Consider the following 125,297-nt stretch of genomic DNA (forward strand, 5'->3'; position numbering starts at 1 on the left):
AAAATTGGGGAACATTACTAAAGAGTTGACAGTGGATTGGGAATGGTTCCTATTTAAAAAACATGCACATGAATTACAACCATTTACATTCCTCTATGGTTCCAAAATAAGAGGAAAGATGGCTCAACAATGGCTTGCAAAAGAAATTAGGGATAATATTAAATCAAAAGAGGAGACATAAAATTGCCAGAAAAATTATCAAGCCTGAGGATTGGAAACATTTCAGAATTCAACAAAAGAGGACAACAAATTTGTTCAAGAGGGAGAAAATAGAGTAAAATTACCGGGAACATAAAAACTGACCTTAAAAGCTTCTATGAATATGTGAACAGAAAAAGATCAGTAAAAAACACATGTTTGTCCCTTACAGTCAGAAGCTGGGGAAATTATAACGGGGAACAAAGAAATGGTGGAAAAATTGAACACACACTTTGGTCTTAACTTCACTAAAGAGGGTAAATAACAAGGGACAGAACAGCATAGGAACAGGCCCTTTGGCCCACCAAGCTTCTCAAACTAAAGATCTTTTGCCTCTACGCACTCTTTATCCCTCTATTCAGATGGCTGGACTTGCGGATAGCGAAGAGCATTGTCGGGCAATACAGCAGGATATAAATAGGCTGGAAAATTGGGTGGAGAGTTGGCAGATGGAGTTTAATCCGGATAAATGCGAAGTGATGCATTTTGGAAGAAATAATGTAGGGAGGAGTTATGCAATAAATGGCAGAGTCATCAGAAGTATAGAAACACAGAGGGACCTAGGTGTGCAAGTCCACAAATCCTTGAAGGTGGCAACACAGGTGGAGAAGGTGGTGAAGAAGGCATATGGTATGCTTGCCTTTATAGGACGGGGTATAGAGTATAAAAGCTGGAGTCTGATGATGCAGCTGTATAGAACGCTGGTTAGGCCACATTTGGAGTACTGCGTCCAGTTCTGGTCGCCGCACTACCAGAAGGACGTGGAGGCGTTAGAGAGAGTGCAGAGAAGGTTTACCAGGATGTTGCCTGGTATGGAGGGTCTTAGCTATGAGGAGAGATTGGGTAGACTGGGGTTGTGCTCCTTGGAAAGACGGAGAATGAGGGGAGATCTAATAGAGGTGTATAAGATTATGAAGGGTATAGATAGGGTGAACAGTGGGAAGCTTTTTCCCAGGTCGGAGGTGACGATCACGAGGGGTCACGGGCTCAAGCTGAGAGGGGCGAAGTATAACTCAGATATTAGAGGGACGTTTTTTACACAGAGGGTGGTGGGGGCCTGGAATGCGCTGCCAAGTAGGGTGGTGGAGGCAGGCACGCTGACATCGTTTAAGACTTACCTGGATAGTCACATGAGCAGCCTGGGAATGGAGGGATACAAACGATTGGTCTAGTTGGACCAAGGAGCGGCACAGGCTTGGAGGGCCGAAGGGCCTGTTTCCTGTGCTGTACTGTTCTTTGTTCTTTGTTCTTTGTAAACGTGGAACTAGCTGGTGAATATCAAGATGGAAAAATCAGCCAATGACATCTCTGCAGCACAGACCAGTGCCGAGCAAATACTCCAAATCAACCGATGCAAATGTTGCCATTTATTAGAAAGTAAGAACTAGGAATAGGAGGAGGCCATTCAGCCCCTCGAACCTGCTCTGCCATTCAATACGATCATGGCTGATCTCATCTCACCTCAACTCCACTTTCCTGCCCATTCCCCATCACCCTTCAAACCCGTTACTCATTAAAAATCTGTCTATCTCCTCCTTAAATTTACTCAATGTCCCAGCACCCACTGCCCTCTAAGGTAGCGAATTTCACAGATTCATGACCCTCTGGGGGAAGTAATTTCTCCTCATCTGTTTTTAATCTGCTACCCATTATCCTAAAACTATGGCCAATTGTTCTAGATTGCCCCACAAGAGGAAACGTCCTCTCTACAGCTACCTTGTCAATACCCTTTAGCATCTTATAGAACTCTCCTCTCATTCTTCTAAACTCTAGAGAGTACAGGCCTAAATTACTCAACCTCCCTTTATAAGACAAACACCCTTATCTCTGGAATCAATCTGGTGAACTTTCTCCGAATGCCATTACATCATTCCTCAAGTAAGGGGACCAAAACTGCACAATTTTCAAGGTACAGTCTCACTAATGCCTTGTACAATTGCAGCAATACTTCCTTACTTTTATACTCTATTCCTTTAGGAATAAATACCAAAATTCCATTTACCTTCTGGAGAATAAATTGACGGTGACTTAATATGGCTTGAATGAACAAAGCCTTATTGCCAATAATAAGAATAATATACAGAACAAGGTCAGACTGAACTACAATGCGACTGTTCTACTCAACTCCCCGGCTCCAACTGCAAACCCCTCCTCTCCCTGTGGTACGCACCCTCCTACCGATTGGCTCAGCTTTCTGCCGGAACAATCCATATGGTTCTCGCTGATCACATGGCCCTCAGGAGATGCTCCTTCTTAAAGGGCCATGCTACTACACCTGCCTTATTACCTGCTGTACCTGCATACGAGTTTTCAGCAATTAATGCATGAGGACACCCAGATCCCTCTGCAGCAAAGCACTGAGAAATTTCTCTCCATTTAGAACCATAGAAAATTACAGCTCAGAAACAGGCCTTTTGGCCCTTCTTGTCTGTGCCGAACCATTTTTTGCCTAGTCCCACTGACCTGCACTTGGACCATATCCCTCCACACCCCTCTCATCCATGAACCTGTCCAAGTTTTTCTTAAATGTTAAAAGTGACCCCGCATTTACCACTTTATCCGGCAGCTCATTCCACACTCCCACCATTCTCTGCGTGAAGAAGCCCCCCCTAATATTCCCTTTAAACTTTTCTCCTTTCACCCTTAACCCATGCCCTCTGGTTTCTTTCTCCCCTAGCCTCAGTGGAAAAAGCCTGCTTGCATTCACTCTATCTATACCCATCAAAATCTTATACACCTCTATCAAATCTCCCCTCAATCTTCTACGCTCCAGGGAATAAAGTCCCAACCTATTCAATCTCTCTCTGTAACTCAGCTTCTCAAGTCCCGGCAACATCCTTGTGAACCTTCTCTGCACTCTTTCAATCTTATTTACATCCTTCCTGTAACTAGGTGACCAAAACTGTACACAATACTCCAAATTCGGCCTCACCAATGCCTTATATAACCTTACCATAACACTCCAACTTTTATACTCGATACTCCGATTTATAAAGGCCAATGTACCAAAGGCACTCTTTACGACCCTATCCACCTGTGACGTCACTTTCAGGGAATTCTGTACCTGTATTCCCAGATCCCTCTGTTCAACTGCACTCTTCAGAGTCCTCCCATTTACCCTGTACGTTCTACTTTGGTGTGTCCTTCCAATGTGCAATATCTCACACTTGTCTGCGTTAAATTCCAGTTGCCATTTTTCAGCCCATTTTTCTAGTTGGTCCAAATCCCTCTGCAAGCTTTGAAAACCTTCCTCACTGTCCACTACACCTCCAATCTTTGTATCATCAGCAAACTTGCTGATCCAATTTACCACATTATCATCCAGATCATTGATATAGATGACAAACAACAATGGACCCAACACCGATCCCTGCGGCACACCACTAGTCACAGGCCTCCACTCAGAGAAGCAATCCTCCACAACCACTCTCTGGCTTCTTCCATTGAGCCAGTGTCGAATCCAATTTACTACCTCCCTATGTATACCTAGCGACTGAACCTTCCTAACTAACCTCCCATGAGGGACCTTGTCAAAGGCCTTGCTGAAATCCAGGTAGACAACATCCACCACCTTCCCTTCATCCACTTTCCTGGTAACCTCCTCGAAAAACTCTGATAGATTGGTCAAACATGACCTACCATGCACAAAGCCATGTTGACTCTCCCTAATAAGTCCCTGTCTATCCAAATATTTGTAGATCCTATCCCTTATCACACCTTCCAATAACTTGCCCACTACCGACGTCAAACTTACTGGCCTATAATTTCCCGGATTTCTTTTGGAACCTTTTTTAAACAACGGAACAACATGAGCCACCCTCCAATCATCCGGCACCTCCCCTGTGAATACTGACATTTTAAATATGTCTGCCAGGGCCCCTGCAAGTTCAACACTAGCTTCCCTCAAGGTCCGTGGGAATACCCTGTCTGGTCCTGGGTATTTATCCACTCTGATTTGCCTCAAGACAGCGAGCACCTCCTCCCCTTTAATCTGTAAAGGTTCCATGACCTCCCTACCTGTTTGCCCAATTTCCGTAGACTCCATGCCCGTTTCCTCAGTAAATACGGATGCAAAAAAACCATTTAGTATCTCCCCCATCTCTTTTGGTTCCATACACAATATGATAATAAGTTGTTTTCCATTTTTCCAACCGAACTGGATAACCTCACACTTATCCATGTTAAACTCCATCTGCCAAATTTTGGTCCACCCATCTAATCTACATATGTCCATTTGAAAAGTGCTTATTTCTTTATCACAACTTACAATCCCATCTATTTTAGTGTCATCTGCAAATTTGGCTTCAGTACCTACTATTCCTGCATCCAAATAATTAATGCAGACTGTAAATAGTTGGGGCCTGAGGACTGAACCCTGTGGCACTCCACTAGTTACATCGTCCCAACCCAAAAAAGACCCATTTATCCTAGACTCTGCTTTCTGTTGGTCAGCCAGTCACCTATCTAAGCTCATAAATTACCCCTAATCTCATGTGATCTAACCTTGTGTATTAACCTTCTGTGCGGCACCTTATCAAATGCCTTCTGGAAGCCTAGATATACGACATCCACAGGATCTCCATTATCCACTTTGCTGGTTACATCTTTGAAGAACTCTAGCAAATTAGTCAAACGTGAAACCCTTCATAAAACCATGCTGACTCTGATGGTTTGCGTTTTGATTTTCCAAATTTCCTGTTTTTGCTTCTTTAATAATGGATTCTAAAAGTTTCCCAACAATCATAGAATCATAGAAACCCTACAGTGCAGAAGGAGGCCATTCGGCCCATCGAGTCTGCACCGACCACAATCCCACCCAGGCCCTACCCCCACATATTTTACCCGCTAATCCCTCTAACCTACGCATCCCAGGACTCTAAGGGGCAATTTTTTTTAACCTGGCCAATCAACCTAACCCGCACATCTTTGGACTGTGGGAGGAAACCGGAGCACCCGGAGGATGTTAAACTAACTGGTCTACAGTTTCCTACTTTATGCCTCTCCCTTTTTGAAAAACATATTAACATTTTTTCAATCCACTGGAATCTTTCCCACATCCAGAGACTTTTGGAATATTATAATGAATGGATCCAATATTTCTACTGCCACTTCCTTTAAGATCCTAGGATGTAGGCCATCAGGGACTTACCTGCCTTCAATCCCGATAGTTTGCTCAGCATGTCAAAACATACTTCAACCCTCACTGTTCGATTTTGATGATTGTTCTTAGTTCCTTTCTATTTCCTCTACATTTCTGTTACTATTGGGATAATACCCATGTTCTCCACCGTGAAAACTGAGGCAAAATATTGATTTAGTGTCTCAGCCATTTCTGCATTCCCCCCATTAAATCTTCCAAGGGACCAACATTCACTTTAGTTACTCTCTCCCCTTTCATATAATTATAGAAGCTGTTGCTATCCTTTTTATGTTTTGAGCTAGTTTTCTGTCATAATTTACCATTGCTCTTTTCATTACTTTTATAGTAACCCTTTGTTGATCTTTAAAAGTTTTCCAGTTTTCCAGCCTGCCACTGGTCTTTGCAATATAGTATGCTTTAGTTTTTGTCTTTATGTTTCTTTAACCTCCTTGCTTAGTCATGCATGTTTCTTCCCCCTCAATTTTATAAAGATTATAAAATCTTTCTTCCTCTGGATAGGGAGCAGCTGTTCTCCTTAGTTGAAGGGTCAGTTACGAGGGGACATAGGTTTAAGGTGAGGGGCAGGTAGTTTAGAGGGGTTGTGAGGAAAAATCTCTTTATGCAGAGGGTGGTGATGCCCTAGAATGCGATGCCTGGGAGGGTGGTAGAGGCGGTTAACCTCATTCTTGAAAAAGTACCTGAATGAGCACTTGGCACATCATAACTTTTAAGGCTATGGGCCAAGTGTTGGTAAATGGGATTAGATTGGATTTTGGGTGTTTCTCATGTGTCATTGCAGACTTGATGGGCTGAAAGGCCTCTTCTGCACTGCATGATTCTCTCTGGAATATATTTTAGGAATTGACTATCCCTTAAACATGTGCTATTGGTCGTCAACCTTTTAGTCATCTAGGGCCAATTCTGTCCTCATCCCCATGTGATTTCCTTTGTTTAACTCCAGAAAGCTAGTGTGGGACTCCAGTTTCTTGCCCTCAAAATTAATTTGAAATTCTAGCATGCTATGATCACTCTTCCCTTGAGGACACTTAACTATGAGATGATTAATTATTCCCTCCTCATTACATCATACCAAATCCAGAAGAGCCTGCTCCATGGTTGGTTCCACAACATTCTACAACAATCTCTAATACATTCATTGCACTCTCCCGCAAGGCTATCCTTGCCAATTTGATTATTCCAGTCTATATGCATATTAGTATCATCCATGATTATTGCCGTACCTTTTTTACAAAGCCCCAATATTTCCTCATTTATACTGTACTCCACTGCGGAAGTACTGTTTAGGGACCTATATTTACTCCAACCAGGAACTTCTTCCCCTTGCTGTTTCTTACTTCCACCTAGACTGATCCTATTATATCATTTCTCATTACAGCACTGATCTCTTCCTTCACTAACAAAGCTACACCACCTCCTTTTCCTTTCTGCCTATCCTTCCAAAATATACCTTTGGATATTCAATTCCCAAACCTGGTTTCCTGCAACCACATCTCAGTAATAGCCACCAAACCATATCCATTTGTCTCGATCTGTGTCCTTAATTCATTAATTTTATTCTGAATGCTTCATGCATTCAGATGCAAATCCTTTAAGTTTGTTCTATTAACAAATTTCCCTACTCTTGCATGGTTCCTTGGTGTAATATGAAGTTCACATGTTTTGCCTATTTCTTTAGTTTTCTGGTAACAATCAGCCTCATCACTATTCTGCACTCCTTCCTTCTCCTTTAACTTTAATTTTTTTAACTTTCCATGCAACTGAACCCCCACCTGCTGCCCTCCACCCCCCCCAAGCATTTAGTTTAAAGCCCTACTTATGCAATCCGCCAGGGCTCTTGTCCCAGCATGATACAGGTGGAAATTGTTCAATTGGAAGTGCTCCCTCCTTCCCCAGTACTGGTGCCAATGTTCCAAGATTTGAATCCATTTCTCGCACAACAATTTTTGAGCCACACATTTACCTCTTTAATCTTACTGACCTTGTGCCAATTAGCGCATGGCTTAGATAGAAATCCAGAGTTTATTAGCTTTTTTGTTCTGCTCTTTAATTTACATTCAGTATATTTCAGAGCCTCATTCAGTTTCAAAAGTTAACTTCCTTCCTCTCACAAAATCAAAGAAGTTATTGTCATAAATTGAGTGTCCAGTGAGTCCAAGTTCAATATCAGTGGCTCTCTGCAGGATTTTGCCCTTTGTCCTAGAAGGGACTTTCTGAAGGCTGATCTTGAGAACGATTGTGGAAAATCCATGTTGGGCTTATCAGGTGCCATAAGACCATAAGACATAGAAGCAGAATTAGGCCACTGGGCCCATCGAGTCTGCTCCGCCATTCAATCATGGTTGATTTTTTTCTTATCCCCATTCTCCTGCCTTTTCCCCATAACCCCTGACCCCCTTATTAATCAAGAACCTATCTACCTCTGTCTTAAAGACACTCAATGACCTGTCCTCCACAGCCTTCAGCGGCAAAGAATTTCACAGATTCATCACTCTCTGGCTGAAGAAATTCCCCCTCATCTCTGTTTTAAAGGGTCATCCCTTTAGCTTCAGGTTGTGCCCTCTAGTTCTGGTTTTTCCTACTAGTGGAAACATCTTCTCCACGTCCACTCTAGACAGGCCTCGCAGTATCCTGTAAGTTTCAATAAGATCCTTTTAAACTCCAACGAGTACAGACCCAGAGTCCTCAACCGTTCCTCATACGACAAGCTCTTCATTCCAGGGATCATTCTTGTGAACCTCCTCTGGACCCTTTCCAAGGCCAGCACATCCTTCCTTAGATATGGGGCCCAAAACTGCTCACAATACTCCAAATGGGGTCTGACCAGAGCCTTATACAGCCTCAGAAGTACATCCCTGCTCTTGTATTCTAGCCCTCTCGACATGAATGCTAACATTGCATTTGCCTTCCTAACTGCTGATCAAATCTGCATGTTAACGTTAAGAGAATCTTGAACAAGGACTCCCAAGTCCCTTTGTGTTTCTGATTTCCTAAGCATTTCACCATTTAGAAAATAGTCCATGCCTCCATTTCTCCTTCCAAAGTGCATAACCTCACACTTTTCCACATCGTATTCCATCTGCCACTTCTTTGTCCACTCTCCTAACCTGCCCAAGTCCTTCTGCAGCCCCCCTGCTTCCTCAATACTACCTGTCCCTCTATATATCTTTGTATCATTTGCAAACTTAGCAACTTTGCCTTCAGCTCCTTCCTCCAAATCGTTAACGTATATTGTGAAAAGTTGTGGTCCCAGCACTGACCCCTGAGGCACACCACTAATCACCGGCTGCCATCCTGAAAAAGACCCCTTTATCCCCACTCTCTGCCTTCTGCCAGTCACTAATCCTCTATCCATCCCAGGATCTTACCCTTAACACCATGGGCACTTAACCTATTTAACAGTCTCCTATGCGGCACCTTGTCAAAGGCCTTCTGGCAATCTAAATAAACCACATCCACTGGTTCTCCTTTATCTAACTTCCTTGTTAACTCCTCAAAGAACTCTAACAGATTTGTCAGACATGACCTCTCCTTGACAAAGCCGTGCTGACTCAGTCCTACTTTATCATGCACTTCCAAGTACTCCGCGATCTCATCTTTAACAATGGTCAACTGGACCATTCCTTCCGAGGGGAGGTTGACTGATTGTAGAATGTTCCATCTTTGCAGAGCGAAACTTCCATGACAGGAGAAAGCATTGAGAGTCAGTTAGTCTAGAGGTACGGGCTCCATGGTTCACAGATTTGATGAGGGTTACAGTTCTTCCTGCTGCAATCGGCTTGATGGAAAACAGCACAGGCGGTTGCCCGGAGTTCTGTTCACATTGGAGGTCAAACAGGAACTACTTGAATTCAGTTCCACCAGTGAAACTTGGGGAAGATCAGATGACATAACTCCTTGATAGAGTCAAACAGTGCAGAAAAGCCCTTTGGCCCATCGAGTCTGCACCCGACAATATCTACCACTAAAGGCGCACTAATCCCATTTTCCTGCACTTGTCCCATATCCTTGAATATTATGATACTTCAATGGCTCATCAAAATATTATTTGAAGTTTGTAAGGTTTCCTGCCTCAACTAGCTTCCTAGACAGTGCATTCCAGATTCCCACAATCCTCTGAAAAGATTTTTTCTAAAATCCCCTCTGAATCTCCTGCCGCTTACCCTAAAACTATGTCCCCTCGTGATTGACCCCTCAACCAAGGGATACTCACCCTATCCATACTCCTCATAACCTTATACACCTCAATTATGTCCCCCGTCAGCCTTCTTTGCTCTGGAGAAATCAATCCAAGTCTATCCAGTCTCTCCTTATAGCTCCAATGCTCCATCCCAGGCAGCATCCTGGTGAATCTCCTCTCTACCCCCTCTGGTGCAATCACATCCTTCCTACAGTGAGGTAACCAGAACTGCACACAGTACTCAAGCTGAGGCCTAACCAATATTCTGCACAACTCCAACATTACCTCCTTCCTCTTATACTCTACTGATGAAAGCAAATGTCCCATAAGACTTCTTGACTATTCTATTCACATGCTGTGCTGATTTCAGGGATCTGTGAATATGTAGCCCATGGTCCCTCTGAGCTTCCTAGTATCCTGCCATTCATTAAATACTCCCTTGTTTCATTTCTTCTTCCAAATCACCTCACACTTACCAGGGTTAAGTACCATCTGCCGCTGCTCTGCCCACCTGACCACCCATCTATATCTTCCTGTAATGTACAACAATCATCTTCACTATTAACCACCCTACCAATTTTGGTGCCCTCTGCAAACTTGCTCATCAATCCCCCCACATTTTAAGCTGTATCATTTCTGTATATGGGTCCCAGTACTGATCCTTGTGGTACACAGCTTGTTACCACTACCCATTGAATCCTTTAACTAAGCCAATTTCTGATCCATCTTGCCAAGTTTCCCTGAATCCCATGTGCTTTAACCTTCTCAATCAGTCTCCCATGTGGGACCTGGCCAAAGGCTTTGCTAAAGTCCATATAAACGACATGAGCTGAACTTCCCTCATCAACACACGAGCACATTTTCAAAAAATTCTAACAAATTTGTTAGGCATAACCTCCTCCTGACAAAGCCGTGTTGACTCTCTCTAATTAAACAATGCCTTTCCAGGTGGATATTAATTCTCTCCTTCTCTCCTGAATTTTCTCCAAAATTTTCCCTACCACTGATGTGAGACTCACCGATCTGTAATTTCCTGGTTCGTCTCTACCACCCTTCTTGAAAAGTGAAACCACATTAGACGTCCTCCAATCCCCAGGTGCTTACCTGTGGCCAGAGAGGAGTTAAAAATGTGTCTGAGCCCCTGTTATTTCCTGCCTCTTCTCCAACAGCAGCCTGGGATGCAACTCATCCAGGTCTGGGGATTTGTCCATTTTTAAGCATGTCAGAGCCTCCAATACATCCCCATTTCCTATGTCAAACTGTGCAAGTTTGTTACAGTCTGTCTTCCTGAATTCTGTACCTATGTTCTACTTTTCCTGAGTGAAGAAAAGAGAGAAGTATTCTTCGAATAATAGACTGTTATGGTTCAGGTTAGAAACTCCAAAGTGTTTTATGAAGCCCACCTGAATCATAAGTTTAGCATCTTGAATTTGAATCTCTTCAGGTATGATTCCAGGAAGGAGCTTTTATCAAGCAAAGTTTATTTAAGAATATAGTTAACATGCATAGTAAGAAAATTAGCAAGAACTTTTATTAATTACAAACAAGAAACAAAACAACCAGTATAATGAATATCTCTTAATGAATATGTCTAATATGTTCCAATTAAAACCAAAATCCAATAAACAAAACTCTTTAAACAGATTTATCACTGCACAGGCTAAAGATCACATGATATTGGAATCCAGTTCCCTGGGTTGAATGCTGATTTCAAATGATTGTGAACACTCAAGAGCAGCTCCCCAAAACACCAAAAACATCGATTCTTTATTGCAGCATAGCAAACAAGGTGTGCTTTCAGCTAACTGGTAAAACTTCCAAAATAAGAACAGAGAGAGATCTATTTCAGCAATGCTTCTAACGCTGCAGCCAAAATGAAACATGAGAAATGAAGGGACATTAATGTCACAAGAGTCATAGAATCCCTACAGTGCAGAAGGAGGCCTATCGAGTCTGCACTGACCACAATCCCACCCAGGCCCTATTCCTGTAACTCCACGTATTTACCTTGCTAATCCTCCTTACACTAAGAGGCAAATTAGCATGGCCAATCCACCTAACCCACACATCCTTGGAGTGTGGGAGGAAATCAGAGCACCCAGAGGAAACCCTTGCATGTAAGGGAAGAACTCCACACAGACAGTGACCCGAGGTTGGGTCCCTGGCACTGTGAGGCAACAGTGCTAACCACTGTGCCACCATGCTGCCCTTGAGGTACACCACTGACGTTCAATCACTTCAGGTTAAAGTCCAACAGGTTTATTTGGTGGCAAATACCATTAGCTTTCGGAGCGCTGCTCCTTCGTCAGATGGAGTGGAGAGCAGATTTCCACTCCATCTGACAAAGGAGTAGCGCTCCGAAAGCTAATGGTATTTGCTACCAAATAAACCTGTTGGACTTTAACCTGGTGTTGTTAAAACTCTTACTGTGTTCACCCCAGTCCAATGCCGGCATCTCCACATCGTTCAATCACTTGAACAGCCTCCTACCACTATTGTCTGAATCTTATTCATTAAACACCTTCCAATATCCTGCGGCTTCACACAGATTTGTCCCTAATGGACCCTATTCTTTCCCTGGTTATCCTCTTCCCTTAAGTGTATTTATAAAATATCTTAGGATTCTCTCTAATCCTGTTTGCAAGTCATTTTTCATGTCCCCTTTTTGCTCTTCTAATTGTTTTCTTAAGTTCTCTCTTGCACTTCTTATATTCCTCCAGGTCACAGCTGAAATGCTCCCATTGGACATGCTAAAAGCCTTTCTCTTGTTCCTTATCCAGTCCTGAATTGTCCTGGACACCCAGGATTCCCTGAACTTATTACTCCTACATTTCCTCCTCAAGGGTACATGTTGGACCTGTACTCTCCCCAGTTCCTTTGAATGCCCCAAACTGTTCTGCTGTAGAACTACCTGCAAAGAGCTATTCCCAGTCAACTTTGGCCAGATCCTGCTTTATTTTAATAAAATTTGCTTTGCCCCAATCAAAAGCCATTGTTTGCAAGTTATCTTTCTCCTTGTCCATAACAAATTTGTATCGTACCGCGTTGTGGTCGCTATTGCTAAACTGACAAGTACATGAATGAGATGGGAATAGAGGGATATGGTCCCCGGAAGGGTAGGGGGTTTTAATTAAGTCGGGCAGCATGGTCGGTGCAGGCTTGGAGGGCCGAAGGGCCTGTTCCTGTGCTGTAATTTTCTTTGTTCTTTGTTCTGCTCCCCCACTGCCACATTGAACACTTGTCCGTCTTCATTCCCTCCTCTGGATACATTTCAGGAAATCCACCCCCTCTAAATCCTTAACACTATGACTATTCCAATTTATGTTGGGAAAGTTGAAATCCTCAATTATTACTCTTACACACCTCTGAACTGTCTAGATATTTGCTCCTGTATTTCCTGCTGACTCTTTGGGGGCCTATAACACACTCCAAGTAGTGTGCCTGCCCCCTTAAGTACTTAAGTTCTACCCAAAGCCTTGTTTGAAGATCCTTCCAAGATATCATCTCTCCTTATTGCAGTAATTGACTTCTTAATTAATAGTGCTACACCGCCTCCCTTCTTACATCCTCCTCTAAAGATCCTATAGACCAGTGGTTCCCAAAGGGTGCGGTGCGCCACACTGGTGCGGCGAGAGAGGATGGCAAGTGTGGCGGGAAGATTCAAGGACAATCAAAGAAATATTTAATAATGGATCGATGTTTTTATGTAGCTGCATTATTTTATACTTTCTGGATGTCCCATGATCATATTATAAAGTAGTTGTGTTCTATGTTATGAATCAAGCACTGCTAGGAATTGTTTTTTTTGTTTTTGAATGTATTTCTTATGAATAAAAAATTCGGTGTGGCGCGAGCAAATTTTTATTCCAAAAGTGCGGCCCTGTGAAAAAAGTTTGGGAACCACTGCTGTAGAATGTTGAGTTACCAGTCCAGCCCTTCCCTCAACCATGTTTCTGTGATGGCAACAATATCACACTCATGTGTCAATCCACGCCTTTAACTCATCAGCCAAACCTATTACACTCCTAACACTAAAGTAAAGATCATCCATTCTTACCTTACTCTCTTGACACAACATAACTGAATTTACTCTGACTTGTTTCCTTTACTGCAGCATGATTTGTCTCTATTTCAACACTAATCTGTTCCCCACCCCCCCTCCTCCCTGCCAGACTAGTTTAAACTCCTCCCTACAGCACAGCCAACCTACTGGCAAGGATATTGGCCCTAATGGGGTTCAGGTGCAGACAGTCTCATTTATACAATCCCCAGAAAGGGTCCCAGTGATCCAGGAATCTAAAACCCTCCCTCCTGCACCAACTCTTGAGCCACGCATTCATCTGTCCTATTTTCCTATTTCTATACTCACTATCACGTGGCACCAAGAGTAATCCAACAATTATAACCATGTGCTGGGTCCTTTAATATTTGTAATTTATATAAATGACGTAGATGACTATGTGGGAGGAAGGATAAATAAGTTTACAGATGATACAAACATTGGCTGGGTGATGAACAGTGAGGTTGAGTGTCTTGGGCTACAGGAAAATATAGATGGGATGGTCAAATGGGCAGATAAGTGACAGATGGAATTTAGCCATGAAGAAAGGGAGCTGATACACTTTGGAAAGAATAATTTGACAAGGAAGTGTTCAATAAACAGCATGACACTTGGAAGTTCTGGGGAATAAATGGTCTTTGGCGTGTTTGTTCATAGTTCTCTGAAGGCAGAAGGGCATGTTAGTAGGGTGGTGAAAAAGGTATATGGGACACTAGCCTTTATCAGTTGAGGCATTAGAAAAGCACGGAGGTCATTTTGTAGTTGGATAGAATTTTGGTGAGGCCACACCTGGAGTACTGTGTACAGCTCTGGTTAACACATTATAGGAAGGATCTGATTGCACTGGAGTGGGTGCAGAGGAGATTCTCTAGGATGTTCCCTGGGATGGAACATTTAAGTGATGAAGAAAGGTTGGATAGGTTTGGGTTGATATTTATTATTCAGATATCTGATAGTAGACATTGGGGGAGATGATGACCTAGTGGTACAGTCATTGGACTCGTAATCCAGAGGCCTAAGCTAATGCTCTGGAAACAATGGTTCCAATTCCACCATGCAGCTGGTAACAGTTCAATTCAATTAATAGATCTGGAATATAAAGCCAGTCTCAGTGATGGTGACCATGACAACTGTTGTTGTTGTAAAAATACATTATCACATGTATTGTGAAAAGTATTGTTTCTTGTACACTACACAGACAAAAATATACCATTCATACAGTACATAGAGGAGAAGGAAAGGAGACAGTGCAGAATATAATGTTACAGTCACAGTTAGGGTGTAAAGAAAGATCAGCTTAATGTCTGATAAGTCCATTCAAAAGTTTGATGGCAGCAGGGAAGAAGCTGTTCTTGAGTCAGTTGATATGTGACCTCAGACTTTGTATCTTTTTCCCTGATGGAAAAGGTGGAAGAGAAAATGTCCAGGGTGGGTGGGGTCCTTGAGTATTTACTCATTAGTCAAAAGTAGGTTTACATTAACACTGCAATGAAGTTACTGTGAAAATCCCCTAGTCACCACTCTTTGGCATCTGTTCAGGAACACTGAGGGAGAATTTAGCATGGCTTATACACCCAACCAGCACATCATTTGGACCATAGGAGGAAATCAGAGTACCCGGAGGAAACCCAAACAGTTATGGGGAGAACTTGCAGACTCCACACAGCCAATGACCCAAGTCCCTCGTGCTGTGGGGCAGCAGTGCTAACTATTGTGATTATGCTCGGTGCTTTTTCGAGGCAGTGGAAGTGTGGATGGGAAGCTGGTTTGCATGATGGACTGGGCTACTAGATTGGGCAAATCAAATTAGCCACAATGGTGTAGAGGAGGAATTCCTGGAGAGTATATGGGATGGTTTTTTTGACCAATATGTGGTGGAGCCAACTAGAGAGCAGGCCATCCTAGACTGGGTTCTGTGCTGAGAAGGGAATCATTGCCAATCTAGCTGTGCGAGACCCCTTGGGGATGAGCGACCATAACATGATAGAATTTTTTATCAAGATGCAGAGTGAAGTGGTTGATTAAGAGACTAGGATGCTGAATCTTAATAACTATGAGGATATGAGGCGTGAACTGGCTTGATAGATTGGGGAGAGTTATTTAAAGGGATGACAGTGGATAGGCAATGGCAAACATTCAAGAAATGCATGGGGGAACTGCAGCAACTGTTTATTCCTGTCTGGCACAAAAACAAACTGGGTAAGAGGGCCAATCCATGGCTTACAAAGGAAATTAGAGAGAGGATCCAATCTGAGGAAGAAGCATACAGATTGACCAAGAAAAATAATAGGTCTGAGGATTGGGAACAGTTTAGAATTCAGCAAAGAAGGACTAAAGGATTGATTAAGAAGTGGAAAATGCAGGACAAAAATAAGCTTGCAGGGAACATAAAGACTGACACTAAGAATTTCTATTGATACGTAAAGACAAAGAGGTTGGTGAAGACAAATGTAGGTCCCCTACAGACAGAAACGGGGGAATGTATACTGTGGGACAAAGAAATGGCTGAGCAACTGAATATATACTTTGGTTCTGTCTTCACAAAAGAGGACACAAATCAGAAATGTTGGAGAATGCAAGATTTAGTGAGAGGGAAGAACTGAGGGAGATCAAAATTAGTAGAGAAATGATGCTGGGAAAGTTGATGGGATTGAAGGTGGATAAATCCCCAGGGCCTGATAATCTACATCCCAGGCTATTTAAGGAAGTGGCTCTAGAAATAGTGGATGCATTGGTGGTCACCTTCCAGGATTCTATAAACTCTGGAACAGTCCCTGCAGATTGGAGGGTAATGAATGTCACTCCAATATTCAAAAAGAGAGATAGGGAGAAAACGGGGAATTACAGACCAGTAAACTTAACATCGGTAGTGGGGAAAATTCTCGAATCCTCGAATTCTCAGGGTATGTTAGTGTTACACGAGAGGATTTAAACTAGTTTGTGGGAACCAAAGCAAAGGTGAATTAACTGAAGGGGAACCAGAGAGTAGGGCCAGTAAGACTCAGAGAAACAGCAGGCAGGGTGGGGTTGCTAATCAAAGAGGTCTGTTGGACTGAAGTGCATTTGTTTCATTGCGAGAAGGCAGATGAACTTGGAGCTTGGATTAGTGCTTGTTGTTGCCAATACAGAGACTTGGTTAAGGGAAGGACAGGATTGGCAGCTTAACATTCCAGGATACAGATGTTTCAGGCAGAATAGAGGGGGATGAAAAAGGGGTGGAGGAGTTGCACTACTGGTTAAGGGGAAATATGAAGACATAAGGCAGCAAATTAGAGGAGTAAATTGGAAGGAGGTATTCTCGGGGAAACCTACTGAAGAGAGGTGGCAGTTTTTCAAGGAATGTCTGTCTAGGGTTCTACAGGACACTGTTCCGAGCAGACAGGGAGGAGTTGGTAGGTTAAAGGAACCGTGGTGCATGAAAGCTGTGCGGGACCTAGTCAAGAAGAAAAGGAAAGCGTACAAAAGGTTCAGAGAGCTTGGCGAAGATAGGGATCTAGATGAGTATACGGCTTGTAGGAAGGGACTAAAGAAGGAAATTAGGAGAGCCAGAAGGGGTTACGAGAAGGCCTTGGCAAGATGAATTAAGGAAAACCCTAAGGTGTTCTATAAATATGTGAAGAGTAAAAGGATGAGACGTGAAGGAATAGGGCCTATAAAAGGTGAAGGCGGGAAAATCAGTATGGAACCAGTAGAAATGGCAGAGGTGCTGAGTGAGTATTTTGCATCGGTTTTCACAGAGGAGAAGGACATGGGTGGATGTACTGTGGGCTTGCGGTGGACTGAAAAGATTGAGTATGTGGACTTTAACAAAGAGGTTGTGCTGGAATCTTTGAATGGCATCAAGATAGATAAGTTGCCGGGTCTGGATGGGATGCACCCCAGGTTACTGTGGGAGGCGAGGGAAGAGATTGCAGAGCCTCTGGCGATGATCTTTGCGTCGTCGATGGAGACGGGAGAGGTGCCGGAGGATTGGAGGATTGCGGATGTGGTTCCTATTTTCAAGAAGGGGAATAGGGATAGCCCAGGAAATTACCGACCGGTGAGTCTAACCTCAGTGGTTGGTAAGCTGATGGAGAAGATCCTGAGGGACAAGATTTATGAGCATTTAGAGAGGTTTAGCATGCTCAAGAATACTCAGCATGGCTTTGTCAAGGGCAGATCGTGCCTTATGAGCCTGGTGGAGTTCTTCGAAAATGTGACTAAACACATTGACGAAGGGAAAGCGGTAGATGTGGCTTATATGGATTTTAGCAAGGTGTTCGATAAGGTCCCCCATGCAAGGCTTCTCGAAAAAGTGAGAGGCATGGGATCCAAGGGGCTGCTGCCCTGTGGATCCAGAACTGGCTTGCCCAAAGGAGGCAGAGAGTGTGTATAGATGGGTCTTTTTCTAATTGGAGGTCGGTCACCAGTGATGTGCCCCAGGGATCTGTTCTGGGACCCTTGCTGTTTGTCATTTTCATAAATGACCTGGATGAGGAAGTGGAGGGATGGGTTGGTAAGTTTGCCGACGACACGAAGGTTGGTGGGGTTGTGGATAGTCTGGAGGGATGTCAGAAGTTACAGAGGGACATAGATAGGATGCAAGACTGGGCGGAGAAGTGGCAGATGGACTTCAAACCAGATAAATGCGTCGTGATCCATTTTGGCAGGTCGAATGGGATGAAGGAGTACAATATTAAGTGAAAGACTCTTAGTACGGTAGAGGATCAGAAGGACCTTGGGGTCTGGGTCCATAGGACTCTAAAATCGGCCCCGCAGGTGGAGGAGGTGGTTAAGAAGGCGTATGGTGTGCTGGCCTTTATCAATCGAGGGATTGAGTTTAGGAGTCTGGGGATAATGATGGAGCTATATAAGACCCTCGTCAGACCCCACTTGGAGTACTGTGCTCAGTTCTGGTCACCTCATTACAGGAAGGATGTGGAAAAGATTGAAAGAGTGCAGAGGAGATTTACAAGGATGTTGCCAGGATTGAGTGGCATGCCTTATGAGGATAGGCTGAGGGAGCTCGGTCTTTTCTCCTTGGAGAGACGTAGGATGACAGGAGACCTAATAGAGGTATATAAGATGTTGAGAGGCATAGATCGGGTGGACTCTCAGAGGCTTTTTCCCAGGGTGGAAATGGCTGCTACGAGAGGACACAGGTTTAAGGTGCTGGGGGGTAGGTACAGGGGGATTGTTAGGGGGAAGATTTTCACACAGAGGGTGGTGGGCGAGTGGAATCGGCTGCCGTCAGTGGTGGGGGAGGCAAACTCAATAGGGTCTTTTAAGAGACTCCTGGATGAGTACATGGGACTTAATAGGATGGAGGGTTATAGGTAGGCCTAAAAGGTAGGGATATGTTCGGCACAACTTGTGAGGCCGAAGGGCCTGTTTTGTGCTGTAGTTTTCTATGTTTCTATTAAGATCACAACTGAACTGCGGGAGGACAACTCGGAGGGCTCATACAGTGAGGCAATATGGGTAGAGTTCAGGAATAGGAAAGGTGTAGTCACAATGTTGGGGGTTTACTATAGGCCACCCAATTGCCGGTGGGAGATGGAGGAACAGATGTGTAGGCAGATTTTGGCAAGGTGTAAAAGTAACAGGATTGTTGTGGTGGGAGATTTTAACTTCCCTTATATTGACTGGGACTCGCTTAGTGCTAGGGGCGTAGATGGGGCAGAGTTTGTAAGCATCATCCAGGAGGGCTTCTTGGAACAGAATGTAAATAGTCCAACTAGGGAAGGGACCATACTGGACCTGGTATTGGGCAATGAGTCCGGTCAGGTGGTCGACATTTCAGTAGGGGAGCAGTTGGGAACAGTGACCACAATTCAGTAAGCTTTAAGGTACTGATGGATAAAGATAAGTGTAGTCCTCAAGTTAAGGTGCTAAATTGGGGGAAGGCTAATTACAACAATATTAGGCAGGAACTGAAGAATGTAGATTGGGGGCAGATGTTTGAGGGCAAATCAACATCTGGCATGTGGGAGGCTTAAGTTGATAGGGATTCAGGGCTGGCACATTTCTATAAAAATGAAGGATAAGTATGGCAAGTTTTGGGATAACGAGAGATATTGTGAGCCTAGTCAAAGAGATAAAAGAAGCATTTGTTAAGGTTAGGAGGCTGAGAACACATGAAGCAAGTGTGGAATACAAGGAAAGTAGAAAGAAACTTAAGCAAGGAGTAAGGAGAGCTAAAAGGAGTCACGAGAAAGCATTGGCCAGCAGGATTAAGGAAAATCCCACATATATAAAGAGCAAGAGGGTAGCCAGGGAGAGGGTTGGCCCACTCAAGGACAGGGGAGGGAATCTATGCGTGGAGCCAGAGGAAATGGGTGAGGTATTATTTACTTTGTGCTTTGTACTTTGTACTTTGCATCAGTATTCACTAAAGAGAAAGACTTGGTGGATGATGAGTCTGGGGAAGGGTGTGTAGACAGTTTGAGTCATGTTGAGATCATAAAGGAGGAGGTTTTGGGGTTCTTGAGAAACATTAAGGTAGACAAGTCCCCAGGACCTGATGGGATATACCCCAGAATACTGAGAGAGGCAAGGGACGAAATTGCAGGGGCCTTGAGGGAAATCTTTGTATCCTCACTTGCTACATGGGAGGTCCCAGAGGATTGGAGAATAGCCAAAGTTGTTCCTTTGTTTAAGAAGGGTAGCAAGAATAATCCAGGTACTTACAGGCCGGTGAGCCTTACGTCAGTGGTATGGAAACTATTGGAGAGGATTCTTCGAGATAGGATTTACTCCCACTTGGAAATAAGTGGACATATTAGCGAGAGGCAACATAGTTTTGTGAAGGGGAGGTCATGTCTCACTAAATTGATCGAGATTTTTGAGGAAATGAAGAAGATGATTGATGAGGGTAGGGCAGTGGATGTTGTCTACATGGACTTCAGTAAGACCTTTGACAAGGTCCCTCATGGCAGACTGGTGCAGAAGGTGAAGTAGCAAGGGATCAGAGGTGAGCTGGCAAGGTGGGTACAGAACTGGCTCGGTCATAGAAGACAGGGTGCCTTTCTGAATGGAGGGCTGTGATAAGTGGCATTCCTCAGAGATCAGTGCTGGGACCTTTGCTGTTTGTAATACATATAAATGATTTGGAGGAAGATGTAACTGGTTTGATTAGTACGTTTGCGGACGACACAAAGGTTGGTGGATTTGCAGGTAGCAATGAGGACCATCAGAGGATACAGCAGGATATTGATCGGTTAGAGACTTGGGCGGAGAGATGGCAGATGGAGTTTAATCTGGACAAATGTGCGGTTGTGCGTTTTGGAAGGTCTAATACGGATGGAAAATATACAGTAAATGGCAGAACCCTTAAGAGTATTGATAGGCAAAGGGATCTGGGTGTACAGGTACAGGTCACTGAAAGTGGCAAGTCATGTTGCAGCTTTATAGAATCTTAGTTAGGCCGCACTTGGAATATAGTGTTCAATTCTGGTCGCCACACTACCAGAAGGATGTGGAGGCTTTGGAGAGGGTACAGAAAAGATTTACCAGGATGTTGCCTGGTATGGAGGGCATTAGCTATGAGGAGGGGTTGGAGAAACTTGGTTTGTTCTCACTGGAACGACGGAGGTTGAGGGGAGACCTGATAGAAGTCTACAAGATTATGAGAGGCATAGACAGAGTGGATAGTCAGAACCTATTTCCCAGGGTGGAAGAGTCAATTACCAGGGAGCATATGTTTAAGGTGCGAGGGGCAAGGTTTAAAGGAGTTGTGTGAGGCAAGTTTTTTACACAGAGGGTGGTGGGTGCCTGGAACTCGCTGCCGGGGGAGGTAGTGGAAGCAGGTATGATAGTGACTTTGAAGGGGCGTCTTGACAAATACATGAATAGGATGGGAATGGAGGGATATGGTCCCCGGAAGGGTAGGGTGTTTAGTTCAGTCGGGCAGCATGTTTGGCGCAGGCTTGGAGGGCCGAAGGGCCTGTTCCTGTGCTGTAATGTTCTTTATTCTTTGTTCATTATCAAAAACATTATAGCAGAGCATTTAGAAAGCAGGATCAGAGTCAGCATGGATTTTTGAAGGGGAAATCATGCTTGACAAACCTGTTCGAATTCTTTGAAGATGTAACTAATAGAGTTGACAAGGGGGGAACCAGTCAATGTGGTATATTTGGACTTTCAGAAAGCGTTTGACAAAGTCCCGCAGAAAGGATTATCGTGCAAGATTAAAGCTCATGGGATTGGAGGAAGTGTATTGAGATGGATAGAAAACTGGTTGGCAGCGAGGAAACAAAGAGTAGGAATTAAGGTGTGCTTCTTGCTGGGACCCCAGCTATTCACAATATATATTAATGATTTGGATGAGGGAAAAAACTGTGACATCTCAAAATTTGCAGATGATACCAAGTTGGGTGGGAGGGTGAATGGTGACGAGGATGCAGAGATCCTTCAGAAAGACCCGGACAGGTTGGGTGAGTGGGCTAATTAATGGCAGATGCAGTAGAATTTGGATAAATGTGAGGTTATTCACTTTGGAAGCAAAAACAAGAAGGCAGATTACTACCTGAATGGCTGTAAATTGGGAGAGGGGAGTGTTCAGTGGGACCTGGGTGTCCTTGTGCATCAGTCACTGAAGGTAAGCATGCAGGCGCAGCAGGTGGTAAAGAAGGCAAATGGCATGTTGGCCTTCGTTACGAGAGTTTTTGAGTACAGGAGCAGGGATGTGTTGTTGCAACTATACAGGGCCTTGGTGAGGCCACACCTAGAGTATTGTGTGCAGTTTTGGTCTCCTTTTCTGAGGAAGGATGTCCTTGCTCTCGAGGGAGTGCAGCGAAGGTTTACCAGGCTGATTCCAGGGATGGCGGGACTGATGAATGAGGAGAGATTGACTAGGTTAGGATTGTTTTCACTTGAGCTCTGATGAATGCGGGGGATCTCATGAAGACTTATAAAATTCTAACAGGTCGAGACAGGATAGACGCAGGGAGGATGTTCCTGATGGTGGGGGAGTCCAGATCCAGGGGTTACAGTCTGAGGATTCAGAGTAGACCATTTAGGACGGAGGTGAGGAGATGTTTCTTCACCCAAAGAGTGGTGAGCCTGTGGAATTCATTACCACAGGAAGTAGTTGATGCCAAAACATTGAATGTATTCAAGAGGTGGCTGGATATAGCACTTGGGGCACATGGGACCAAAGGTTATGAGGAAAAAGCAGGATTAGGCTATTGAGTTGGATGATCAGCCATGATCGTAATGAATGGCGGAGCAGGCTCAAAGGGCCAAATGGCCTCCTCCTGCACCTATCTTTTATGTTTCTATGTTTCACAACCCTTTGTAGTTTCTTGTGGTCTTAGTCAAAGCAGGAGCCATACCAAGCTGTGATACATTCGGAAAGGATGATTTCTATGGTGCATCTGTAAACGTTGGTGAGACATGCCAAATTTCCTAAGTTCCCTGAGAAAGTAGAGGCATTGGTGGGCTTTCTTAACTCGAGCATCAGTGTCGAGGGACCAGGACAAGCTGTTGGTGATCTGGATACCTAGAAACCTGACGCTATTGACCATTTCCACTTTATCCCCATTCAAGTAGACAGGGGGATGGCCTCCACTACGCTTCCTAAAGTCGACGACAATCTCCTTAGTTTTACTGACATTGAGGGAGAACTTATTATTGTCGCACCAATTCACCAGATGCTGTATCCCTTTCCTGTACTCCATCTCATCATTTGAAGCTCTCAACCATTTCCACTTCACCGTTGATGTGGATGGGTAGTTTTCATTGGAGCAGAGAAGGCTGAGGGGTGACCTGATAGAGGTGTACAAGATTGAGGAGCATGGACAGGCTGGAGAGGTGCAGAAGAGATTTACAAGGACTCAAGGGACTGAGTTATAGGGAAAGATTGGACAGGCTAGGACTTTTATCTTTGGAGCGTAGGAGACTGAGGTATGATCGTATAGAGGTGTATACGATCATGAGAGGCATGGATAGAGTGAATGCACTCAGTCTTTTCCCAGGGTTAAGGAATCGAGAACGAGAGGGCACAGGTTTAAGTTAATAGGGGAAAGAATGAATGGGAACCTGAGGAGCAACTTTTACACAGAGGGTGGTGCGTATGTAGAATGAGCTGCCGGAGGAAGTGGTTGAGGCAGGGACATTGATAACATTTAAAAGGCATTTGGACAGATACATGGATAGGAAAGGTTTAGAGGGATAAAGGGCCAACTGTAGGCAAATGAGGTTAGCTTAAATGGACTTTTTGATCGGCATCCACCAGTTTGGGCCAAAGGGCCTGTCTCTGGGCCATTCTTTGATGCTATGATTCTGTAAAGGTTAATTCATGGTTCATGGCTGAAGGGGTTATGTGGAAAATGTATTGAGATAAAGGATCAACCATGATCACATTAATGTCATAGAATCCCGACAGTGCAGAAGGAGGCTTTTCAGCCTATCAAGCTTGCACTGACAACAACTATTAAGAGACTCCTGGATGAGTACATGGGAAATAATAGGATGGAGGGTTATAGGTAGGCCTAAAAGGTAGGGATATGTTCGGCACAACTTGTGGGGCCGAAGGGCCTGTTTTGTGCTGTAGTTTTTCGATGTTTCTATGTTTCTAACAATCCAATAAGAGTTTTAACAACACCAGGTTCAAGTCCAACAGGTTTATTTGGTAGCAAATACCACTAGCTTTCGGAGAGCTGCTAATGGTATTTGCTACCAAATAAACCTGTTGGACTTTAACCTGGTGTTGTTAAAACTTTTACTGTGTTCACCCCAGTCCAACGCCGGCATCGCCACATCATGTCTAACAATCCAAGCCAGGCTATATCCCCATAACCCCATGTATTTACCCTAGTCCCCGTGAAACAAAGGGACAATTTAGCATGGCCAATCAACCTAACCTGCAAATTTTTGGACTGTGGGAGGAAACCAGAGGACGCAGAGGAAACCCACGCAAACACGGAAAACATACAAACTCCACACAGACAATGACCCAAGGCTGGAATCGAACCTTGTTCCCTGCCGTTATGAGACAGCAGTGCAGGCGCGAAGGGCCGAATGATCTACTCCTGCTGCTATTTTCTATTTACATGTTGTAGAAATGAAGATCAATTATTGATACATGAAGAATGGTTTGCGTTTGCAAAGCGTTTTTCAAGGGCACCTCAAGACGCTTGACAGCAAATAAAGGCACGCAGGCAAAAGAAGTAAAAGGAGTGACATACAAATTATTTCAACACTCATTTCAATTTATTTTCGTCAGGAACACCGAGAAAGCTGATGATGCAACGGTTGAATGCGACCAAAAGAAACTGTGGGCAGCAGAAATGCAGCAGCAATGAAAGGTCCGGTATCCCAGACCTCCGCGCGCAGAGGAAAGGCCTGCATCAATGAGAGATCAGCGCAGGCGCAGATACACACGCCAGAGAGGAACGTGCGCATGCGCGGATGGCTCAGCTGTGAGTGGCCGCCATTGTCAGGTAAGGAGGCGGCGAGAGAGAGAATTTCCCCAATACCCGGAGAGAGAGAGAATCTCCCCAATACCCGGAGAGAGAGAATCTCCCCAATACTCGGAGAGAGAGAGAGAGAGAACCTCCCCAATACCCAGAGAGAGAGAATCTCCCCAATACTCGGAGAGAGAGAGAATCTCCCCAATACCCGGAGAGAGAGAATCTCCCCAATACCCGGAGAGAGAGAATCTCCCCAATACTCGGAGAGAGAGAGAGAATCTCCCCAATACCCGGAGAGAGAGAGAGAATCTCCCCAATACCCGGAGAGAGAGAGAGAATCTCCCCAATACCCGGAGAGAGAGAATCTCCCCAATACCCGGAGAGAGAGAGAGAATCTCCCCAATACCCGGAGAGAGAGAATCTCCCCAATACTCGGAGAGAGAGAATCTCCCCAATACCCGGAGAGAGAGAGAATCTCCCCAATACCCGGAGAGAGAGAGAATCTCCCCAATACTCGGAGAGAGAGAATCTCCCCAATACCCGGAGAGAGAGAATCTCCCCAATACTCGGAGAGAGAGAATCTCCCCAATACCCGGAGAGAGAGAGAGAATCTCCCCAATACCCGGAGAGAGAGAGAGAATCTCCCCAATACCCGGAGAGAGAGAGAGAATCTCCCCAATACCCGGAGAGAGAGAATCTCCCCAATACCCGGAGAGAGAGAGAATCTCCCCAATACCCGGAGAGAGAGAGAATCTCCCCAATACCCGGAGAGAGAGAGAGAATCTCCCCAATACCCGGAGAGAGAGAATCTCCCCAATACCCGGAGAGAGAGAATCTCCCCAATACCCGGAGAGAGAGAATCTCCCCAATACCCGGAGAGAGAGAATCTCCCCAATACCCGGAGAGAGAGAATCTCCCCAATACCCGGAGAGAGAGAGAATCTCCCCAATACCCGGAGAGAGAGAGAGAATCTCCCCAATACCCGGAGAGAGAGAATCTCCCCAATACCCGGAGAGAGAGAGAGAATCTCCCCAATACCCGGAGAGAGAGAGAGAATCTCCCCAAGACCCGGAGAGAGTGAGAGAATCTCCCCAATACCCGGAGAGAGAGAGAGAGAATCTCCCCAATACCCGGAGAGAGAGAGAGAATCTCCCCAATACCCGGAGAGAGAGAGAATCTCCCCAATACCCGGAGAGAGAGAGAGAATCTCCCCAATACCCGGAGAGAGAGAGAGAATCTCCCCAATACCCGGAGAGAGAGAGAGAGAGAGAATCTCCCCAATACCCGGAGAGAGAGAGAGAATCTCCCCAATACCCGGAGAGAGAGAGAGAATCTCCCCAAGACCCGGAGAGAGTGAGAGAATCTCCCCATAACCCGGGGAGGGAGAGAGAGAATCGCCCCCAACACCCAGAGAGAGAGAGAATCTGCCCAATACCTGGAGAGAGAGAGAGAGAATCTCTTCAATACCAGGAGAGAGAGAGAGAGAATCTCCCCAATACCCGGGGAGAGAGAGAATCTCCCCAATACCTGGAGAGAGTGACAGAATCTCCCCAACACCCGGAGAGAGAGAGAGAATCTCCGCAATACCCGGAGAGAGAGAGAATCTCCCCAATACCCGGAGAGAGAGAGAATCTCCCCAATACCCGGAGAGAGAGAGAATCTCCCCAATACCCGGAGAGAGAGAGAATCTCCCCAATACCCGGAGAGAGAGAGAGAGAATCTCCGCAATACCCGGAGAGGGAGAGAATCTCCGCAATACCCGGAGAGAGAGAGAATCTCCGCAATACCCGGAGAGAGGGAGAATCTCCCCAATACCCGGAGAGAGAGAGAATCTCCGCAATACCCGGAGAGGGAGAGAATCTCCGCAATACCCGGAGAGAGAGAGAATCTCCGCAATACCTGGCTAGAGAGAGAGAGGGAATCACCCCGATACCGGGGGAGAGAGAGAAAATACTCCCAATACCCAGAGAGATGGAGAGAGACTCTGCCCAATACCCAGAGAGAGAGAGAGCATCTCCCCTATACCCGGAGAGAGCGAGAGAATCTCCCCAATACCCGGAGAGAGAGAGAATCTCCCCAATACCGAGTGAGAGAGGGGAGAGAATCTCCCCAATACCCGGAGAGAGAGACAATCTCTCCAATACCCTGAGAGAGAGAGAATCTCCCCAATACCCGGAGAGAGAGACAATCTCCCCAATACCCAGAGAGAGAGAGAATTTCCCCAATACCCAGAGAGAGAGAGAATCTCCCCAATACCCTGAGAGAGAGAGAATCTCCCCAATACCCGGAGAGAGAGACAATCTCTCCAATACCCTGAGAGAGAGAGAATCTCCCCAATACCCGGAGAGAGAGACAGTCTCCCCAATACCCTGAGAGAGAGAGAATTTCCCCCATACCTGGAGAGCGAGAGAGAAAATCCCCCCAATACCCTGAGAGAGAATATGCCCAATACCTGGAGAGAGAGAGAGAATCTCTTCAATACCAGGAGAGACAGAATCTCCCCAATACCCGGAGAGAGAGAGAATCTCCCCAGTACCCGGAGAGAGAGAGAGAGAGAATCTCCCCAATACCTGGAGAGAGAGAGAATCTCCCCAATACCCGGAGAGAGAGAGAATCTCCCCAATACCCGGAGAGAGAGAGAGAATCTCCCCAATACCCGGAGAGAGAGAGAGAATCTCCCCAATACCCAGAGAGAGAGAGAATGTCCCCAATACCCGGAGAGAGAGAATCTCCCCAATACCCGGAGAGAGAGAAAATCTCTTCAATACCTGGAGAGAGAGAGAGAATCTCCCCAATACCCGGAGAGAGAGAGAATCTCCCCAATACCCGGAGAGAGAGAGAATCTCCCCAATACCCGGAGAGAGAGAGAATCTCCCCAATACCCGGAGAGAGAGAGAATCTCCCCAATACCCGGAGAGAGAGAGAATCTCCCCAATACCCGGAGAGAGAGAATCTCCCCAATACCCGGAGAGAGAGAGAATCTCCCCAATACCCGGAGAGAGAGAGAGAATCTCCCCAATACCCGGAGAGAGAGAGAGAATCTCCCCAATACCCGGAGAGAGAGAGAGAGAATCTCCCCAATACCCGGAGAGAGAGAGAGAATCTCCCCAATACCCGGAGAGAGAGAATCTCCCCAATACCCGGAGAGAGAGAGAGAGAATCTCCCCAATACCCGGAGAGAGAGAGAGAGAGAATCTCCCCAATGCCCGGAGAGAGAGAGAGAATCTCCCCAATACCCGGAGAGAGAGAGAGAATCTCCCCAATACCCGGAGAGAGAGAGAGAATCTCCCCAATACCCGGAGAGAGAGAATCTCCTCAATACCCGGAGAGAGAGAATCTCCCCAATACCCGGAGAGAGAGAGAATCTCCCCAATACCCGGAGAGAGAGAGAGAATCTCCCCGAAACCCAGAGAGAGAGAGAGAATCTCCCCAGTACCCGGAGAGAGAGAGAGAATCTCCCCAATACCCAGAGAGAGAGAGAGAATCTCCCCAATACCCGGAGAGAGAGAGAATCTCCCCAATACCCGGAGAGAGAGAGAGAATCTCCCCACTACCCGGAGAGAGAGAGAGAATCTCCCCGATACCCAGAGAGAGAGAGAGAATCTCCCCAATACCCGGAGAGAGAGAGAGAATCTCCCCGATACCCAGAGAGAGAGAGAATCTCCCCAATACCGGGAGAGAGAGAAAATACCCCCAATACCCGGAGAGATGGAGAGAGACTCTGCCCAATACCCGGAGAGAGAGAGAGGGAGAGAGAATCTCCCCAATACCCGGAGAGAGAGACAATCTCCCCAATACCCCGAGAGAGAGAGAATTTCCACATACCCGGAGAGAGCGAGAATCTCCCCAATACCTGGAGAGCGAGAGAGAAAATCCCCCCAATACCCTGAGAGAGAATCTCTTCAATACCCGGAGAGAGAGAGAATGTCCCCAATACCCGGAGAGAGAGAGAGAATCTCCCCAATACCCGGAGAGAGAGAGAATCTCCCCAATACCCGGAGAGAGAGAGAGAATCTCCCCAATACCCGGAGAGAGAGAGAGAATCTCCCCAATACCCGGAGAGAGAGAGAGAGAATCTCCCCAATACCCGGAGAGGGAGAGAATCTCCCCAATACCCGGAGAGAGAGAGAATCTCCCCAATACCCGGAGAGAGAGAGAGAGAATATCCCCAATACCCGGAGAGAGAGAGAGAATCTCCCCAATACCCGGAGAGGGAGAGAGAATCTCCCCAATACCCGGAGAGAGAGAGAGAGAGAGAATCCAATACCCGGAGAGAGAGAGAATCTCCCCAATACCCGGAGAGAGAGAGAATCTCCCCAATACCCGTGGAGAGAGAGAGAATCTCCCCAACACTCGGAGAGAGAGAGAGAATATCCCCAATACCCGTGGAGAGAGAGAGAATCTCCCCAACACTCGGAGAGAGAGAGAGAATCTCCCCAATACCCGGAGAGAGAGAGAGAATCTCCCCAATACCTGGAGAGAGAGAGAATCTCCCCAATACCCGGAGAGAGAGAGAATCTCCCCAATACCCGGAGAGAGAGAGAGAATCTCCCCAATACCCGGAGAGAGAGAGAATCTCCCCAATACCCGGAGAGAGAGAGAATCTCCCCAATACCCGGAGAGAGAGAGAATCTCCCCAATACCCGGAGAGAGAGAGAATCTCCCCAATACCCGTGGAGAGAGAGAGAATCTCCCCAATACCTGGAGAGAGAGAGAATCTCCCCAATACCCGGAGAGAGAGAGAGAATCTCCCCAATACCCGGAGAGAGAGAGAGAATCTCCCCAATACCCGGAGAGAGAGAGAGAATCTCCCCAATACCCGGAGAGAGAGAGAGAATCTCCCCAATACCCGGAGAGAGAGAGAGAATCTCCCCAATACCCGGAGAGAGAGAGAGAATCTCCCCAATACCCGGAGAGAGAGAGAGAATCTCCCCAATACCCGGAGAGAGAGAGAGAATCTCCCCAATACCCGGAGAGAGAGAGAGAATCTCCCCAATACCCGGAGAGAGAGAGAATCTCTTCAATACCCGGAGAGAGAGAGAATCTCCCCAATACCCGGAGAGAGAGAGAATCTCCCCAATACCCGGAGAGAGAGAGAATCTCCCCAATACCCGGAGAGAGAGAGAGAATCTCCCCAATACCCGGAGAGAGAGAGAATCTCCCCAATACCCGGAGAGAGAGAGAATCTCCCCAATACCCGTGGAGAGAGAGAGAATCTCCCCAACACTCGGAGAGAGAGAGAGAATCTCCCCAATACCCGGAGAGAGAGAGAGAATCTCCGCAATACCTGGAGAGAGAGAGAATCTCCCCAATACCCGGAGAGAGAGAGAATCTCCCCAATACCCGGAGAGAGAGAGAGAATCTCCCCAATACCCGGAGAGAGAGAGAATCTCCCCAATACCCGGAGAGAGAGAGAATCTCCCCAATACCCGGAGAGAGAGAGAATCTCCCCAATACCTGGCTAGAGAGAGAGAGGGAATCACCCCGATACCGGGGGAGAGAGAGAAAATACTCCCAATACCCAGAGAGATGGAGAGAGACTCTGCCCAATACCCAGAGAGAGAGAGAGCATCTCCCCTATACCCGGAGAGAGCGAGAGAATCTCCCCAATACCCGGAGAGAGAGAGAATCTCCCCAATACCGAGTGAGAGAGGGGAGAGAATCTCCCCAATACCCGGAGAGAGAGACAATCTCTCCAATACCCTGAGAGAGAGAGAATCTCCCCAATACCCGGAGAGAGAGACAATCTCCCCAATACCCAGAGAGAGAGAGAATTTCCCCAATACCCAGAGAGAGAGAGAATCTCCCCAATACCCTGAGAGAGAGAGAATCTCCCCAATACCCGGAGAGAGAGACAATCTCTCCAATACCCTGAGAGAGAGAGAATCTCCCCAATACCCGGAGAGAGAGACAGTCTCCCCAATACCCTGAGAGAGAGAGAATTTCCCCCATACCTGGAGAGCGAGAGAGAAAATCCCCCCAATACCCTGAGAGAGAATATGCCCAATACCTGGAGAGAGAGAGAGAATCTCTTCAATACCAGGAGAGACAGAATCTCCCCAATACCCGGAGAGAGAGAGAATCTCCCCAGTACCCGGAGAGAGAGAGAGAGAGAATCTCCCCAATACCTGGAGAGAGAGAGAATCTCCCCAATACCCGGAGAGAGAGAGAATCTCCCCAATACCCGGAGAGAGAGAGAGAATCTCCCCAATACCCGGAGAGAGAGAGAGAATCTCCCCAATACCCAGAGAGAGAGAGAATGTCCCCAATACCCGGAGAGAGAGAATCTCCCCAATACCCGGAGAGAGAGAAAATCTCTTCAATACCTGGAGAGAGAGAGAGAATCTCCCCAATACCCGGAGAGAGAGAGAATCTCCCCAATACCCGGAGAGAGAGAGAATCTCCCCAATACCCGGAGAGAGAGAGAATCTCCCCAATACCCGGAGAGAGAGAGAATCTCCCCAATACCCGGAGAGAGAGAGAATCTCCCCAATACCCGGAGAGAGAGAATCTCCCCAATACCCGGAGAGAGAGAGAATCTCCCCAATACCCGGAGAGAGAGAGAGAATCTCCCCAATACCCGGAGAGAGAGAGAGAATCTCCCCAATACCCGGAGAGAGAGAGAGAGAATCTCCCCAATACCCGGAGAGAGAGAGAGAATCTCCCCAATACCCGGAGAGAGAGAATCTCCCCAATACCCGGAGAGAGAGAGAGAGAATCTCCCCAATACCCGGAGAGAGAGAGAGAGAGAATCTCCCCAATGCCCGGAGAGAGAGAGAGAATCTCCCCAATACCCGGAGAGAGAGAGAGAATCTCCCCAATACCCGGAGAGAGAGAGAGAATCTCCCCAATACCCGGAGAGAGAGAATCTCCTCAATACCCGGAGAGAGAGAATCTCCCCAATACCCGGAGAGAGAGAGAATCTCCCCAATACCCGGAGAGAGAGAGAGAATCTCCCCGAAACCCAGAGAGAGAGAGAGAATCTCCCCAGTACCCGGAGAGAGAGAGAGAATCTCCCCAATACCCAGAGAGAGAGAGAGAATCTCCCCAATACCCGGAGAGAGAGAGAATCTCCCCAATACCCGGAGAGAGAGAGAGAATCTCCCCACTACCCGGAGAGAGAGAGAGAATCTCCCCGATACCCAGAGAGAGAGAGAGAATCTCCCCAATACCCGGAGAGAGAGAGAGAATCTCCCCGATACCCAGAGAGAGAGAGAATCTCCCCAATACCGGGAGAGAGAGAAAATACCCCCAATACCCGGAGAGATGGAGAGAGACTCTGCCCAATACCCGGAGAGAGAGAGAGGGAGAGAGAATCTCCCCAATACCCGGAGAGAGAGACAATCTCCCCAATACCCCGAGAGAGAGAGAATTTCCACATACCCGGAGAGAGCGAGAATCTCCCCAATACCTGGAGAGCGAGAGAGAAAATCCCCCCAATACCCTGAGAGAGAATCTCTTCAATACCCGGAGAGAGAGAGAATGTCCCCAATACCCGGAGAGAGAGAGAGAATCTCCCCAATACCCGGAGAGAGAGAGAATCTCCCCAATACCCGGAGAGAGAGAGAGAATCTCCCCAATACCCGGAGAGAGAGAGAGAATCTCCCCAATACCCGGAGAGAGAGAGAGAGAATCTCCCCAATACCCGGAGAGGGAGAGAATCTCCCCAATACCCGGAGAGAGAGAGAATCTCCCCAATACCCGGAGAGAGAGAGAGAGAATATCCCCAATACCCGGAGAGAGAGAGAGAATCTCCCCAATACCCGGAGAGGGAGAGAGAATCTCCCCAATACCCGGAGAGAGAGAGAGAGAGAGAATCCAATACCCGGAGAGAGAGAGAATCTCCCCAATACCCGGAGAGAGAGAGAATCTCCCCAATACCCGTGGAGAGAGAGAGAATCTCCCCAACACTCGGAGAGAGAGAGAGAATATCCCCAATACCCGTGGAGAGAGAGAGAATCTCCCCAACACTCGGAGAGAGAGAGAGAATCTCCCCAATACCCGGAGAGAGAGAGAGAATCTCCCCAATACCTGGAGAGAGAGAGAATCTCCCCAATACCCGGAGAGAGAGAGAATCTCCCCAATACCCGGAGAGAGAGAGAGAATCTCCCCAATACCCGGAGAGAGAGAGAATCTCCCCAATACCCGGAGAGAGAGAGAATCTCCCCAATACCCGGAGAGAGAGAGAATCTCCCCAATACCCGGAGAGAGAGAGAATCTCCCCAATACCCGTGGAGAGAGAGAGAATCTCCCCAATACCTGGAGAGAGAGAGAATCTCCCCAATACCCGGAGAGAGAGAGAGAATCTCCCCAATACCCGGAGAGAGAGAGAGAATCTCCCCAATACCCGGAGAGAGAGAGAGAATCTCCCCAATACCCGGAGAGAGAGAGAGAATCTCCCCAATACCCGGAGAGAGAGAGAGAATCTCCCCAATACCCGGAGAGAGAGAGAGAATCTCCCCAATACCCGGAGAGAGAGAGAGAATCTCCCCAATACCCGGAGAGAGAGAGAGAATCTCCCCAATACCCGGAGAGAGAGAGAGAATCTCCCCAATACCCGGAGAGAGAGAGAATCTCTTCAATACCCGGAGAGAGAGAGAATCTCCCCAATACCCGGAGAGAGAGAGAATCTCCCCAATACCCGGAGAGAGAGAGAATCTCCCCAATACCCGGAGAGAGAGAGAGAATCTCCCCAATACCCGGAGAGAGAGAGAATCTCCCCAATACCCGGAGAGAGAGAGAATCTCCCCAATACCCGTGGAGAGAGAGAGAATCTCCCCAACACTCGGAGAGAGAGAGAGAATCTCCCCAATACCCGGAGAGAGAGAGAGAATCTCCGCAATACCTGGAGAGAGAGAGAATCTCCCCAATACCCGGAGAGAGAGAGAATCTCCCCAATACCCGGAGAGAGAGAGAGAATCTCCCCAATACCCGGAGAGAGAGAGAATCTCCCCAATACCCGGAGAGAGAGAGAATCTCCCCAATACCCGGAGAGAGAGAGAATCTCCCCAATACCCGGAGAGAGAGAGAATCTCCCCAATACCCGGAGAGAGAGAGAATCTCCCCAATACCTGGAGAGAGAGAGAATCTCCCCAATACCCGGAGAGAGAGAGAGAATCTCCCCAATACCCGGAGAGAGAGAGAGAATCTCCCCAATACCCGGAGAGAGAGAGAGAATCTCCCCAATACCCGGAGAGAGAGGAGAATCTCCCCAATACCCGGAGAGAGAGAGAGAATCTCCCCAATACCCGGAGAGAGAGAGAGAATCTCCCCAATACCCGGAGAGAGAGAGAGAATCTCCCCAATACCCGGAGAGAGAGAGAATCTCCCCAATACCCGGAGAGAGAGAGAATCTCCCCAATACCCGGAGAGAGAGAGAATCTCCCCAATACCCAGAGAGAGAGAGAGAATCTCCCCAATACCCGGAGAGAGAGAGAATCTCCCCAATACCCAGAGAGAGAGAGAGAATCTCCCCAATACCCGGAGAGAGAGAGAATCTCTTCAATACCCGGAGAGAGAGAGAGAGAGAGAATCTCCCCAATACCCGGAGAGAGAGAGAATCTCTTCAATACCCGGAGAGAGAGAGAGAATCTCCCCAATACCCGGAGAGAGAGAGAGAATCTCCCCAATACCCGGAGAGAGAGAGAGAATCTCCCCAATACCCAGAGAGAGAGAGAGAATCTCCCCAATACCCGGAGAGAGAGAGAATCTCCCCAATACCCAGAGAGAGAGAGAGAATCTCCCCAATACCCGGAGAGAGAGAGAATATCCCCAATACCCGGAGAGAGAGAGAATCTCCCCAATACCCGGAGAGAGAGAGAATCTCCCCAATACCTGGAGAGAGAGAGAATCTCCCCAATACCCGGAGAGAGAGAGAATCTCCCCAATACCCGGAGAGAGAGAGAGAACCTCCCCAATACCCGGAGAGAGAGAGAATCTCCCCAATACCCGGAGAGAGAGAGAATCTCCCCTATACCCGGAGAGAGAGAGAATCTCCCCAATACCCGGAGAGAGAGAGAATCTCCCCAATACCCGGAGAGAGAGAGAGAATCTCCCCAATACCCGGAGAGAGAGAGAGAATCTCCCCAATACCCGGAGAGAGAGAGAGAATCTCCCCAATACCCGGAGAGAGAGAAAGAGAATCTCCCCAATACCCGGAGAGAGAGAGAGAATCTCCCCAATACCCGGAGAGAGAGAGAGAATCTCCCCAATACCCGGAGAGAGAGAGAATCTCCCCAATACCCGGAGAGAGAGAGAATCTCCCCAATACCCGGAGAGAGAGAGAATCTCCCCAATACCCGGAGAGAGAGAGAATCTCCCCAATACCCAGAGAGAGAGAGAGAATCTCCCCAATGCCCGGAGAGAGAGAGAGAATCTCCCCAATGCCCGGAGAGAGAGAGAGAATCTCCCCAATACCCGGAGAGAGAGAGAATCTCCCCAATACCCGGAGAGAGAGAGAGAATCTCCCCAATACCCGGAGAGAGAGAGAGAATCTCCCCAATACCCGGAGAGAGAGAGAGAATCTCCCCAATGCCCGGAGAGAGAGAGAGAATCTCCCCAATACCCAGAGAAAGAGAGAATCTCTTCAATACCCGGAGAGAGAGAAAGAGAATCTCCCCAATACCCGGAGAGAGAGAGAATCTCCCCAATACCCGGAGAGAGAGAGAGAATCTCGCCATACCCGGAGAGAGAGAGAGAATCTCCCCAATACCCGGAGAGAGAGAGAATCTCCCCAATACCCGGAGAGAGAGAGAGAATCTCGCCATACCCGGAGAGAGAAAGAGAATCTCCCCAATACCTGGAGAGAGAGAGAGAATCTCCCCAACACCCGGAGAGAGAGAGAGAATCTCCCCAATACAAAGAACAATACAGCACAGGAACAGGCCCTTCGGCCCTCCAAGCCTGCGCCGCTCATGTGCCCAAGTAGACCATTCTTTTGTATCCCTCTATTCCCAGTCTGTTCATGTGGTTATCTCGATACATGTTAAATGATCCGAGCGTGTGTGCCTCAATCACCTTGCTTGGCAGTGCATTCCAGGCCCCCACCACCCTCTGTGTAAAATACGTCCCCCTGACATCTGTGTTGAACCTTGCCCCCCTCACCTTGAACCCGTGATCCCTTGTGTTCGTCACCTCTGACCTGGGAAAAAGCTTCCCACTGTTCACCCTATCTATGCCCTTCATGATTTTATACACCTCTATTAGGTCGCCCCTCATCCTCCGTCTTTCCAAGGAGAACAACCCCAGTTTACCTAATCTCTCCTCATAGCTGAGACCCTCCATACCAAGTAACATCCTGGTCAACCTTTTCTGTACTCTCTCCAAAGCCTCCACGTCCTTCTGGTAGTGTGGCGACCAGAACTGGACACAGTATTCCAAATGCGGCCTAACCAACGTTCTATACAGCTGCAACATCATATGCCAACTTTTATATTCTATGCCCCGTCCAATAAAGGCAAGCATACCATATGCCTTCTTCACCACCCTCTCCACCTGTGCTGCCACCTTTAAGGATCTGTGGACTTGTACACCCAGGTCCCTCTGTGTGTCTATACTCCTGATGGTTCTGCCATTTATTGTATAGCTCCCCCTTACATTAGATCTACCGAAATGCATCACTTCGCATTTATCTGCCATTTCTCCGCCCAATGTTCCAGCCTATCTATGTCCTGCTGCATTCTCTGACAATGTTCATCACTATCCGCAACTCCAGCAATCTTTATGTCGTCCGCAAACTTACTGATCACACCAGCTACATCTTCCTCCAAATCATTTATATATATCACAAACAGCAGAGGTCCCAGTACAGAGCCCTCGGAGCACCACTAGTCACAGACCTCCAACCGGAAAAAGACCCCTCCACTGCTACCCTCTGTCTTCTAGGGCTAATCATGATGTGAAGATGCCGGCGTTGGACTGGGGTAAACACAGTAAGTGTTTTAACACCAGGTTAAAGTCCAACATGTTTATTTGGTAGCAAATACCATTAGCTTTCGGAGCATTGCTCCTTCGTCAGATGGAGTGGAAATGTGCTCTCAAACAGGGCACAGAGACACAAAATCAAGTTACAGAATACTGATTAGAATGCGAATCTCTACAGCGAACCAGGTCTTAAAGATAGCCAGTCTGTCCTGTCTGGAGACAATACACATCTCTTTAACCTGTGCTTAATGCTCCCTCCATTCTCATTGTCTGTATCTTTCAGACCTGGTTGTCTGTAGAGATTCGCATTCTAATCAGTATTCTGTAACTTGATTTTGTGTCTCTGTGCCCTGTTTGAGAGCAGATTTCCACTTCATCTGACAAAGGAGCAGCGCTCCGAAAGCTAATGGTGTTTGCTACCAAATAGACCTGTTGGACTTTAACCTGGTGTTGTTAAAACTCATTCTATGGCTAAGCCAGTTCTCCACCCATCTCGCTAGCTCACCTTTTACCCCGTGAGATTTAATTTTTTGCACCAGCCTGCCATGAGGGACCTTGTCCAACACTTTACCAAAATCCATACAGACTACGTCCACGGCCCTTCCTTCGTTAATCGTTTTTGTCACCTCCTTAAAAATTTGTGAGGCATGACCTCCCTCGTACAAAACCATGCTGCCTATTGCTAACGAGATTATTCAGTTCTAAATGCGCATATATCCTATCTCTAAGAATCTTCTCCAAGTTCCCTACCACGGACGTCAAGCTCACCGGCCTATAATTACCCGGGTTATCCTTGCTACCCTTCTTAAATAACGGGACCACAATACCCGGAGAGAGTGAGAGAATTGCCCCAATACCCGGAGAGAGAGAGAGTCCCCCGTATACCCGGAGGAAGAGAGGGAATCGCCCCAGTATCCGGAGAGAGAGTGAGACAGAATCTCCCCAATACCTGGAGAGAGTGAGAGAGAATCTCCCCAATACCCGGAGAGAGTGAGAGAGAATCTACCCAATACCTGGAGAGAGTGAGAGAGAATCTCCCCAATACCCGGAGAGAGTGAGAGAGAATCTCCCCAATACCCGGAGAGAGTGAGAGAGAATCTCCCCAATACCCGGAGAGAGAGAGAGAATCTCCCCAATACCTGGAGAGAAAGAGAGAATCCCCCAATACCCAGAGAGAGAGAGAATCCCCCCAATACCTGGAGAGAAAGAGAGAATCCCCCAATACCAAGAGAGAGAGAGAAACTCCCCAATACCCGGAGAGAGAGAGAGAATCTCCCCAAAACCCGGGGAGAGACAGAATCCCCCCAATACCCAGAGAGAGAGAAAACCTCCCAATACCCGGGGAGAGAGACAGAATCTCCCCAATAGCCAGAGAGAAAGAATCTCCCTAATACCCGGAGAGAGAGAGAGAGACAGAATCTCCCCAATACCCAGAGAGAGAGAGAGTGAATCTCCCCAATACCCAGAGAGAGAGAATCTCCCCAATACCCAGAGAGAGAGAGACAGAATCTCCCCCATAGCCAGAGAGAGAATTTCCCCAATACCCAGAGAGAGAATCTCCCCAATACCCAGAGAGAGAGAGAGAATCTCCCCAGTACCCGCAGACAGAGAATCTCCCCAATAACCAGAGGGAGAGAGAGAATCTCCCCAATACCCAGAGAGAGAGAATTCCCTCAATACCCGGGGAGAGAGAGAGGAAGAGAATCTCTCCCATACCCGGAGAGAGAGAGAATCCCCCCAGTACCCAGAGAGAGAGAGAGAATCACCTCAATACCCAGAGAGAGAGAAAGAGAATCCCCCCAATACCCGGAGAGGGAGAGAATCACCTCAATACCCGGAGAGAGAGAGAGAATCTCCCCAATACCCGGAGAGAAAGAGAGCCTCCCCTATACCTGGAGTGAGAAATAGAAAATATTCCAAATACTGGAGAGAGGGAAAGGGAATCTCCTCAATTCCCGGAGAGAGAGAATATCCCCAATACCCAGCATGTTCGATAGTGGAGTTGTCTAAACCAGGGGTCACAGTCTGAGGATACAGAATAGTCTGTTTAGGACAGAGTTGGGGGCACATTTCTTCACCCAGAGTACTCGCTATCTACAGAAAGCAGTTGAAGCCTAAACATTGAATATTTTCAGTAAGCAATTAGATATAGCACTTGAAGCGAAGAGGAACAAAGGCTATGGGGTAGGTGGAATTAGGCTTTTGAGTTGGATGATCAGCCATGATTATACTTAATGGTAGAGCAGGGCTGAATGGCCTTCCATTTTCTATGTTTCTGTCATTTGCAAGTCCATATGCACATCAACCGCACTGCCCTCATCAACCCTCTGTTACCTGAACAATAAAAACTCAAATTATTTTAATTAAACATAATTTTCCTCCACAGATCTATGTTATGTTTCTGTTTATTAAAGTGGCTGTTCATTTTCTCGGATAATTCTTTCTAAAAGATCCCCCATTATTGAAGTTAAATTGGTCGATAATTGCCATGGTGGCGCAGTTTTTAGTACTGCTGCCTCAGTGCCAGGGACCTGGGTTCGATTCCCGTCTTGGGTCCCTGTCCATGTGGAGTTTGCAAGTTCTCCCCATGTCTGCATGGGTTTTCTCCGAGTGCTCGGATTTCCTCCTCCAATCTGAAAGACATGCTGGTTAGTTGTATTAGCCATGCTAAATTCTCCCTCAGTGAACCCGAACAGGCGCTGGAGTGTGGAGATTAGGGTATTTTCACAGTAACTTCATTGCAGTGTGAATGTAAGTCTACTTGTGACACTAATAAATAAACTTTAAAAAGAACTTAAACGTTTATCCCTCTCCCTGTTTTTGAACAACGGTATAATGCTTGTGGAGTTTTTTGGCGAATTGGAAGATTATGGTTAACTTTTCTGCAATTTCCACTCTAAGCTATGTTTTCCCAGCCGGACCAGGTGATTAACACTTTGTGCACCTTTTTATCTATATTTATCTCATCCAGTTTTCAGACCCATTTAATATGGCGGGACAGCTCTACTAACTGTGAAATGTTTCTGTTTCTTTAGGTTTGAGAGACAGCAGGGCACATAGCCACTGGTATGGAAATGCTGAAAGAATCTGAAATATTAATCGATGAACAACCTGCATTGTCTGGCATGCCTGGGCCCAGCCAACTTCCCTTGGGAATCCCTGGGGGTCATGCTTTTTGGTGCATGACTTGTGGGAAGGGGTTCAGGTGGCGTTGTCTTCTGGATGTCCACTTGCGTGTCCATACAGGGGAGAAACCTTTTGAGTGTCTCTTGTGCATGAAGCGCTTCAGCAAGTCCAATGAGCTGCGGGTTCACCAACGCATCCACACTGGTGAGAAGCCTTTTGAGTGCATTGTGTGCAAGAAGCGCTTTTACCGTTCCAGTCACCTGAACAGGCATCAGCAGTTCCACACAGGGGAGAAGAAGTTTGAGTGCCAAGTCTGTACAAAGCGTTTTTTCACCTCCAGCCACCTGACCCGGCACCAGCGCATCCACACTGGCGAAAAGCCCTTCGAGTGTCCTGAGTGCAGCAAGCGGTTCAACAGCCCCAGTGAACTAACGGTGCATCAGCGGGTTCACACTGGTGAGAAGCCGTATGAGTGTGTAGACTGCAAGAAACGTTTCAACCGACCTGGTGATCTGACAGTGCACCGAAGGATCCATACAGGCGAGAAGCGGGTGGAGTGCCCAGAGTGCAAGAAACAGTTTAGTCGGTCCAGTGAGTTGATTGTCCACCAGCGGGTTCACACTGGGGAGAAGCCCTTTGAATGTGCTGTGTGCAAGAAACGCTTTTACACATCTAGTCACTTGATTCAGCACCAGGGAATCCATACTGGTGAGAAACCCTTTGAATGTCCTCTGTGCAAAAAACGCTTCTACAGATCCAGTAACCTGACAAGGCACCAGCGGGGAGAAGGGCATGATGAGAAAGGTAAAGCGCTCTCAGATCATCCTGCCTGGTAATTAGAAACATTCACGGATGCAGATGTGTTTGCATCATTGTGTCACAGTTATTTTTACCCCATGTATTTTCCCTGCTAATCCCCCTGACACTAAGGGGCAATTTAGTTTGGCCAATCCACCTGACCTGCATAACTTTGGCTTGGAGGGGGAAACCGAGCACCTGGAGAAACAGCTGCTTGACTCCCTACTTTAAATTCTACCTTTAACTTATTAATTACCTTCTTTTCAAATTCTTCTGTGCCATCCCATAGGAAGTCATCGACATGTATCACACAAACTCCAGCCAATTTTCCTTCAGGCTCCCAACAGAACATTGCAGGATCTTCTTTTAACTGGACACAGCCAGCTTTCAGCAATACAGATCGTACAGAAAAATACCAAAAAAACCCTTGATGTATCACTCAATCCATATAAGCATTTGTTCAGTTTCCACAACTGTCCCTCTTTGGGTGGCTTCAAAAAATGTTTTGCCCTGCAGAAATGCAGCTTTGATATCTATCGACTTACATTCCCAATTATTTGAAGCTTGGATGGCAAAGAAAATTTTCAGTATCACTCTCTCTGTTGTGGGTGAATCAACCCTAATGTCTCTCCCCTCCAAGTGTTCCTCATATCCAGAGGCTACTAATCTGGCCTTTGCTTTACAAGTCCCATTTTGCAAAGCCTTCTCTGTTCAAACCCCTGATGGGCCAGAACAGACTGCCCCTTGTCTGGTACCTCAGTGTACACCCCAAATTCTTTCCAACTGTCCAATTCTCTTTGCTTGGCCTCTTATTTCAAGAATCTCCATTCTATAGGCAGCCACCAAAACTTTCCTATCTTAGGGGCTTCTACTCCTAATATCCCTACCATGGTTCGAGTCCGAGCTTTCCTTGTTAAACTCCGGTCTCTACTGCCATGTTTGTCCCTGTCAGGGCTACTGCACTCAGACCTCTGTTCTCTGTCAACGTGATGTGGAGATGCTGGTATTGGACTGGGGTAGACAAGATGAGTGGTCACACGACACCAGGTTATAATCCAACAGGTTTATTTGAAATCACAAGCTTTTGGAGTGCTGCTCTTTCCTGACGAAGGAGCAGTGCTCCGAAACCTTGTGATTTCAAGTAAACCTGTTGGACTATAACCTGGTGTCGTGTGACACCTCATATTTCAACGTAACTTCGGTCACAGATTCATGACCCTTTCCTGGGTTCACGAGTGGTCACTGACTCATCCTCAGAACTTAAATCTCGCTTTTTTGGTTTCTATCTTTCCACCCCATTTTCCCAATCTATACCCTTGCTTTTTGCCCTTGGATATTGAGCCAGTGTTTATATTTTCCCACTCTTCCGACTATCGTGGCATCCTTCCACTCACTCTACCCTTTGGGTACATATGATATCACTTGTGCCCACTTTGGATAACTGAACCTTTGAAGTAATGGCTTCAAATCCTGCCTCACTGTAACGTAGCAGATCATCAGATTCCCTCTTATCTACAGCTGTCTGATCATCATAGTTGCTCAAGGTGTGTGTATGTGAGGTACAAGGTGTCTCAAGGTGTATTATTACATTTGGTCAGATGCTCCAAATTCATAATCAATTCTCACTACTATTAAAGAGTGGGTTCATACTTTCTGGTTACTGTGTTGTAGTATAACTACCTTGCCATCTGCCCCTATCTCTTTACCTGGCCCTTTTATAGTAGACCATATCCCCTTTTTCAAAATGTATCCCCGACATTGTTATGTGATGCCTGAGGGCTCATTGCATTTGCTCTGAAACCTTGGCATTAATGAAGGCCGTTCTCCCTGCATGCATGCATTCAGATGCGTGGAAAAAAATGGAGCGAATGCTTGTCCCTTCTAATGCTGGAGGAGAATCCATCAATACTGATGGTAATGTGGGTTCCTCCCAAATATCAATTGGTACGGATTATAACACCCCACCATTTGTAATGAATTTTTCGCATGTACCGCCCAAGCTCATGCAATCTGCGATTTACATCGTGGTTGATTGGCCAAAACCTTATGCAGCATATCATTTATTACTGCATGATTCTGTTCACAGAGACGATGACTTTCTGCTGGAGTGTGCATCACCACAAAATTCAAATTTCCACACATATATTGGAACTCATCATCCCCAAGTTTACCCCTTTGTCCATCAGAAATCTAGACGGCCCCAACCCTGTTCCAATCCAGTAAGTCATAATTTTGCCCATAATAGTCTTTTTGTCTTTGTCATACATTGCTGCCTTTGTCCCAAATCTTCAAATCGACTGGACGAGGAGGCGTCCTTCTATATTTTGTACAAATCTCACATTGGGCTGATATTTGCTCTGAGATCATTATAGCCATTATCCAGCACACCTGCATCCTGAAGCAGTGCTTTTAGTCTCTGTGGTGCTGGATGAATAAACTGCTCATGAAATTTCAAAATAATCTTTGTTTTGTCCATCAAGCTGTTAGAACATAGAATATAGAACAGTACAGCACAGAACAGGCCCTTCGGCCCACGATGTTGTGCCGAGCTTTATCTGAAACCCAGATCAAGCTATCCCACTCCGTATCATCCTGGTGTGCTCCATGTGCCTATCCAATAACCGCTTAAATGTTCCTAAAGTGTCTGACTCCACTATCACTGCAGGCAGTCCATTCCACACCCCAACTACTCTCTGAGTAAAGAACCTACCTCAGACATCCTTCCTGTATCTCCCACCATGAACCCTATAGTTATGCCCCCTTGTAATAGCTCCATCCACCCGAGGAAATAGTCTTTGAACGTTCACTCTATCTATCCCCTTCATCATTTTATAAACCTCTATGATGTCTCCCCTCAACCTCCTCCTCTCCAGAGAGAACAGCCCTAGCTCCCGCAACCTTTCCTCATAAGACCTGCCCTCCAAACCAGGCAGCATCCTGGTAAATCTCCTTTGCACTCTTTCCAGCGCTTCCACATCCTTCTTATAGTGAGGTGACCAGAATTGCACACAATATTCCAAATGTGATCTCACCAAGGTCCTGTACAGTTGCAGCATAACCCCACGGCTCTTAAACTCCAACCCCCTGTTAATACAAGCTAACACACTATAGGTCTTCTTCACAGCTCTATCCACTTGAGTGGCAACCTTTAGAGATCTGTGGATATGGACCCCAAGATCTCTCTGTTCCTCCATAGTCTTCAGAACCCTACCTTTGACCCTGTAATCCACATTTAAATTTGTCCTACCAAAATGAATCACTTCACATTTATCAGGGTAAAACTCCATCTGCCATTTTTCATCACAGCTTTGCATCCTATCTATGTCTCTTTGCAGTCTACAACAGCCCTCCACCTCATCCGCTACTCCACCAATCTTGGTGTCATCAGCAAATTTACTGATCCACCCTTCAGCCCCCTCTTCTAAGCCATTAATAAAGATCACAAAGAGCAGAGGACCAAGCACTGATCCCTGCGGCACTCCGCTAGCAACCTGCCTCCAGTCCGAACATTTTCCATCCACCACCACCCTCTGTCTTCGATCAGATAGCCAGTTACCTGTCCAATCGGCCAACTTTCCCTCTATCCCACACCTCCTCACTTTCATCATAAGCCGACCATGGGGGATCTTATCAAACGCCTTACTAAAATCCATGTATATGACATCAACTGCCCTACCGTCATCAACACACTTAGTTACCTCCTCAAAAAATTCTATCAAATTTGTGAGGCACGTCTTGCCCTTCACAAATCCGTGCTGACTATCCCGGATTAATCCACATCTTTCTAAATGGTCGTAAATCCCATCCCTAAGGACCTTTTCCATCAACTTACCAACCACTGAAGTAAGACTAACCGGCCTGTAATTACCAGGGTCATTTCTATTCCCTTTCTTAAACAGAGGAACAACATTCGCCACTCTCCAGTCCTCTGGCACCATCCCCGTGGACAGTGAGGACCCAAAGATCAAAGCCAAAGGCTCTGCAATCTCATCCCTTGCCTCCCAAAGAATCCTAGGATATATTTCATCAGGCCCAGGGGACTTATCAACCCTCAGTTTATTCAAAACTGCTAGTACATCCTCCCTCCGAACATCTACTTCCTCCAGCCTATTAGCCTGTAACACCTTCTCTTCCTCAAAAACAGGCCCCTCTCCTTGGTGAACACTGAAGAAAAGTATTCATTCATCACCTCTCCTATCTCTACTGACTCCATACACAAGTTCCCACTACTGTCCTTGACCGGCCCTAACCTCACCCTGGTCATTCTTTTATTCCTCACATAAGAGTAAAAAGCCTTGGGGTTTTCCTTGATCCGACCCGCCAAGGACTTCTCATGGACTCTCCTAGCTCTCCTAAGCCCCTTTTTCAACTCATTCCTTGCTAACTTGTAACCCTCAATCGAGCCATCTGAACCTTGTTTCCTCATCCCTACATAAACTTCCCTCTTCCTTTTTACAAGACATTCCACCTCTTTTGTGAACCATGGTTCCCTCACTCGGCCATTTCCTCCCTGCCTGACAGGGACATACCTATCAAGGACACACAGTATTTGTTCCTTGAAAAAGTTCCACTTTTCATTAGTGTCTTTCCCTGACAGTTTCTGTTCCCATCTTATCCCCCCCTAATTCTTGTCTAATCGCATCATAATTACCTCTCCCCCAATTATAAACCTTGCCCTGCCGTAAGGCCCTATCCCTCTCCATTGCAATAACGAAAGACACTGAATTGTGGTCACTATCTCCAAAGTGCTCTCCCACAACCAAATCTAACACTTGGCCCGGTTCATTTCCCAGTACCAAATCCACTGTGGCCCCACCTCTTGTCGGCCTATCCACATATTGTGTCAGGAAACCCTCCTGCACACACTGCACAAAAACTACCCCATCCGAACTGTTCGACCTACAAAGGTTCCAATCAATATTTGGAAAGTTAAAGTCCCCCATGACAACTACCCTGTGACTCCCAACACCTATCCATAATCTGCTTAGCAGATTTCTTCCTCCACATCTCTATTACTGTTGTCTGTAATTAGAACATAGAGCATAGAAAAGCTACAGCACAAACAGGCCCTTCGGCCCACAAGTGGCGCCGAACATGTCTTCATAAGGCATGCCACCTAATCCAGGCTTACCTATAACCCTCTATCTTACTAACTTCCATGAACTTATCCAAAAGTCTCTTAACATACTTGAATCCCAGGGGGACCAATATCCTGGCAGGAAGGTTGGCTAAGGCTACTGGGGAGAGTTTAAACTAGATAGGTTGGGGGGAGGGGATCAAAGCGACGTGACTGAGAGTGAGGAAGGTAGCTCGCAAACAGAGAAGGGTTATAGGCAGTGCAAGAGGGCAGGTGGACTGGGAACAGAGAAGGGAGAGGTCAGACCATAGGATTGAGAGGTGTCTACTCTAATGCCAGGAGTATAGTGAATAAACTACTAGCTAAAGGAGGAGAGGGCTTGGGAGATGTTAGTAGCGCTTCAACAAACTGGGTCCAGAAAAAGGCTGGCATAAAGACACTTTGCCTGAATGCACGAAGCATTCGAAACAAAGTAAATGAATTGATGGCACAAATCCATACAAATGAATATGATCTAGTGTCCATCACAGAAACGTGGTTGCAGGGTGACCGGGACTGGGAACTGAATATACAGGGTTATCAGGCATTTAGGAAGGATAGACAGGTAGAAAAAGGAGGTGGGGTAGCTTTGTTAATAAAGGATAATATCAGGACGGTAGTGAGAGTCGACATAGGCTCTAAGGAGCAAAACGTGGAATCGTTGTGGGTGGAGATAAGGAATAGTAGGGGGAGAAAGACACTGGTAGGCGTGGTCTATAGGCCCCCAAATAATAACTTAGAGGTGGGGAGGGCTATAAACAAGCAAATAATGGATGCGTGCAAAAGTGGAACGGCAATAATCATAGAACATAGAACATAGAACATTACAGCGCAGAACAGGCCCTTCGGCCCACGATGTTGCACCGACCAGTTAAAAAAAAACTGTGACCCTCCAACCTAAACCAATTTCTTTTCGTCCATGAACCTATCTACGGATCTCTTAAACGCCCCCAAACTAGGCGCATTTACTACTGATGCTGGCAGGGCATTCCAATCCCTCACCACCCTCTGGGTAAAGAACCTACCCCTGACATCGGTTCTATAACTACCCCCCCTCAATTTAAAGCCATGCCCCCTCGTGCTGGATTTCTCCATCAGAGGAAAAAGGCTATCACTATCCACCCTATCTAAACCTCTAATCATCTTATATGTTTCAATAAGATCCCCTCTTAGCCGCCGCCTTTCCAGCGAAAACAATCCCAAATCCCTCAGCCTCTCCTCATAGGATCTCCCCTCCATACCAGGCAACATCCTGGTAAACCTCCTCTGCACCCTCTCCAAAGCCTCCACATCCTTCCTGTAATGTGGGGACCAGAACTGCACACAGTACTCCAAGTGCGGCCGCACCAGAGTTGTGTACAGTTGCAACATAACGCTACGACTCCTAAATTCAATCCCCCTACCAATAAACGCCAAGACACCATATGCCTTCTTAACAACCTTATCTACTTGATTCCCAACTTTCAGGGATCTATGCACACATACACCTAGATCCCTCTGCTCCTCCACACTATTCAAAGTCCTCCCGTTAGCCCTATACTCAACACATCTGTTATTCCTACCAAAGTGAATTACCTCACACTTCTCCGCATTAAACTCCATCCGCCACCTCTCGGCCCAACTTTGCAACCTGTCTAAGTCTTCCTGCAAACTACGACACCCTTCCTCACTGTCTACCACACCACCGACTTTGGTGTCATCAGCAAATTTGCTAATCCACCCAACTATACCCTCATCCAGATCATTAATAAATATTACAAACAGCAGTGGCCCCAAAACAGATCCCTGAGGTACACCACTTGTAACCGCACTCCATGATGAATATTTACTATCAACCACCACCCTCTGTTTCCTATCCGCTAGCCAATTCCTGATCCAATTTCCTAGATCACCCCCAATCCCATACATCTGCATTTTCTGCAGAAGCCTACCATGGTGAACCTTATCAAACGCCTTACTAAAATCCATATATACCACGTCCACTGCCTTGCCCCCATCCACCTCCTTGGTCACTTTCTCAAAAAACTCAATAAGGTTAGTAAGGCACGACCTACCTGCCACAAAACCATGCTGACTATCACCTATCAATTCATTACTCTCCAAATAACTATAAATCCTATCCCTTATAATTTTTTCCAACATCTTGCCGACAACAGAAGTGAGACTCACCGGTCTATAATTCCCGGGGAAGTCTCTGTTCCCCTTCTTAAACAATGGGACAACATTCGCTAACCTCCAATCTTCTGGTACTATACCAGAGGCCAACGACGACCTGAAGATCAGAGCCAGAGGCTCTGCAATCACTTCTCTTGCCTCCCAGAGAATCCTTGGATAAATCCCATCCGGACCAGGGGATTTATCTATTTTCAGACCCTCCAGAATATCCTGCACATCCTCCTTATCAACTGTAATACTGTCTATTCTACTCCCTTGCAACCCAGTGTCCTCCTCAGCTATATTCATGTCCCCTTGCGTGAACACCGAAGAGAAATATTGGTTCAATGCTTCACCAATCTCCTCCGGTTCCACACATAACTTCCCTCTGCCATCTATAACTGGCCCTAAACTTGCCCTAACCAACCTTCTGTTCTTGACATACCTATAGAACGCCTTAGGATTCTCTTTAACCCTATCCGCCAAAGTCTTCTCATGTCCCCTTTTAGCCCTTCTAAGCTCGCTCTTCAACTCCCTCTTAGCCAATCTAAAGCTTTCTAGTGCACTACCCGAGTGCTCACGTCTCATCCGAACATAAGCCTCCTTTTTCTTTTTAACCAACAAAGAAACTTTTTTGGTGCACCACGGTTCCCTAGCCCTACCAATTCCTCCTTGCCTGACAGGGACATACCTATCACAGACTCGCAGTAGCTGCTCCTTGAAAAAACTCCACATGTCGGACGTTCCCAGTCCCTGTAATCTCCTAGTCCAACCTATGTTTCCTAATTCTCTCCTAATAGCCTCATAATTACCCTTCCCCCAGCTAAAACCACTGGCCCGAGGTTCATGCCTATCCCTTTCCATCACTAAGGTGAACGTAACCGAATTGTGGTCACTATCACCAAAATGCACACCAACTTCCAAGTCTAGCACCTGGTCTGGCTCATTTCCCAGCACCAGATCCAATATAGCCTCACCTCTAGTTGGCCTGTCTACATACTGAGTCAAAAAACCTTCCTGCACGCTTTGAACAAAAACTGACCCCTCTAACGAGCTAGAGCTATAACAATTCCAGTCAATATTAGTCAAGTTAAAATCCCCCATAACAATTGCCCGATTACTTTCACTCCTAAGCAGGATTGACTCCGCAATCCTTTCCTCAACCTCTCTAGAACTTTAATCATGGGGGATTTTAACCTACATGTTGATTGGTCGACTCAAATTGGACGTGGAGGGCTTGAGGAAGAGTTCTTGGAATGCTGTCGGGATTGTTTCATTGAACAGTATGTTACAGAACCTACGAGAGAGCGAGCTATCTTGGATCTGGTTCTGTGCAATGAGACAGGTAGGATTAAGGATCTTCTTGTGAAGGATCCTCTTGGGATGAGTGATCATAATATGGTGGAATTTCTGATACAGATGGAGGGTGAGAAAGTGTCTACACAAAAACCAGTGTCCTCTGCTTGAACAGAGGGGAGTACGATAGGATGAGGGTGGAATTGGCTAATGTAGACTGGGCGAGCAGACTGGTAGGTAGGACAGCTGAGGAACAGTGGAGGATTTTTAAGGAGATTTTTTTAAGTACTCAGCAAAAATATATTCCGGTGATAAAGAAGGACTGTAAGAAAAAGGATAACCGGACGTGGATAACAAAGGAAATAAAGGAGAGTATTAAAATAAAATCAGATGCGTACAGAGTGGCCAAAAATAGTGGAGAATTAGTAGATTGGGAAAGCTTTAAAGAAAAACAAAGAACGACTAACAAAGCGACTAAGAAAGGAAAGATAGATTATGAAACTTAAATTAGCTCAAAATATAAAAAATGATAGTAAAAGTTTTTACAAGTATATAAAAAGGAATAGAGTGGCTAGAGTGAATGTTGGACCCTTGGAAGATGAGAGGGGGGATTTAATAGTGGAAAACGAGGAAATGGCTGAGACTTTAAATAAGTTCTTTGTGTCGGTCTTCACGGTGGAAGACACAAATAGTTTGCCGAGTATTAGAGATCGAGAGTTGGTGGGAGGGGAGGTCCTTAATACAATTACTGTTACTAAGGAGGTGGTGCTTGGTAGACTAATAAGACTGAAGGTAGACAAGTCCCCGGGCCCGGATGGAATGCATCCCAGGGTACTGAAAGAAATGGCTGAGGTAATAGCAGATGCGTTAGTAGTAATCTATCAAAATTCGCTGGACTCTGGGGTAGTGCCGGCTGACTGGAAAACAGCTACTGTTACGCCGCTGTTTAAAAAAGGAAGTAGACAAAAGGCAGGTAACTACAGGCCGGTTAGCTTAACGTCCGTAGTTGGGAAGATGCTAGAGTCCATTATTAAAGAGGAAATAACAGAGCACCTGAATAAGAATGGTTCGATCAAGCAGACGCAGCATGGATTCATGAAGGGAAAGTCGTGTTTGACGAATCTACTGGACTTTTATGAAGATGTCACTAGTGCGGTTGACAGAGGGGAACCGGTGGATGTGGTGTTTTTAGATTTCCAGAAGGCGTTCGATAAGGTGCCTCACAAAAGGTTGCTGCAGAAGATTGGGGTACACGGAGTTAGGGGTAAGGTGTTGGCGTGGATTGGGGATTGGCTATCTAACGGGAAGCAGAGAGTTGGGATAAATGGGTGCTTTTCTGGTTGGCAGTTGGTGACCAGTGGCGTGCTGCAGGGATCGGTGCTGGGGCCTCAATTGTTTACCATTTACACAGATGATCTGGAGGAGGGGACTGAATGTAGGGTATTCAAGTTTGCTGATGACACGAAGGTGAGTGGGAAAGCGAATTGCGTGGAGGACGCGGAAAGTCTGCAGAGAGATTTGGATAGGCTGAGCGAGTGGGCGAGGATCTGGCAGATGGAATATAACGTTAGCAAATGTGAGGTTATCCACTTTGGAAGAAATAATAGTAAATTGGAATATTATTTAAATGGAGAAAAATTACATCGTGTGACTGTGCAGAGGGACCTGGGGGTCCTTGTGCACGAATCGCAAAAACTCAGTCTGCAGGTGCAGCAGGTGATCAAGAAGGCGAATGGAATGTTGGCCTTTATCGCGAGGGGGATAGAATATAAAAGCAGGGAGGTCTTGCTGCAACTGTACAAGGCACTGGTGAGGCCGCAACTGGAGTACTGTGTGCAGTTTTGGTCCCCTTATTTGCGAAAGGATATATTGGCCTTGGAGGGAGTGCAGAGAAGGTTCACCAGGTTGATACCGGAGATGAGGGGTGTAGCTTATGAGGAGAGATTAAACAGATTGGGTCTGTACTCGTTGGAGTTTAGAAGGATGAGGGGTGATCTTATAGAGACATATAAGATAATGAAGGGGCTGGATAGTGTAGAGGTGGAGAGATTCTTTCCACTTAGAAGGGAAACCAGAACGAGAGGGCACAGCCTCAAGGGGGGGCCGGTTCAGAACAGAGTTGAGGGGGAACTTCTTCTCTCAGAGGGTAGTGAATCTCTGGAATTCTCTGCCCATTGAAGTGGTGGAGGCTTCCTCGTTGAATATGTTTAAATCACGGGTAGATAGTTTTCTGATCGATAAGGGAATTAGGGGATATGGGGAGCAGGCGGGTAAGTGGAACTGATTCGCTTCAGATCAGCCATGATCTTGTTGAATGGCAGGGCAGGCTCGAAGGGCCACATGGCCTACTCCTGCTCCTATTTCTTATGTTCTTAAAAGACCCTATCGAATCCGCCTCCACCACCACTACCGGCAGCCGATTCCACGCACCCACCACCCTCTGAATGAAAAGCGTACCCCTAACATCTCCGCTGTACCTACTCCCAGCACCCTAAACTGTGATCTCTTGTGGCAACCATTTCAGCCCTGGGTAAAAGCTTCTGAGAATCCACTCTATCAATACCTCTCAACATCTTATACACCTCTATCAGGTCACCTCTCATCCTTTACTTCTCCAAGGAGAAAAGACCTAGCTCTCTCAACCTATCCTCATAAGGCATGCCACCTAATCCAGGCAACATCCTTGTAAATCTCCTCTGCACCCTTTCTATGGCTTCCCCATCCTTTCTGGAATGAGGCGACCAGAACTGGGCACAGTACTCCAGGTGGGGTCTGACCAGGGTCCTATACAGCTGCAGCATTATCTCCCGATTTCAAAACTCAAATCCTCTATTGATGAAGGCCAGTATTCCATACGCCTTCTTAACCACAGCCTCTACCTGCGACGCCGCTTTGAGCGTCTTACGAACCCGGACCTCAAGATCCTTCTGATCTTCCACACTGCCAAGCGTCTTACCCTTAATATTAAATTGACACTAATCCGTCATGAATCCTCTGGTTAGACATTTTCGGTTTACTTCAGGGAATGCAATCATGGATTGACCTTGTAAAACGTAGATCTATGCATCTACCAAATACGATGTGGAGATGCCGGCGTTGGGCTGGGGTGAACACACTAAGAAGTCTCACAACACCAGGTTAAAGTCCAACAGGTTTATTTGGTAGCAAATACCATAAGCTTTTGGAGCGCTGCTCCTTCGTCAGATGGAGTGGAAATGTGCTCTCAAACGGAGCACAGAGACACAAAATCAAGTTACAGAATACTGATTAGAATGCGAATCCCTAGAGCCAGCCAGGTCTTAAAGGTACAGACAATGTGGGTGGAGGGAGCATTAAACATAGGTTAAAGAGATGTGTATTGTCTCCAGACAGAACAGCTAGTGAGATTCTGCAAGTCCAGGGGGCAAGCTGTGGGGGTCACTGATAATGTGACATAAATCCAACATCCCGGTTTAGGCCGTCCTCATAATTACTTGGGGCGTGGATTGGCACTTGGGACTACGATGTTGTGGCCATTACGGAGACATGGGTAGAACAAGGACAGGAATGGTTGTTGGAAGTTCCGGGGTATAGATGTTTCAGTAAGTGTAGGGTAGCTGGTAAAAGAGGTGGAGGAGTGGCACTGTTAATCAAGGAGAGTGAAACGGCTGCAGAAAGGCATTTCGAAGGGGATCTGCCTACAGAGGTAATATGGGCTGAGGTTAGGAATAGGAAAGGAGCGGTCACGTTGTTAGGAGTTTACTATAGGCCCCCAAATAGTAATAGAGATGTGGAGCAAGAAATTGCTAAGCAGATTATGGATAGGTGTGGGGGTCACAGGGTAGTTGTCATGGGGGACTTTAACTTTCCAAATATTGATTGGACCCTTTATAGGTCGGATGGGGCAGTTTTTGTGCAGTGTGTGCAGGAGGGGTTCCTGACACAATATGTGGATAAGCCGACAAGAGGTGGGGCCACATTGGATTTGGTACTGGGAAATGAGCCGGGCCAAGTGTTGGATTTGGTTGTGGGAGAGCACTTTGGAGATAGTGACCACAATTCGGTGTCTTTTGTTATTGCAATGGAGAGGGAGAGGGCCATGCGCCAGGGCATAGTTTACAATTGGGGGAGAGGTAATTATGATGCAATCAGGCGGGAATTAGGAAGCATGGGATGGGAACAAAAATTGTCAGGGAAAGGCACTAATGAAAAGTGGAACTTTTTCAAGGAACAAATACTGCGTGTCCTTGATAGGTATGTCCCTGTCAGGGAGAGAGGAAATGGCCGAGTGAGGGAACCATGGTTCACAAAAGAGGTGGAATGTCTTGTCAAGAGGAAGAAGGAAGCGTATGTTAGGTTGAGAAAACAAGGTTCAGTTGGTTCGATGGAGGGTTACAAGTTAGCAAGAAATGAGCTGAAAAAGGGGCTTAGGAGAGCGAGGAGGGGCCATGAGAAGTCCTTGGCGGGTCGGATCAAGGAAAACCCCAAGGCTTTTTACTCTGATGTGAGGAATAAAAGAATGACCAGGGTGAGGCTGGGGCTGGTCAAGGACGGCAGTGGGAATTTGTGCATGGAGTCAGAAGAGATAGGAGAGGTGATGAATGAATACTTTTCTTCGGTGTTCACCAAGGAGAGGGGCCATGTTTTTGAGGAAGAGAGGGTGTCACAGGCTGATAGGCTGGAGGAAGTAGATGTTCGGAGGGAAGATGTACTAGCAATTTTGAATAAACTGAAGGTTGATAAGTTCCCTGGGCCTGATGAAATATATCCTAGGATTCTTTGGGAGGCAAGGGATGAGATAGCAGAGCCTTTGGCTTTGATCTTTGCGTCCTCACTGTCCACGGGGGTGGTGCCAGAGGACTGGAGAGTGGCGAATGTTGTTCCTCTGTTTAAGAAAGGGAATAGAAATGACCCTGGTAATTATAGGCCGGTTAGTCTTACTTCGGTGGTCGGTAAATTGATGGAAAAGGTCCTTAGGGATAGGATTTACGACCATTTAGAAAGATGCAGCTTAATCCGGGATAGTCAGCACGGATTTGTGAAGGGCAAGTCTTGCCTCACAAATTTGATAGAATTTTTTGAGGAGGTAACTAAGTATGTAGATGAAGGTAGTGCAGTTGATGTCATATACATGGATTTTAGTAAGGCATTTGATAAAGTCCCCCATGGTCGGCTTATGAGGAAAGTAAGGATGTGTGGGATAGAGGTAAGTTTGGCCGATTGGATAGGTAACTGGCTATCTAACAGAATGTGGAGATGCCGGCGTTGGACTGGGGTAAGCACAGTAAGAAGTCTCACAACACCAGGTTAAAGTCCAACAGGTTTATTTGGTAGCAAATACTATTCTAACAGAAGACAGAGGGTGGTGGTGGATGGAAAATTTTCAGACTGGAAACCGGTTACCAGCGGAGTGCCACAGGGATCAGTGCTTGGTCCTCTGCTATTTGTCATTTTTATAAATGACTTGGAGGAGGGGGCTGAAGGGTGGATCAGTAAATTTACTGATGACACCAAGATTGGTGGAGTAGTGGATGAGGTGGAGGGCTGTTGTAGGCTGCAAAGAGATATAGATAGGATGCAGAGCTGGGCTGAAAAATGGCAAATGGAGTTTAACCCTGACAAATGCGAGGTGATTCATTCTGGGAGGACAAATTTAAATGTGGATTACAGGGTCACAGGTAGGGTTCTGAAGAATGTAGAGGAACAGAGAGATCTTGGGGTTCATATCCATAGATCTCTGAAGTTGCCACTCAAGTGGATAGAGCCGTGAAGAAGGCCTATAGTGTGTTGGCGTTCATTAACAGGGGGTTTGAGTTTAAGAGCCGTGGGGTTATGCTGCAACTGTACAGGACCTTGGTGAGACCACATTTGGAATATTGTGTGCAGTTCTGGTCACCTCACTACAAGAAGGATGTGGAGACACTGGAAAGAGTGCAAAGGAGATTTACCAGGATGCTGCCTGGTTTGGAGGGTAGGTCTTATGAGGAAAGGTTGAGGGAACTTGGGCTTTTCTCTTTGGAGCGGAGGAGGTTGATAAGGTTTGATAAGGACTTGATAGAGGTTTATAAGATGATGAGGGGGATAGATAGAGTGAACATTCAAAGACTATTTCCTCGGGTGAATGGAGTGGTAACTAGGGGGCATAACTATAGGGTTCATGGTGGGAGATATAGGAAGGATGTCCGAGGTAGGTTTTTTATTCAGAGAGTGGTTGGGGTGTGGAATGGACTGCCTGCAGTGATAGTGGAGTCAGAAACTTTAGGAACATTTAAGAAGCTATTGGATAGGCACATAGAGTACTTCAGGATGATAGGGAGGAAATAGCTTGATCTGGGTTTCAGACAAAGCTCGGCACAACATCGTGGGCCGAAGGGCCTGTTCTGTGCTGTACTGTTCTATGTATACACTAGATACGTCGATGACATTTTCGTCCTTTGGACTCATGGTGAGCAATCACTGAAACAACTATATGATGACATCAACAAGTTCCATCCCACCATCAGACTCACCATGGACTACTCTCCGGAATCGGTTGCATTCTTGGACACATGCATCTCCATTAAGGATGGTCACCTCAGCACCTCACTGTGTACCGCAAGCCCACAGATAACCTCACGATGCTCCACTTCTCCAGCTTCCACCCTAAACACGTTAAAGAAACCATCCCTATGGACAAGCCCTCCGTATATACAGGATCTGCTCAGATGAGGAGGATCGCAACAGACACCTCCAGACGCTGAAAGATGCCCCCATAAGAACAGGATATGGCGCTCGACTCATCGATCGACAGTTCCGACCGACATGCCACAGCAAAAAACTGCACCGACCTCCTCAGAAGACAAACACGGGACACGGTGGACAGAGTACCCTTCGTCGTCCAGTACTTCCCCGGAGTGGAGAAGCTACGGCATCTCCCCCGGAGCCTTCAACATGTCATTGATGAACATCTCGCCAAGGCCATCCCCACACCCCCACTTCTTGCCTTCAAACAACCGCACAACCTCAAACAGACCGTTGTCCGCAGCAAACTACCCAGCCTTCAGGAAAACAGTGACCATGACACCACACGACCCTACCACAGCAACCTCTGCAAGACGTGCCAGATCATCGACACGGATGCCATCATCTCACGTGAGAACACCATCTACCAGGTACACGGTACCTACTCTTGCAACTCGGCCAACATTGTCTACCTGATACGCTGCAGGAAAGGATGTCCCGAGGCATGGTACATTGGGGAAACCATGCAGACGCTACGATAACGGATGAATGAACACCGCTCGACAATCACCAGGCAAGATTGTTCTCTTCTTGTGGGGGAGCACTTCAGCGGTCACGGGCATTCAGCCTCTGATCTTCGGGTAAGCGTTCTCCAAGGCGGCCTTCATGACACACGACAGCGCAGAGTCGCTGAGCAGAAACTGATAGCCAAGTTCCGCACACATGAGGACAGCCTAAACCAGGATCTTGGTTCATGTCACACTATCGGTAACCCCCACAGCTGGCGTCCTGGACTTGCAGAATCTCACTAGCTGTCCTGTCTGGAGGCAATATACATTCCTTTAACCTGTGCCTAATGCTCCCTCCACTCACATTGTCTGTATCTTTAAGACCTGATTAGCTGTAAAGATTCACATTCTAATCAGTATTCTGTAACTTGATTTTTTGTCTCTGTGCCCTGTTTGAGAGCAGATATCCATGCCATCTGACGAAGGAGCAGCGCTCCGAAAGCTAATGGCATTTGCTACCAAATAAACCTGTTGGACTTTAACCTGGTGTTGTTAAAGCTCTTACTGTGTTTACCCCAGTCCAACGCCGGCATCTCCACATCATGGCTCTGCAGCAGCAGAGTGCCAATTGAATTAGGACATAAATTACAATGACTATCACTAGAATGATTAGGGCATACTTTAGGATGTATTTGAGGAAGCTCCCTAACAATTCTGCTACATCAGGCAGCCCCCCCGCCAGTCAAAAGGATTTTCCTCTGCTATTTGATGCAAGACCTGCAACTGATCATGTATGATTTTAACATCTGTGTCTATGCGTCTGGTTTGGCTATGATTGAAACAACAAGACTCATTAATGGCCGTGCATACGCCTCCCTGGGTTGCTAGGAGAAAGCCCAAAGCCATATGGTTCTGTATGACCACCTTAGACAGGGACTGAATCTCAGATTGCAGGGTTTGGATAGCGTCCACTGTGTTATTTTCTATCCTTTCCATAGTGGCTGAGATATTGATGATAACTCTCTCTAACGGGGCTACACCCAGACTAGGGAACAGGGCCCTCAAAAACTGGGTAACCCGGCACCCCTAATGACAAGAGGGTTTGGGACATCACATTTGTGGTGTCTCCCACCAAAAGGGACGTGATTATGAATTGAGTCGGCATAGATGCGGTCCATGGCATAAGTTTCAGGGGCTATATACCCTATGGTGCATGTGCCAGCCCAGTCTAAAGGTAACATCTTATAGGCATTGGGGCCGCTAAGTCAAAAGAATCCTGGAAGCGCAAGAATGGGGTACTAGCGAGTGTGGTTTTGACAAAAGGTCATCCATTCGGAGGCTAATGAGGAATTGAATTGATGCCACTTAACTCTACAGGTTCATCCGAGCCTCGGTGCCTGAAGGGCAGTTAGGTTCCAACACTTGCCCTGGGTCTCCCAACCACAAACAATGGAGTTAAGATCCAAAGATGTGCGGGTTAGGTTGATTGGCTATGCTAAAATTGCCCCTTTAGTGTCCTGAGATGTGTAGGTTAGAGGGATTAGTGGGTAAAATATGTAGGGATATGGGGGTACGGCCTGGGTGGGATTGTGGTCGGTGCAGACTCGATGGGCCGAATGGCCTCTTTCTGTACTGTAGGGCTTCTATGAGTTGGTCCTGCTAAACCTGGTGTTAGATGACCACAGCCACCAAGTACCACTATAGGTGAGATTGTAGACCCACTGGCAGCTGCAGGTACCATTTTTGTATGTGGGGACTGACTCGTCCCATGAGAGAGATGCTTGACAGGCGGATTCTGTTGCCCGGCATTCCCAAATGCTGGTGATGTTAGCAGCAGGGCTTGAGAACCAGAATCGCGCCTCACTGGCACTGTAGTCAGCAAGATACTGGCAATGACTAAGGTCTGTACTTCCTACTCTAAGATTCCCTTGGTGAAATTCCTGCAAACACACAGGTGTTCCTCCCTTTGGCACTATTGAGGTTGGCTGGTGCCTCCAAGTTGACATATTTCTAATTTGGACTCCTATTTGGTCCTTATTCCAGGAAGTATTCAAAGGGAACTCAAGCGAACTCAGTTCTGGGGAGGAGGCAGTAATGGGAAAGTGGGTACAGAAACAGCAATTAGTCTGATTCCCTTGTGAGGCTATGGCTTTGCAGCCCAGGCCTCTACGATACTATATGGAGTCACTGCACAAATCAGCACAATTAAACAGAGTTCAAACATTCTGGTGTGGGGGCTCACTTGCAGTGCGAAGAGTATATCCAAGTCAGCTCCCCTTCAAGCTTCAGTGCTGTGAATGGTCAGCAACACCTGGTGTGGTCCAGACAATTCCTCCCTTGGTAAACCTTCACAAATACGTAGTCCCCTGGCTGGTAAACGTGGCAGGTCTTGCTGTTAATGAAAGCCCTTCAAAGATTTAGTTAGTGCAGTGCAGTAATTTACTTGAGGGCTTGACCTCAGTATCGTAAGTGTAATGGGCAAGCCTCTGGCCACTTTAGACCAGTCTCGCTACACAATTTGACTATTTTGGTTTTCAGAATGTCATTCTGTCTTTTTACTGCTCCCGTAGATTATGGGTGATAGGGGCAGGACAGTTACTGTTTACATTGGAGTCCCTTCATGAGCTCCTTAACCACTCGACCCGAAAAATGTCACCCATTGTCACTTGACATGATGTAGGAATGTCCAATCTAGGCACGATTTCTCTTAGTAAAACCTTGGCTTCTCTTAAGGTTAACGTGCAGGTTCAGTCGGCAGTTAGGAAGGCAAATGCAATGTTAGCATTCATGTCTAGAGGGCTAAAATATAAGAGCAGGGATGTACTTCTGAGGCTGTATAAGGCTCTGGTCAGACCCCATTTGGAGTGTTGTGAGCAGTTTTGGGCCCCGTATCTCAGGAAGGATGTGCTGGCCTTGGAAAGGGTCCAGAGGAGGTTCACAAGAATGATCCCTGGAATGAAGAAGAGTTTGTCGTATGAGGAACGGTTGAGGACTCTGGGTCTGTACTCGTTGGAGTTTAGAAGGATGACTGGGGATCTTATTGAAACTTAACAGGATACTGCAAGGCCTGGATAGAGTGGACATGGAGAGGATGTTTCCACGAGTAGGAAAAGCTAGAACCAGAGGGCACAACCTCAGGCTAAAGGGACGATTCTTTAAAACAGACATGAGGAGGAATTTCTTCAGCCAGAGAGTGATGAATCTGTGGAACTCTTTGCCGCAGAAGGCTGTGGAGGCCAGGTCATTGAGTGTCTCCAGGATAGGTTCTTGATTAATAAAGGGGTCAGGGGTTATGGGGAAAATGGAGAATGGAGATGAGAAAAACACCAGCCATCATTGAATGATGGAGCAGACTCGATGGACCGAGTGGCCTAATTCTGCTCCTATGTCTTATGGCTACCGTTACTGTATCATTTCATCGGTTAGGAAATGCTTCTATCCATCTAGGAAATAGATCTACAATTACCAATACATAATTAAAACTCATACACTTGGGCATTTGAATGAAGTTCATCTGCATTTGTACAAAAGGGCCCCAAGGCTGGGGTTGTGAAGCAGATTGTACGGGTTTTTCCTGTATTAAATTTTTTAACGTATTATACATTTAGAGCTAATTTTAGCAGTGTAAGCGGCAAGACCTGGGACATACCACATTGTTGACGGGGGTTTTCCTCTTGAGGCTATGTATTGCTAAACTTAAGCTAATACAGAGACTCATGAAATGCAGTGTACCGATTTTAAGACATGACTTTATGTAACCAAACGATCAAATGGGAGAATGATATGAAGTAGCCCAGCACTCAAAGCATAGAATGCGGGCAGTCCAATATCACTCTGAAGAACAATGTCCCCATGAAGGCAGTTGTACATTCCCAAAATCACATTGCCCAACTTTCTGGTGGACATTATCCAGCGAACATTAGTACAATAATCATCCTGTCATTAACTCCAGCCAATAACAATACACATCTGGACCTCATGGGATTTCATTTGTCATTAATTACGGACGTTGCCTCCCTTCTTTTGCCCAGCAACCGAATGGTGGACAATGAGTAAGGAGAATGATACCCACCGACGTGAACCCACGTGACACTCGTCTGACCCTGAGAAATCCCTTGCGTCTGCCTTACAACTGTGCTATCAGCTTAGAGCTGCAGAGTTCTATTCATCTCGCTCTCGACAATCACGCTCTCCTCATGAAATCTCGCTCGATAAAACCATCCTGTTCTCACAGAAATTGCACTCTTTACAATCACTCTCCTCACTGAAATCACGCTCTTTACAATCACGCTGTCCTCACTGAAATCTTGCTCTTCACATTCACGCTCTCCTCACTGAAATCTCGCTCTTTACAATCACGCTGTCCTCACTAAAATATCGCTGTTTACAATCACACTTTCCTCACTGAAATCTCGCTCTTTACAATCATGCTGTCCTCACTGAAATCTCGCTCTTCACATTCACGCTCTCCTCACTGAAATCTCGCCCTTTACAATCACGCTCTCCTCACTGAAATCTCGCTGTTTACAATCACGCTGTCCTCACTAAAATATCGCTGTTTACAATCACACTTTCCTCACTGAAATCTCGCTCTTTACAATCATGCTGTCCTCACTGAAATCTCGCTCTTTACAATCACCCTCTCCTCAGGAAATCTCGCTCGATAAAACCATCCTGTTCTCACAGAAATTGCACTCTTTACAATCACGCTCTCCTCACTGAAATCTCGCTGTTTACAATCACGCTCTCCTCACTGAAATCTCGCTTTTTACAATCACACTCTCCTCACTGAAATCTCGCTCTTTACAATCACGCTCTCCTCTCCGAAATCTCGCTCTTTACAATCACGCTCTCCTCACTGAAATCTCGCTCTTCACATTCACGCTCTCCTCACTGAAATCTCGCTGTTTACAATCACGCTCTCCTCACTGAAATCTCGCTGTTTACAATCACGCTGTCCTCGCTGAAATCTCGCTCTCGACAATCACGCTCTCCTCATTGAAATCTCGCTCTTTTACAATCACGCTCTCCTCACTGAAATCTCGTTGTTTACAATCACGCTGTCCTCACTGAAATCTCGCCACCGACTATCATGCTGTCCTCGCTGAAATCTCGCTCTCGACAATCACGCTCTCCTCACTGAAATCTCACTCTTCACAATCACCCTCTCCTCATTGAAATCTCGCTCTTTACAATCATGTTCTCCTCACTGAAATCTCGCTCTTTACAATCATGCTCTCCTCATGAAATCTCGCTCGATAAAACCATCCTGTTCTCACAGAAATTGGACTCTTTACAATCACTCTCCTCACTGAAATCTCGCTCTTCACATTCACGCTCTGCTCACTGAAATCACGCTCTTTACAATCACGCTCTCCTCACTGAAATCACGCTCTTTACAATCACGCTCTCCTCACTGAAATCTCGCTCTTTACAATCACACGCTCCGCCCTGAAATCTCGCTCGATCAAACCACGCTCTCCTCACTGAAATCTCGCTCTCGACAATCACGCTCTCCTCACTGAAATCTCGCTCTTTACAATCACGCTTTCCTCACTGAAATCTCACTCTTTACAATCACGCTCTCCTCACTGAAATCTCACTCTTTACAATCACGCTCTCCTCACTGAAATCTCACTCGATAAAACTGCGCTCTCACTGAAATCTCGCTCTTTACAATCACGCTCTCCTCACTGAAATCACGCTCTTTACAATCACATTCCTCACTGCAATCTCGCACTTTACAATCACATTCTTCACTGCAATCTCGCACTTTACAATCACGCTGTCCTCATGAAATCTCGCTTGATAAAACCACCCTGCCATCACAGAAATCTCGCTCTTTACAATCTCACTCTCCTCACTTAAAACTCGCTCTTTAGATCACGCTCCCACTGAAACTACGCTCTTTACTATCACGCTCCTCACTGTAACCTTGTTCTTTACAAATGGCTCCCTCACTGAAATCTCGCTCGATAAAACCATGCTCCTCAACTGTAATGTCGCTTTTTACAATCACGCTGTCCTCACTGAAATCTCGCTCTTTACAATCACGCTCTCCTCACTGAAATCTCGCTCTTTACAATCACGCTCTCCTCACTGAAATCTCGCTCTTTACAATCACGCTGTCCTCACTGAAATCTCGCTCTTTACAATCACGCTGTCCTCACTGAAATCTCGCTCTTTACAATCACGCTCTCCTCACTGAAATCTCGCTCTTTACAATCACGCTCTCCTCACTGAAATCTCGCTCTTTACAATCACGCTCTCCTCACTGAAATCTCGCTCTTTACAATCACGCTCTCCTCACTGAAATCTCGCTCTTTACAATCACGCTGTCCTCACTGAAATCTCGCTCTTTACAATCACGCTCTCCTCACTGAAATCTCGCTCTTTACAATCACGCTGTCCTCACTGAAATCTCGCTCTTTACAATCACGCTCTCCTCACTGAAATCTCGCTCTTTACAATCACGCTCTCCTCACTGAAATCTCGCTCTTTACAATCACGCTGTCCTCACTGAAATCTCGCTCTTTACAATCACGCTCTCCTCACTGAAATCTCACTCTTTACAATCACGCTCTCCTCACTGAAATCTCGCTCTTTACAATCACGCTGTCCTCACTGAAATCTCGCTCTTTACAATCACGCTCTCCTCACTGAAATCTCGCTCTTTACAATCACGCTCTCCTCACTGAAATCTCGCTCTTTACAATCACGCTGTCCTCACTGAAATCTCGCTCTTTACAATCACGCTCTCCTCACTGAAATCTCGCTCTTTACAATCACGCTCTCCTCACTGAAATCTCGCTCTTTAGATCATGCTCCTCACTGAAACCACTCTCTTTACTATCACGCTCCTCACTGAAATCTTGCTCTTTGGATCACGCTCCTCACTGAAATCTCGCTCGATAAAACCACGCTCTCCTCACTGAAATTTCGCTCTTTACAATTACGCTCTCCTCACAGAAATCTCGCTCTTTACAATCACACTCACCTCACTGAAATCTCGCTCGATAAAACGATGCTGTCCTCACTGAAATCTCGTTCTTTACAATCACGCTTCTCACTGAAATCTTGTTCTTTAAAATCATGCTCTCCTCATGAAATCTCGCTCTTTACAATCACGCTTGCCTCATGAAATCTTGCTCGATTAAACCACCCTGTCCTCACAGAAATCTCGTTCTTTACAGTCTCACGCTCCTCACTGAAATTCTGCTCTTTACAAATGGCTCCCCTCACTGAAATCTCGCTCGATAAAACCACACTCCTCACTCAAATCCCGCTCGATAAAATCACGCTCCTCACTGAAATCTCGCTCTTTACAATCGCGCTCTCCTCACTGAAATCACGCTGTCTTCACTGAAATCTTGCTCTCAACAATCACGCTCTCCTCACTGAAATCTCACTCGATAAAACCACCCAGTCCTCACTGAAATCTCGCTCTTTACAATCACGCTTTCCTCATGAAATCTCGCTCTTTACAATCACGCTCTCCTCATGAAATCTCGCTTGATAAAACCACCCTGTCCCCTCAGAAATCTCATTCTTTACAATCACGCTCCTCACTGAAACCAGGCTCTTTACAATCACGCTCTCCTCACAGAAATCTCGTCCTTTACAATCATGCTCTCCTCACTGAAATCTTGCTCGATCAAACCACGCTCTCCTCACTGAAATCTCGCTCTTTACAATCACGCTCTCCTCATGAAATCTCGCTCTTTACAATCACGCTCTCCTCACTGAAATCTCGCTCTTTACAATCACGCTCTCCTCACTGAAATCTCGCTCTTTACAGTCACACTCTCCTCACAGAAATCTCGCCCTTTACAATCACGCTGTCCTCACTGAAATCTCGCTCTTTACAATCACTCTCCTCATGAAATCTCGCTTGATAAAACTACCCTCTCCTCACAGAAATCTCGTTCTTTACAATCACACTCTCCTCACTTAAATCTCGCTCTTTAGATCATGCTCCTCACTGAAACTACGCTCTTTACTATCACGCTCCTCACTGAAATCTCGCTCGATAAAATCACGCTCACACTGAAATCTCGCTTGATAAAATCACGCTCACACTGAAATCTCGCTTGATAAAATCACGCTCACACTGAAATCTCGCTCGATAAAATCACGCTCACACTGAAATCTCGCTCAATAAAATCACACTCACACTGAAATCGCGCTCGATAAAATCACGCTCACACTGAAATCGCGCTCGATAAAACCACGCTCCTCACTGAAATCTCGCTCGATAAAATCACGCTCACACTGAAATCGCGCTCGATAAAATCACGCTCACACTGAAATCGCGCTCGATAAGGAGGAGAGGTACTCAATACAATTATTGTTACTAGAGAGGCAGTGCTTGGTAGACTAACGGGACTGAAGGTGGACAAGTCCCCGGGCCCGGATGGAATGCATCCCAGGGTACTGAAAGAAATGTCAGAGGTAATAGCGGATGCGTTAGTGGTTTTTTATCAAAATTCACTGGACTCTGGGGTAGTACCAGCTGATTGGAAAACGGCTACTGTTACGCCGCTGTTTAGAAAAGGAAGTAGACAAAAGGTGGGTTAGCTTGACGTCTGTAGTTGGGAAAATGCTGGAATCCATCATTAAAGAAGAAATAGCGGGCCATCTGGATAAGAATGGTTCGATCAAGCAGACGCAGCATGGATTCATGAGAGGAAAGTCGTGTTTGACGAACTTACTGGATTTTTATGAGGATGTGACTAGTGCGGTTGACGGAGGAGAACCGGTAGATGCGGTGTTTTTGGATTTCCAAAAGGCATTCGATAAGGTGCCTCACAAAAGGTTGCTGCAGAAGATTGGGGCACACGGAGTTGGGGGTAGGGTGTTAGCGTGGATTGGGGATTGGCTATCCAACAGGAAGCAGAGAGTTGGAATAAATGGGTGCTTTTCTGGTCGGCAGATGGTGACTAGTGGCGTGCCGCAGGGATCAGTACTGGGGCCTCAACTGTTTACTATTTACATAGATGATCTGGAGGAGGGGACTGAGTGTAGGGTAACAAAGTTTGCTGACGACACGAAGATAAGTGGGAAAGTGAATTGCGTGGAGGAAGCGGAAGGTCTGCAGAGGGATTTGAATAGGCTGTGAGTGGGCGAGGATCTGGCAGATGGAGTATAACGTTGGCAAATGCAAGGTTATTCACTTTGGAAGAAATAATAGCAAATTGGGTTATTATTTAAATGGAAAAAAATTACAACATGCTACTGTGCAAAGGGACCTGGGGGTCCTTGTGCATGAGTCGCAAAAACTCAGTCTGCAGGTACAGCAGGTGATCAAGAAGGCAAATGGGATGTTGGCATTTATCGCGAGGGAGATAGAATATAAAAGCAGAGATGTCTTGCTGCATCTGTACAAGGCATTGGTGAGGCCGCAGCTGGAATACTGTGCAGTTTTGGTCCCCTTACTTGCGAAAGGCTATATTGGCCTTGGAGGGAGTGCAGAGAAGTTCACCAGGTTGTTACCAGAGATGAGGGGTGTAGATTATGAGGAGAGATTGAGCAGATTAGGTTTGTACTCGTTAGAGTTTAGAAGGCTGAGGGGTGATCTTATAGAGGCATATAAGATAATGAAGGGGCTGGATAGGGTAGAAGTGGAGAGATTCTTTCCACTTAGAAAGGAAACCAGAACTAGAGGGCACAGCCTCAAAATAAAGGGGGGTCAGTTTAGGACAGAGTTGAGGAGGAACTTCTTCTCTCAGAGGGTGGTGAAACTCTGGAATTCTCTGCCCACTGAAGTGGTGGAGGCTACCTCGCTGAATATGTTTAAGTCATGGATAGATGGATTTCTGATCGGTAAGGGAATTAAGGGTTATGGGGAGCAGGCGGGTAAGTGGAACTGATTCACTTCAGATCAGCCATGATCTTATTGAATGGCGGGGCAGGCTCGAGGGGCTAGATGGCCTACTCCTGCTCCTATTTCTTATGTTCTTATGTCCTCACTGAAATCTCGCTCGATAAAAGCATGCTCTCCTCACTGAAATCTCACTCTCTACAATCACGCTGTTCCAACTGAAATCTCGATCTTTACAATCAAGCTCCTCACTGAAATGTCACACTTTACAATCATACTCCTCACTGAAATCTCGCTCGGTAAAACCGCGCTCCCCTCACTGAAATCACGCTCTTTACAATCACGCTCTCCTTACTGAAATCTCACACTTTAGAATCACGCTGCTCACTGAAATCTCGCTCTTCACGATCACCCTGTCGTCATTGAAATCTTGCTCTTTACAATCACGCTCCTCACTGAAATCTCGCTCGTTAAATCCGCGCTCCCCTCACTGACATCTCGCTCTTTACAATCACACTCCTCACTGAAATCTTGCTTGATAAAAACCGCGCTCTCTTCACTGAAATCTCGCTCTTTACAATCACGCTCTTCTCACATGTATCCTTGCTGTAAACCTCTATGACTCTTCCCAGCTCCTCACTGAAATCTTGCTCTCTCTCTCATTCTTCCCTTGTGGCTTGCTCCTTTTCACTTTTGAACTTACTCTCCCTTTTCTCTTGTTTCCGCTCCCCTTTTCATATTCTTCTCTTTCCCTCTCTTTTTCCTGCCTCTCTAGCTTCCCAATTTCAATGTCTCTTTGTAATTGAAGTTTAGCTAATCCAATTACCTCATTTATTGAAATATTGGGTCTGGCTACTTCCTCTGATACATTTAAATGCATTGCTATGCTTTCCATTATCTTGGCCTTCTTAGCTCTTGTAGATCATGAAACATGATGAAACTACATGAGAGGGTGTCCCAACTTGAAACACCAGTTTGCGGTGCTATATAGATTTTTGGGAATATCGTGAGGAGTCCTGTGCAACCCCAGTGAGGAACCTGTCCAGTCATTATATCACAATTATTAAAGAATATTTATTAACTTTAAAAAAATTACACATGAAAAGGACTACATAGCTGTAAAACACTTAAGCATCAATAATTAAGCACACACAGTTTATGTAGAAATTACCCCTCGTTCCATAGAGTATACACAATGGCAAGTCATGTTTCAGCGCTATAGAACTTAACTATGCCACATTTGGAATGCTGCATACAGTTCTGGTCGCCACACTACCAGAAGAACGTGGAGGCTTTGGCGAGGGTACAGAAAAGGTTAACCAGGATGTTTCCTGGAGGGTGTTAGCTATGGGAAGAGATTGGACAAACTTGGTTTGTTTTCACTTGCAAGTCAAAAGCTGAGGGGTGACCGGATAAAGATTTATAAAATTATGAGAGGCATGGATAGTCGGAGTCTCTTTCCCAAGGTAGAAATGTCAATTACTAGGGGACCTAGATTTAAGGTAAAAGGGGGAATGTTTAAAGAAGATGTGATAGGTATGTTTTTTGTACAGAGGGTGGTAAGTGCCTGGAATGCGCTGCCAGAGGAGGTGGTAGAAGCAGATACAATAGCAACGTTTCAGAGGCATCTTGACAGATACATGAATAGGCAGCGAATAGAGGGATACAGACTTCAAAAATGCAAAAGGCCTTTAGTTTAGAAAGGTATCATGTGATGGCGCAGGTTTGGTGAGCCAAAGGGCTTTTCCTTGTGCTGTACTGTTCTATTTTCCAAACAACATCCAAATAAATAAATCTAAGTCAAATCCAGCTTATAGTTAGCACACAATACAGGGCTGTATTGTGTGCTAACTATAAGCTGGATTTGACTTATAGATTTATTTATTTGGATGTTGTTTGGAAAATAGAACAGTACAGCACAAGGAAAAGCATATTTTTCTGGTCCAGTGAATATATTTAAACTGCCATTACAAAGGTCTTCCTGCAATGCCTTGGCTCTAAGACTTAGATGCAACACTATAGCATCTCTGAGGAGTAAATGATGTTACAGGACCCATGGCTGTGAAATGGGTCCTTGCTGTGAGTGCCAGACTGACTCTGGCTGTGGGGTGTGAACAGGCCTGTCTGCTTCTGAGGAGGTTATACTGTTTCCCCATTTGTTATTTCAAACTTGAAAGTCAAATGCCTACATGTCTCAAATTTGTGGACCTTAGCATTTCTAAAGCCCTGGAATCATTTTATGTAAACTGTTCCTGCTTGGCGAACTTAACATTTTAATCACAGTCATCTAGGTAATCTGTTGTACTTGTAGAGCAATTCGCATCTTTAGATGCTCTCATGCCTTCGGAATGCCCTGATCACTTTTCGAGGCTTGCCTGGAAATGCTGCTGTTGCTGAGGAGACCTTACAGGTCTTTTTAAATTCTTGTTACCATTGCTAGGCCGATTTTCTACCCTTCAGGCCTTTTTAACTCCTTGTTACTGTTGCTGCCAGGAAAATCCTTGTGATTATTAGTTTTTTTAAAAAGGTGGAAATCAATGGGACTGAAAGCCGATAAATAACCCATATCCCAGGGGTACTAACGAAGGTGGTCATGGAAATTGTGGATCAATTAGCTGTCATCCTTCAATTGGAGTGTAGTAAATGTAACCCCACTATTTTAAAAAAGGAGGGAGCAAACAGGGACTTGCATAATGGTTAGCCTAATCATAGAATCATAGAATCCTACATCAGTAGTACGAAAAATGTTAGTGCATTATAAAGGATGTGTTAACAGGACAACTTAGGAAATATCAACAGGATTAGGCAAAGTCAACATGAGTTTATGAAAAGGAAATCATGTTTGACAAACCCACTGACGTTTTTTGAGGATGTAACTAGTGGATAAGGGTGAAACAGTGGATGTGATGTATTTGTATTTTCAGAAGTTAGTGTGCAAAATTAAAACACATGGGATTGGGAGTAATATATTGATATGATTGAGAATTGGTTAGCAGTCAGAAGTAGGAATAAATGGATATTTTTTGGAGTGGAAGGCAGTGACTAGTGGGGTACACAGGGATCACTGCTTTTGACACAGCTATTCATAATATATATCAATGATTTGGATGAGGGAATCAAATGTAATATTTCCAAGTTTGTTGATGACACAACTAGGTGGAATTGTGAGTGGTGAGGGGGAAGTAGAAGTCAAGGCAATTTAGATGAATTGAGTGAGTGGACAGAGGCATTATAACTTGGATAAATGTGAAGTTATCCACTTTGGATGGAGAAACAATGTAAGAAGTTTAACAACACCAGGTTAAAGTCCAACAGGTTTATTTGGTAGCAAAAGCCACACAAGCTTTCGGAGCTCTAAGCCCCTTCTTCAGGTGAGTGGGAATTCTGTTCACAAACAGAGCTTATAAAGACACAGACTCAATTTACATGAATAATGGTTGGAATGCGAATACTTACAACTAATCAAGTCTTTAAGAAACAAAACAATGTGAGTGGAGAGAGCATCAAGACAGGCTAAAAAGATGTGTATTGTCTCCAGACAAGACAGCCAGTGAAACTCTGCAGGTCCACGCAACTGTGGGAGTTACAAATAGTGTGACATGAACCCAATATCCCGGTTGAGGCCGTCCTCGTGTGTGCGGAACTTGGCTATCAGTTTCTGCTCAGCGACTCTGCGCTGTCGTGTGTCGCGAAGGCCGCCTTGGAGAACGCTTACCCGAATATCAGAGGCCGAATGCCCGTGACCGTTGAAGTGCTATGCAGACGCTGCGACAACGGATGAATGAACACCGCTCGACAATCACCAGGCAAGACTGTTCTCTTCCTGTTGGGGAGCACTTCAGCGGTCACGGGCATTCGGCCTCTGATATTCGGGTAAGCGTTCTCCAAGGCGGCCTTCGCGACACACGACAGCGCAGAGTCGCTGAGCAGAAACTGATAGCCAAGTTCCGCACACACGAGGACGGCCTCAACCAGGATATTGGGTTCATGTCACACTATTTGTAACTCCCACAGTTGCGTGGACCTGCAGAGTTTCACTGGCTGTCTTGTCTGGAGACAATACACATCTTTTTAGCCTGTCTTGATGCTCTCTCCACTCACATTGTTTTGTTTCTTAAAGACTTGATTAGTTGTAAGTATTCGCATTCCAACCATTATTCATGTAAATTGAGTCTGTGTCTTTATAAGCTCTGTTTGTGAACAGAATTCCCACTCACCTGAAGAAGGGGCTTAGAGCTCCGAAAGCTTGTGTGGCTTTTGCTACCAAATAAACCTGATGGACTTTAACCTGGTGTTGTTAAACTTCTTACTGTGTTTACCCCAGTCCAACGCCGGCATCTCCACATCAGGAGAAACAATGACAGAGTATTGTTTAAATTGTGATAGATTGGGAAATGTTGATGTACAAAGGGACCTGGGTGTTCGAGTACACCAGTCACTGAAAGCAAGTTTGCAGCTGCAGCAAGCAGTTAGGAAGGCAAATGGTAGTTTGGCCTTCATTGCGACGGGATTTGAGTACAGGAGCAAGGATGTCTTCCTGCAGCTGTACTGGGGCTTGGTGCGACCACACCTGGAATATTATGTGCTGTTTCAGTTGCTCCCTACCATAGGTGTCAAGGGGCATGGGGAGAGCATGGGAGTATGGCTTTGAGATAGAAGATCAGCCATGATCAAGTTGAATAGTAGACAGACTCAATGGGCTGAATGGCCTACTACTACTTTCAATGTTTCTCAAGAAGGACAGGACTGGATGTTAAATATTATAGATGCTACAGTACAGATGCTATAGGAATAGTACAGATAGTACATATAGGGATAGTACAAAAAGTACAGATGCTATAGGAAAGATAGAACAGGAGGAAGAGAGGAGGGAGAGTTGCACTTTTGATTAGAGAAAACATCACGGCAGTACTGAGAGGGGATATATCCAAGGGTTCGGCCACTGAGTCTATATGGGTGGAAATGAGAAGGGGGCTATCACTTTGATAAGGTTGTACGATAGGCACCCAAATAGTTAGCGGGAAATTGAGGAACAAATATGCAAGGAGATTGCGTCTTGGAAGTGCAGCAGAGAGGGAGAGATTCGCGAGAGGAGTGCTGCGGGTAAGCGCTGTTATTTTTTAACTTACTTTTTCGCGGGTTTTTTCTTTAAAAATATCTAAAGCCGGAAGTGGTCGCGCAGGGAGGTCTGGGAGAGAGAGATTTTTTTTTTTAAGAAGTTACTCACCTCAGTGAATCGGCCTCATTGCGTCTTGGAAGTGCAGCAGAGAGGGAGAGATTCGCGAGAGGAGTGCTGCGGGTAAGCGCTGTTATTTTTTAACTTACTTTTTCGCGGGTTTTTTCTTTAAAAATATCTAAACCCGGAAGTGGTCGCGCAGGGAGGTCTGGGAGAGAAAGATTTTTTTTTTTTCCCCAATAAATTGGAACAGAGAGGAATCCCGACACTCTACACTTGTAGAGTATCCCACCCTCCCTCCTCCTCTAACCTAAAAAAAAAGACCCAGTGAGAGCAGGGCTTTGGAGAAAACAGGAGGAGGAAAGGTAAGTTTAAAATTTTCATTCACTTTTTTTTTCCCTGTGTGTTTAAAGGGGCAATTATGAGTGTGAGGCCAGTATGTTGTTCCCAATGTAGGATGTGGGAGGTCCTGGAGGCTCCTAGCCTCCCGGACGACCATATCTGTGCTGGGTGTGTTGAGCTGCGGTTCCTAAGGGACCATGTTAGGGAACTGGAATTGCAGCTCGAGGACCTTCGCCGGGTTAGGGATAGTGAGGAGGTCATTGACAGGAGCTATCGGCAGGTGGTCACACCGGGACCACGGGAGGAGGGTAACTGGGTAACAGTGAGGAAGGAGAAAGCTCGGTTGATGGTGAGCACCCCGGTGGATGTGCCCCTTAATAATAAGTACTCCTGTCTGAGTACTACTGGGGTGGACAGCCCACCTGGGGGAAGCAGCGGTGGCAGTGTCTCTGGAGCTGAGCCTGGCCCAGTAGTGCAAAAGGGTAAGGAAAGGAGGGTAGTGCTAATTGGGGACTCTACGGTGAGGGGGTCAGATAGGCGTTTTTGCGGACACAGACAGGACTCTCGGATGGTGGTTTGCCTCCCTGGTGCAGGGGTCCGGGATGTCTCTGGTCGAGTCCCAGAAATCCTGAAGGGGGAGGGAGAGGAGCCGAAGGTCGTGATGCATATAGGTACTGCTGACATAGGTAGGAAGAGGGAAGGGGTCATGAAAAGAGAATATAGGGAGTTAGGTAGACAGCTGAGAAAGAGGAATGCAAAGGTAGTAATCTCGGGATTGCTGCCTGTGCCGTGGGAGAGTGAGAACAGGAATCGGTGGAGAATGAATGCGTGGCTGAGGGACTGGAGCAAGGGACAAGGATTTGGGTACTTGGATCATTGGGACCTCTTTAGGGGCAGGTGTGACCTGTTTAAAAAAGACGGGTGGCACTTGAATCCCAGGGGGACCAATATCCTGGCGGGAAGGTTGGCTAAGGCTACTGGAGAGACTTTAAACTAGAAAGGTTGGGGGGAGGGAATCGAAATGAGGGGACTGAGAGCGAGGAGGTTAGCTCGCAAATAGATAAGGAATGTAAACAGGGTAAGAGGGAGGTTAGACGAGTGATGGAGAAGGGAAGTGCTCAGGCTGAAGGTCTGAGATGTGTCTATTTTAATGCCAGGAGTGTAGTGAATAAAGTGGATGAGCTCAGAGCGTGGATTGCTGCTTCGAATTGTGATGTGGTGGCCATTACGGAGACTTGGATGTCTCAGGGACAGGACTGGGTGCTTCAGGTGCCGGGTTTTAGATGTTTCAGGAAAGACAGGGAGGGAGGCAAGAGAGGGGGGGGAGTGGCACTGTTGATCAGGGATAGTGTCACGGCTGTAGAGAAGGTGGACGCCGTGGAGGGATTGACTACGGAGTCTCTGTGGGTGGAGGTTAGGAACAGGAAGGGGTCGGTAACGTTGCTGGGTGTTTTCTATAGGCCGCCCAATAGTAACAGAGATGTTGAGGAGCAGATGGGGAAACAGATCCTGGAGAGATGTAGGAATAACAGAGTTGTCGTGATGGGAGATTTTAATTTCCCAAACATAGATTGGAATATCCCTAGGGCTAGGGGTTTGGATGGAGAGGAGTTTGTTAGGTGTGTCCAGGAGAGTTTCCTGACACAGTATGTGGATAAGCCTACTAGAGGAGAGGCTGTACTTGATCTGGTGCTGGCTAATGAACCTGGACAGGTGGAGGATCTCTCGGTGGGTGAGCATCTTGGGGATAGCGATCATAATTCTATCTCCTTCACGATAGCATTGGAAAGAGATAGGATCAGGCAGGCTAGGAAAGTGTTTCTCTGGAGTAAAGGGAAATACAGTGTCATCAGGGAGGAAATTAGACGGGTAAATTGGAAGGAGGCATTCTTGGGGAAAAGTACCGAAGGAAAGTGGAGGATTTTCAAGGAATGTTTGTCTGGAGCTCTGCATGACAACGTTCCGATGAGACAGGGGGGTGTTGGTAGGGTACGGGAACCGTGGTGCACGAAGGTTGTGATGAACCTGGTGAATAAGAAAAGAGAGGCGTACAGAAGGTTCAGAGAGCTAGGAGGTGTTAAGGATTTAGAGGAGTATACGGGATGTAGGAAGGAGCTTAAGAAGGAAATTAGGAGAGCGAGAGGGGTCATGAGAAGGCCTTGGCGGGTAAGATTAAGGAGAATCCCAAGGCTTTCTACAAATATGTCAAGAGTAAAAGGATGAGATGTGAAGGCATAGGACCCTTAAAAGGTGAAGGGGGAAAAGTTTGTGCAGAACCGTTAGAAATGGCGGAGCTGCTTAATGAATACTTTACCTCGGTATTCACGGTGGAAAGGGACCTGGGTGGTTGTACTGCTGGTTTGCGGTGGACAGAAAGGATCGAGCATGTGGACATAAAGAAAGAGGATGTGTTGGAACTATTGAATGGCATCAAGGTTGGTAAGTCGCCGGGACCGGATGGGATGTACCCCAGGTTACTGTGGGAGGCGAGGGAGGAGATTGCGGAGCCTTTGGCGATGATCTTTGCATCGTCGATGGAGACGGGAGAGGTTCCGGAGGATTGGAGGATTGCAGATGTGGTCCCTATATTCAAGAAAGGGAACAGGGACAGCCCGGGAAATTACCGACCGGTGAGTCTAACCTCAGTGGTTGGTAAGTTGATGGAGAGGATCCTGAGAGACAGGATTTATGATCATCTAGAGAAGTTTAGTATGATCAAAAGTAGTCAGCACGGCTTTGTCAAGGGCAGGTCGTGCCTTACGAGCCTGGTTGAGTTCTTTGAAAATGTGACCAAACACATTGACGAAGGAAGAGCGGTGGATGTGGTCTATATGGACTTCAGCAAGGCGTTCGATAAGGTCCCCCATGCAAGACTTCTTGAGAAAGTGAGAGGGCATGGGATCCAAGGGGCTGTTGCCTTGTGGATCCAGAACTGGCTTGCCTGCAGAAGGCAGAGAGTGGCTGTGGAGGGGTCTTTCTCTGCATGGAGGTCAGTGACCAGTGGAGTGCCCCAGGGATCTGTTCTGGGACCCTTGCTGTTTGTCATTTTCATAAATGACCTGGATGAGGAAGTGGAGGGATGGGTTGGTAAGTTTGCTGACGACACCAAGGTAGGTGGTGTTGTGGATAGTTTGGAGGGATGTCAGAAGTTGCAGCGAGACATAGATAGAATGCAAGACTGGGCGGAGAAGTGGCAGATGGACTTCAACCCGGATAAGTGTGTGGTGATCCATTTTGGCAGATCCAGTGGGATGAAGCAGCAGTATAATATGAAGGGTACCATTCTTAGCAGTGTAGAGGATCAGAAGGACCTTGGGGTCCGGGTCCATAGGACTCTTAAATCGGCCTCGCAGGTGGAGGATGCGGTCAAGAAGGCGTACGGCGTACTGGCCTTCATTAATCGAGGGATTGAGTTTCGGAGTCGGGAGATAATGCTGCAGCTTTATAGGACCCTGGTTAGACCCCACTTGGAGTACTGCGCGCAGTTCTGGTCACCTCATTACAGGAAAGATGTTGAAGCCATTGAAAGGGTGCAGAGGAGATTTACAAGGATGTTGCCTGGATTGGGGGGCATGCCTTATGAGGATAGGTTGAGGGAGCTTGGTCTCTTCTCCCTGGAGAGACGAAGGATGAGAGGTGACCTGATAGAGGTTTACAAGATGTTGAGAAGTCTGGATAGGGTAGACTCTCAGAGGCTATTTCCAAGGGCTGAAATGGTTGCTACGAGAGGACACAGGTTTAAGGTGCTGGGGCGTAGGTACAGAGGAGATGTCAGGGGTAAGTTTTTCACTCAGAGGGTGGTGGGTGAGTGGAATCGGCTGACGTCGGTGGTGGTGGAGGCAAACTCGTTGGGGTCTTTTAAGAGACTTCTGGATGAGTACATGGGATTTAATGGGATTGAGGGCTATAGATAGGCCTAGAGGTGGGGATGTGATCGGCGCAACTTGTGGGCCGAAGGGCCTGTTTGTGCTGTGGCTTTCTATGTTCTATGTTCTATGTTCTATTACAGATCCCTCCAAGAAAAATAGGGTGGTAATAGTAGTGGATTTTAACTTTCCCAACATTGACTGGGACAGCTGTAGTATTAGAGGCTTGGATGGAGAGAAATTTGTTGAGTGTATTCAGGAGGAATTTCTCATTCAGTATGAGGATGGCCCGACTAGAGAGGGGGCAAAACTTGACCTCCTCTTGGGAAATAAGGAAGGGCAGGTGACAGAAGAGTTAGTGAGGGATCACTTTGGGACCAGTGACCATAATTCTATTAGTTTTAAGATAGCTATGGAGAATGATCGGCCTGGCCCAAAAGTTAAAATTCTAAATTGGGGCAAGGCTAATTTTGATGGTATCAGGCAGGAACTTTCAAAAGTTTATTGGGAGAGGGCGCCATGGTAGCAAGTGGTTAGCACTGCTGCTTCACAGCTCCAGGGACCCAGGTTCGATTCCCGGCTGGGTTACTGTCTGTGTGGAGTTTGCACATTCTCCTCGTGTCTGCGTGGGTTTCCTCCGGATGCTCCGGTTTCCTCCCACAGTCCAAAGATGTGCGTGTTCGGTTGATTGGCCAAGCTAAAAATTGCCCCTTAGTGTCCTGGGATGCGTAGGTTAGAGGGATTAGTGGGTGCTTGATGAGATTGGGTGTGGAGGAAGGTGACGAGCAGTGCTGTATTTGTGATGAACTAGGAACGGTTCTGCAAAAGCGATTATGTAGGGATATGGGGGTAGGGCCTGGGTGGGATTGTGGTCGGTGCAGACTTGATGGGCCGAATGGCCTCTTTCTGCACTGTAGGGTTTCTAAGATTCTGAGTCTGTGGGAAGGCAAAGGGACGTCTGGTAAGTGGAAGGCTTTCAAAAGTGTGTTAACCAGGGTACAAGCTAAGCACATTCCTCTTAGAGTGAAGGGCAAGGCTGGTAGAAGTAGGGAATGATGTGGAATCCGGTTCATTGGCTGTCTCATTGTGTTCACTGTTGGCCTCTTGGGGTTTGTGGAAGAACTCCCGCAGCCTCATTCGCCTGATGAATTCCTCTGTGTCTGCTGCGAGGCTGATGGGGTCTATTTTGGTGGTGGGGCAAAAATTGAGCCCTCGGCTGAGAACCTCGATTTCATCTGGTTGAAGTGTGTAGTCCGACAAGTTGACAATGGACTTCCCTGCAGTGCTACTGTTTTCTGCTGTGGTACCGGGGGAGGCTTGGTTGCTGCTGGTGGTGATGCCGAGTTTCTCAAGTTTCCTGTTCTTGGTGTGCATGTAGATGGTGTAGTTCCTTTGTCTCATCTGCTTGGCAGAGTTTCGCAGCTGGTCTGATGAAACTGGTCGCACTCCATCTGACGAAGGAGCAGCGCTCCAAAAGCTAATGACATTTGCTACCAAATAAACCTGTTGGACTTCAACCTGGTGTTGTTAAAACTCTTACAGAAGTACGGAACCCTGAGTAAGTTGTCGGGTGAGTTGTTGTCGGTATATTGAGGCCCTGGTCAAGAAGAATCATAGAATCCCTACAGTACAGAAGGAGGCCATTTGGCCCATCGAGTCTGTACCGACCACAATCCCACCCAGACCCTATTCCCGCAACCCCGCACATTTACCTTGCTAATCCCCCTGACACTGGGGACAATTTAGCTTGGCCAATCTACCTAACCTGCACATCTTTGGACTGTGGGAGGAAACCCACGCAGACACGGGGAGAATGTGCAAACTCCACACAGACAGTGACCCAAGCCGGGAATCGAACCTGGGTCCTTGGCGCTGTGAGGCAGCAGTGCTAACTACTGAGCCATCATGCTGCCCAGAAGAAGGAGGCACATGACATGCATAGGCAGCTGGGATCAAGTAAATCCCTTGAAGAGTATAGGAGGTGTAAGAGTAGAGTTAAGAGAGAAATCAGAAGGGCAAAAAGGGAACACGAGATTGTTTTGGCAGATAAGGCAAAGGAGAATTCCAAAGAGCTTCTACAAATACATAAAGGGCAAAAGATTAATTAGGGAGAGAGTAGGACCTCTTAAGGATCAACAAGGTCATCTGTGTGCGGATCCACAAGAGATGGGTGAGATCCTAAATGAATATTTCTCATCAGTGTTTACTGTTGAGAAAAGTTAGGGAACTTGGGGAAATAAATAGTGATGTCTCGAGGAGTGTACATATTACAGAGAAGGAGGTGCTGGAAGTCTTAAAGCGCATCAAGGTAGATAAATCCCCGGGACCTGATGAAATGTATCCCAGGACATTGTGGGAGGCTAGGGACGAAATTGCGGGTCCCCTAGCAGAGATATTTGAATCATCGATAGTCATAGTTGAGGTGCCTGAAGATTGGAGGGTGGCAAATGTTGTGCCTTTATTTAAAAAGGACTGCAAGGAAAAGGCTGGGAACTACAGGCCAGTGAGCCTCACATCTGTGGTGGGTAAGTTGTTGGAAGGTATTTTGAGAGACGGGATCGACAGGCATTTAGAGGTGCAAGTTTAGGGCTAGATTAGGGACAGTCAGCACGGCTTTGTGAGTGGAAAATCATGTCTCTCAAATTTGAATTTTTTGAAGAGGTAACCAAGAAGGTAGATGAGGGCAGTGTTGTCTACACGGACTTTAGCAAGACCTTTGACAGGGTACCGCATGATAGGTTGTTGCATAAGGTTAAATCTCACGGGATCCAGGGTAAGGTGGCTGAATTAATACAAAGTTGGCTTGATGACAGAATGTGGAGATGCCGGTGTTGGACTGGGGTAAACACAGTAAGAAGTCTCACAACACCAGGTTAAAGTCCAACAGGTTTATTTGGTAGCAAAAGCCACTAGCTTTCGGAGCACTGCTGCTCACCTGACGAAGGAGCAGCGCTCTGAAAGCTAGTGGCTTTATATTAATGATTTGGATGGGAATATAGGAGGCATGGTTAGTAAGTTTGCAGATGACACCAAGATTGGTGGCATAGTGGACAGTGAAGAAGGTTATCTCGGATTGCAACGGGATCTTAATCAATTGGGCCAGTGGGCTGATGAATGGCGGATGGCGTTTAATTTAGACAAATGCGAGGTGATGCATTTTGGTAGATTGAACGAGGGCAGGACTTACTCAGTTAATGATAGGGCATTGGGGAGAGTTACAGAGCAAAGAGATCTAGGGGGTACAGGTTCATAGCTCCTTGAAAGTGGAGTCACAGGTGGACAGAGTGGTGAAGAAGGCATTCAGCATGCTTGGTTTCATTGGTCAGAACATTGAATACAGGAGTTGGGACATCTTGTTGAAGTTGTACAAGACATTGGTAAGGCCACACTAAGGCCAGAACTGTGTACAGTTCTGGTCACCCTATTATAGAAAGGATATTATTAAGCTAGAAAGAGCACAGAAAAGATTTACTAGGATGCTACCGGACTTGATGGTTTGAGTTGCAGAAAGTGGCTGGATCGACTGGGACTTTTTTCTCAGGAGAGTAGAAGGCTGAGGGGTGATCTTTTCGAGGTCTATAAAATAATGAGATCAACATATCTTTTCCCAAAGGCAGTGGAGTCTAAAACTAGAGGACATAGGTTTAAGGTGAGAGTGGAGAGGGGCAATTCTTTTCACACAGAGGGTGGTGAGTGTCTGGAACAAGCTGCCAGAGGTAGTAGTAGAGGTGGGTATAATTTTGTCTTTTAAAAAGTATTTAGACAGTTACATGGGTACGATGGGTAGAGAGGGATCTGGGCCAAATGCAGGCAATTGGGACGAGCTTAGAGATTTAAAAAAAAAAGGGCAGCATGGACAAGTTGGGCCAAAGGGCCGGTTTCCATGCTGTAAACCTCTATGACTCTATTCCTGGAGACAAGGTGTTCAGGAAAGGAAGAAAAGAGGGAGGGATTGTGGCATTGGTTAAAGAGAACATTCCAGTGCTGGAGAAAGAGGATGTCGAGGACAGAATCTATTTTAGTTAGAGCTAAGGAACCAAAAAGGACCAATACATTTCTCTGTGTAAGCTACAGGCTTTGAACTAGATGTAAAAGAGTAAATTCGCAAGGTAATTACAGAGAGGTGCAAACAATATATAGTTCTAATCAAAAATAGTATAGACTGGGATAGCAGTAAAGACCAGAGAGGTGCAAGAGTTCTCATCATGTGTTCGGAAAAGTTTTCTACAACAGCATGTTTTCAGTCCAATGAGAAAGGAAGTATTTCTAACCCTGGTTCTTAATAATGAGATGGGCCCAAGTGGATCAAATGTCTGTTGGAGAACATTTAGAGCACAGTGATTGTAAAATTTAGGATTGCATTGTAAGAATAATTAACTGGGGGAAAGTCAACTTCAATGTAAGAACGGATCTGGGATGAATAAACTGGAGTCAACGTTTGGGAGAAAAAATGGTAAGCAGAAATAGGCAACTTCCAAAGAAGGGAACTATGGACACAGTCAAGGTATTCCCTCAAAAAGAAATGATGGGCAACCCTTGGATGACGAAAGAGGTAGAAATTAAATAAAGAAGAAAAAGAGTGCTTATGACAGATGTCAGGTGGAAAATTCAGTTGAGAATCAGGCTGAACATAAGCGGTTCAGAGGGGAGTTGAAGAAACAAATAAGAGTAGCACAGAAGAATTATGAAGGACTGGAAGCTATAGAACAGCACAGCAACAGGCCCTTCGGCCCACGATTTTGGGCCAAACATGACGCTAAATCAAACTAATCCCTTCTGCCTGTCCTTGGTCCATTTCCCTCTATTCCTTGCGTATTCATATGCTTATCTAAAAGCCCTTAAATGTCCCTATCATATCTGCCTGCACCACCATCCCTGGCAGTGTGTGTTCCAGACACCTAACACTGTGTAAAAAAGAACTTGCCCCTCATGTCCCCTTTGAACTTTCCCCCCTCACCTTAAGTGCATGCCCCCAAGTATTAGACATTTAAACTCTGGGTAAAAGATACAGACTGTCAACCCTATCTATGCCTCTCATAATTTTATAGATTTCTATCAGGTCACCCTTCAGCCTCTGCCATTCCAGAGGAAACAACTCTAAATTGTCCAGCCATTCCTTATAGCTCATATCCTCTAATCCAGAAAGCATCCTGGTAAACCTCTCCTGCACCCTCTCCATAATAAAATGGTGGTAAAAGGTGGAGTATGACTGATTAGGGACCAAAATGGTGATTTATTCATGGAAGCAGAAGGCAAAGCATTTAAGTATTAAATTAATGTTTTACATTTGTCTTTACCCAGGCCAAGGTGAAAGAGAAGGTAATTCACAAACTAGAAGGGTTTAAAATTGACAAGGAGAGACATTAGATAGTCTGTACTTAAGGTGATAACGCAACAGGACTGGATGAGTTGCATTGAAGGATAGTGAGGGGAGTTATAGTAGAAAATACAGAGCCACTGGCCATAATCTTTCAGTCTTCCTTTAGCTCAGTGCTGCTGCCAGTGGAGAATGACAAATGTCATGCACTTGTATAAACGGTGTAAAGATGAGCCCTGTAATGACAGACCAGTCAATTTAATTTTGTTACAAATCATTGTTTCCAGAACAATGGGGAAATTTCTAGAAACAATGATTTGGAACAAAAATTAAGGAAAGCCAACACCGATTTCTTAAGGGAAATAGATGCTTAAGAGTGACAGAGTCCATTGATGAGGCTAATGCTGTCGATGTGATGTACTTGAACTTCCAAAGGCATTTGATACAGTGCCGCGCAACAATCTTGTGAGCAAAGTTGTAGATCATGGAGTTAAAGGGTCGTAGCAACACAGATGCAAAATCGGCTAAGCGACAGGAAACAGTAGAGGCTAAATGGATGTTTTTCAACAGGAGGAAGGTTTGTAGGAGTCAATGTTGGGACTGTTGCTTTTCCTGTGACCTAGACCTTGGTGTGCAGTGCACAGTTTCAAAACTTGTAAATGATATGAAACTTGGTAGAATGGCAATACCAAGATGTGAAGGGATCCATTTTGGTCGGAAGAATATGGAGGGACAAAACAAAATAAAGGGCATAACTAATTGGGTACAGGAGCAGAGTGACCTAGGTTTATAGAATAGAAAGCATAGAAACCATAGCATTCTTTCTGGATGTATCACAGCTTGGTGTGGCCCCTGCTCTGACCAAGACCACAAGAAACTGTAAAGGGTTGTGAACGTAGCCCAGTCCGTCACGCAAACCAGCTTCCCACTACCTGCTGCCTCGGAAAAGCAGCCAGCATAATCAAGGACCCCACGGACCCCAGACCTACTCTCTTCCACCTTCTTCCGTTGGGAAAGAGGTACAAAAGTCTGAGATCACGTACCAATAGACTCAACAACGGCTTCTTCACTGGGGCCATTAGACTTTTGAATGGACCTACCTTATATTAAGTTGATCTTTCTCTACACACTAGCTACTACTGGAAGACTACGTTCTGCACCCTCTCTCCGTTCCTTCTCTATGAACAATATGCTTTGTCTGTACAGTGCACAAGGAACAATACTTTACACTGTATACTAATAAAAGTGAGAATAATAAATAAAATAAAATAAAATCAAAGTATGTGCGTCAGTCATTTTAGATGACAGGAAAGGTTGAGAGAGCAGTTAGTAAAGCATCGACATGCAAAGAAAATGAGGGAGAATCCGAAGATAGTCGATAAGGGAAAGAGGTTAACCAGGGAAAGAGTAGGGCCCATCAGAAATCAAGGGGGCAATCTGTGTGTGAAGTCGCAGACATCGGAATGGTGTTAAATGAATACTTCTCATTGGTCTTCACTCAGGAAAAGGAGAACGGAGGTACAGAATTCAGGAAAAGGGACTGAGGAACTTTCACAGTTTGACATAGTGATATTGGAGTCTTTGGGCTTAAAAATGGGCAAATCCCCAGGCCCGGATGAATTGCATCCCAGGCTGCTGCAGGAGGCGAGGCAGGAAATTGCAAGGGCTCTGACACAAGTTTTTAATTCCTCTCTGGCCACGGGGGAAGTGCTGGAGGGCGGCTAATGTAGTTCCAATTTTCAAGAAGGGTGGTAGAGATGAATCAGGGAATTACAGACTGGTGAGTCTCACGTCAGTGGTTGGGAAATAGTTGAACAAAATACTGAAGGAGAGAATTAATCTCCATTGGAAAGGCATGGGTTGATTAGGGATAGTCAGCATGGCTTTATCAGAGGGCGTTCATGCCTAACAAATTTGATATAATTTTTTGAAAATGTGATAGTGTGTGTGGATGAGGGAAGTGCAATTGATGTTGTTTATATGGATTTTAGATTAACCTTGGACAAGGTTCCTCACGGGAGACTGACTGAGAAAGTTGAAACACATAGAAATCAGGGAAGCTTGGCGAGATGGATCCGAAACTGGCTTAGAATTAGGACACAAAGGGTGGTGGTAGAAAGCTGTTTGAATGACTAGAGGCCGGTGTCCAGCAGTGCACCACAAGGTTCAGTACTGGGGCCTTTATAGTTTGTTATGTACATAAATGATAATGATGAGAAATGTGGGAGAATGGTAAGTTTTTAGATGATACTAAGATTGGTAGGATAGTGAAGAAGAAGGTCATAGGTTACAGGAAGATGTAGATGTATGTAGAGTCATACAGTGCAGAAATGGCCCTTCGACCCATCAAGTCTGCACTGATAAGACCTACCACCAAAGGCACTTTAATCCTATTTTAATCCTATTTTCCTGCACTTGTCCCATATCCTTGAATACTATATTTCAGCTGCTCATCCAAATGTTTTTAAAGGTTGTAAGGTTTCTGGCCTCCACTACCTTCCCAGGCAGCGCATTCCAGATTCCCACCTCCCTCTGAGTGAATTTTTTTTCCTCAAATCTCCTCTGAATCTCCTGCCCCTCACTCGAAAATTATGCCCCCTCGTGATTGATTCCTCAACCAAGAGGAACGGCTGCTCCCTACTCCCCCTATCCATACCCTTTATAATCTTATACACCTCAATCATGTCCCCCCTGAGACTTCACTGAAAACAATCCAAGCCTATCTTGTCTCTCCTTATAGCTCAAATGCTCCATTCCAGGAAACATCCTGGTGAACCTTTTCTGTGTGCCCTCTGGTGCTATCACATCCTTCCTACAGTGAGGTGACCAGAACTGCACACAGTATTCCAGTTGTCACCTAACCAATGCTCTGTACAACTCCAACATTACCTCCTTGCTCTTATACTCTATACCATGACTGAGGAAAGCAAGAGTCCCATGTGCCTTCTTAACTGTTCTATTTGCTTACTCTGCCGACTTCAGAGATCTGTGAATAATTACCCCAAGATCCCTTTATTCCTCTGAACTTCCCAGTGCCCCACCATTCATTAAATACTCCCTTGTCTTGTTTCTTCTTCCAAAGTACATCATCTCGCACTTAACATGGTTAAATATCATCTGCCACTGCTCTGCCCATCTGACCAACCCATCTATAATCTTCCTGCTACCTACAGTCACCACCCTCATTATTAACCACCCTACCAATCTTGGTGTCCTCTGCAGACTTGCTTAACATTACCCCAACATTTTCATCTCTATCATTCATGTATGTAACAAACAATAAGGGTCCCAGCACTGATCCTTGTGGTACACCGCTGAACATTGGCAGTCAGTCACTTGAACAGCCTGCTACCATCTCCCTTTGTGTCCTATTACTACGCCAGTTTTGGGTCCATCTCACCAAATTTCCCTGAATTCCATGTGCTTCAACCTTCTCAGTCACTCTCCCATGTTGAACCTTGTCAAAAGTTTGCGAAAATCCACATAAACTACTTCAACTGAAATTCCCTCATCTGCACACTTGCTCACCTGTTTGAAAAGTTCTTACAAATTTGTTTGGCATGATCTCCCTCTGACAAAGCCATGCTGGTCAGATGGGCAGAGCAATGGCAGATGGTATTTAGAACATAGAACAGTACAGGACAGGAACAGGCCCTTTGGCTCACAATGTGCTGAAGATTACGCCAAATTAAATTAATCCCTTCTGCCTGCCCTTAGTCCATACCTCTCTATTCCTTGCATATTCGTGTGCTTATATAAAAGCCACTTAAATGCCCCTCTCATATCTGCCTGCATCACCACCCTGGCAGCACGTTCCAGACACCTCTCTGTCTTTCCCCCCTCACCTTAACCCGAGGTGAAGGTGCGAGGTGATGCACTTTGGAAAAAATAACAAGACAAGGGAGTATTTAATGAATGTCAGGACACTGAGAAGCTCAGAGGAAGAGATGGATCTTGAGATGTTTATTCACAGATCCCTGAAGGTGGCAAAGCACGTGAATAGGTTACTTAAGAAGGCATATGGGACACTTGCTTTTACTAGTCATGGCATAGAGTATAAAGAGGTAATGGAGTTGTACAGAATGTTGGTTAAGTCACAGCTGGAATATTGTGTGCAGTGCTGGTCACCTCACTATAGGAAGGATGTTATTGAGGTAGACAGGAGATTCACCAGGATGTTGCCTGAAATGGTGTATTTGAACTATAAGGAGAGACTACATTGGCTTGGATTGTTCTCTTTAGAGCAGAGAAGGCTGAGGGAGGAACATGACTGAAGTGTTTAAGATTATGAGCAGTATGGACAGGGTGAGAAGGAAACAGCTGTTCCCCTTGTTTGAGGGGTCAATCACGAGGGGCAAAAGTTTTAGGGCAGGTGCCAGGAGATTCACTGAGCGTGGTGGGATCTGGAATGCACTGCCTGGGAAGGGAGTGGAGGGCAGAAACCCTACAACCTTTGAAAAGTATTTGGATGAGCACTTAAAACATCATAAACATTCCAGCCTTGGATGACGGTCTATGTGGAGTTTGCGCATTCTCCCTGTGTCTGCGTTGCTTTCCTCCGGGTGCTCCGGCTTCCTTCCACAGTCCAAAGATGTGCAGGTTCGGTAGATTGATCATGCTAAATTTCCTTAGTGTCCCAAGATGAGTAGGTTAGATGGATTAGCCAAGGGAAATGTGCGGGGCTACGGGGAAAGGGCTGGGGAGAAGGCTTGGGTAAGATACTCTGTCAGAGAGTCAGTGCAAACTTGATGGACCAGGTGGCCTCTGCTGCACTCTAGGGATTCTATGATTGAATATCCTTGGCTTTATTAATAGAGCACAAGGGTAAGGAGGTAATGTTGAATTTCTATAAGTCATTATTTTAGCCTCAGCTGGAATATTGCATCCAGTTCTGGGCACCACACCTTTGGAAAGACATGAAGTCTTTGGACAGAGTACACAAAAGATTCACAAGAATAGTTCAAGAGTTTGGTTTGAGAAGGCTGAGGGGAGACTTGATTAATGGATTCAAAATCAAAAAGGATCTGGACAGGATTGATAGGAAGAAACTTCCCACTTATGAAAGGATCAAGAACGAGACAGTGCAGATTTAAATTAATTGGTAAAAGAAGCTAAAAGCATTTTCTCACAAAGTGGTTAAGGTCTGGAATGCACTGCCTGAAAATGTAGCGGAGGTAGGCTCAGTCAAAGCATTCTTTCTGGACACTAATATTATCAAAATGTATGAAGAAGTGTGGGAAAGTGGCATTGAGTTAGATGATCAGCCATGATCCATTTGAATGGTGGAGCAGGCTCAATGAACTGAATGGCCTACTCCTGTTCCTATGTAAAAGTGGAGTCAGGAGATTTTCTAATGGCAGAGAAACTAAATAAATACTTTGGCTGGAATTCTCCAACCATCTGCGGCCAGGATTCTCCAGTCCCACTGCTATGAATGGAGATTTGGCGGAGCGACAAATTCTCTGTTCTCGGTGGCAGTGGGGGCAGGGCGCCTGACATCAGAAAATTCTGGCCTTCATGTCTGTCTTCAAGGAGGCAAATACCAAAAGCCTCAGAAATAACGGAGAATCAAGGGGCTGTTGTAAACAAGGGACTGCAAAATGTTAATATTAGTTGCAAAAAAAGTACGAGAAATTAATGGAACTTAACATGGATAAGGATACAATCGGACGGAAAAGAAAGACTTTTAGCAAGTACGAGGGAAGCAAATCAGCGGAGGCCTTAGCGGAGTACAGAAAGTGCAGGGTGGAGCTTAAAGCAATTAGGAGAGCGAGGAGGAGATGTGAGAAAGCTCTGGCTGGTAAAAGTAAGGAAAGAAATGTTCAAAGATGTGCAGATTAGGTAGATTGGCCATGCTACATTGCCACTTAGTTTCCCAAGATGTGTGGGTTAGGAGGATTAGTGGGGTGAATACATGGATTTATGGGGTTAGAGCCTGGGTAGGATGGTCTGTCAGAGGGTTGGTTGGCCTCCTGCACTGTAGAGATTCTATGAAAATCTGAATATAGAACATAGAAAAGCTACAGCACAAACAGGCCCTTCGGCCCACAAGTTGCGCCGAACATGTTCCTACCTACTAGGCTTACCTATAACCCTCTATCTTACTGACTTCCATGAACTTATCCAAAAGTCTCTTAAAAGACCCTATCGAATCCACCTCCACCATCACTACCGGCAGCCGATTCCACACACCCACCACCCTCTGAGTGGAAAAACTTACTCCTAATATCTCCTCTGAACCTACTCCCCAGCACCCTAAACCTGTGACAACAAAGAACAATACAGCACAGGAACAGGCCCTTCGGCCCTCCAAGCCCGCGCCGCTCCCTGGTCCAAACTAGACCATTCTTTTGTATCCCTCCATTCTCACTCCGTTCATGTGGCTATCTAGATAAGTCTTAAACGTTCCCAGTGTGTCCGCCTCCACCACCTTGCCCGGCAGCGCATTCCAGGCCCCCACCACCCTCTGTGTAAAATACGTCCTTCTGATATCCGTGTTAAACCTCCCCCCCCTCACCTTGAACCTATGACCCCTCGTGAACGTCACCACCGACCTGGAAAAAAACTTCCCACCGTTCAACCTATCTATGCCTTTCATAATTTTATAAACCTCTATTAGGTCCCCCCTCATCCTCCGTCTTTCCAGTGAGAACAACCCCAGTTTACCCAATCTCTCCTCATAACTAAGCCCTTCCATACCAGTGACCTCTTGTAGCAACCATTCCAGCCCTGGGTAAAAGCCTCTGAGAATCCATATATATATATATTCTATGTCAATGGGAAGAGGATAACCAGGGAAAGAGTAGGGCCCATCAGGGACCAGGGGGGCAATCTGTGGGTGGAGCCAGAGGACATCGGTAGAGCGTTGAAGGCCTTCAACGTTGAAGGCCTTCAACTTCACACCTGTGCTCACCCAAGAGAATTAGGATGAAGGTAATGAACTCAGGAAGAGAGACTAATGTTCTTGAACAAATTGACATAGGGAATGACAAGGTATTGGAGGTGTTGGCAGCCTTAAAAGTGGACAAATCTCCAGGTCCAGATGAATTGTGTCCCAGGCTGCTATGGGAGGCAAGGGAGGAGATTGCTGGGGCTCTGACCCAAATTTTTAATTCCTCTCTGGCCATGGGGAGGTGCCAAAGGACTGCAGAACAGCTATTGTGGTTCTGCTATTTATGAAGGGTTGTAGAGACAAGCCAGGAAACTACAGACCATTGAGTCTCATGTCAGTGGTAGGGAAACTATTGGAGAAAATTCTGAAGGAGAGAATCTATCTCCACTTGGAGAGGCAAGATTTGATCAAGGATAGTCAGCATAGCTTTGTCAGAGGAAGGTCATGCTAACACATTTGATTTTTTTTGAGGAGTTGACCAGGTTTGTAGATGACGATGTAGTTTATATGGATTTCAGCAAAGCCTTTGATAGGGAGACTTATAAAGAAGACAAATGCACATGGGATACAGGGAAGTTTGATAAGATGGATTCAAAATTGGCATAGTTGTAGGAGATAGAGGGTGATGGCAGAAGGTTGCTTTAGTGACTGGAAACCACTGTCCAATGGCATACCACAGGGATCTGTGCTGGGTCCCCTATTATTCGTCATTTATATAAATGACACAGATGACTATGCGAGGATAGGATCGGTAAGTTTGCGGGTGACAAAAATTGGATGGGTGGTTAACAGTGAGGTTGAGTGTCTTGGGCTACAAAAAGATATAGACTGGATGATAAGTGGTAGATGGCAAAACTTGCTTAGCTTAAAACTTTTCTGGTTTGACTAATTTGAACTTTACCTTCTCCCAGCCTGGAGCTGTTACCCTCAGAAGGACTTCCTCACACAGCCAGCGTCTCAACATCACAGAATTGTTACGGTGCAGAAGGAGACCATTTGGCCCACCATGTGTGCACCAACTCTCCAAATGAGCATTATGACTTTGTGATGTTCCCCTGCCTTTTTCCTGTACCCCAACACATTGTTTCTATTCAAATAATCATCTAATGCCCTCTTGAATGCTTCAATTGAACCTGCCTCCATCACACTTCCAGGCAATGCATTCCAGATCCGAATCACTTTCTGTGTAAAACGTTTTTTCTCTCATCACATTGGCTTCTTTTTGAAGTCCTTATAAATCTGTGCCCCTTCATTGCTGATCATTTTACGAGCAGGAGCAGTTCCTACCTTTTTACTCTTTCCAGCCTCCTCATGATTTTGAACATTGTTATCAAATGTCCTCTTAGCCTTCTCCTGTCCAGGGGAGAACAGTCCCAACCTCTCCAATCCATCCTTATATCTGAAGTTTCTCATCCCTGGAACTGTTCTTGTAAACCTCTTCTGCATTCTCTCCAATGCATTCACATCCTTCCTATAGTGTGGTGCCAGATCTGTACAAAATATTCCAGCTGAGGTCTAACTAATGTCTTGTATAACTTTGGCATAACCTCCTTATTCTTGTACTCTAAAGCCCAGAATATAATATGCTGTATTAACTGTGCTCTCCACCTGTTCTGATATCTTAAATGATCTGTGCACATATACATCCAGGTCCCTCTACTCCTGCACCCCCTTAAGAATTGTACTCCTTATTTTATATTGTTCCTCCACCTCACACTTCTCTACGTTGAACTTCATCTGCCATCTATCTGTCCATTCACCAACTTGTCTATGCCCTTTTGAAATTCTAAACTGTCCACTTCACTTCACATAGAACATAGGAGCATAGAACGTGTGCAAGCACAGGAACAGGCCCTCTGGCCCATGACATTGTGCTGAACATGACATCAAATTAAACTAATCCCTTCTGCCTGCCCTTGGTCCATATCCCTCTATTCCTTGCATGTTCATGTTTTTATCTAAAAGCCCCTTTCAACATCCCTGCACCCCTGCCTGCACTGGACAGTGCGTTCCAGACACCTATCGCTCTCTGTAAAAAAAAACTTACCCCTCACATCTCCTTTGAAATTTATCCCCCTCACCTTAAGTACATATTCCCTAGTATTAGACATTTCAACTCTGGGAAAAAGATTCTGACTGTCAACCCTATCTATGCGCCTCATAATTTTATAGACTTCAATCATATCTCCCTTCAGCCTCCACCGTTCCAGAGAAAACAATCCTAGATTGTCCAGCCTCTCCTCATAGCTCATACCCTCTAATTCTGGTAAACATCTTCTGCACCCTCTTGAAAGTCTCCACATCCTTCCTGTAATGTGGCGACCAGGATTGAATGCTCTAAGTGCGGCCGAACGTAACTTTTATAGAACTGTAACATTAAGGGCGGCACCATGGCACAGTGGTTAGCACTGCTGTCTCACAGCACCAGGGACCCGGGTTTGATTCCTGGCTTGGGCACTGTCTGTGCGGATTCTGCACATTCTCCCCGTGTCTGCATGGGTTTTCTACAGGTACTCCGGTTTCCTCCCACAGCCCGAAAGACATGCTGATTAGGTGCATTGGGCATGCTAAATTCTTCCACTGGATGAAGATTTGAATCCTAACACCTCCATTAATTCCTCATTCTGGCAAGGGCAGCTGAGCGGCGATGCTGATTGGCTGTTGCGGGGACGATTTGCATAGGCGCAGTCACTGCTTCCAGAAAGTGGTTTGTGGAGGAGCTGTTGGAAAGGGACAATTAAACTCCAAACGCTACTTCTGTGTTTCCCTCCCTACCTCCTCTTCTGCCCAAAAACAAAGTCCACAAGCAAGGAAAAGTTGCCAGGGCGAGGGCGGAGCAGCAGCAGCAGCACTGAGAGTATTAATCTAACTTACCTCAGGGATCCGCGGCCTAGCCTCCAGGGAGTGGGCGGAGCAGCAGCAGCACTGTGTTTACACCGTGACTTTTTCACATCATTTACACCGTGGCACAGTGGTTAGCACCACTGCCTCACAGCGACAGGGACAACTCAACGACGATTCCGGCCTGAGTGACTGTGTGCAGTTTGCATGTTTTCCCCGTGTCTGAGTGGGTTTCCTCCAGGTGCTCCGGTTTCCTCCCACACTCCAAAGATGTGCGGGTTAGGTTTAATGTCCACGATAAATGCCCCTTAGTGTCAGAGGGATTATTGGGGTAAATATGTGGGGTTATATGGATTGGGTGGGATTGTTGTCGTGCAGGCTCAATGGGCCGAATGGCGTCCTCTTGTACTGTAGGGATTCTATGATTAAATGTCATATTTCTAAGTTTTCAGATGACATAAAACTAAATGGAAGTGTGAATTGTGAGGGGAATAAAAAAGGTGCCTCGAAGGGAATTGAAGAGGCTAAGTGAGTGGGCAGAAAATTGCCAGTTGGAATATATTGTGGAAAAATGTGAGGTTATCCACTTTGAAGTTCAACACTGCCTTGCCTCTCACCATTTAAGAAATAGCATTTGTTTTTCCTACTAAAGGGTTTTGGGCGTCCTTGCTCATGAGTCACTGAAAACTAACAGGCAAAAACAGCAAGCAATTAAGAAAAAAAATAGCATGTTGACTTTTATTACAAGAGAATTAAAGAAGTCTAACTGCAGTTATATAGAGCCCTGGTGAGATCACACCTGGAATATTATGTGTAGTTCAGGTTATCTCATCTAAGGAAAAATATTCTTGCCATAGAGTTAATGTGATGAAGCTTCACTAAATTCCTGGGATGGAGGATTGTTGTAGGAGGAAAGATCAGATACTTTATTCTCTGGGGTTTAGAAGAATAAGAGGTGATCTCATTCAAACACACACAATTCTCACAGGTCTCAACAGGGTAGATGCAGGAACGATGTTGCCCTTGGTTGAGGGTTCCCGAACCAGGGACAGTCTCCACATAAGGGGAAGGCCATTTAGGAGTGAGAGGAGGATCAGTTTCTTCAGTAGGAGGGAGAATAGAGAAGAAAAGGGCCTGGATAGGATACTCTCTCTGTCAGAGAGTCGGTGCAGATTCAAAGGGCCGAATGGCCTCTTCTGCACTGGGGATTCTATGAAATATCAAGAAGCAGAAGGTAATGAATCATTGGAATTCTCCCCGTGTCAGAGTGGGTTTCTTTCAGGTGCTCTGGTTTCCTCCAACAGTCCAAAGATATGCGGGTTAGGCGGATTGGCCATGCTAAATTGCCTCTTGGTGTCAGGGGGACTAGCTAGGGGAAAATGCATGAGGTTTTTGGGGTTAGGGCCCGAGTGAGATTGTGGTCGGTGCAGACTCAATGGGCCGAATGGCCTTCTGCACTGTAGGATTCTATGAATGCACGATCGTCGAGTATGTTCAAGACAGAAGTCGATAGAAATCTATGTTTTAAACCTTTAAAGGATATGGGGATAGTACAGGAAAATTATGTTCATTAGAAGTTCAGTCATGATCTCATTGAATGGCAGAGTGGGCTGGAGGGGCTGAATGGCCTACACTCTAGGGGACATGATGAACAGATGATACAAAGATTAGTCATGTGGTTACACAAGCACATAAGAAATTGGAGCAATAGTCCACTCACCCTGTAAGCAAGGGATCTAATGAGCAACAACAAACAAAGAACAATACAGCACAGGAACAGGCCCTTCGGCCCTCCAAGCCCGCGCCGCTCCCCGGTCCAGGGTTGAATCCTGAATCCAGGATCCCCGCCCAATTTTCCAGCCTATCTACATACCAATATCCTATCCACCGAGCTGTCCCTCACAGCTACGATGCTTTGTTCATCACAACCTACTAACTCACCCCCACCCCCCCATTCCAGACCATGTGATCTCCAGGGAGAGGCGAAAACCCAGAGTGAAAACCCCAGGGCCAATATGGGGAAAAAAAATCTGGGAAATTCCTCTCCGACCCCCTGAGGCGATCGAAACGAGTCCAGGAGATCACAAAATGGCCCTGATCGGAAAATGCTTCCCAACCCGAGTCATTTCCACTTCCACGAACACCATATGAATTCCCTGCCCCCGAGACAGGTTCCCAACTATCCGCAGTCTCGCTCTGTACTGGCACCAGCAAGATGATCATAGAATGAAGCCTTGAAACGAGAAACAAGGAACAATTAGCCCGCGCCGCTCCCTGGTCCAAACTAGACCACTCTTTTGTATCCCTCCATTCCCACTCCATTCATATAGCTGTCTAAATAAGTCTTAAACGTTCCCAGTGTGTCCGCCTCCACCACCTTGCCCGGCAACACATTCCAGGCCCCCACGACCCTCTGTGTGAAATATGTCCTTCTGATATCTGTGTTAAACCTCCCCCCCTTCACCTTGAACCTATGACCCCTCGTGAACGTCACCACCGACCCGGGGAAAAGCTTCCCACCGTTCACCCTATCTATGCCTTTCATAATTTTATACACCTCTATTAAGTCTCCCCTCATCCTCCATCTTTCCAAGGAGAACAACCCCAGTTTCCCCAATCTCTCCTCATAACCAAGCCCCTCCATACCAGGCAACATCCTGGTAAACCTCCTCTGTACTCTCTCCAAAGCCTCCACGTCCTTCTGGTAGTGTGGCGACCAGAACTGGACGCAGTATTCCAAATGCGGCCGAACCAACGTTCTATACATCTGCAACATCAGACCCCAACTCTTATACTCTATGCCCCGTCCTATAAAGCACTGTGTAACCCCCATGGAAACAGCCTTTTAGACACAAAAACCCCCAGTTGGCCATTACCTTTTGCTCCTTGCCACTGGGCTAATTTTGGATTCAAGAAGCTCTTCAATCTCATGGGCCAGTCTTCCATATGAAACCTTGACAATAGTCTGATTAATGCAATTGAAATCCCCCACTATTCCTACCCTCTTGTTTCTGCTTTTGTTCACAATTTGCCTAAATATTTACTCCCCTATCTCTCGCTTACTGTAGTTCTCTAATATGCCTTTATTTTTACTTCCTCAGGTAAATCCAAAAGACTTCATTGGCTGCCCTTGTAGCATCTCATCCCTCTACTCATAATTGTTTCTTAAGCAATGATTCACCCTCCCATGTCATTTGAAAATCCTGTAACGAGGTATGTAGAGTTTTTTTTATTCAATCATGGGACATAGGCATCGCTGGCTGGCCAGCATGTATTGCCCATCCCTATTTGCCCTTGAGAACAAAGACAAAGAACAACAAAGAACAATACAGCATAAGAGCAGGCCCTTTGGCCCTCCAAGCTTGCACAGATCATGTGTTCCTAACTAGACCATCCGTTTGTATCCCTCTATTCCCAGTCTGTTCAGTCTTAAATGATCCTTGCGTGTCTGCCTCAACCACCTTGCTTGGTAGTGCATTCCAGGCCCCCACCACCCTCTGTGTGAAATACGTCCCCCGCATATCTGTATTGAACCTTGCCCCCCTTACCTTGAACTAGTGACCCCTTGTGTTTGTCATTTCTGACCTGGGAAAAAGCTTCCAACTGTTCACCGTATCTATGCCCTTCATAATTTTATAAACTTCTATTAGGTCGCCCCTCAACCGCCGTCTTTCCAGGGAGAACAACCCTAGTTTACTCAATCTCTCCTCATAGCTAATACCCTCCATACCAGGCAACATCCTGGTAAACCGGGGCGGGGCGGGGGGGGGGGGAGTTGGAGGGGCAGCACTGCGGGGGTCCCGAGTGATTGTGCTGGCCAGCAAATGGGAGGCTGACAGTTTGGGCCCGTTGATTTCAGCCTCCTGGGCAGGAATAGACCCTGCCCCCTGAAATCTAATGACATTCACGCTGGTGATCTCTCCATTGCACACTCTCTGGGTGAAGAAATCCCTTGCACAGATTCTAGTGTGAACTCCCACTGAAAAAAACAGCGTGAATTACTCCAGTTTTCCCACAAATTCAACACTTAAGAATTTTTGGGGGAAAATTCCACTCAATGACTGTTCCACTGAGGATTGCCTGTCTATTATTTTGCACCTCTGAACAAATTGAGCCCAGAAACTTGCCAGTCTTTTCTTTCCATAGGTTCTGACTGACATAGAAACATAGAAATGAGAAGCAGGAGTAGGCCATTTGGCCCGTCAAGCCTGCTCTGCCATTCATTATGATCATCAGAATTAATATCCTGATCCCCCCTTTTCCCCATATCCCTTGATCCCTTTCGCCCCAAGAGCTATATCTAATTTCTTCTTGAAATCACACAACGTTTTGGCCTCAACTGTATAACTGAATACTACAGATTCACCACTCTCTGGGTGAAGAAATTTCTCCTCACCTCACTCCTAAAAGGTTTACCCCTTATCCTCAAACTATGATCCCTAGTTCTGGACTTCTCCACCATAGGGGAACATCCTTTCTGAATCTACCCTGTCTGACCCTATTAGAATTTTCTAAGTTTCAATGAGATCCCCTCTCATTTGTCTAAACTCCAATGAATATAATCCTAACCGATTTAGTCTCTCCTCATATGACAGACCTGCCATCCCAGGAATCAGCCTGGTAAACCTTTGCTGTACTCCCTCTATAGCAAGGACATCCTTCCTCAGATAAGGACACCAAAACTGCACACGATACTGCAGGTGTGGCCTCACCAACGCCCTACAGCTGCAGTAAAATGTCCCTATTCTTATACTCATATTCTCTTGCTATAAAGGTTTGATAATGGACTCTAGCAACTTCCCCAGTACCGATGTTAGGCTCACTGGTCTATAGTTCCCTATTTTCTCTCTACTTCCCTCTTTGAATAGCGTGCTTACATTAGTATGCTTTATTCTGTAGGACACAGTAAGGAGTCTCACAACACCAGGTTAAAGTCCAACAGGTTTATTTGCTACCAAATAAACCTGTTGGACTTTAACCTGGTGTTGTGAGACTTCTTACCGTGTTCACCCCAGTCCAACGCTGGCATCTCCACATCATTCTGTAGGAACCAGTCCAGAGTCCAAAGAATTTTGGAAAATGACCACCAGTGAATCTACAATTTCCAGTGTGTTTGCAGCTGAAGTTTATATGCTAATCAACTGATTTTCTTTGTTCAGGTCAGCTGGATGGGACATGTGCAAATAAGGTAAAGCGAAGAACCAGGAAGGAAAAAGTGAAAGAAAGCGAATCCTCTGAGGCACCAAAATCCCCCACCAGCCAGTGTGTATCCGGTATCAGTGAAGGGAAAGGGTTCCACTGTTCTGTGTGCGGCAAGATATTTCGCTGGCCCAGTCTCCTGGATACACATCTGCGTGTTCACACTGGAGAGAAACCATTTGAATGCACCTTTTGTACAAAGCGTTTCTGCACCTCCAATGGGCTGCGGATGCATCAGCGAACCCACAATGAGTAGGAGGTAGTTGATGAAACAACATTTAAAAGGAATTGATCCCATTGACTGCTGATACTTCTTGCATGCAGTTGTATCCTTATCTAAGCAAGGATGTCCTTGCTATAGAGGGAGTACAGTGAAGGTTTACAAGGCTGATTCCTGGGATGGCAGGTCTGTCATATGAGGAGAAACTAAGTCGGTTAGGATTATATTCACTGGAGTTTAGAAGAGTGAGAAGCGATCTCACAGAAACTGACAAAATTCTAACAGGGTTGGATAGGGTAGATTCAGAAAGAATGTTCCCAATGGTGGGGTATCCAGAACTAGGGGTCATAGTTTGAGGATAAGAGGTAAACCTTTTAAAACTGAACTGAGGAGAAATTTCTTCACCCAGAGGGTGGTGAATGTGTGGAATTCACTACCACAGAATGTAGTTCAAGCCAAAACGTTATCTGATTTCAAGAAGAAATTAGATATAGCTCTTGGGGCGAAAGGGATCAAGGGATATGGGGGGGAAGGGGGATCAGGATATTGAATTCAATGATCAGCCATGATCAAAATGAATGGCGGAGCAGGCTCAAAGGGCCGAATGGCCTCCTCCTGCTTCTAGTTTCTATGCATCATTGGTAGTACAGAACTTGAGTATTGCTGGAAACAGAGACATGCTATTGAAGCTTTTCATCTTGTACTCATCAGAACAGATGCAAGAATGCCAAATATCAAAACGGAACAGCAATCTATACTGCATATTAAAAGGAGTGCTGATTGGTTGGTAAGTTGGATCTGATTGGTCAAGACATTATGATGGTGAATGCACCTGCAAGTTCTTTTTCCCTATGATTTAGTTTATTCAAAAAGGATGCAATGTCTGGACATATTCCTTTTGCCTGCAGAGTACAGGTCCCTGCATATAAATATATATAGCTTCAGGCAAGCAAGCTACATTGCGAGCCCAACTGAATCTTAAATTTGTTGTTAGTGTCATTCAGTAGCAAATTCTGGATTGTTCAGCAAGTGATGCTGAACCGCAGAATCACATTTAATGTTAGACACTGTTAGTTTTGCGAGCACGGGCTGGTTGAGCATGGTCAGTGCTCTCCTATTGTGAACAGCTAAAGGGATGTGCTGCTGGCACTGAATAGCATATACCACATTACCCTTTGTGGTAGGAAGGATCCTGTTTTTGGTTTGATGGCAGCATCATCTTAGCGGAAAACGCCACTCATATAATAGCAGGATGAAATGGCAAGCTTTACTCATGCTCCAAATGTTCAGGTAACTTCTCCTTCCAGGGTAATTAAGATAGCCTAAGCACTTTTCAGGTTCAAAAATGATGTCCTTAGTCCCATTTGTGAGTATGCACAATACATAATGAGCAATAATCGATTGGGGTAGCTTTGATGTGCCCAATTTTGGCACTGAGCAAATAACTCTGACCATATTTACGAGATTGCCGATAAAGCCAATCTTTTGATCATGGAGCCCCAAAACACACATTGGTTGATGAATGTCGGCTTGTGGTAGACTGTAGTCCAGAACCCATTAGCGGATTTTTCAACTAGAATGTTGAGGAAAGGAGACTTGTTAGAATGTTTCATTTCAAAGGTGAATTTGAGTGTGATGGAGCTCATTAAGTTGTGTAAGGAAATTTTTACATGCAGCTGCAGATTCAAATATAACCCAACATATTTATGTATTGGAAATATGCACAGGGAAGTAGGTTAGGAGCCATTCCATCAAGGATGGATTTCTCGTGGAAACTGACAAAAACATTAATGTGAACTGGCCCTTGAGGGGAACCCAAAGCACCACGATCTATTTGGGCAGATGTGGGGTTATTAAAGCTGAATTCAATTGCATGAGTTGCTAAGTTCACTGAATACAGATTCAGACAATGGTGGCAGGTCTGAATTACCATGGCTCTCAAGACATTGTGCAAATGTTTATGGCCTGCTTGAGTGGTACTTTAATAAATCAGTTTACAATGTCAAACCAGCTCATAGATAGCATTGCTGTTGATGTGCAGGACATGTATAATCATCATGAAAGTGAGGGAATTCATCACAGTGTATGTGGAATACTCACTCAGAACTGGTTGTAACAACTCAACCATTTGGCCAATTCATATTGTGTCAAACCAGTCATAGATAAGATAGGGCGTGATCGGACATCACTTCTGTGCGTCTCGGGCATCACCTGCTGAACAATCTGGAATTTGTTATTGAATGACATCTGCAACCAATTTGAGATTGAGTTGGGCTCGCAATATAGCTTGTTTGCTTGAAGCTACATATATTTATATGCAGGGACTTGTACTCTGCAGGCAAAAGGAATGTGTCCAGACATTGCATCCTTTTTGAATAACTAAATCATAGGGGAAAATAACTTCCAGGTGCATTCACCATAACAATGTCTTGACCAATCAGAGCCAACTTACCAACCAATCAGCACTCCTTTTAATATGCAGTATAGATTGCTGTTCCCTTTGATATTTGGCATTCTTGAACCTGTCCTGATGAGTACAAAATGAAAAGCTTCAACAGCATATCTCTGTTTCCAGCAATACTCAAGTTCTACACTACCAATGATACAACTGCATGCAAGAAGTATTAGCAGTCAGTGGAATCAATTCATGGTTGATAGCATGTCTGCTTTTCAGCAATTGTTTCTTGTGCCTTGTTTTCAAAAGATCATGATAGGTGAAGAAAGCTATTCAGCCCATAATTTATCCATCTGGAATGATCCTACTGTCTTCTCTCACCCCCATCTTGTTAAATAACACTTAAGTGATCCCAAGCTATTTGGTACTTCGACTTTTAATTCAATGAATTTTGGTGAAGGGTTTATTACCAACATAGGGCGGCATGGTGGCACAGTGATTAACACTGCACCAGGGATCCAGGTTCAATTCCAGCCTTGGGTCACTGTCTATGTGGAGTTTGCACGTTCTCCCCATGTCTGCGTGGGTTTCCTCCAGGTGCTCCGGTTTCCTCCCACAGTCCAAAGATGTGCGGGTGAGGTGGATTGGCCATGCTAAATTACCCCTTAGTGTCAGGGGGATTAGGAGGGTAAATGAGGATTGTGGGAATAGGGCCTGGGTGGGATTGTGGTTGGTGCAGACTCGATGGGCCGAATGGCCTCTTGGACTGATCTATTCAAAAGTGGACATGGTCCCGAGTAACAAAATGTAATTTTATACTGCAATTTAAAAGTAATATTTCATATTTGTTTTTTAATTACCTTCAATTTCCATACGATCACCTTTCACGTGTTCAGTCCAGGCTATAAAGTTTGTCTCAAAGCTCTGGTGCTAATCTTAGTTATGAGTTTCTTTACACTGCTTCCAGCAGTTATAACTGCTCTGTATTTTTACTGTTTTAGTTGTATCGTTTAATATTTTCTTGGTTAGGTTTCCCCATAAATTTGAATGATGGAGAGTGGAATGGAATAGAAATTAATGATTTGATAAAAGTGATGGAATGTAATTGATATGGAATGCCTCTATGATGGATTAAAATAATTCATGTGACATAGGAACAAGTGTATGCTATTTAGTCCCTTCAGCCTGTTAGGTTAAATCATGTCTGTACTTCATGAAGTGGGATTGAATGTTGGAATGCTTTGAGTGAAATGAACAATATATTTAAATGTGTAATGAAATGTTTTTGTTCTTGGATTATGATACCCTGTTCCACGTTTTCACGCTACAACCTCCATCTTTGCTCCCTCAAGTCCAACCAGCGTATATAACCATGCAGCACGTTCAGACACTCATTGCCAGATCTAGCTGAACTACTTCAAGAACCATCAGATCCTGCTCACGACTAGAGGGTATCCTACAATGAAACAAACGCTCCAGTTTATTTTTCACAACTAACCATATCCTTAAACCTTTTGCTGTCCCCTCCAGCCTCACTTTCAGTAAGTCCAGGAGCCCATGGACTTGATTGTTACTAAGATTGAGATCATCCATTCAGCTGTTTCGTCACTAACCTTTAATCCCTGGTTTAGCAAGCCAAGCCCTTGCCCTTGCCCTGACCTCACATTTTTCTCAAGTTCTTCATCTACCTTTGTGTCCTCTCATCTCTGACATCTTCAACACTCATTTTCATTAACCTGCTAACCACCCAGTTCCTCCTCTTTGTCCCGATGCTGGCTTTTGCTATAATCTGTCCTCTCCCTTTGCAATCTGCTAATATTGCCAGGAAAACCTTTAACCTCAAAGATTGGTTTTGGAGAAATGGGTTTTGATTCATGGAGCACAGCACCAGTATGGGCAATGAGGAAGCTATAGCTTTGCGACAATTTTAACCTGAACTGTGTTTAAACCAGTGAATTAAGTAACTAGGACTGTAGAGAGACTGTCTATACTAAATAGTTGGGGAAGGTTCATGTGAAGGGAGATTTGGAAAGTTAAAAGAAAGGACAAGCACTTATGTAGGGCAGTGATATGGCTAATGAAAACCAGTGTGTGTGGCAGGAAGGGAAAGCGTTGTGCAAATGACGTCAGAGAAGGGCAACATTATTTAAAAAGACACAATTAAAGACTTTTTATCTGAATCAAGCAGCATTTCTAGCAAGTTGGAAGAATTGATAGCACAAATACAAGCATACGATAATTATATCAGTTGCAGAATGTTGTGGTACAAAGAGATGTGTGTGTCCTTGTACATAAATCACAAAAGGTTAACATGCAGGTTGGTGCAGCAAGTAATTAGGAAACCAAATAGAATGGTGATCTTTATTGCAAAGGGAAATGGAGTATAAAAGTGGGGAAATTTTGCTACAATTTTACAGGGCCTAGTTGTGGCCACTTTACAACCATGTTTCTGTAATGGCTATATCATAATCATTCATATCTACTTGTGCAATGAATAATCCATCTTGTTACGAAAACTGCATGCAGTAAGATAAAGAGCTTTGAATTCTGTCTTTTTACTGGTTTTCCCTGCTTTGAACTTATTTGTTGGTGCACTCATGATTGTACATTTTGTCCCTTCCTGTTAGGGCAATGGTATGCTCCTCCTGCCAGATGTGGAAAATTAGTGAGCAATCTAGTCTGACAACTTCGTCTGCAAGATATGTGTCCAGCTGCAACTCCTCATCGACCGCATTGTTTGGTTGGAGCGGCAGATGAACACACTGCGGAGCATACAGAGGCAGAGTGTGAGAGACACTAGTTACAGGGAGGTTGTCACACCACAGGTTTAGTCATGTAGATGGGTGACTACCAGGAGAGGTAGGCAGATAATGCAGGAGTCTCCTGTGGCTATTCCCCTTCCACAGTAAGAGTTTTAACAACACCAGGTAAAAGTCCAACAGGTTTATTTGGTAGCAAATGCCATTAGTTGTTAAAACTCTTACTGTGTTTACCCCAGTCCAACGCCGGCATCTCCACATCATATTCCCCTTCCAAACAGGCATACCGTTTTGGATACTGTTGAGGGGGATAGCCTCTCAGGGGAAAATACCAGCAGCAGCCAGGCTTGTGGCACCACGCCTGGTTCTGCTGTAGAGCAGGGTTGGGGCAAAGAGCAGTAGTAATAGGAGACTCGCTAGTTAGAGACAGAGACAGGCGTTTCTGTGGCCAGGATCGAGACTCCAGGATGGTGTGTTGCCTCCCTGGTGCCAAGGTCAAGGACGTCTCTGGTTTCAGGACATTCTTAAGGGGGAGGGTGAGCAGCCAGAGGTCATTGTACACATTGGCACCAACGACATAGGTAGGAAAAGGGATGAGGTCCTAAGTGTGATTATAGAGAGTTATGCAGAAGGCTAAATGCAGGACCTTGAGGGTAGTAATTTCTATATTACTGCCAGTGCCACGTGCTAGTGAGAGTAGGAATAGGAAGATTAGGCAGATGAATGCGTGGCCTGAGAGCCGGGGCATGGATTTAGATTTGTGGATCATTGGGTTCTCTTCTGGGGAAGGGTGACCTGTTCAAAAGGGATGGGTTACACCTGAACTAGGGGTGGGGGGGAAGGGAAGGGATTTGCTAGAGCCACTCGGGAGGGTTTTAACTAGTTTGGCGGGGGGGGGGGGGGGAAGGACCCAAAGAAGTAGGGAGACAGAAGAGAAGGTTGAGTACAGCATGGAAGTTAAGGAGAGCACATTAAGTAGTAAAGGCAGTATCAGTAATCCTAATACCAGACAGATGAGGCAAAAGCAAGGGAAGCCCAGATTAAACTGCATTTATTTCAATCAGGAGGCCTGTCGGGCAAGGCAGATGAACTCAGGGCATGGGACTGGGGTATTATAGCAATTTACTGGCAGCTCAATGTTCCAGGATACAGATGCTACAGGAAAGATAGAATGGGAGGTAAGAGAGGAGGGGGAGTTGCACTTTGGATTAAGGAAAACATCACGGCAGTACTGAGAGGGGATATATCCGAGGGTTCGGCCACTGAGTCTATATGGGTAGAACTGAGAAATAAGAAGGGGGAAATCACTTTGATAGGATTGTACTACAGGCCCCCAAATAGTTAACAGGAAATTGAGGAGCAAATATGTAAGGAGATTAAAGATAGCTTCAAGAAAAATAGGGTGGTAATAGTAGGGAACTTTAACTTTCCCAACATTGACTGGGACAGCCACAGTTTTGGGCTTGGATGGAGAGAAATTTGTTGAGTGTATTCAGGAGGAATTTCTCATTCAGTCTGTGGATGGCCTGACGAGAGAGGGGGCAAAACCTGGCCTCCTCTTGGGAAATAAGGAAGGGCAGGTGACAGAAGTGTTAGTGAGGGATCACTTTGGGACCAGTGACCATAATTCCATTAGATTTAAGATAGGTATGGAGAATGATAAGTCTGGCCCAAAAGTTAAAATTCTAAATTGGGGCAAGGCCAATTTTGATGGTATTAGAATTTTCAAAAGTTGATTGGGGGAATCTGTTGGCAGGCAAAGGGACGTCTGGTAAGTGGGAGGCTTTCAAAAGAGTGTTAACCAGGGTTCAGAGTAAGCACATTCCTTTTAGAGTGAAGGGCAAGGCTGGTAGAAGTAGGGAACCCTGGATGACTCGGGATATTGGCCCTGGTCAAAAAGGAGGCACATGACATGCATAGGCAGCTGGGATCAAGTGAATCCTTTGAAGAATATAGAGGGTTTAGGAGTACAGAGTGAAATCAGGAGGGCAAAAAGGGGACACGAGATTGCTTTGGCAGATAAGGCAAAGAGATTCTACAAATACAAAGAGGGCAAAAGAGTGAGAGAGTAGGGCCTCTTAAGGATCAACAAGGTCATCTATGTGCGGATCCACAAGAGATGGTGAGATCCTAAATGAATATTTCTCATCAGTATTTACTGTTGAGAAAAGCATGGATGTTAGGGAACTTGGGGAAATAAATAGTGATGTCTTGAGGAATATACATATTACAGAGAAGGAGGTGCTGGAAGTTTTAAAGTGCATCAAGGTAGATAAATCCCTGGGACCTGATGAAGTATCCCAGGACGTTGTGGGAGACTAGAGAGGAAATTGCGGGTCCCCGAGCAGAGATATTTGAATCATCAACAGCCACAGGTGAGGTGCCTGATTGGAGGGTGGCAAATGTTGTTGCTTTGTTTAAGAAGGGCTGCAGAGAAAAGACTGGGAACTACAGTCCAGTGAGCCTCACATCTGTGTGGGTAAGTTGCCATAAGGTATTTTGAGAGATAGTATGGACAAGCATTGAGAGAGGCAAGGACTGATTAGGGACAGTCAGCATGACTGAGTGGAAAATCATGTCTCTCAAATTTGATTGAGGTTTTTGAAGGGGTAACAAAGAAGGTAGATAAGGACAGTGTGGTTGATGTTGTCTACATGGACTTTAGCAAGGCCTTTGACAAGGTACCGCATGGTAGGTTGTTGCATAAGGTTAAATATCACGGAATCTAGGGTGAGGTACCTAAATGAATACAAAATTGGCTTGATGACAGAGACAGAAGGTGGTTGTAGAGGGTTGTTTTTCAAACTGGAGGCTTGTGACCAGCGGTGTGCCTCGGGTCAGTGCTGGGTCCACTTGTCATTTATATTAATGATTTGGATGAGAATTTAGGAGGCATGGTTAATAAGTTTGCAGGTGACTCTAAGATTGATGGCATAGTGGACAGTGAAGAAGGTTATCTAGGATTGCAACGGGATCTTGATCAATTGGGCCAGTGGGCTGATGAATGGCAGATGGAGTTTAATTTAGATAAATGCGAGGTGATGCATTTTGGTAGATTGAACCAGGGCAGGACTTACTCAGTTAATGGTAGGGCGTTGGGGAGAGTTACAGAACAAAGAGATCCAGGGGTACATGTTCATAGCTCCTTAAAAGTGGAGTCACAGGTGGACAGGGTGGTGAAGGCATTCAACATGCTTGGTTTCATTGGTCAGAATATTGAATACAGGAGTTGGGACGTCTTGTTGAAGTTGTACAAGACATTGATAAAGCCACACTTGGAATACTGTGTATAGTTCTGGTCACCCTATTATAGAAAGGATATTATTAAACTAGAAAGAGTGCAGAATAGATTTACTAGGATGCTACCAGGAGTTGATGGTTTGAGTTATAAGGAGGGGCTGGATAGACTGGGACTTTTTTCTTTGGAGCGTAGAAGGCTGAGGGGTGATCTTTATCGAGGTCTATAAAATAATGAGGGGCATAGATCAGTTAGATAGTCAACATCTTTTCCCAAAGGTAGGGAGTCTAAAATTAGAGGGCATAGGTTTAAGGTGAGAGGGGAGAGATACAAAAGTGTCCAGAGGGCCAATTTTTTCACACAGAGGGTGATGAGTGTCTGGAACAAGCTGCCAGAGGTAGTAATAGAGGCGGGTACAATTTTGTCTTTTAAAAAGCATTTAGACAAGGGTAGAATGGGTATAGAGGGATATGGGCCAAATGCAGGCAATTGGGACTGGTTTGTTCTCACTGGAAAGATGGAGGTTGAGAGGTCACCTGATAAAGTCTACAAGATTATGTTGGGCATAGACAGAATGGATAGTCGGAAGCTTTTTCCCAGGGTGGAAGAGTCAATTACTAGGGGGCACAGGTTTAAGGTACGAGGGGCAAGGTTTAAAGGAGATGTACGAGGTGAGTTTTTTTTATACAGAGGGTAGTTGGTGCCTGCAACTCGCTGCTGGGAGAGGTAGTGAAAGCAGATACGATAGTGACTGTTAAGGGGGGGTCTCGAACAATTCATGAACAGGATGGAAATAGAGGGATATGGCCCTGGAAGAGTAGGGGTTTTTAGTTCAGTTGGGCAGCATGCAGGGCAGCATGGTTGGTGCAGGTTTGGAGGCCGAAGGGCCTGTTTCTGTGCTGTAATTTTCTTTGTTCTAGCACAGAAAAGGCCCTTCAGCCAATCGAGTCTGCACTGACAATACCCACCACTAAAGTCGCGCAAATCCTATTTTCCAGCACTTGTCCCATATCCTTTGATGTTGATATTTCAAATGGTCATCCAAATACTTTTGAAAGGTTGTGAGGTTTCCAGCCTCGACTACCATTCAGGCAGTGCATTCCAGATTCTCACCCAGATCACAATTGCCAAGTCCTCCATCAATATTTTAAATCTGACATATTGCCATTTAATAATATTAACATATTACAATAAATACAGGCAAGATTCAACTAAATTAGCAATGGGTTAAAAATTTATCTCACCCCCAATTATGGAAAATGATGAAAACACATATGACTCTAAAGATCTAATATCTTCAGATCTCTTCACATGTTACAATGGATTAAAAATATAAGAAACTGAAAATTAAACTTTTTCAAAAACAGAATTAAAGTACATTTGCTCTCCTGATTAATCCACATCATCCATAATGGGATAATTTGTTCCTTCGCATGGTGCAAAGTGAATAAAAAATACTTTATAAACTCTAGGTAAACCAACACAGGAAAATGACTTAAGTACCTGGTGTGTTGGGTTAGATATAAACCTATCATTGAAACTGCTATCTGAAACTGACAAAATCTAGAAACAAATACAATTTGCAAATTTCCAGGCAGAGAAATAGAGTTCTTTGTTTCATTAAAAATTTCATCTCAAAACAGGACCCCTTTTCAACTTTCTGATGTGACTATCCATGCACTGAGAGCCTGGGAAAATCAGTTTTGATTAAAAGATGGTTCAAGACACAAGATTTTCCTAAATGCATTATCTGTTCTCTTCCATGTTATTAAAGAAATCTGCACCTCAACTGCCTGCCCAAATCTGGCAGAGATTTCACACATTGCTACATTCAACTTGGTTCTATTGCATTTGTAGTGCAGAGTTGTTTGATATGTTTGTGATGTAAACAAGTTTTTCCATGCTTATATTATTGGAACTATTTTAACTTTGGTATCAAATTCTTAAAAAGGTATGTGTGTGTGTGATGGGGAGCAGGTTTTGTGGGGGAGGGGATGGTGGTGATCATCTGGACATTAATAATGTGAACAGAGTATTTTGTTAAGAGAGTGCAGCAATTAGTTGCTTGAGATAAGCATAGTTAAAGGTCTTATCAATGAAACATTCCGTGGAATGTAAGCAACAAGAGCAGTAAGACCCAACTATTCAATTAAGTTATCAATTTATTTGACTCACCTAATTCAAAAGTTAAAATCCTTTTAAAGCCTTAGAAATAAAAAAGTGTTAAATGTGTTTCTTCCTACTTATGGGGAGGCAATGGCCTAATGGTATTATCGCTAGACTATTAATCCAGAAAACTGGTCTGGGGACCTGGGTTCAAATCACCATGGCAGATGATGAAATTTGAATTCAATAAAAAATATCTGGAATTAAGAATTTATAGATGACCATGAAACCATTGTTGATTGTCAGAAAAACCATCTGGTTCACTGTCATTTACATAGAAACATAGAAACCCTACAGTGCAGAAGGAGGCCATTCGGCCCATCGAGTCTGCACCGACCACAATCCCACCCAGGCCCTACCCCCACATATTTACCCGCTAATCCTTCTAACCTACGCATCCCAGGACTCTAAGGGGCAATTTTTAACCTGGCCAATCAACCTAACCCGCACATCTTTGGACTGTGGGAGGAAACCGGAGCACCCGGAGGAAACCCACGCAGACACGAGGAGAATGTGCAAACTCCACACAGACAGTGACCCGAGCCGGGAATCGAACCCAGGACCCTGGAGCTGTGAAGCAGCAGTGCTAACCACTGTGCTACCGTGCCGCCCGAAGGGAAGGAAATCTGCCGTCCTTACTCAGTCTGGCCTACATGTGACTAGCAGTGCTAACCACTGTGCTACCGTGCCGCCCGAAGGGAAGGAAATCTGCCGTCCTTACTCAGTCTGGCCTACATGTGACTAGAGCTGCAGCAATGTGGCAGACTCTCAACTGCCCTCCAAAAGGCAACTAGGGATGGGCAATAAATGCTGGCCCAGCCAGCGACGCCCACATCCCACGAATGAAAAAAAGTGTCTCGCTTTGTATAATTATAAAAAATATTAACATGCAGCATTCTATCTCTCAATCCATACTGGCTTTTATTCTTCTTTAATCTGACTGATATCAGTCTCACTCCTATCCCTAATTACTGCTTGTTTCCTTTCAGTGCTTCAGCCCCTGTTCACCTTTACATTCCTACACAAAAATTCCCAGAAATGAAGATCATGTAAATCAGTGAACCAAATGAATAAAAAGATTTTTTTCAAATCACTGGAATTACCAAAAGAGACACTGGAAAAATGCAGCAATTTGTACAGGAAGGTCCTGCAAACAGCTCTGAAATAAATAACCAGGTATTCTTAAAATGACCAAATAGTCTTTGACATTATATTTCAATCTCATAACTAACAATGGTCTGGGATCCATTAGATGCCTTCACTGTCAGTGCAGCTTGAAGACTTGACTTGGAAGTATCTATCTTATCTATTCCCTTCATAATCATATATGTTTCTATAAGATCTCCCCTCATTCTTCTGAATTCCAATGAGTATAGCCCCAGTCTACTCAGTCTCTCCTCATAAGCCAACCCTCTCAACTCTGGAATCAACCTAATGAATCTCCTCTGCACCCTCTCCAGTGCCAGTGTATCCTTTCTCAAGTAAGGAGACCAAAACTACACAGTACTCCAGGTGTGGCCTCACTAGCACCCTATGCAGCTGCAACATAACCTTGCTGTTTTTAAACTCCATCCCTCTAGCAATGAAGGACAAAATTCCATTTGTTTTCTTAATTACCTGCTGCACCTGCAAACTAACTCCTTGAGATTCCTGCACAAGGACACCCAGGTCCCTCTGCACAGCAGCATGCTGCAATTTTTTACCATTTAAATAATAGTCCATTTTGCTGTTATTCCTACCAAAATGGGTGACCTCATATTTACCAACATTGTACTCCATCTGCCAGACCCTCGCCCACTCACTTACTGATTAAAAATAAGTCTAACTCAGCCTTGAATATACTTAGCAATCCGGCCTAACCCTAACCCCCGAGAACCAATCTTCAAATGCTGTTAATATATTCTTAATCCCATTAACTCTAATCCTGCGTAACAAACTTGTGTGCATTTTTCAAATGTCTTTTGAAAATTCAAACATCCACTGGTCACCCCCTTACCAGCCTTAGTACACCCTCAAAATACTCTTAACAGATTTGTCAAACACTATTCCCCTTTCAAATACCAGGTTGGCTCTGCCTAATCATATTATGATTTGCTAAGTGCCCTGTTAGCACTTATCCAACAATAAATTTGAACATTTTCTTTACTATTGAAGCCAGGCTAACTGACGTATAGTTCTCTAAATCCTTCCCAATCCTCAGGCTTCCTACTTTAGCAAGAATTTTACAATCTAACACTACCCTTAACCTTTCTACAGTCATAATTGGATCACTTTTTCTGTGGAATATTTCTTCCTCAAAGGAATATATGTTCATTGACAATTATGATTTTCTCAATGTTTATCTCCTGTATCATGTCCTTTAATCTAATTTCACAATTTGTTTCAACCAATTTACCCCTTGTATCTTTGTTTAAATTTGAGAACCTCATCTTGGAATTAACTACATGACATTAACAACCTTCATCGGCCGGGGCATTGAGTTTAAAAATTGGCAAGTCATGTTGCAGCTTCATAGAACCTTAGTTAGGACACATTTGGAATATAGTGTTCAATTCTGGTCACCACACGACCAGAAGGATGTGGAGGTTTTGGAGAGGATACAGAAAATATTTACCAGGATGTTGCATGGTATGGAGGGCATTAGCTATGAGGAGAGGTTGGAGACTCACTAGAATGACGGAGGTTGAGGGGTGACCTGATAGATGTCTACAAGATTGAGTATGGACAGAGTGGATAGTAGAAACTTTTTCCCAGGGTGGAAAAGTCAATTACTCGGGGGCATAGGTTTAAGGTGTGAGGGGCAAGGTTTAAAAGAAATGTACAAGGCAAGTTTTTTTACACAGAGAGTGGTGGGTGCCTGGGACTTACTGCCGGGGAAGGGCGTGGAAGCAGATACGATAGTGAGTTTTCAAGACGTCTTGACAAATACATGAATGGGATGGGAACAGTGGGATATGGTCCCCGGAAGGGTAGGGGGTTTTAATTCAGACAGGCAGCATGGTTGCTGCAGGCTTGGAGGGTCGAAGGGCCTGTTCCTGTGCTGTAATTTTCTTTGTTCGTTATTCTATGTTCAAGGGAGGGAGAGGAATCTTAGATGCAGTTGTCTGCATCCCAGATTCCTCTCCCTCCCTTGCCCCTTAGAATCCTAAGATGCGTAGGTTAGAGGGATTAGCGGGTAAATATGTGGGGGTAGGGCCTGGGTGGGATTGTGGTCGGTGCAGACTCGATGGGCCGAATGGCCTCCTTCTGCACTGTAGGGTTTCTATGATTTCTATGATTTCTAATTAATTTTGTGTCTTGTGTTGCAGGAAGAGGTCTGAACGCCCTGGGCCCATCTGGCACTATGGCCCCCGGCGCTGCTCCCGCCCATCCTGCCCCGATACCTCTGACGACTCCTCGGAGGAAGCAGGTGAAGGGACCTCCAAGGGTGGCACCTTTTTGGCATCAGCTTCCACCTCACAACTCACCATCCCAGATACTCTCACACCGGTGGGTCCAGTTAGTGGTGAGGCTTCTGGGTCACTCTCTGGTGAGTACGACACATCTGATGATGTACATCGGGTGGAGAAGGGAACATCCAAGACCTCTGGCATGTGGGGGCCTGCCGGAGGCGAGGACTCAGTTGGCTCCAGGCTACATGCTGGGCCTCTGAGGTCACTTCTCCCTCAGCTGCTGGAGATGCAGCAACAGAGCCAGGGAATGCAGGAGGGGCTGACGGCCACACTGGACCAACTGCGAGGCTGCTGGGAAGAGTCCCAAAGCTTTCAGGTGGACCAGCTATTGCCTGTCTTGCGTGGTTCCCAGGCCAACACTGCAAGGGTGGCGTCCACGGTGGAAAGCCTGGGGCAGGGAATCCTCACCATGAGTGGCAGGCTCCAAGTGATGGCCGAGTCACAGCAGGCCAAAGTGGAGTCCCAGAGGGCCGCGGCTGAGGGACTCAACAGGCTTCTCCAGATTCTGTGGCCCATGGCTGAGAGGTTTGAGAGCTTGCAGGAGACCCAGTGGGAGAGTGCTAAGACACAGCAAGCTCCGGCAGCAGCTCTTGAGAATGTGGCCCAGTCACAGAGGACCATGGCTGAGGGGCTGCAGAGCATGGCCCAGTCTCAGATAGCACTTGCTGATGCCACTGACAGGTGGTGCCTGACTCACAGGGCCATCATAGAGGGCTCGACCACCATGGCTAGAATGCAGGTGGTCCTCCAAGACTGTCAGGGCCAGGTGATGCTGGAGCTTCTAGAGCTCACTGCAGAAGCACCACCATCCCATGGAGTGACCCAGAGGCCCACAGGAACCCCGAGAGAGGAGGAAGGGCTCAAGCCCATGCCGTGGCCTTCCAGACAGGAGACTGTGGCTGTGGCTACACCTTCCTGACACCGAGGCATCTCAGGGGCAGCGGGATGAAGAGGGTGTCATGGATACATCCCAGACACCTGGAAGGAAGCCAGCCAGCCAGGGCCCTCAAGGTCCAGGCCCTCCAGAGGACACTCGCCAAGGGGATCACAGACTACGGGGCGTGGTAGGCAGCTGGCCCCCACCACCTCTGATGTACACTGAAATGTAGTTGTAGGCCATGTAAAGTTAAGAAGTTGTAGTTGCACTAAGATGGCACGGGTAAAGGACAGCACTAGTTGGATGATATTTAAGCACTTTAACGTTCCCTGTTCACATGCTTTTATGTTAGCACTTATCATTAAGGCACTTTCATTGGCACCAATAAATGTTTTTTCACCACCATCTGTGATTAATTTGTCTCAGATTTGCCTCTAACAGGAATTCTCTTACCATGACGGTCGCCGGGGGATGCTTCATGTTTATGTCAGTGGAGGAGGCCCCTTAACACTGTGTCACTGAGAAAATGGAGGCATTGGTTCCCCAGAACCCAAGAGAGATTCCCTCCCCTCCCCCACCCACCCCGGGGCCCTCCCCCACCCACTACACAGACGTGGGCCCAGGTGCCAGCGTGCATGCGGAGCTCAGGTAGGAGACTAATTTGCACCTGGGCATCATCATAATGCTACTTAGCGAGTTGTCATCACCCTCCTGCCTGCCCAAAAACTCGCTAACACAGAGTACCCAGGCCCACCACTCTGGTGTTACAATGGTGCAGGAGATTGTAGGACTTTGGGGGGGGGGGGGGGGAATTAAACCCACATGCAGCAACACAGGCCCCTAGTGAGCAAAGTGCCTGGTAATCAGGGCCTCCCTCACTGCCCTCGCATGCCGGATCCTTGCTGCCAGCCCTCCAGCAGCTGGGTGATATTCCTCGGTGTTGTCCTCCTCCTTTTCCTCTTCCTCCTGCTGGTCGGCCTCCACATCCTCCTCCAAAAGGTCTCCTTGCTGCTGCGCCAGGTCGTGAAGAGCACAGCACAACGCGGGAAGAAATCAGAGGGCTATATTGGAGGGCCCAGCCAGAGCGGTCCAGGCACCTGAATCGCATTTTGAGGAGCCCTATCCATGTCTCCACTATTGAACGGTGGCAACATGGACCTCATTATACTGGTTCCGCAGCAGTCTCATGTCTCCACACAGGCATCATCAGCCATGTCCGAAGCGGGTACCCCATGTCCCCCATGAGCCATCCCTGGGCTCCTCTTCAAAGACCTCCAGGACATCTGAGCTCAATATGAAGCTGTCATGCACATTGCCAGGGTGTCTGGCGCAGATGTGCATGACATGCATCTTATGGTCACACACCAATTGCACATTTAGGGAATGGAAGCCCTTTCTGTTGATGAATTGTTGTGGATTCTGAAGCAGGGCCTTGAGGGTGATGTGGGTGCAATGTAGAGCCCCATGCACATTTGGCATCCCTGCGATGGCCACGAATCCTGCAGCCTGGGCTTCCTGCTGGGCCTGATTCAGGTCAAATTTAAGATACTGGCCTAGACCAGGCATACAGGGCATCTGTGACCTTCTTCACACAGTTGTGGATGGCTGATTGTGAAATACTACATACATCTCCACTGGGGGTCTGGAAGGACCCAGTAGCATAAAAATTTAAAGTGGCCGTCAATTTGACAGCCACCGAGAGTGAGTGCGCCTCCCCCCCCCCCCCCCCCCCGCCCGCCCTGAGGTGCTGGGTCCTGCAACAATTGCACAGGTGTGGCACTATCTCCTGTCAGAGCCGAGGCTGTTGGCGGCATACAGTATCCGACATTTGTTCAAAGGACATTCGTGTGCGGAACTGCTGGGGTCTCCGCTCCCTCCATCTCCTGCGCCACTCCTCTGGGCGAGTGGCAAGTCCTGGGCCTCCTCTGCCTGCAATTCATCCTCCTGCTCCTCCTCCTCAGCTCCAACAACAACCAAAAGAACAGCGAGATCAGTCAGTTGCATCGCAAAAGCCATCTTGTCAATCTGAAGCGTGGGGGGAGGCGGCGGGGGGGGGATTTGGAGACGGGGCTAGATAGATGGCGAAGGTAAGGAACTCTGCTTGTGCCTGGCACAGAAACACACTGCCCATACCCCCACAGCCCCCCAGGAACACCCCCCCCCCCATCCCCACACCCCCCCCAGCAACACAGCCACCCCATTCCCCCCTCACAGGCCTCCCAGCAACACAGGCCCCCATCCTCCCCCCCAGTGTCACACACCCAGAACCCATGCAGTAGTGAGCACAGACACTGCTGCTTGAAAAGTCCTGAGGCTGCAGCACTGCCACTTCAAAGGGTTTCCAGCACATCCCTCACCTGGAACAGTGCTGCGTGCACTAGGACCCAGCAGCATCCCCAACACCTGAGGTCAGTGCTGAGACCCAGGTCATCAGACATCGGACACAAGCCCACACACAGTCGCAGATCCTTCCCGACCTGAAATGCCGCCATGAAACAACCCCCTGTGAGCAGCACGGAGCTGTCCGATGGTAGGCACTTACCTCCTCACTATCCCTCACTGAATGAGTGCCAGGAGCCAACTTTTAAAGAGGAGGTGTTTTCCAGATCGATCCGGATCAGGCGAATACGGTGGTAAAAACAGGTGTGCTGGTAAATTGTGGAGTGCAGCTCGCTAATTGCATCGAGATGAATGCAAAAATATTAAATTGAAGTCGCGTCTGCTTTGGGCGGGCTCCCAATCGTGTCGATTTTTTTCCCTTGGTAAAGTGGGAACTGGCATGAAAACGGGTGCAGATCGCGCTAATTGCCCAAAAATGGGTGCAACGTGATGGTAAAATTCCATCCTTAAGCTTCTCCTGAGGAACCTTTATAATAAGGTTACCTGTCTCACAATCAATACTAGATCCAAAATAGTTTGTTTCCTCATTGGAGGGAGAGGGTGCAGAGAAGATTCACCAGAATATTGCTTGGACTGGAGCATTTCAGCTATGTAGAGAGGCTGATTAGGTTGGAGTTATTTTCCTTCGAGCAGAGAGGGCTAAGAGGGGATCTGATTATGGTGTACGCTATTATGAGGGACAAGGATAGGGGAGGTAGGAAGGAGCTTTTCCCCTTAGTAGTGGGGTCAATAACCAGGGGCATAGATTTAAATTTCTCATGGTTAGAGAAAAATATGCCTAATCAACCGATAAGGCACCATCTCCCAAATCTTACTATTAAGGATGCACGACGGACAATTTCACTGTACTTGTGGTTTATTTTTAAAGCATTGTCTGCTGGTCTTGAAGAAAACTTTTTGGCCATTTTAAATTTATTTGTAAGCACATTGCATGTCACCCATTTTGGACAATTGGACCTTTTTTAAATTTAAGTTTATTTATTCGTGTCATAAGTAGGCTCACATTAACACTGCAATGAAGTTACTGTGAAAATCCCATTGTCGCCACACTGCAGTGCCTGTTCAGGTACACTGAGGGAGAATTTAGCATGGCCAATGCTCCTAACCAGCACGTCTTTCCAGACTGTGGGAGGAAACCAGAGCACCCTGAGAAAACCCATGGAGTCACGGGAAGAATGTGTAGACTCTGCACAGACAGCGGTCCAAGGCTGGAATCGAACCAGGGTCCCTGGCATTGTGAAGCAGCAGTGCTAACCACTGTGCCACCCACCTAAAGCTACAGGAAAAGGCCTTCTGGCTATCATTTTTGTTTGGTTAAGTTCAATTTCAGATTTTTACCTTATTGCTATATCCCTCAATCCCTTGCTCTTTCTCAGCTAAATTATCAATTTACTTAAATAATGGGTCAGAATTCATGCTCTTGATTTATTCCTGCCTAGTTTATTCCTGCCTAGTTTTTGAAACCTTTGTCATTGTGCATTTGTCAGGATGAACATCATAATTTCTTTTGGAATGTTGACAAGTTGTATAAATGTTTTAACATTTTGCAATATCATTTTGCAAAGTGCATAAACAAAAATGTCCTTAATTGATCTTAAATCACCCCAAATTTCACGCTCTCCTGTAGTGTAATTTCTCCAGGCTAGTAATCGAGAAGTCAACCTAATGTTCTGGGGATACAGGTTAAAATCCCAAAAATGGCAGCTGGTGGAATTTAAATTTAATTAAGAACATAATTCTGGAGTAACGCTATTCTCAGTAATGGTGACCATTATTGATTTTTCAAAATACATATCCAAAAAAACTACGCAACATTGACCACAGGATGAAAATGAAGTCATACATTAACTTGCAGTTTATCCAGCTCCTCATCAATGTGAGAAAGATAATCTGGTAGGACATCCAATAGGCAAGCAGCAAGAAAAACTCCTCCAGCAAAACAACTGCACAAGCTTAGCAGTAATCGATGACTTGATGCAACAATGAATTCAAGGCGCAAATATTAGTTCACTGATACAACAAAACAAGAGATTTAAGCAGTTACTGAATAAACTGAGCAACACAAGAAATCAGCATTGTAAAAAATTCTTTCATGTGATATGAAATTCTAGGGCACGTCGATATAAAAAAGTTGTTGGGTGTTTTGAACAGCATTAAGATAGACAAGTCCGCAGGACCTGATGATCTATCTTTGTATCTTCCTTAGTCATAGGAGAGGTCCCAGAGGACTGAAGGCTAGCCAACGTTGTTCCTTTGTTTAAGAAGGGCAACGGGAATAATCCAGGAAATTACAGGTCGGTGAGCCTCAAGTCAGCGGTAGGGAAATTATTGGAGAAGGTTCTTAGGGACAGGAAAAATATGGATTTATCAGTGATAGGCAGCAAGACAGGAGGTTGTGTCTCACAAACTTGATTGAGTTTTTTAAGGAAGTGACAAAGATGATCGACGGGGGCAGGGTGGTGGATATTGTCCACATGGAGTTTAGCAAGTGCTTTGACAAGATCCATCATGGCAGACTGATGCAGAAGGTGAAATCACATGGGATCTATGATGAGCTGGTAAGATGGATACAGAACTGGCTCGGTTGTAGATAACAGAGTATTGGTCGAAGGGTGTTTTTCTGACTGATGATCAGTGGTGTCCTGCAGGGATCAGTGCTGGGAACCCTGTTGTTTGTAATATATATATATATATATATATAAATGATTTAGAGGAGAATGTAGGTGGTCTGATTAGTCAGTTTGCAGAAGATACATAGATTGGGGGAGCTGCAGATAGTGAGGAGGATTGCCAGAGCATACAACACGATATAGATAGGTTGGAGATTTGGGTGAAGAAATGGCAGATGGAATTTAATCCGGACAAATTGGAGGTAACGCATTTTGAAAGGTCTAATGCAGGAGCAAAGTATACAGCAAATTGCAGAACCCTTAGAAGCATTAAGATACAGAGGGATCTAGGTGTACAGGTCCACAGTTCCCTGAAAGTGGAAACACAAGCGGATAAGGTGGTCAAGAAGGTATATAGTACGCTTGCCTTCATCAGTCAGGGCACAGAGTATAAAAATTGGCAAGTCATATTGCACCTGTATAGAACTTCAATTAGGCCACATTTGGAATATTGCATCCAGTTCTGGTCACCACACTACCAGAAGAATGTGGAGGCTTTGGAAAGAGTACAGAAAAGATTTACCAGGAGGTTTCCTTGTTTTGGAGGGAATTAACTATGAGGAGAGGTTGGACAAACTTGGTTTGTTTTCATGTGAAGGTCAGAGGCTGAGGGGGGCGACCTGATAGACGTTTACAAAATTAAAGTGAAAAGTAAAGTTTATTTATTCGTCACAAGTAGGTAATGAAGTTACTGTGAAAATCCCCTAGTTGCCACCCTCCGGTGCCTGTTTACTGAGGGAGAATTTAGCATGGCCAATGCACCTAACCTGGACATCTTTGGACTGTGGGAGGAAACCAGAGCACCTGGAGAAAGCCCACGCAGACACAGGGAGAACGTGAGACTCCGTACAGACAGTGATCCAAGCCAGGAATCAAACCCAGGTCCCTGGCGCTGTGAGGCAGCAGTGCTAACCACTGTGCCACCATGCCACCCCATTATGAGAGCCATGGACAGAATGGATATTCGGAGTCTTTTTCCCAGGGTAGAAATGTCAATTACTAGGGGTAATAGGTTTAAGGTAAAAGGGGGAAAATTTAAAGATGTGAGAGGTATGTAAAAAACACAGAGGATGGTAAGTAGGTGGAATGCGCTGCCAAAGGAAAGTGGTAGAAGCAGAAACAATAGCAACATTTAAGAGGCATCTTGAATAGGCAGGAATAGAGGGATAAAGACTGCGTAGAGGCAAAAGGTCTAGTTTAGAAAGGCGTCATGTGTCAGCGCAGGTTTGGTAGGCCAAAGGGCCTGCTCCTGTGATGTAGTGTTCTTTGTTCTTCTTTGATGTGGCTAGGCCAACATTTGTTGTCATCCCGAACTTCCCTTGGACTAAATGGCTTACAAGGACATTAGGGAATCGTATAGGTTTTTATGATAATCAATGTTAGTTTCAGTCACCGATACCAAGACTAACTTTAATTTCCAGATTTTATTCATTTTAAATTATACCTGCTGCCATGGTGGGATTTGAACCTTGGTTCCTGGAGCCTGTGCCTCTGGATTACTGGATTATCAACAACATTACCATTGCACTACCATCTCCTCATTAATTAGCTCACTTCAGATACCAAGAAGTGTCTGGATGGGCAAAACATGACGCCAGGAAGTATCTGGACAGGAGACTAAAAAGTTTATTTGTCACAAGTAGGCTTACATTAATACTTTGCAATGAGGTTACGGAATCACTATCTGATTCCCTAGTGAAATCCCCTCGTTGCCACACTCCGGCGCCTGTTTGAGTACACTGAGGGAGAATTTAGCATGGCCAATGCACCTAACCAGCATGTCTTTCGGACTAGGGTGAGGAAATGGGGTGCAGAAACAGCCTATTTGGTATATCCTGCTATGCAGACTGGAATAGCCCAGAGGGGATTTTGACGACAGCTCAAGTTGCAAGGTGAAGGTCCCCAAGGGAGTTTTCAGGGCCTCACACCAATGAGACATTCTGATGAGGGGTAAGATGGACAGAATCACTCCATACACTTTAGGTTCCTGGACACACCAAGTGGAGTCAAAGTCAAGTATAGCTTTAGTGTTTCGATGGCATAGGACTTAGTGCTGGATTTGAGGCCATATGTGCCAACACTGCTGTGCCATCCAACTTGGTTAGCTCTCCTTCAACAATGTGAACCTGAGGGTACTGTGCAGTGACTTTTGGAGAAATAGCTGTCACACTCGACTGGAGATTTTCTGCTTGAAATGATCATGTTGGGCAGATCTGCTGGAATACAGGCAGCATCGTAAAGTGGCACAATTGCCCCCATGTACAGTAGCATGGCAGTAACATTAATAAACTCGTAATCCAGAGGCCTGAACTAATGATCCAGAAACACGAGTTCAAATCTCACCACGGTGCTGGTAGAATTTAAATTGAAATCAATAAATCTGCAATAGGAAGCTAATTTCAGTAATGGTAGGAGATTTTGAAGGTTCATGTATTAAGACAGAAGTCAAAAATCTGGTGTATTAATCCCTTCAGGGAAAAAAAACCCTTCATTCAGATCAGTCTGGCCAGACTCAGATAAATGTGGTTGACTATTAACTACTGTGAAATGGCTAGTCAGTTGAAATCAATTATTTTATTCAATCTGTTTATTACATTTCAATGATCCTTGAGCTTGCCCAGCTACTGTCTAAATCTGCCTTCTTTCACGTCTGGCCAGACTTGCACCCTCTTCACTTTTGATCTCTGATCTGTTGGATCTCTTACCTAGGCAGTTCTGGTGTCATCTTTTATTTGTAACCAGGTATCTCTGTTGAAAATGACCTTGGCCAAATCATTGCCCCTAACCACAAGTCAGCATTCTAGCAACGGTGACCTCTCACTGACACCCCTCCTGACTCCCACTGCAGATCTCCCCTGATCCCCAGAGGGGCCTATTCCAGCCCTGCTGCACACTCCTAATTTCCACCTGCATGTTTGCTGCCACTGTGCCCAAGTTTTTAGCTGGAATACACACACACTCCCATGTCTTACAATAAATTTGCCATGACAAATATCACCCTTCAGCAGATTTATCTAGCTGTTTTATCCCATACATTCCGATCCCATCTACCATTCACCCAGCAAAACAATAAACCTAGATATTCCCATTGATACCTTGTTATTCATAAATCACTAGAATCTCATCCGCAAACACTGCCAATCTTGAAGTAAATATACAATACAATAGGATCCTGTTGCCAGGGGTTGGTTGTGGTGATATGATTAACAACCAAAGGCTGTGAGGTCAAGGTCAGCAGTTCGCTCTTTGCTGTGCTCCTACAGTGGCATGCTAGGTCTCAGTGCATCGAGAGATGACCAATCAGCTTTCAATTACTCAGAGTTCACTGGATGTTCAATGATTTTAGCTTCTTAGTGTTCACCCCAATTCGAAATAGTTATTCTTCATTGTGGCAATCACGCTAATCTTTCCATTAGTGAAATTCATTTGCAGTTCTTGCTCCGAGTAAATTAACTGCAACATAATCTTATGCAACACAATTAGACTTAACAGTTCTATTTTATAATGGATAAATTGACAAAGAAGTTTTTAAACATATAATCTGAATTTCTCTTACTGTCCAGCTCAGATCTTTGGGATTTTGATGCTCCTTTCAATGAATATCAATGATAATCCCAGGTTCACTTTACTCCCAACCCTTTCACCCACAATGTACCCCATCTAATCCCAACCCTTTCACCCACAATGTATCCCATCTAATCCCAACCCTTTCACACACATTGTACCCCATCTAATCCCAACACATTTCACACACATTGTATTTCATCTAATCCCAACTCTTTCACACACATTGTACCCCATCTAATCCCACCCAGCCCTTTCACACACATTGTACCCTCTCTAATCCTCGATTGTTTTGCACACATTGTACTCCATCTAACTCCAACACATTTTACACACGTTGTACCCCATCTAATCCCAATCCTTTCACACACATTGTACCCCCTTTAATCCTCGATTGTTTTGCACACATTGTACCCCATCTAATCCCAATCCTTTCACACATATTGTACCCCATCTAATCTCAGCCCTTTCACACACATTGTACCCCCTCTAATCCCCGATTGTTTTGCACACATTGTACCCCAGCCAATCCCAACACATTTCACACACATTGTACCCCATCTAATCGCAACACATTGTACCGCAAATAATCCCAACCCTTTCACACACAATGTCCTCCATCTAATCCCAACACATTTCACATTCATTGTACCCCATCTAATCCCAACACATTTCACATTCATTGTACCCCATCTAATCCCAACACATTTCACACACATTGTATTTCATCTAATCCCAACACATTTCACACACATTGTATTTCATCTAATCCCAACTCTTTCACACACATTGTACCCCATCTAATCCCACCCAGCCCTTTCACACACATTGTACCCTCTCTAATCCTCGATTGTTTTGCACACATTGTACTCCATCTAACCCCAACACATTTTACACACGTTGTACCCCATCTAATCCCAATCCTTTCACACATTGTACCCCCTTTAATCCTCGATTGTTTTGCACACATTGTACCCCATCTAATCCCAACCCTTTCACACACATTGTACTCCATCTAATCCCAACACATTTTACACACGTTGTACCCCATCTAATCCCAACCCTTTCACACACATTGTACCCGATCTAATCCCCAATTGTTTTGCACACATAGTACTCCATCTAATCCCAACACATTTCACACACATTGTACCCCATCTAATCCCAATCCTTTCACACATATTGTACCCCATCTAATCTCAGCCCTTTCACACACATTGTACCCCCTCTAATCCCTGATTGTTTTGCACACATTGTACCCCCTCTAATCCCCGATTGTTTTGCACACATTGTACCCCATCTAATCCCAACCCTTTCACACACATTGTACCCGATCTAATCCCCAATTGTTTTGCACACATTGTACTCCATCTAATCCCAATCCTTTCACACATATTGTACTCCATCTAATCCCAACACCTTCACACACATTGTACCCCCTCTAATCCCTGATCCTTTCGCACACATTGTACCCCAGCCAATCCCAACACATTTCACACACATTGTACCCCATCTAATCGCAACACATTTCACACACATTGTACCCCAAATAATCCCAACCCTTTCACACACAATGTCCTCCATCTAATCCCAACACATTTCACATTCATTGTACCCCATCTAATCCTAACACATTTCATACACACTGTACCCCATCTAATCCCAATCCTTTCACACATATTGTACCCCATCTAATCTCAGCCCTTTCACACACATTGTACCCCCTCTAATCCCTGATTGTTTTGCACACATTGTACCCCATCTAATCCCAACACATTTCACACACATTGTACTCCATCTAATCCCAATCCTTTCACACATATTGTACCCCATCTAATCCCAGCCCTTTCACACTCATTGTACCCCCTCTAATCCCCGATTGTTTTGCACACATTGTACCCCATCTAATCCCAACCCTTTCACACACATTGTACTCCATCTAACCCCAACACATTTTACACATGTTGTACCCCATCTAATCCCAACACCTTCACACACATTGTACCCCCTCTAATCCCTGATCCTTTCACACACATTGTACCCCAGCCAATCCCAACACATTTCACACACATTGTACCCCATCTAATCGCAACACATTTCACACACATTGTACCCCAAATAATCCCAACCCTTTCACACACAATGTCCTCCATCTAATCCCAACACATTTCACATTCATTGTACCCCATCTAATCCCAACACATTTCATACACACTGTACCCCATCTAATCCCAACCCTTTCACACACATTGTACCCCATCAAATCCAACCCTTTCACATTGTACCCCATCTAACCTCTGATCCTTTCACATACATTGTACCCCATCTAACCCCAAGCCTTTCACACACATTAAACCCCTTCTAATCCCAAGACTTTCACACAAATTGGACCTCATCTAATTCCAACCCTTTCACACACATTGTACCCCATCTAATCCCCGATCCTTTCACACACATTTATCTCCCCACCCTTTCACACAGTACGTCAACCCTCTTAGTTTTTGCCTGGCGCTGTGAAATGGAGCAGTGGAGGGTACTAAGATGCAAGGTGGGCTAATCAACTCTTGGTGGTCTTTGGTTGTTAAGGCAAATAATTCCCCATGCAATAAAACAGGAGAAAGAGAGAAAGTCAGCCCAGGTTAATGGAGAACCGCATCCAGCTGCCGGCCACTGACCTGTTGCTGCCGCCAGCCAGGAGCGGCCAAAAACTGGAATGAGACCACAAACCGCGGGCAGCAGGGCAGCTACACAGGACATCCGGATCATCAGCAACTCCATCCCGAAAGGACAGGCTAGAAACTAACCCTCCCACACTGACCCTCCCACATGGTTGCTGCCCTCTTTTTAGGTTAAACGAAATAAACAAACTCAGATTAAGTCAGGACAAAGCAAAAGGGGCAGCTCCCCAAAAGGAGGGGGGAATAACCCGAACAAAAATCAAAGTACAAAAGAAACTTAAAAACATCAAATTAAAAGCGGGCAGAGTCTCAAAATAAAGGGGTGTCAATTTAAGGCTGAGATGAGGACGAGTTTCTTCTGTCAGAGAGTTGAGAGTCTTTGTGACCTGTTGCTGCTGTGGGGAGAGTCCCTGTGAGTGTTTATGGTTGGGAGATGTTTGTTCACTCAGGGAATGGAGGGTTTACAGGGAAAGGGCAGAAATGTCGGATAAGCCATGATGCCACTGAGTGCAGAGCAGGCTCGAGGGGCTGAAGGGCCAACACCTTGTGGAAAGGCTTTGCTGGATTCCCCATTCACTCTTCACTCCGCCTCACATCCGGGTCCTCACCGTCATCCCGGCCACGCCCCCCACCATCACCCGGATGGACGGAGCGCGGCCCGGTCACGGGACAGTCACTTCCGGCCCGATCCAAACCCACCGAATCCCCGGGGTAAGTGAGGGGGGGGGTGTCGGAGGGGGGAGGGGGGAGGGGGGGGGGGGTGTCGGAGGGGGGAGGGGGGGGGGGTGTCGGAGGGGGGAGGGGGGGGGGGTGTCGGAGGGGGGGGGGGGGGGGGGTGTCGGAGGGGGGGGGGGGTGTCGGAGGGGGGGGGGGGGGGGGGGTGTCGGAGGGGGGGGGGGGGGGGTGTCGGAGGGGGGGGGGGGGTGTCGGAGGGGGGGGGGGGGGGTGTCGGAGGGGGGGGGGGGGGGTGTCGGAGGGGGGGGGGGTGTCGGAGGGGGGGGGGGGTGTCGGAGGGGGGGGGGGTGTCGGAGGGGGGGGGGGGTGTCGGAGGGGGGGGGGTGTCGGAGGGGGGAGGGGGGGGGGGTGTCGGAGGGCGGAGGGGGGAGGGGGGGGGGGGGTGTCGGAGGGGGGAGGGGGGGGGGGTGTCGGAGGGGGGGGGGGGTGTCGGAGGGGGGAGGGGGGGGGGGGTGTCGGAGGGGGGAGGGGGGGGGGTGTCGGAGGGGGGAGGGGGGGGGGGTGTCGGAGGGGGGAGGGGGGGGGGGGGGGGGGGGGGGTGTCGGAGGGGGGGGGGGGGGGGTGTCGGAGGGGGGAGGGGGGGGGGTGTCGGAGGGGGAGGGGGGGGGGGGTGTCGGAGGGGGGAGGGGGGGGGGGTGTCGGAGGGGGGAGGGGGGGGGGGTGTCGGAGGGGGGGGGGGTGTCGGAGGGGGGAGGGGGGGGGGGTGTCGGAGGGGGGAGGGGGGGGGTGTCGGAGGGGGGGGGGGGTGTCGGAGGGGGGGGGGGTGTCGGAGGGGGGGGGGGGTGTCGGAGGGGGGAGGGGGGGGGGTGTCGGAGGGGGGAGGGGGGGGGGTGTCGGAGGGGGGAGGGGGGGGGGGTGTCGGAGGGGGGGGGGGGGGGGGGGTGTCGGAGGGGGGGGGGGGGGGGGTGTCGGAGGGGGGAGGGGGGGGGAGGGTGTCGGGTGTCGGAGGGGGGAGGGGGGAGGGTGTCGGAGGGGGGAGGGGGGAGGGTGTCGGAGGGGGGAGGGTGTCGGAGGGGGGAGGGGGGGGGAGGGTGTCGGAGGGGGGAGGGGGGGGGGAGGGTGTCGGAGGGAGGGGGGAGGGGGGGTGTCGGAGGGGGGGGGGGTGTCGGAGGGGGGAGGGGGGGGTGTCGGAGGGGGGAGGGGGGGGGGTGTCGGAGGGGGGAGGGGGGGGGGGTGTCGGAGGGGGGAGGGGGGGGGGGGGTGTCGGAGGGGGGAGGGGGGGGGGGGTGTCGGAGGGGGGGGGGGGTGTCGGAGGGGGGAGGGGGGGGGGGGGTGTCGGAGGGGGGAGGGGGGGGGGGTGTCGGAGGGGGGGGGGGGTGTCGGGGGGGGGGTGTCGGAGGGGGGGGGGGGTGTCGGAGGGGGGAGGGGGGGGGGGTGTCGGAGGGGGGGGGGGGGGGTGTCGGAGGGGGGAGGGGGGGGGGTGTCGGAGGGGGGAGGGGGGGGGGAGGGTGTCGGGTGTCGGAGGGGGGAGGGGGGGAGGGTGTCGGAGGGGGGAGGGGGGGAGGGTGTCGGAGGGGGGAGGGGGGGGGGAGGGTGTCGGAGGGGGGGGGGGGGTGTCGGAGGGGGAGGGGGGGGGGTGTCGGAGGGGGAGGGGGGGGGGTGTCGGAGGGGGGAGGGGGGGGGGTGTCGGAGGGGGGAGGGGGGGGGGTGTCGGAGGGGGGAGGGGGGGGGTGTCGGAGGGGGGAGGGGGGGGGGTGTCGGAGGGGGGAGGGGGGGGGGTGTCGGAGGGGGGAGGGGGGGGTGTCGGAGGGGGGGGGGGGTGTCGGAGGGGGGGGGGTGTCGGAGGGGGGAGGGGGGGGGTGTCGGAGGGGGGAGGGGGGGGGTGTCGGAGGGGGGAGGGGGGGGGGGTGTCGGAGGGGGGGGGGGGGTGTGTCGGAGGGGGGGGGCGGAGGGGGGGGGTGTCGGAGGGGGGAGGGGGGGGGGTGTCGGAGGGGGGAGGGGGAGGGGAGGGGGGAGGGGGGGGGGGGGGGGAGGGGGGGAGGGGGGGGGGGGTGTCGGAGGGGGGAGGGGGGGGGGGTGTCGGAGGGGGGGAGGGGAGGGGGGAGGGGGGGGGGGGGTGTCGGAGGGGGGGGGGGTGTCGGA

The 125,297-nt window shown here is 46.4% G+C and overlaps 2 protein-coding genes across 4 annotated transcripts in view; both read left to right on the forward strand.

Moving 5' to 3' along the window:
- The first annotated feature begins 24,989 nt into the window (after window positions 1-24,989).
- LOC144511334 (uncharacterized) lies at window positions 24,990-96,764 on the forward strand. Of its 2 annotated transcripts, none has more exons than XM_078241601.1 (3): window positions 24,990-25,019; window positions 39,947-40,841; window positions 96,023-96,764. In XM_078241601.1, exons 2-3 carry the CDS (start codon window positions 39,980-39,982, stop codon window positions 96,316-96,318), a joined length of 1,158 nt encoding a protein of 385 aa, XP_078097727.1. In that variant the 5' UTR covers window positions 24,990-25,019; window positions 39,947-39,979; the 3' UTR covers window positions 96,319-96,764. The 2 variants fall into 2 exon arrangements, with proteins under 2 accessions (XP_078097727.1, XP_078097728.1); XM_078241602.1 differs by lacking the exon at window positions 96,023-96,764 and adding an exon at window positions 42,922-43,288.
- Window positions 96,765-123,113: 26,349 nt separating this feature from the next.
- Window positions 123,114-125,297, forward strand: part of spg21 (SPG21 abhydrolase domain containing, maspardin) — a 137,042-nt gene continuing 134,858 nt past the window's right edge. For both annotated transcript variants that reach the window (XM_078241603.1, XM_078241605.1), the window contains exon 1: window positions 123,114-123,191. The gene's annotated coding sequence lies outside the window, so the exon portion shown is untranslated. The remainder of the gene's footprint in view (window positions 123,192-125,297) is intronic.

Source organism: Mustelus asterias, chromosome 24 (genome assembly GCF_964213995.1).
Source record: "Mustelus asterias chromosome 24, sMusAst1.hap1.1, whole genome shotgun sequence".
In the NCBI taxonomy this organism is placed as follows: Eukaryota; Metazoa; Chordata; class Chondrichthyes; order Carcharhiniformes; family Triakidae; genus Mustelus; species Mustelus asterias.

Bases quoted from the DNA above. Each gene is read 5' to 3' on its own strand.
- LOC144511334 (XM_078241601.1), top strand. From the start codon at position 39,980: ATGGAAATGCTGAAAGAATCTGAAATATTAATCGATGAACAACCTGCA. The intron at 40,842-96,022 runs GTAAAGCGCTCT...TTCTTTGTTCAG, and splicing joins AGAAGGGCATGATGAGAAAG to GTCAGCTGGATGGGACATGT.